This window comes from Amblyomma mixtum, chromosome 8 (genome assembly GCF_055824585.1).
Source record: "Amblyomma mixtum isolate Tamu chromosome 8, ASM5582458v1, whole genome shotgun sequence".
Classification (NCBI taxonomy): Eukaryota; Metazoa; Arthropoda; class Arachnida; order Ixodida; family Ixodidae; genus Amblyomma; species Amblyomma mixtum.
In genome coordinates, this window is record NC_143019.1 from 8,406,826 (window position 1) to 8,550,149 (window position 143,324).

Below are 143,324 nucleotides of genomic sequence, written 5' to 3' on the forward strand. Positions count from 1 at the left end.
ATGAGTTGCAACGCGCGGTCATCGACCGGGGCCCGTTCCGTGGTGTGCCTCCTCCAAACAGTCGCTCGGAATTCTGGGAGAAACTTTTTCCTGAGCGGGGGTGCTGTTGTTTCCTGGAACAGCAGTTTTTCCCAGAATTCCGAGCGACTGTTTGGAGGAGGCACACCACGGAACGAGCCCCGGTCGATGACCGCGCGTTGCAACTCATATTGAGCGCGATAGTACAGTGCAAATGACAAAGTGATGTTGAATGGCATAGACAGAACACGTTCAGCCAAAAATTAACAGACACTTTTATCTTCCCAGGACTGCTTTGTGGCTTGATAGAGCTAGGTCTTCCTGGGAACCTTATATGAACAGAAACGGAGGAGCAACTAATGGCTATGAACGATGCATCGCAACTCTCAACACATGAAAAAATCGCTGCATGGTTTGTCTTCGAAGCTTAACATCTCGCGACGGAACATCTTGTGCTTTGGGGCAATCCGTCCAGGCTTCGTTCCACTTGAGGTGACTCAGTGTCCGCACGCTCGAGGTGTGGCTTGCTTAAGTACCAGGATTAAGAGCACGATGCCATCATAGTGCGCCCATGAGAATGTCCGTGGCTGCCCTGATGTGATGCGTCAAAGAAGCTATGAGCGGCGCTGCGAGCGATGAGGCACCTACGAGTGCTTGCTTCAGGGCGGTGAACCTCGAGCCAACGTTCACATCGTCGAAGCTGATGCCGAACACGACGTGCTTGCTCATGTAGGTCGCCCACGTATGGTTCCTGCAAAAGGGAATTGAAAAAAAAAAAAAAAATACGGAGGGCACTTAGGTCTACTTACGTGCTTTGAAGGCGAAATCTTTAATTATTCAGTTTATACTTTTTCTTCCTTTCTAGTAACACACCTACTCATTGGCATACAGTCGTAAGGCAACGCATACATACCAGGTTCACCTTTATTCGTCACAAAACAGCATTTTGTAGCCGATGGGTTGTGTGCTCGCAGCGCAATTTGAAGGTCCTTGGTTCAATTTCCTGTACCTTAGCAAGAAATTTTTTCTTTACTTATTACGTCAATGGTGGTTTTGTGGGCCACTTTTACTGGACGCCGACAACGACGCCGGGTTTCGCTCCTATTGGCCCATATAAGGCTCTTGCCTTAAAAAGAAAGACCGAGGCAAAATATGCGCATTCAGTACCTGCATAACGCACAGATTGAATGACCAATATTGTGACCAGCTTTGTGGACTGAGTTTTGAACACACAAAGCGTATTTTCGGACAAGCTAGCCTTTTGTACCAAACGCAGTGCTGAGACTGGGTCTGCCGTCATGTACTCCTAGCGACCGCGGCGTAAAAAAATGGGCTAGTTAGTAAAAAATTCGACTAAAGCCTTTCGGTAAAGTACGTTTATCTCTCCATGACGGCGTCCCTCCATTTCTTCTTCTTCTTCTTCACCATAAGAAAATGGCACATACCCACCCTCCATTTTTTCTTTCCCCTCCATTTTTTCTTTCCCCTTCTTCTTCTTTCTTTTTCTTCTTCTTTCTCTTCTTTTCTCTTCTCTCACTTCAGGCTCGGTTCTTGGTTCAACTCGCCTTGGGTTGGCGCCGAACTGCTTGACCGTTAAGACAAGCCAAGCCAAGCCAAGCCAAGCCAAATGAAAGAAAAACAACTACTACTACTGCTACTACTACTACTACTACTACTACTACTACTACTACTACTACTACTACTACTACTACTGTTACCACTGATACTACAACGGGCTTCAGTTACAATACGACTCAGGATCGGCTCCCATTAACGGCTCTCGCCGCAAAACTACTGAGGAACATCATTTTTACCATCGACACACAAACTGTTTTTAAGTCACTACGGCACCTTACCTGTACATGCTGCCTGCAAGGATGCCCGGACTGTCGATGAAAGCCCTTTCCAGGAGCATGAGTTTGTTGTTGAAGTTTCTAGGTGAGAAACAAGTTTGGAATCATGAGATGTGTTCACATAGTAGTTGCTACGTGCGTAACTCCCTCCAAGGCATATGATGCACGTCGCATGACCTCAGGTACTCTAGAACGCAGCGTTTCGCTCAATTTCTTTCGTGCACTGCCGTTGAGGAAAAGAGAAGCAGAAAAAGTCGACTTGGAGAACAAGTACAGGTAGGTTTTGTCTGATGGAAACAATGTCTGGCGCTCGATCTTCCGTACACCACGCGATTAACTCTTGTTCAAGCCAAAACCTCGCAATTCATTAGCGAAAAAGGCTGTTCCTGTTGTTGCTGCTGCGGCATCGTGCCCTTGTTTCTTTGTCCACGGGGGAGTATATAAAAGGTAGCATTAAAGACACAGTGGCTTGCACAGCAATTAACCCCCAACAAGGAATGGCCCATGCTGAGCGCGGCTTTCAAGGAAAATTATTACAACAACAACCACAAAACGACAACAAGAAATCACGAGGCATGGCCTGACATTCACAGTCAAATCGCATGGCACCACCTGATGTTTAGCGATAATCGAGTGCTTCTCTGTCAACGACCACAGACAGAGTGGAATACATCTATACTGTCTAACAAGAGGTCAAATCAATCTCGTATATGCATTTTTAACCCCTATTTGATCCCCTAAAGAGTTTGTGTTTATTGAGTTACATTCCAGCCGTTTAGTAATCCATCTGGAGTTGCACATTTTGCGCTGTGAACAATTTAAATCATACCGTATATAATTATTCTTCTTCTATTGTATGAATTATTTTCATATTGCTCTGACGTCGTATAAAGCCCGATGAAGAGCTCTGCAGACGATAAAACACCTCAAGACAAGAAATAAAACATACGCTCGTCGTTTTTTGTAAATTTCAATACCTCTCCTCACCTGTGATTTTTTCTATGGTGCCTTTCCTGCTCCACAGCATCAGCAGCTTTCGAGAAGCCCTCCACAGCCGCAACTAGTGGGCCTAGAGAAAGTCGCGAAGTAAAGACATCGAGTAGTTTGGTTTATTAGGGTTTAACCTCCCAAAGCTACTCAGGCTATGAGGGCCGCCGTAGTGAAGGGCTCCGGAAATTTCGACCACGTGCACTGACGTCGCACAGCACACGGACTTTTAGAATTTCGCCTCCATCGAAATTCGGCCGCTGCGGCCGGTATCGAACCCACGTCTTACGGGTCTTCAGCCGAGCGCCGGAACCACTGAGCCACCGCGGCGGGTACATCGAGTAGCGTAAAATGAATGTCCTCGCACATACACGGATGATGCCCTGCAGCCGTGCTTTTGGGAAGCAACTTCTTTGTATAGCTACTTTGACAAATTTAAAAAGTATGACTGTCATGTCTATGTGTTAGGCTACATGCATTGTGTAACTCTTATGTTTTCATATATTATAATTTTAAGCATGGAAGAATGGCTGTCTCCTATGCATGTGCGCTATTGTTATCAAATGCCCTTGAGGCAATGTACCAAGGGTGAACATATGAATGGAAGAATAATTTCAGACATGTACCCGAACTCTAGTTTCCTCTGTGAAGCGTCCGTGCGTCGCTGCGGAACGCGCAACGTACAGGTGCAGACATTTTTTTTTTTTCAAATTACCTAGGCCACTGCGAGACCACACACAGCACCAAAGCCTCATGTTCGCAACTCATATACACAATGATGACCACAGTAAGCAGTTAGTGGCATCCAAGGATCCATCAATGGCAGCGGCAGCCTGTCTTAATAAAGCCCGACGATAGTTACTTTGAATTTCGACCTTAGATGACGGTGAAACGAAATTCTTTAGCCACATTTTTTCTAGAGCTGCGTTTTCTTATTCAAAATTTTATGCGCGATATCTGTGAAGGTATTGTTCCGAGCATCTGTTCCTTCCAGTAGCATTCCCGAATTGCTAGGGTATGTGAAAACAAAGGCGAACTCCGCGCCTCGAGTGTCTGGTTGCGGTTAGCGCACCCCATAGGCAGTATGCTTGGTTTTTACAACGAACCTTCTGTAGGAGGGCAAAACCCGCCGCGATGGCTCAGTCTCTTTGCCTTTCGGCTGCTGATCCCCAGGACGCGGGTTCAATTGCGGTCATGGCGGCCGCATTTCAATAAAAGCGAAATACAGGAACGCCCGTGCAAGAACGAACCCCAGGTCGAGTAAATTAATCCAGAGCCCTCCACTAGGGCGTCCCTCATAGTCTCAGTCGCTTCGGGATGTTAAAACCCGAAAATCCACAAAATGAGCAAATTCGCAAAGTAGGCTACAACCATTTTGTCGCAAGTCCCGAAAACTTCGGCGAAGTGCAGCGTGGCTTGCTTACTTCCGAAGAAAACTGCACCAAGTGCGACCTTCTATGTGGCACCTCTAATACAGACACTGCTTAGCCAGGAGCTACGTAAAGGAAGCTCAACACACGCTGTTCGCTATAGGGGAATGAAATAAGTGCAAACATAGCGCCACGCACCAACTAAATAGTGGTATACAAAACCATGAAACAGAGGCAGTCCAATCGAAGACGAATACTCCCTCAAAATACGACTGTCGCTCTCTTGCCACCGCCTGATATCACGGTGCTAAAAGTATTTGTCGCAACGATAAAGCTTCCTGCTCTCGCGACAGAAGCAGGTTTCTGACAGTTACGCAAGATCATTAACCAATGCTGGTAACACTGTCGGCACACACAAAAAAATAAGGCGTGAAACCAATTTTCTTCCAAAACTAACTAAAAAAATTTGGTGTGAGCTATTCAATTATCCGCCTCCAATATTTGCTCGTTGTCAAATAAAAACAAATATTCCGCACAATACGCCCGCGCTGAGCAGTAATCAAGTGTAGCTGTCTAATAACAGCTACCAACGTACCGACGTCGAGACCCTGGTCCTCGATGTGGGTGGCGTACAGCACCCGCAGTTCGGCGAGGCTCTCATTGAGCGCAGCTGCGTAAGGCCGCAGAGTGAGGGGCAGCTGTGCCGACACCGCCAGTCCGTGTGCTGCCAGGGCCAACAGCTGCGTCACGGCCCGAAGGAACTGCTCGCCAACAAGAGCGTGAATGAAAGAATTATAAGCTGAGCTTAATCAGCGTTGAGCTCGTGCAGGCGCTACATGAAAAAAAAAAAATGAAAACTAACAGCGATGCGATGTGCCTAGAATGGACATAGTATTACGAGGTATTACCAAAGAAGATGATCTGTCGTATTTACTCCAGTAATGAGCGTAATTTTTCCTAAAAAAGTCTCTGAAAAATGCGGGGTGCGTTTATTATGGCAAGAAAAATATTGAGCAAAATTTGAAGTGGTAAAACGGAAGAGGAAATAGGATGGTTTAATAAATACTTCATCCCGTATGACATAAACTTCTAAATAAAACAAAACGCACTTTAAAATTAGAGAAACGCAGTGCTGTCGAACGCTGGACACAGAAGTGAACTTTGTTTTCGAAGACAGCCATACCGCACCTTTTCTACTGTGACAGGATGTTGACCAGTGAAATGAGGCAGAGATAAGCAAGAGCAATGCTATTCAAAGATACATAAAAAATTCAGGGGACACTTTGTGATCTAAAGTGCGGTGAGGCGAAAGCCTTAAGCGGGTGTTGCTGCTTGTGTCACTGATGTGTTGTAAAGATGTTAAGCTTCGCCTGTAAGAGTGAAACGCGACAGCGTCTTTCAACGCTGCCAGGGAGTCCACAGAGCGCCATCGCCCGTTCGGCTCTACGCCTTGCTCGTCCGTAAATTGGTTTTTGAGGAAAGGAAATGTATCTGTCTCGCATATCTCGGTGGACAGCTGAACCTCGCCGTAACGGGAAGGGAGGAAGATGGGAATGAACGAAGACACCGTATTCACTAGACGCGCCTTTGTCCATTAAAAACCGTCGAGCTTGAAGTTCAGAATGGCGCAAAAGACACACACACACAGGAAAAATAGGGGATGACACAAAGAGCGCCTACTACCAACTGAGTTTATTGAGGAAACACCCTCTCTTATAAGGCAAGACATATCAACCACGAACCGGAAGCAGAAAAAACACATATTCATGGTTTGAATTCACATTTCGAAACACCATCGGCAGAAAAGAAAAAGCTACAAGAACGGACAAAAAACAGAATCTAGAACTACACGTGGCCGTCTAAGAAACCCAGCTCCTGGCGGCAGAGTTTAATCGATGAAGTGCTAATGCACGTGCATTAGCACTTCACGTGCTTTAGCAGAGTTTAATCAATGATGTCGGCGCTACTGCGCACGTTCACGCGTTGTTTACCAGTAAAGGTTACCTGCTGCCATGCTCGGCAATTGAGCCTTTGCTTAACTGTATTTCATTCAATCTCTTGTATTACAGTCCCAATTTCCATCTTGTGTTGAATACATACCAAGTTTCGTTCACCATAACTTTATAAGCGGAAACTTATAATCGGAATTTTTTTTCTGAAAGTTCGGCCTCTTCCCGCAGATCGTTCCTAGCACGTCACAAAGCTAACGAATAAGAGATCCCGAATATTGGCCCAGAATAAATAAGACCTGGAAATAAACTATTTGTTGTCATAGAACCCTGCGCTTGTCGCACCACGCCCTTGATGTCGTAAATTACGTCACGATCGACGTTGTAATTACAGCGCGAAAATGGCCATATTTCGCGCCTTGGCGAATCCACCCCGTAAACGTGGCCTTCATAGATCGTTTCATACCTCTGCATGATATAAAAATTTATAAATTCATGCCTACCGAGAATTCCTTGTCAACCATCTTGTAAGCCATTTCCGTCTCGTAGATGGTGTGGTAAAGGGGCAGGCAAGAGTCGAAACTCTGGAGCAGATAAAACACAGGAGCACATATAATGATTACATGTGTGTTATATATATATATATATATATATATATATATATATATATATATATATATATATATATATATATATATATATATATATATATATATATATATATATATATATATATATATATTAATTATATATGTGTGAGAAGAAAAAAAAACGTCTACAATTCGTTCGTGGAAACTGATTAACCTTAGTTTAAGAGCGTACGTTGTTGGGCTAGTCGGTCAATCATGGTGAATACAAGGTGGGGTACTGCGCACAAAAAAAAAAAGGACAAGAAGATAACACAACAAGAGCTTGTTGTGTTATCTTCTTGTCCTTGTCTTTTTGTGCGCAGTACATCCCCTTGTATTCACCACTGATTAACCAATTGCCAATTTCATTTTTTTTAGCCAGATAATGTAATTCTTTACTATTTACCCGATTTCGGCAGGCGTAACGGATGTCCACAGAAGCCACGCCGAGGTCGTGGAAGAAGGACGCATAATCACTGTCTGATGCTAGATCCAAGAACCTGCAATCAAAATTTGTTTTCCTCAGTTTCTGCCGAAACGGTAGAACCTCACTTGCGGTAATGTTATGTAATTTCTGTTTGCACGTGAACTACATACGTACTGCAAGGCGTATGATAAAATATTTGCGGCAGGGGCTTAACGGACAGTAATTTAGTCTTCCGAAAAGGCCACTGCCGGGCGATTATGTAATTACTGAACGAAAACTTAGATACGCGGCAATTTCAAAAGAACTGAATAGTCGCAGCTTAATGGCTTACAATAAGCGAGACGTCGTTGAAAGCCCGCTTTTTTTTGTAGGAACAGAATATTGGGGGGAACACATAAGCTCCGCCTTTAAGGATATGACGCGTACAGCGTTAATGGCTCCCTTCAGTGGTTTCTCTTCACACACAATCATTGTTCTTTATTCGCATTCACATATTTATCCCTATTATCACAACCAAGTTTCCGCATTCTCCGAACTCTTTCACATTGCAGTTCACACACTTAACTCGAATTATTACCTCCCTAATCAGCACACATACAGTTCACTCCATAAGCTATTACATCACAAAGCTTCAAATTAAGGTAAAACCACGCGCGGATCACCCTTCCTTGAATTTCAACCACGTCAACGTGCCTACATGGCCTAGGGTCGTGGATTTGATTTTTCCTTACGCAGAATCAATTACGTTGTAAAGTTAAGTTGTTCGAGATATGCGATTACCTTTAAATTCAGAATACAAGTGCTCTTTACAATTACTTTCATTCTGGACATACACGCATGGCATACCACGCCGCCGGGACAAAGCCCGATTCTCCGCTGAACGGAAGCCTTAACGCGTTCCCGTTAAAACAGTAACTGTATCACGTCTCTGAATAGCAGCGTTGCTTGCAGCTTCACCGTCTTAAAGGGTTACTTAGGACTACTGAATCCAATCTCGCTTTTAACGAAATAAATTTCACGGTTCTTTTTGGCTATAGTTGGCCTGCGTTCGGCAGCAAAGACGAATTGTTAATGGAAAAACTGCATTTAACTGGAGCCGCTGTACTGAAACTCGTGATGTCAAGAACAAAAATGGAGTCCGTGACCAGCGTTTGGAAGTGAATGGCGGTGTCGCAGACTCAGAAATCTTCCCGATACAATCGGTCTTTACGTATCCACAGTTTTGTTGGGAATACCTTTATCTCAGGTATCGACCTTTTCTAGCTTATAAAAGCTCCGTTTACAGTGAAAATAGCCTCTTTGTCAATAGAACGCGGTGAGTTATTGATACAAGATAACTTAAATTTGCCTTCGCTCTCTCTTTAAAACTGCACTAAAAGTATAAATAATTAAACGCAAATAGGGGATATTCGAAATTTCGCAGGTGCGCTTTCCCGCATAACAATGTTGCCCCTAACAAGATGGCTGACTTCGCTATAAAGGAACTACACGGGCTTCAGGACAGGCGCTAAAGGTGTGGATAGGATGTAAGAAACGTATTTTGGAAGAGTCAAACAAAAAACCAGTCTTTCTTGCTTTGTTTCAGCTGGAAACGCATGATCCGCCATCTTGTTGGGGGCAACATTGTTATGCGGGAAAGCGCACTTGCGGAATTTTGAATATCCCCTATTGACAGCGTGGCAAAATCGGGAGGGGAGCAAGGGTTGAGACGGAAGGTTATCGCTGTATTTATTCAAGCGCACTGATTGACATCCATTAATTGTACGAAAAAAAAGCGTAGCTACGCACCTGGGCTCGCTGTCGGGATTATTGAACGAGGGCGAGTTCAAAAGCCAGGTGTCGAACACAGAAGCCCTTCCATCGGCGATTTCACTCTTGTCAGGATTTGAAACCTATCAAGGTAGCGATATCATCAAGACAGAATGCATGACACGATTAAGAATGGTGCAATTTTACAACAGAGGAGAGTAATCGTTTCATTATCTACTTCACACTTCTGCACGATTCTGACGGACATTTCGGAAATTTCGTCCAGGCTAGAATAAGACCAAACTGCTCGCGGAATGTTATGAAACACACACTGTGGCATTTATACTTGGGGTCTTCCATTCCTTTTATTCCCTTGCGCCTTGTGCCTTGTCCCACCGCCCCCGCATCCCCCCCCCCCCCCAAAAAAAAAAGAACAAAGTGCAGTGTATCCTTTGCACTAAACAAAATATGCAGCAGTTATGGCTTTAATGGCGCCATGTGTGTTGTGCTTCGACGTAGTTACTCTGTACCCCATGAATGCACCTAATATCAGGACCACCTAGAGAACTTGACCCCTGAATTGCTGTGATCGCTTAAACATATACCCCCCCCCCCCCCCCCCCCCTGCCCCCGCCGTCTTCTCTTCCCTTGAGTATAAAATTGGTGGACAGACATTTGTGAGAAATCCGCCCACCAAGCTTAGCAAAATAAAAGAAATTAAAACACCGATACGGCCATTAAAAGCACACCTGCCGTGATAAGCAAACAAGCCGGAAAAACTCAATTATCTCCAGTAATTATAATACGCGCAGCAAGCTAGACAAGAGCGCCGACTCGAATACATGCGACACACGCCGACAAATGTCCCGCCGTCACCACGTTTCTTGAGCTTTCACCCTCCGGTCTACTTGGCTCGCCTTTGTGCAAGCTTTCCGCTTTCACAACTCTCTTTGATGAGACGAGTAAGCAGATGATTCGATCTGCGTGCCGTCTGCGGCCATGGCGGCGACAGCGCTCTACAAGCGCCTCTGATTAAGTCGAGACGCCATCCATCGGTTTCTGCATCCAGTTAAAGCATCGGCAGCATGCTCTTGAATCAGCAGTGTCGGCTCTCTTGTCTATTTTTCTCTGTGTAATGATGCCATCTACTAACCTTCTTTGACGACTCCCAGACCAAGTGAGCGAGCAAGGGGCTAGATGATACTTCCAGCGTTCCGTTTCCTTGCACAGCAATATCCACGTTGACGTAGGCAACAGCCTGGTGGGTCAGCTGCACACGGTGTTGCTGCACAGGATGCGCATCCTTTGAGCCTGATGAAGCAGGATACGCGGACGCATGCGAAATTACTACCCAAGCACCACAGCTAATCGGCCCACTACTGGAAATGTATTCGCAAATGCTGGGCCTACAAAGGACCAGAGTGAGACCATCCAGTTCCAATATTGGGCCGATAACCTGTGCTGCTAGGGTAGGAACGCTAGCGTCGCCTTCCTAGTCGATTATTCTCTTTGTTCCATAGCGCCGCAAGAACTCAGGGGACAAACACAAGCGCTAACTTCCACTAAGGCTTTATTTGGTGCACACAGAATTTATACATGAAGAAAAAACGATACGTGTCAGATTAGTCTGACCTGAGTTCTTGCTGCGCTATGGAAAATAACGCATACCCACTAGCCCGAACCATCACCTTGTTAAGGATTATTCTCGTGTAACCTTTGATACCGCAAGCGTTATTCTATTCGGCCTTTATAGAGAAAGGAAAATGTAGCTTACTGCAAGAAGATTGCAGCACAGACCTGCGCAGTTTACGCAAAATGGGATGTGAGAGTTTGAAATAAGTCTTGACACAATAGGAATTGCAAACAAATAAAAAGGAGCGATGGACCTCCACTATGGGCGCTGCAGTCACCTGAGAAGAGGAGCTGGAAAATATTACCGCGCTAAGCGGAAGCAGACCCTAAAATTGAAATGACCCAGCGGGAGGGTTTATTTCGATCAAAATATTATCGCTACATTTATTGACATGACTCGAAATGGCGACAATCTACCGCGGTGGAGGTTTTATATCAAGGCACATTTGTATTTTTGAACGATATTTGACGACGATTTCGCCTTAATAAGAGGACTACATCCCGACGGCATATGGCAGGGCTCGAAATGTACAGGCGCGGACATAAGTAAACGGAGCACGCTATTCCGTTCCAAGTGCAATCCCGCCTTCTCCATTGGAAATGGAGAAGTGTTGTTTGTCTATAAGAAAGCCCACCAACGTCCGCTACCAGCATGCGCGTACCACTGCTGGAAATCTCAATTAGGTGACGCGTGAAGAATACTCGAAGACAGTTGCGGGCTCCGTTTACTTTTGTCCGCACCTGTACCTTGCTGAGTGCTGCAGCGAATTTGCACTTTTACGGAGAAGCAAATGACCGCACGACCAACACAAACTTGATGTGCCTAATATTAGGTCACGTAAACTTATATTCCGAAATGTGGGAGGTTAAAGACGCTATTGTCCTTCTCCCTGAGAACTAACTGAATCCTGACTTGAAGCGTAGCGTTCACTCATTAATGGGGACTCAAATCTCCATACCGCGTGGGAGGGAACCAAAGCCGCTTGTGTAGGTGAAATTTGCGCTCGCATCAAGCAATTTTTTGCAGTGAAATGAGCTGATTCGAGCAAACAAGGAGACTGCGGACCTAGATGCCCTCCCGGAGACTTGTCTCCGGTAGCACAGCTGGCAAACTAATTTAATACTATTCCGGAAGTGCCAGCCGTCCAGCTTGCAAGCACTACAAAACGGCAAACAGCGAACAAATCTGGAAGAGTTTTAACGTGGTTAAACCTAGCAGACGTGCCTAGCAGAGTTTGTCGTTTCGCGCCGTGATAGGGATAAAGCGTGCACTGGTTGGTCGGATCCTGCGTGACAGTGTCAAGGATAGACGACTTTAGTTCCCTGTGTACCTGGTACCGCTTATCTGAGAGAACAGTATCAGGAGGAGGAAAACGAACCCTTACCTCAACCCACTCCTGCGAACCGATGAGACCAAACTCCTCGGAGCCCCAGCTGCAGAACACTAGCGTGCGACGCGGTCTCCAGCCTAGGCGGAGGGCAGAATTTGCAGAATAAATCGCGTTCTCACTTATGAAAACGACTTAGCGAGAATGCGTTGTGCAACAACCCAAAAATCAAGGATAGAGACAAGAAAAAGCAGGACAAGGTTTTGTCCTGTTCCTTCTTGTCTGTGAAGTCCATGGTTCTTGGTCGTCAGTTTTAATTGTAAAACAACTGTGGAGCATTGTAAGCTACTGTTAAGGAAATATTGAAGTAAAGACTGACATAGAAAACGAATGGGGAAGGGTTTTGACGATAGCAAAACGCAAATAGCAAAAAAAAAAAATGCGGGCCTGGGGAGGGGGGTGGGGGGAGATCTGCAAATGTATTGATTTTTACAGTAGAATCCTACGAGATGTGAAAATTTGCGCTCATTAAAACTTCCCGTTGAAAAATACGCTGTCCAGAATTTCTCGGTAAAGTCCACGTATGTTTTCGCGCTTGCATAATTAGTTGTACGTTGATCCACCAACTGGTCAGTCTGATAATTAAAATAACACACATCGCTTAATTTACTGAAGGAATCAATAAAAGGTTTTAAATATTCATGTCCAGGTTGACGTGGAAAAACTGAAAGCATCTCTGCCCACTTGAACCTCCAAACCGAATGCTCGACACTCAGATTAGTTGTAATGCTGATTGCTGAGACAGTTCTCTATGTAATTCTTTTGAGCCATTTTATTGATCACTGTAGGTCTTTTAGCTTATGCGAACGTGCACTGAGTTCCAGCACTGCATGTCATACAGTTCTGTGGCGCACAAAGAAGTGAAGGGATCGACAAACAAACAAACAAACAAACAAACAAACAAACAAACAAACAAACAAACAAACAAACAAACAAACAAACAAACAAACAAACAAACAAACAAACAAACAAACAAACAAGCAAACAAACAAACAAACAAACAAACAAACAAACAAACAAACAAACAAACAAAGAAACAAATAAACAAACAAGCAAACAATTTAGTCGGCGTGTAACCACCCCCGACATGGTACTTTGCTTTAAGCAGAGGTCTTATTGAGAGAAATCCGTTAATAGAAGGCGACAGAAAGTGGCGAAAAAAAAAAGTGCGCTCCAGCGATTATACTTGCCTTCCTTCGCCAGCTTCCCGTAGACTTCGGCCATGGCCATCAATGCCACCGTACCACTGACAGGGTCGAATGCTCCCGGAGTCCAGGCGTCGCGATGGTTTCCCACCAGAACCAGTTTCTCTAGATTAAAGTAGTAATAAAAGGAAAAGAAACGTTCGTAGCATTCTAACCTTGTGCATAGCGGCTTCCTTAATCGCCGTTATGGGCTGCCAAAAAGCAAAGACATATTAAACTTTTCACGAACGTAGCTGATCTGGTGTTGCGACTAGCTTTTTGAAGCTAATTACACTCTAGCGCGATTTAAAAGTTACCAGGTTGATTTTGGTTAAAGCGGGCTAATAAATTTTTCCTGTCTTGACGGTCATTTAGTGTGCAAAAACGTTAGACATCACTGCGTCAACCCGTCAACCGTCCTCGCCACTTTGGAGCCTGCACAATCCCCGTGTGCTTCTTTTGATACCTGGCATAAGGAAGAAGATAGACTTATCACCGACAGAACTACAACAAGTCACCCTTGAATATTTACATGAGCACCATGCAAACCGGGTGCACGTTTACACCGACGGCTCACCCTATCTCTTCTTCTGGCTCCGTCGTAATACCCGCAAGCACTACAGAAATTAGAGTTAGGACAGGTCACCGCACTTCTTCGACGGGTGCAGAACTCACCGCTCTTCGTGTCGCCATTGAATACATCAGTCAGCAGCGCCCTCAGCGGTGGTCTATTTTCACCGATTCGAAAGCTGCCCTCCAAGGCTTACAAGCTGCTCTTCGCCGTGGAGCCCATGAACAACTGGTCGCAGAAATTCGACAGCTACATCATTCTGCCATCAACAAAGGACATGACATTATCTACCAATGGCTACCGGGGCACAGCGGCATAGCAGGTAATCACCGCGCGGATGAGGTCGCGCGAACTGCTCACGACGACGGCGATTTTGTGTCGATCCCCATTTCAAGATCGGATGCAGCGAGCAGGCTTCGCGCACTTGCGCGGGACCTCACGCTTGCCGCGTGGAATTCGGGCCAATTTTGCAATTCCCGTTTACAATCCTTGGACCCTGATCTGAAGCTCCGGCTACCATCAGGCCTACCACGACGAGAAGAAACGTTGCTGTGTCGCCTCTGGCTTGGCGTAGCGTTCACCAACCACTACTCATTCTTAATCGGTATGGCTGATAGTCCGGCATGTTCCATCTGCGGGCATGACGAGACCATAACCCACATTCTTTGTGACTGCCCTGCCTACACCACCGAAAGGCAGTCTCTCAGCCGCGCGCTGGAGCGCCTAGATACACGTCCTTTAACTGAAATGAAGATTCTCGGCCACTGGCCGCGGCGGTCGTCGGCGGAGAAGGCCTGCAAGGCACTGCTCCGCTTCTTGAGAACTTCTGGCCTGCACGATAGGCTGTGACTTTAACGAACAGTGACGTTTTATAGTGACTTCAATTTTCCGTTACTCTCCTTTCTCTTTCTTTTTTTATCCCCTCACCCCCTTCCCCCTGTGTAGGGTAGCAAACCGATTATTATTTCGGTTAACCTCCCTGCCTTTCCTCTTCTATATCCTCCTCCTCCATTGGTGACACCTTCACACTCGTCGCCTCTTTCTTACTTCACTTTAGACTGTTTGCCTCTCTTCTTCTCTCTTTTGACTGTCTGCCTCTCTTTATGCTCCCAATTTTGGCGGCGCCTAGCGCTATTTTCACGTCCTCGCACTATATGCACGTTTGGTGTTATTTTGACATCTAAGTGACATTTTTGGCTCTAATAGACGATATGCGAAATGCGCAGCGCCATCTCTCGGCGCTCCGAGAACTAAGTCCTCCATGTTGGTACGGTACAGAAAACGAAACCGCTGCCCAGCGTTGGGTTAAAACGGCTGCGCTTCGTTTGAAAAGTAAAATGCCGATGCAGTGTTGCGCTACCCTCTCCACTGTGAAAAGACACTACGATGCGTGCCAGAACTACGTGCGTTCCAGCTTTTCGCTTTTCTGTTTTTTTACTCCGTCCCAACGTTTTAGTAATACAAAACGCCATGCGAGGTATCATGTGTCAGTACGCGGGTCAGTGCGCAGCTTTCGCTTTCTGCGCTGATTTTTGACAAATCTCCCGAGGTGATTTGCACTTAAATTAAGATAAGGACCACAGCCTTTGTTGTCTCTTATCAAAATTAGAAGCCGATTTCGTGCATTTATCAACTCTCCGGTCGGGCGTGAATATATATAGACGCATACATGAACAACGTAATAGAGAAGGTAATTTTTTTGAGCGGGCCAATAGCTCGTGCCGCGGCGAAATAAGTTCACTCGAAGAACCATATGCCGATTACTGCTTAGTTTGCTACGTGTTCAGTCAAGTTTTTCCCGTGTTCAATTAGTTTTAGAAGGGCGAGCAAACTATCTGGACCATACGCATATGTTATGCGCGTTAAGGAGTCTTTGTGAAGCAATACACGTACCCTACGTATAAAAACTAAGGTGCGAATGCTTTATTTATTGAGGATTCCTATACCTTCGATATCTGCGGCGACGAAAATCTAAAAAAAAAGAAGCGAATAATATAGCTACTTTATTATGAAGGAGGGGCGCATTTCTAAGCTAGAAAATACTACGTGCAACAGTGTTCTGAAAACGCTTCAGGCCATCAGATTTTATTATCGTTGTGGCAAGCTCCAACAGCTTGCTTCGCAACAAAGACATTTGTCCAAGTTTGGGAGTAAGCTAATTAAGTTTCGGAAGCAACCGAACATGCTAATTTTGCCCCTGCACACACAGCTTGACCAGCGTGTCGAGTCCGTGCATGCACCTACAGCTGTAGCATCTTTCTCTAATCAAGCCGCCGCGGTGGCTCAGTGCTTAGCTGAAAAAAAAAAGCTGCGTCTTTGCTTACAATATTTCGAATTATATGTGCATGCCTACTTTCCTCTTGTTAATGTCGACTGACTGCGTCTTAAGCAGGACGTGGTTTCAACGAATTGTGGCGAAAATCAACCGGCGCCGGGCTCTGAAACGGTGACGTTGAAAACCGCGGATGCGCATTGCACATTACCGTAAAAAAATCGAATTACGCAGCTGGTCGAGGGTCTTGTGTGATTATACTGCAATGCACGAAGCTCCTGGCGCCGGCGCGAACGAAAGTTCGCACTGTCACAGAAGTTTGTCAACACACGTGCGCACTCACCGCAAAATAACCGCTCGCTACCCTACCAGATGAATTCGCGTCCACCTGGGAATAAAATAGCCATGATAATGCGTGATGCTTGAACTGGTGCTTTAATGCGAGCATTAAAACGACGACAGCACACGGTCACGGTTCGACTTTCCAACCCACTTTCGAGTGCCGATTATTGCGATCATCAGCGCCAGACTTCAAGCGAAGCTGAGGACGCGGTAGGAGTAAGCTGGCGCTTACTGAAAGCACCTACATTTGGTCAAAGATCAGCTGTGAAAACAACGCAGCAGCTGAAATTTGCCTGTTGAAATTCCACTCGCAAGAAGAAAGTACGCATAGCAAACGATGCACCAGCTCGACGAGCTCGACCGAGCCAAGATGGAAACCGGAAGTTGTGGGCGCGGTGTTGCCAGACCGCCAAGCAATTTCGCATATCGTCTATTACCTAATTATTCCGCATCGAACAACTTTTCACGTGCATTATTCTCACATCATCCTGTATCACACACAATCATTATGTTTCGCTTAACTCTGACACGAACGGAGAAATCGCTGCTGACACGTTTTGCGGACGCTAAATCGTCGATACAGCCAAGTAATGCTTTCGCATTAATAAGAAAGCACAGAAAAGCTGGATCAGCTGGACTGTCAGGCTCAGAGTCGCATAGCCATGTTGTGCATTCACTATCAAGGCGGCATTCTCGCACTGCATTGTCCCGGTTGTTGCGCATTAATGTTGTCTTTGTTAGCGCTGTCGCTGTCAGAGTTGAACGGCCATCATTAGCGCTCACAGTAACGTGCATTGTCACACTGTGTTGCCTAGCAGTTCAACAGAGCATAGCTGGATTAGCTGCGGCCCTAGTTGTAACGGCGGCGCAAGATCGAAGGCGATGTAATCACGCTGACAACGCCGTCACTCAGTTCGGACACGAGCCGGGCTTCGTACAGTCAGCACAGTACGGTCAACATCTTTCGGCGCGCATCCGACGCTGCGTTAAGAAAGGCCCCCATGCGGCTGACACGGAAAGGGAAATGGTGACGCGTAAAGCGAGATCAGTGCAATATCTCGACTGCTTTTCTTAACATTTTAACCGAACAACTTTCTTTCTTTCTTTCTTTCTTTATTAAAGACATTCCGTTACAGAAATGCCTTAGGGGACGCGACAAAAGGCAATAGACATGCCTGACGGGGCCGCGCCCCCCTTGGCTGCGGCGGAAACAGCATAGCATAAGCACAATAAATACAAAGCAAAAGGAACAACAATACTGCATGATATGAAGGTGCATGAAAAAAACACAAAAAAAAATACAGGTACATAAAAACAATAAGTTGGGTCAGTGGTACGGTGTTATGAAAAACAGTGATGTATGTGCGCACGTCTTCAATCATCACAGTGAAGGTAAAGATCCGGAGTGAAGGCGAACGAAGTTATCAACACAGCATGGTCTTTAGTTTTCATTTAAGAAAAAATCTCTAAGTGTTCTCCTCAGTCGTTGCACCTTGGTGGCAGTAAACAGTATCTCAGCTAATTCAGGGTGCGCATTGAGGAAATCTGGAATCAAATAACTTAGTTTTTGATCACCGTATGTTGTACGCGAACGGGGCCTTGGTATTAAGTTTTGTCGTAGATAATAAGGACCAGGTTGCGCATGATATTTAGTTTGAAATGTTATATCTGTTTGGTGAAGACGCGAAATTTCCAGGGCCAGTTTGTGTTTATGGAGTTTGTGAATGGGCATTATTTTATTACCTTTAAAATGAGGTGCAGTGTCCTCCGAAAGATCCAAATTGCCTATTGCTCTCACTCCTCGCTTTTGCAAAGAGAAAAGACGATCCAAATTTGTCTTAGTCGTTGTAGCCCATACTAGGAAGCAGTAACAGAAGCGTGAATGTAAAAGCGCATAGTAGATTTGCTTTTTTACAGCAGACGGAACATGGTATCTTATCTTGTTCAAAATTCCCACGGCTCGCCCAAGGTCCCTACGCAGTGCGTCAACGTGAGGCGTCCATGAAAGGTTCTCTTGGAATATTACCCCCAAAAATCTAACTGTAGTCGATTGTTCGATAGTAATGTTATGAAATTTTAAGTGCAAGTTCGTGGGTGGATGGGTTCCCCTCGGTCTAAACAGTATGTATTTAGTTTTACTTGTGTTTAATTGGAGTCTGTTCGAATGAAGCCATAAGTTCAGTCCAGTTAACCATTCGTTGGCCTGATGAAACACGTCCACAACGTCAGCGCCCGAGAAAAACACATTCGTGTCATCTGCATATAAAATTAACTTAGTGTTATTTATTATGTTTACAATGTCGTTTATATATAGTAAAAATAATGTCGGACCAAGTAATGACCCTTGAGGTACGCCCTGTTTTAGAAGTCTGCTGTCGGATTTTGCGCCATTTATACATGTGAACTGGGATCTAGATGTTAAGTAGCTTTTTATTAAAGACCATGCGTTGCCACGAAAGCCATACAATGGCAACTTCTTTAAAAGCACGTCGTGTTGGACACAGTCGAAAGCCTTTCTAAAATCCAGAAATATTCCGAGGGTAAATATTTTCCTTTCAATGTTTTCGAGTATATGTTCTTTCACTTCAAGAAGGGCCATTTCGGATGACTTATTTTTTCTAAAGCCGAATTGTTCACTTGATATTATGTTATTTACACTCAGAAAGCTTACTAGTCTTTTATGTATAATATTTTCCGCTACCTTCGCAAAGATAGGGAGCACAGATATTGGTCTGTAATTGTTCATATCGTTAGGGGAACCGCCCTTGTGTATAACAGCCACACGAGCTAACTTCATTGCGTCTGGGAACACTGCGGTGGAAAGAATAAGGTTCAGAATATGTGTAAGGGGACTATTAACTATTTCTGCCACGGCTTTTAGTGGACCGGGTTTAATATCGTCAGCTCCAGAGGCGCAATGGTTCTTTAAACCCAAAATGACGTCGAGTATTTCATATTCATCAGTTGGGGACAAAAATACAGTATTTTCACAATGTACTTTGACGAATTCCTCGCATGGTATCGCATCGCAGTCATTTGCGGAAGCACCCACGTTAATAAAATGTTCGTTGAACAGGTTTGCAACCTGTTCGTCACTCATGGATTCGCTGTGATAAGAAACCCGCTTTGGGGAGTTTGATTTACACGTGATGTCTCTGACCGCTTGCCATACCAGACGGGGATTTCCTGCAATATTTGAAAACTTGTTCACATAGTATGATCTCTTTGCTTTTTTAATATCAGCATTCAATTTATTTCTCGCTTTCTTAAATACGCGGAGATCGCCTTCACTTCGTGTGTCTAAAAACTTTTGAAAAAGGATGTTGCGGTTTTTTATTCTGTTATACAGGTCGTGCGAGATCCAGGGCTTTCTTGCTCTCTTGTGTCTCTTAAGAGTTTTAAAAGCGAAGGATTCATTGTACGCAGAAATAAAAAACATCAAGAATGCCTTATAAGCGTTATTAGAATCCTTTTCCTTTGTAACGCTATCCCAGTCCTGTTGCATAATGAGTTCTTTAAACTTTAACATGTTTCTTTCCGAGTAATCTCTAATCAATATTTCTTTCTCCAGAAAAGAGCGTTTTTGCTTCGAAGGTATCAGACAGTAAATGGGTAAATGATCAGTAAGATCGCATATAATTGTACCTGATTTAACTTCATCGGGACAGAAGCTTGTAATGCACAGGTCAAGTATTGTTTCAGAATTTGAAGTGACACGAGTAGGATCACTAATCACATTTGAAAAACCATACGACTCAAAGAGCTCTTGGAAATGCAAAAAAGTAATATTATTTGGAGAAGCATTTATATTGAAATCCCCAACAAAGACACATTCGAGGTTGAGCTCGAGGCTGCGTTCAAATATTTCTTCTGCAAACTGCATGAAATGCTTTAAACACCCAGATGGCGGTCGGTACACAAGAGCAAGTAGTATGTTATAACAGTGAATAATGACGCACTCAAAATTTTCATTCACGATGTTATAGTTTGTTAGAATTTGATACGGTAGTTGGCAACGCACATACAGAGCAACACCTCCTCCGCGCTTTGATGAACGGCAGGCTGACACACAATCAAATCCCGGCAAAAGAAAACAGTCGTCAGATGTGAACCACGTCTCACTAAAGCAAATAAAGTCAAACTCGTGGTTTAAATCTGATAAAAACAAAGCAACCTCATCAAATTTATTTCGCAAACTTTGGGCGTTTAAATGAAATAAAGAAAACTTCTGCTTATCCTTGACTTGCTCAATATGGTCAGCAAAATTGGACATGAACGGCATCGCGTTTGCCTGAAAATACAATTGCCTGCTCTATCACCTCAGATTGGCGAGGTCATCCTTATCGCGGATGACAACTGCTCGTGCACCGGCTTGTTTCCGTACAAGCACCTTTCCATTCACGTGCCAAACAAACGCGTAGCCGGATTCCTTAGCCCATTCTTTGGCAGAGTTGCTTTGCCATGTTACTCGGCCATTCTCTAAATATAAGCCTGAAATAAAATCAGTACAAACACCAATTCTTACTGGAGATCTTTATTAGTAATAAAGGTTCAGATTGGTTCTACGCAGACAAAATCCTCAAAGAAGTATGGGCGCTCTTGGTAAAAGGAAACAACCATATCCCAGAAAAAAAGGTGCATCGGGCTTACCGGGTTCTTCGGTTCCTGTAATTTTGCCGACCACGTTATAAGTCACGGCCAGGCCGTTCTTGAGGTGGACTTCGAGCTTCATTTCCCTAGAAACCGTAATGGGAAAAGGGACACACAAGCCAATAGGTTTCAGCTTCCCCTAAAATTTACTTTTCTCACAAACCTCGCCAATGCAACGCTGCTCACAGCAAACATGCCTCAGCAGTGAACTACGCTTGCGTAAGCAATTTTCTCAGTGAAGGTGACACTGGTATAAAAATATTAAGAGTCCATATATACTTTATCTGGATGCATCAGAGCAGACCTGAGTGATAAAGTGGCTAAGGAAAGCACCAATACAGTATATACAAGCAATTACTAGATACTAGGGTAGGACACGTACATGTTCCAGTGCCGTTCAACCGAAGACGGAGAAAAAGGAAGGCTTTAGTTCTAACGGTGGCTGAAATGAATTCCCCTCTGCATGATACTTTGAATCGAAGACATTGTACAGCTTAAGGAAAAAACATGAAAACAAAACAGCGATTAGCGCAGAATAGCATCGATTTTGCACAACACGCGCAAAGTGATGCGCTTATTTCACAGCGCTTACAGGTGTTCAAGAGATAGACACACTCCCATTAACACTGTCCCGCCCGCCGCGGTGGCTCAGTGGCTTTGGCGTCACAAGCACTGAAAATTACTCGCAAGGCGTAAACTTCTTTGATTTAAGCCAAATGCACTTACTAAGGGGCCTTTATTTTTCGGACTGAAATCATTAACGTACTTGGCATCGCTGAAACCAGGCCCGAGGTGGTAGGCTGCGATATTCAAATCTCCGACCCAGTCCTCTGGCGCCGGCGGTCCTTTCAGATGTCTGGAAAGGAAGGGGGTACAGCAAAGCTCGCCGAAGCGTTAACTGCCAAGCAAACTCGTTTTTCGCGCTGCGTTCACAGCGCCGTACCTTTGTTGCGTTTTAAGAAAGTATGCATTTAACGCCTCCCTTCTGCTGAGGGACATTCGAAAGTCATTCGCGATACCTTGGCACCCTAAACTGAAAGCAAGCTGTAAATGTCATTAAATATAGGTGTATACTGCTCGAAGGGACTTATCTATTCGTGTGTACACAGGCAAGATCTTAGGAGGAGCTCTAGAGTGTGGTGCCCCAACTTTTCTGAGCTTTACAGCACAGCAACAAAAGGTAGATTTCTATGCACAAGGTTCACCCCGTCCCGCCTCTTTCTCTATCGCTATCGATCGGACCCTTCCTGTCCCAACTGGCCCTGTATCTATGCGGACCTGGCCCATTGCCTCTTCTATTGCCCGGCTTATCAGCAGTCGGGTTCCTACCCCCCACCATCTCTATCCATCACCACCTGGCTCGACTGGCTTGGCGCTGAAGGGGAAAAAGAACAGCGACTTCTGGTCGCCCAGGCGATCGACGTGCCCGGCCTATAAATTATGGCCGAATAAAGGTCCAATACTACTACTATGCACAAGGCAGATGACGTAATCGGTGCGGTTTGGCTGAGCTGCTGGGCGCCGGATGATGGCGCACCGCCAAGAGAGCACGAGAGGTTGGACGAAAGGAGGCCAATAACGGACCGAAGAACCGACTCGGATCAGAGACGACAATAAGTGGCAAGAACCATTGAATGCACGCCTACCTTGTCCTTGGTCATTAATAGGTTGCCAATGACCTATGCTTCGAGAAAGGCCCAGCGCCGTTTTCAACGCTGTTTTTCCGAGACGCGTCTAAACACTTACATTGCGTTGTAGTGCCAGCAGGCGTGGCTTTTTACCGTAGACCGAAGATTACTTTGTAGCACTAAAAAAAAAAAAGCAATAGGCGCCTTACCTTAGTATCTGAGCCGCCTCTTCGAAGGACGCCGTGAAGGCAGGTATGCCGGGAAGCCGGGACTCCCGGAAGGGTATTCTGAAAGCGTCCTCTTGACAGATTGCACAAGGTACAGGTCGGCTGACGTAGAATTGAATGCTATACTGCACATTTCAAGCATTCTACAATCTCTGAGACGCGTAACTGAGAAGCAGACTTCCCCTGGCGCCGAGACAATCTTCACTCAGATTGTCGACGACGTGCGGACAGATATATTGCTCCCAGTAACGCATAGTACACGTTTCAATCGGTACACGTCCTCGTCCGAATTAAACGTGGCACATATGCAACTTCAGCGATCACTGTATCAGGATATATAAACTCTTCGGCATTTCACACGACTAACGAGGCGTTTTTACCATTATAGGTTCAGAGCGAGCAACAGCCTAGAAATCACTTTTCTTTTCTGAACATTTTTTTTTTGTGTGTGCGTAAGCAAATAAGCGCGCCTGCCGCGAAAGACAGGTAGTCACAGGTCGTCATGCTGTCCCTGTCGCGAGGATTTTAGGTCCGGCACAAACCGAACAGGTTGTCGCTAAGTCTACTTATATAGGGCATTCAACTGCCACTTGGTTCAAAGACTGTTGATTGTAGTGATCACAGGAAGTGCAAATGAGACACTGGTATTATTGCGACCATATTTTAAGTATTTGTGCACACTGAGATAGTGTGAGTTATACTGCGGGATCGAACACAGCACTCGAAGTCAGTACTTTCGAAAGGGTCTGGTTGCAGTACACTGCAGTTACGTAGTTTCAACGATCAGGCTGCATTTGAGAAATCAGAGCTCTGAAATGCCTCTTGAAAAGCCTTTACCAGAAATTATCGCTTTGTTATCACTGAATTCATTAGATTAATTTGATTAGATTAATTGATTAGATTAATCAATTAATAGTTTAAAAAGTGAACTGACAATGTGCCAGAAGGTGCCGGTATGAAAGCTGTCGGACGATGGCTGTGGCGCAAATCCTTTCGTTAGTCTGAAAAGCTCACTCTATAATGAAAAGAAATCGCAGCAATGCTTTATTAATTACAATATTTTTGAAGTCTGGTTTGGCCCGTAAATTCCGTTCTAAATTCGGCAGCTGCCGCCGGGTGTTTAAATAAACTTCAATATTAAAACCTGCCGGTAAATGATAACCGATCGATTAAATAGTTGCAAAGCCCGATTTTCGGAGTAGTCAGTTTCTATGAATTTGCGTCATGCAGTTGTTCAGGCATATCATTAACGTAGTCTCGAACTAAAAAGTGAATGCGCTTCCTTACGCCTCAATCCTCACAAACAAAACCATAATTGTGCCGAGAGGTAGTTAGGCCTCAGACTCATGTATTATATTTGCACTATGGCGCGAAACAGTTAACCTTGCTGCCGTTCCCTAGCTTACAAAGTAACCTTTATCCTAATAAGCTAATGCCTTACAATGCTGAAAATATCTCAACAAAGAGGCGAACAAAACGCAAAGGTAATAATCAATATGTACAGCTATAAGCAAACGTTTTCAGGCCACATAATTTGCTTTTAGGGCCAGTAGTCGGTCAGATACGTCAAGCGAAAGTTACAGAGCCATGAAGGGGAAAGCTGGCCCTTGTTCTTCGTCTGCTCTTTTCGAGCTTCAAAGGTGTTTAAGCGCTAAACTAGAAGGACCAAACGTACACTTTGTGGTCTGAATACTTCTAATTAAGGATGCACTTCGAACCCACGAACCTATGCAGCGCATTTCTATTCACGAATTTCTGTTAACTTACTCATTCAGTGGTTTAGCAATGCGCACTAACCTGTGGCTGGGTAGACGGGTGTAAGTGGGTCCCCGTTGATGAGGGAGAGAGTCCCCGAGCTGACAGCCGACGCAGGAAGCGACATCGACTCTGGGAACGGCCGCTGAGGCTGAAGTGCGTAGTCAGCCGGGTCAGGGTACAGGATCACCGCTGAGGCACCCTGTGATTCCGCTTCTCTGACCTTAATAAGAAAATTGCGCAATGACAAAATGAAAAAAATGAGTAGCCGAAAATCAAAAACCAAACTAATCTCATGTATCTAAAATTTAAAACACATAACAAAAAAAAAGATGAAAGAGAAATGATTTGAATAATTGTCCGTCTCCGAAAATCCCGCCGTCATTTCGTTTCATGTAGAGTTTGCTTATTCAGCGTTTTCGCTCATTAGTAATCGATTAAGATTACTATCTTTCATGTGCTCATTTAAAAGGTAGTAATTTATAGAGTGCAAGTATGACGAAGCCACACTGCTACTTGCTCCAAACGAGTGCAAAACAATACGGCGCAAGTTTAAATACGGAAACATGTGCTGGTGTTATTTTTTAACCACCAAGATGACGTCACGTAGGGCTGAAGGTGTGTAGTTGCGATACTTCACCACTTTCTGAGGGCGTCATGCTACCGCGGCGAGTAGCGACTTCGCCCCACGGTCGTCGTTAACTTATGCCCTTGACTATGAGTTCATCTATAATTTTATCCTTTCCCCTTGCTGCGGGATAGCCAACGAACTGTCTTCTGGTCAAAGGACACTGTGTACTCTCTTTTTTAACTTCTTCTTCAGAGTAAAAGTCAGTCCCGTTTTTGCTTGCTCTGTCTCTGTTAATGTTTTCTCGGCATCAAAAAGCTCATTTATTGGTGAGAAAATAACAGTTAAAAATCAAATGTGTTCTGTCGCTCGATAAAAAACAGTGACATCGATGATGTAAAAAACTATCTGATCGCAGACAGGCGGCGGATGGCGGTGCAAACTATAGCCTCGAAGATCAACCAAAAAAATGGCCGAGGCTTAGCTAAGGTTATGCCTAGTCAGATGCGAAGCATATTGATGGCTAGGCTTGGTAAAGTTCCTCGCTTTGTTCTTCAGTTGTTGTAGAACGTTGTCGCCGAGCCGCATATTGAGCACGCCGCTTAGCCAGACGTTCATCCCTCTCTTCATCGATCGGTCTCTGTGGCACGCTGAAGCTTTCGCTTCTCGTTCAAATCAGCCCTGCTTCTAGGCGGCATCCCAACACCTGGCCGCCTCGTAAGTGCCCGGAGAGCGAGGCAAGCTCAGCTTTATACCGCTGCTGTAGCGTCACGTGGTCAGCTGCAGCGCCTCCGATGTGGAGCCTCCACCGCCGCGGCCGACCGCGCGAGCCGGCAGCCCATCTCTCCTCTGCTGTGACGTCATGTTGTCACGTGGTCAGCTGCAGCGCCTCTGATGTGGAGCCTCCACCGCCGCGGCCGACCGCGCGAGCTGGCAGCCCATCTCTCCTCTGCTGTGACGTCATGTTGTCACGTGGTCACGCTAAAGGTCAATGGTAGCTCCACCGCCGCGCTCGACGGGCTGTAGTGTAGCTCTAGTAATATGCTTCGCATCAAAAAAAAGAAACGAAAAATATTGACGTCACCACAGTTGATTAGCAAAGACGGCGTATAGCGGCAATACTCGTATCTTAATTTTTTGTCTTTCTGGCACATGAAACCTCTACCAGGCCGCACAACTAATGGGCTCAATATTTGGAAACAAATTGGCAAAGCCCGGTCCTACAAAGGAGGGGAGTGAATCCATCCATTTGCACTATTGGGCCAATTACTTGGGCTGCTTGGGCAGCTGTTCTACAATAAAAGTTGCCTTTTCTTTACAAGGACGCGGTAATCAACTGATAAAAAATCAGTTTCAGCTTCTACTCAGCGTCCCGTTAGCCTCTTCTCCTTCCCATTCTCTATCCTGCCTTCTGCATAAACAAAACAGCATGGCTCCGCTCAATGGATGACATCATTGCTGATGTTGCCTGCCCACATTTGCGGTCACACAAGCGTCTGCCGCTGCAACCATCACCTTATTTCCGCGAAACACGCGCCCGAAGCGTATGACGACGATCTTTCCGGTAACATTGATGCCGGAGTCACGCAAGTAACCGAAGTCCTCGGGACGACCGTAGTTGCCGTAGACGACCTCGGCCTGCAGAAAGGAAATGCGGGGAAAAAATAATTCAGGAAACTTTCGAAAACGAATACCTTCGTAAATCTTTTTCATTCGATAGTTACGTCATAAAACAGAGACAAAACAATGATAGTTGTCATTTACAGCAACATTAACAAAGTCCGTTCAGGCTTCAGAAAAAAGTGGCTGAAGATAAACCGCCTCCTATTTTATCACGAAGTGTAGCGTTCTCCATGGGACTGTAATCAATTTATCCTGTATCAAGTTATCCTGATAATATTAAGCACGAAAGGAAGCATTCAAGTGGGAAGAGAAAAGTAGTTTAAATGACCGCGAACTCTGTTCTCAACTTCGTTGCGCCGTGGGCTGTGAATTCAACCACGACATTACTTTGCACATCTATGAGCCAAATACACGAAATTGCAACTTAGTCTTCATGTCTGACGACGATGATGATATGCCACGGTAAGCCGAGCCCACACTTACAGCGTTGCAACCACAATGGCATTGACTTCGAAGAGGCCTTTCAGTGTTGCATTTGTCTTAATAGCAAGCAGTACTCATTTGTACTTTTAACTGCAATAATGAAAGAATAAATAGATAAGAAGCTGAGGAAATAATCTGCTAAAAAGGATGTTGCGGGGACGTGCATTCGCTACTACATTGCGAAATAATTCGACACTTCAAATGTGCTTAGTTTTGTTGTTAAAATTCGCCCTCGTATCTGCATCACACTTTCACCGCAGTTACTTCACAGCAGACTAGTAAAAAAATGATACTTTCTAATGTGAGATGAAGCTACATGTGCTTTGTGGACGAGATTTGTACAGAAATCTCATTTGCGCCAAGACTAATGGCTGAGAAAACATTGTTGACTAGGAAGAAGCTCGAGCTTTGTGTTCACCAGAGGCAGGTCAGCTGAGTTTTCACCAAAGAATCGAACTGGCTCTCGCATACTGTCTGCACACGGTCGAGTTTCGGCCCTATCACAACCCGCTGTGCATTTAGGTGCTAAAAATAAATAAACTGACTGCTAGGTAAGGGTGCTGCTCATGCTCACCACGACCGGAGTGCTTCCAGTGCCTGCCGAGTAGGCCAGATATGGCTCGATGGAGCCGGTCTTCTGTCTTGTCACTGAATACACCGATTTTCCTTGATCATCAATGATGGATATCTGCAACGAAGGAAGTACACCAAATTTCTCTGAATAAAAAGTATGCACTCGTGTGAGACAGTTTTCAGACAATTTAATAAAAGAACATAATTGAAAACGTCTAGAGATACGAAGATCACAAAAAGGAGAATATTCATATATTACCTAAGGAGCATCATACAATTCTTCGAAAAAAATGGTGGCAATTGGAAACGGAATTCGCAAGAATATGCTTCAAGCGAAAACCGCAACAGTTCTGCGCTTTACAGTAACGTCCCAATGTTTAATAAAAAACCAGTATACTTCGGGCCGAACACATAAGAGATTGCTTCAGTAAGGACGTTTCTAAAGGAGATCAGTCGCGAAGATCGTTGCAATATGTAATGCATTAAGAATGAATTATTGAACTAATTCCAGAAAAACAGAAAAAGAAAGCCTGATGACGTTGCAAGGGGAAATAGGGTGAGGGTACCAATACTACTAAAAATAACAGTAAATAAATAAATTTGGATATCTTAAGTGTTAAATATTTATTCAACTGAAGAAACAGGCGAAGAAAGCAGAGCGTTTTGACAAAGACAACAAAAAATTGCATTTTCTTTCGAGGGGAACACGTATGGTTCATGTTCACGCACAGGGTACCTGGCTGTGTCGGTCCGGGTCAGGGTGTGAAAAGTAAGCTTTGTAAGGAGTTAGGTGGACGTCTTCGAGGCCCTGGCTTTTCCAGAGTTTGGCCACGTACTCGGCCGACGTCTTGTCGCCTTCGGTGCCGCCCAATTTTGGCATTTCGACGAATGTCCTGCGCATGAAGTAGGTCACAGTTCAATGTTTCCAGAGGTGCGGGCGGTGTGACACTCACGGCCAAATTTATACGTGAAAAACAAGTGAACAGTTTCGAATAAAAATAACCAAGATTTCCGTACTCGATCAAAGGCCATCACTGCAAGAGACTGCAACAAACACACTACGAAGGCACAATAGAGCACGTTCACTTGGACTAAAGAATTCATCACAATGCAAAATATGCTGAAAAGACACCTATACGCTGTGTGTAGTACTACTGGACAAAATGCGACATCCATCAGAAAACTCGTAGTTAATTAACTAATACGTATCATTTTCTTTTTGCTCTGATATTTGCGCAGTTTCACAGTTCTAAGAAACTGTCGACTGATGTCCCATACAGCCTTGATGAAAAGTCTTCAGGTCATACCGAGTCGAAAAACGAAAACGGCAGAATTGTCCCCGAAATACGACAGAATGTTATTCGTTTTGTCGCAACGACAGACTTTTCTGCAGTAATGTAGTTTTTTTTTTCTGTGGTACTGTAGTATTTATCTGTAGAGCTTTTATGTAGTTCTATCGCTGCGACAAAGGACACCAAAACACTAAAGGAAACTCTATCGTTACTACAAAAATTTTAATGGTTACAAATTCCCGGCCAAAAATGCTACAAAAGAAAGGTTTAGACGACAGAAAAATTTTCCCTTGTGTTTGATTGAAGAGAGTCTGATTCTGATCCTTACAGGGAGCACTTACGATAACTTGGCGGTTAAAATCTTTTGACGCTGAGGAAGGTTCTCTTTTTCTACTCTCAGGACCTTCATCACTTCACAGGCGCCGTAAGTGCTGCACTAGAAGAATGAAAAGCACACGCTGTGGCCTGATAGTGCCCCGTTAAATGTACCTTTCTAAAATCGAGACTCAACGGCAGCAGTGCACAATACCACCCGACACAGCGGATGCACAGCAATAGCATTGTTTTCTGACGAAAACATTAAGTAACATACAAAACGGGAAAAACGTACAGAACGTAGAAGAACGGAAAGTACGTATGCATGAGCACGCGGTATTAGCAATTCGCTGCAAGCCAGAGGAAGACGTAAATACAGCCTTCATATCCAGTTTATGCGATGAAGTGAGTTTCCGGAGGCGCGTAATTTAACGAAAAAAGATCATTCCACACAGCTGCTAACGGTCATGATCTACATAACTGCCTTCCTCCCATAGAATCATGGATTGAGAGCACACTTATATATTAATATATATTTAAGCTGAACCCCAAAAATAACTGAGCGTACATGGGGCTGAATATCAGTCGGCGGATATCTTTTCAAACCCGCTCTCATTTTTTCTCCCCAGTATCGCGCAAGAGAAATAGGGAAAAATATACGCAAGGAACAAGTTGACACTAGCTGCATGATCTGACTTGCAGCGCAAGTCGCCTTTTCTATTTTAAAACCCAAAAAGATTCAATTCAACTGTAATTACTTTTATACTATTGCTATCCGTTATACTCTACTGACTCATGGCCTAAAGTTCTCGCGGCGACAGCAATGATCAGCAGTAAATGATTCCCGTTCTTTCTGGTTGACCTCAGAGTGCTTTCAATGGCGTATGATGAAGTTCTGACCAGACGATAACAATGCTGATAATGTAGCCACCTGAAATAATGCCTAATTCTGTTATTATTTCAATGTTCGAAGCATATCTCGAAAGGTGTCCGTCTCGAAGTTCCAGCATCTCATATAGCGGAGATGCAATGTATATTGCAAGTGACGATAATTCGGCTTACCGCAGCACAGTTTCGTAATCATAGGTAGCGAGAAGATCCATGACGTCACGTTCCACGCTTCTAACTTGGTCGGCTGTTTCGGTTTCCGGCATTCCAAGATGGTCAGACTTTGAACTACTACCACCTCGGATGGCGAAGTGTCCCAGAAGGACGCCGAAGATGACTCCCAGCACGGAAATGGCCAAGCCGGAGGCGCAGCAGTACTTCCGGCTCACCATGTTTCCAAACCGGAAGTCTTCGGTGTAGCCGGAACTCATCTGTAGAGACCTCATGTCGGCTCCGGCCTCAGCGCTGCTGCGCAAATAAGAGGGCAGAACAAAGCTTGTAAATGAAAACTGTGCAAGAGAGACGAGTGGTCGAAAGGCAAAATAACGGTTTACCGCATAGAACTTCTAAATTTTCTAAGCAGCGAGTTGTACACCCCTGCAAACAAACTGCACTTTTCTTACAACCATAAAAATAAAATGACTAAATAACGTAGACGGAAACACATGACTTTTATTACATCCGATGAGTTTTAATGTGCACAATACAATCTAGTGCGTAACACCTAACCATAAACAATCTTTCGAAGGCTACTCTTTCTGATACTCTGCAATTCACTGGTTCCCTGGTCTGGCCTTGTATGTGCAATGCTGTAGGAAAAGTTTTTTTTGTACTTTTCCGTCTTGGCCAGCACAGCTCAAAGCCGACGCAAATGCCTGTCGGGGCAGCGGGAGTAAATTTTTACTACTCTGTAGTGCCTTGCCTAGTAACAAGCGCGCCGCGGGCAGTTAAGGAACGGACAATTATTGGAAGTCTATCTTTTTCTCAGGGTTTCCCATTGCATAAAACAAATACAGGGCATATGAAGCTTCGGTTGGCAGAAGGCGGAGTGGAGAGAGAGAAATCCTCTTCTCCGCTTTCATTCTCCAGCGGGGGAGGAGGCTACGGGTGGCGAGTGGGACACCACGGCAGCCAATCAGAGTCGAGGGGTGGAGAGGGGACGCGGCTGTCTCACTGTGATTGCTGGACTGGATCGGCAGAGTGGAGCTTGATTACGGAGTGCCACACGGTCACAGCAGCAGCGGCTGCTGCGTCCTGCTCGATGGAGGAGAAATCCAAGAGGTCCGTGTGCTGTGCGATATCAGTGCACGTTAAAGAACCCCAGGAGGTCGAAATTTCCGGAGCCCTTCACTACGGCGTCTCTCATAGGCTGAGTTGCTTTGGGACGTTAAACCACACACACATATGATCTCAAGTGACGCTAACTTCAGTAAAACGTGGCTTGGTATTCACCTTTCGTGCCCCATTAGGCGAGCCTGTGCCGTACTGGACAACATTCAACCTCCTTTGTTGACTTCAGCTACAATATTATCAAGTGGCATTTTCTTCTGTTAAATATCTGTTGAACACGCTGTTAAATATCTGTCTTATAACGTTAGGCTATGATTTTCCTCTGCGAAGAGTTTATGAAGTTCTTTAACTTTGTGCCACAAATTTAGAACAACCGTACACGTAAGGCATCAAAATGAGCACACGTTCCTTTAGATTTAGGGGAATATACAAACTGTGTTCGGTAGATTACCACTGAACACCGCTAGGGAATCAAAATAGAAACGCCAGCGTCCATTGGGAACATGGATGGAAGGCGTTCCTTCCTCCATGATCGGAAATGTTGAAGTAGTAGGGTTGAAGCACGGGCATTGATCTGCTTTCTGCATTCGAAGGGTCACAATGCTAAGGAGATTCTTGCTGAGCTTGTGGCGGTGTACGGTGACAATGCTCCAGCTAATGACACTGTTCTGAAATATCGGAAGCGATTTAAAAGCGGTCGAACAATCCTGGACGACGAAGAACAAAGTGGCCTACGATCGCTGAAAGGTGAACCAAAAATTACTCTGAGGTTCTGATGCTCGCTGACTGGCGGATACCTTCAGAACAAATAATGCAGCAGGTTAACGTGAGTAGAGGCTTAATGCAACAACATCCTTCACGGCTATTTGCACGCGACAAAGGTTGCCGAGCGCTGGGTTTCACGGTTGCTGACAGCAGTGCAAAAAGATTTGCTGATGGAAGAAGCCGCAGAAAATGTTGAGGCTGTGCAATAGGGGCACTGATGACTTTTTGGGACCACCTCATCAATATGGATGAGTGTTGGTTACACCATTATCACCCATAATCGAAACCATTCAGCAAACAGTGGCAACATGTTAAGCCACCAGCGCTGAAAATGGCCACGGCTGTGACACCATGAGGAAATAGTCATGCTGAGCGTGTTCTGGGAATCCGGTGGTGTTCTTCTCACATATTATGACCACAAAGGCAGCCCATCACAAGGAAGGATTAGTGTGAATTTCTGACCAAGCCACGACACGCTATAAAGGCAAATAACAAAGAAAAGCTCACGAAATGTGTCCGTCTGCTCCATGGCAACGCATCGGTTCAATTAGCCTAGGTGATGGCCACCTACGTGGCCTGCTTAGGCTATTAAATTTTGCCCCATCCCCATATCCAGCTGACCTCGTACCCGCCGATTTTTTTCTCTTCGCATGAAGAGCCCCTGTGCGGGAAGCACTTTCGGGAAAACGAGGAAGTGAGTTCTTAAAGGTGCACTGAAGAGGAATATGAAATCGTCTTTTTACCGCAGGAACTCGATCTACACGTTCCGAGCATTCTTAGAAGCGTCCAATTATTGTCCTCTGTGGCCGATTCTCATAATTTAAGTACGATGAAACGTCCCGGTTCCCGCCTTTTTTTTGAACTCACCGCAGAAGGTAGGCGGAGTCGACCAACTCGTGGAGTGCCTATCAGGCAGTCGCGTGGCCGGTTCGCTTTCGCTTTTATTTTGTTTTTTAGCTTTCCGTGAGTAAATAAATCTAGTCAGAGGCTATATAGCTGCAAATTAGACCCACGGAAATAAAAATATGCGTGCACTCTTTGCTTTCGCCGATTGCTACGTATCACTCCGCCGATGACTCCGCCGAGAGCGGCAAGCCGCCACGGGACTGGCTGAAAGGTTGGTCGACTCCTCCCACCGCCTGCGGCAAGTTAAGAAAAAAGGCGGGAGATCGGACGTTTAATCCGATTTAAATTATGAAAATCGGCTGCACAGGACAATGATTCGAAGTTTCTTAGAATGCTCGGAACGTGTAGATCGAGTTCCCGCTGTAAAAAGACGAGTGCAGATTCCTCTTCAGTGCACCTTTAAGTGGAGCTGGCCGCCGCGGTGGCTCAGTTAATAAAGAAAAAAAAAGCCGCGGTGGCTCAGTGGCTATGGTGCTCGGCTGCTGTCCCGAAATACGCGGGTTCGATCCCGGCCGCGGCGGTTGAATTTCTTTGGAGGAGAATTTCGAGGCCCGTGTACTGTGCGATGTCAGTGCACGTTAAAGAACCCCAGGTGGGCGAAATTTCCGGAGCCCTCCACTACGGCGTCTCCATAGCCTTAGTCGCTTTGGGACGTTAAAAGCCATAAACCAACCAAACCATCTCCCTGGACTCTCAAAAGAAATGTTTTTTTGCACCGATAGTCTGGGCAGCAGCGGGTCCATCGATGATAAATGTGCGTGACCTCGGGGATTGGTATCAGTAGCGAAAGGCTAATCTTCTCACCCGTGACTAATTGCCTAATCTCTTTCCCATCTTGACAATAATACGTACTTTATGAACGCCCTAGCACTTTTCCATATCCTCAAAGTACTTGCCGTAGATTTTCTTGACTCGGTTGCATCCCCTTCCCGGACAGTTTCTGCCGAACGACACCACCCGTCAGAGACTCGCTGCTTAATTTCTTTTCCGTCTTGGCAATAATACGAACTTTATGAACGCCCCATAAGTAGCAGTTTTTGAAGTCCTCAAAGTACTTGCCGTGGATTCGCGTGGCTCGGTTGCATCCCCTTCCCGGACAGTTGCCGTTAAACGAAAGCAATGCAGTGAAGAGAGCGAAAACGCCACCGTCAGGTTTCGTACACTTTTAGGAACTGAATCCTGCAAAGTGAAGTGTGGCGCAAATGCAGCCTGTGTGGGCACTATGCTGTACGCTGGCATCGCACTTTTTTCTTTTTGTTTGTGGTAAGGGGGACACGCGCACCCATTTTACTGCTGTCGTGTGCGTTTTGTCCTTGGCGCAAAGAACGAGGTACGTGTTTTCGACACGGCGTATAGAAATAAAAGCGAGCGCCGGATAAGCATAAATGTTGCAACTTGGAAATATTTTATTTCTTCGAACGACGAGGACAGCGACAAAAATTCTCCGCCAACGCTGCCTCAGTGTGCGACGTAAGAGCGTTAGCTACGGGAGCTTCAAGTGTTTACATCGACGTGCTCAGCAAACGTGGAGAAGACAAAATCCAAACATCCGTGGATGTTTCCTTTCTGGAAACATCCCAAGACACAAGAAGCGCCATCTACCTCATGGATCTTGCACTACTATCGCGATTTACAGCCAGCTTCGCTAATATGTATAATATCAACGTGTGCATCACAGCACGACAAATCATTTTTGCACCATCCGCAACCCCCTGCGTCAAACGGTTCGGCCTTAATGGCCGCCGGAAGGTCCTCGGAATGCATCGTTTGGGGGAGGAAAGGTCATCGTTGCGAATCCCTCGCATATTTTAGGCTTCATCTCAATTAGCAGTTTTATCCTCAGGAACATGCTAAATCATTTGACACCACTGCGACCATACTGCGTCAAACGAGTGGCCCCCAAATCTTATGCAAATGGTGGTCCCGGGGCGGGGGTCCCACTTCGATGGCCGCTGTACTCGCACATATATAACGGATCGATATAGATATCAATTGAGGCGGTAATCCCTGTTGCTGTTATATTCTGTGGTCACGTGGTTACATTTTTGGTCAATTCGACCATTCCAGACAGACGCGTCCTTGACAAACGTATGTAGTAAGAGCTCACGCTCTTAAAAGAGCCTGGCCGCCCGCGAGGAACGTAATACTCTTGAATTGGCATGCCATGGAAAAGTTCCAGAGTTCACATGAACCGCTATTCAGAACAACAATTAGATGAGTCGGTCTTCTACACTTTAGCACCCAATAAAAATTGCATGGTGTAAGTTCACCTCCGGCAGAGGCCCCAACAGTAATGCCGAACACTATGGCTATGTCTAGCGTACCACTCCCGGCAAATACGTTGAACACATCTCCATTAGTCATCCTTAGGTAAAAACCGTGTGTGTTTCGTTCAATCCATGATTATGCTAAAATTGTAGTGTACCAGAATCCCGACGTTCACGGCGCTCGTTCGAAGCCATGCGCCTTTTAATATTGGAGTTAGTAGCGTTTTTGTTTTAGTTCATCCCCTGCTAGCTACCATCATCATTATCATGCAAACAATGTCCATCGCAGGGAAAAATTATTCTTTCATAGGTCTCCAATCAGGCGTTTCCTGCGCCAGCTGCGGCCACCCTATCTTCGACTACTTTCTAATCTCGTCCACACATTTAATTCCCTCTCGCCACCTGCTACGTCTGCCTACCCTCAGAATCCACTCCGTTGCGACAATAGATCTGCTCCCTGCATTACATGCCCTGCCTTTGGCCATTGCGTTTCCTTGACCTTAGCTAGAACATCTATTCGCATGTGATCCTTAACCCACTGTGATCTCTTCTTTTCTTTTAACTTTGAAACCCTCCCGCTACCGAACACTTTTGCCTCAGGTGACCGGAAGCGAACCTATTACGCCTCAAATAGCCAATACCACATCGAGAAGCGCTTTCCGCGAAGATAACTAAATTTGTTAGGTTCAGATACCTAAAAATATTTAGAAAACAAAAATGTCTTGTCCGCAGCATCGTCGGAACAACAGGCTGCAGGGAACGAAAGTCCGAAAGTTTCTTTATGGAAGTTTACAATGGCCTTGAGGGAAATTAGGCGTCAGGAAGTGTCCGCATGGTTTTCACTTTGCCAGGCCCCGCGTGGAGCGGCACGACACCAACAACTCTATGCCTAGCATTTGCGTTTATACAAGTCTGTGTGACCGGTACAACAATTTTAGCTCCGTGCAGAGCACGCAACGCAGCGCCAAGCTCAACGTAAAGAGTGTGCACCCCATCAAGAGTTGCTAGGCCTCATTGATGGCCATGACGTCTCCAACAATACAGGGCACTAGTGGCCAAGTTTTTCTGTTGTGGCTGCCGCGCAGTCAGGCGAGTGGAAGTGAGGTACGCTCACAGCGTTATTTGAGACACATGACGGATCGAAAACATGCAGATGCGGCTAGTGCAACTGGGAAGGCTCACATTATGATGTTTACAAACACCACATGAGCGCTGATGAAAATTCCATTCGCAAGTGTGTTTTTGTGGGGTTGAACGGCCATGTATGCAGGTTTTATCTCAGCGTTTTTTTTTTTTTCGGAATCTTCGGAGGGGCGTGTAAGGGATTCACAGGCTTAGAGTAACTGACGTAGGAGCTTGCGTCCTGGAATGAATCGGTGTGGGCGGCTGAGAAATAAAGCTGAGCTGATAAATAAAAGTTTCCATTTCTCTCTCATTGAGAGCGTTGGACGTTGGACAAGGCGCTGAACGGGATGGCGGCTTCGACATCGCCCAACCGACAGCCTATTCTCCTGAATTTTCCCTCATTTCTTTATTCCATTTTAGACATTTGAGGAAACACCTTCGGGGACGCCGATTTCTCGTCGACAGTGTACTTGAGAACGCCGCTGAGAACTATTTTCAAGGATGATAAAAACGTGTCTGCTCTTCAGGAATCACAGAACTTCGAAACCGGAGTGTAAACTGCGTTGACGTTCAGGATGAAAGCGGGAGCGGGGGAGGGGGCGTCTATGTTCAAAATTTAAAAAGATGCATTCTGGGCACTGAAGTTCTTGTTTTGTGTGTTAGGCGTAGAATTCACGGAACGCCCTTCATATATCAAAGCCGAAGCAATGAAAGCACACCCCCATCCCTTCCCCACTGTATACAGAAATGATATGGAAGGTCGCAATGTGCGTACTCGGAAAAAGAGAAAAAAGGCCTTCCATTTTTTGCTTGATCAGTGGTTTGCCACGATCTGAGCCAGCAGGTGTATTTTTATTCTCTTCAGGGACGTACTCGGTACCCTTGCCGCAAATCGCGCTTGATGCGCTGAACAAGCTGATGCTAAAGAGGCGACTTATACCTCAGTATCCACCGGAATGATGGCAAGGTCAGATCGACAAATGGAAATAATGAAAAAAATAAAGGGCTAGGTGAAGTTGAAAAAAAAAAAAAGGTATGGCGTCAAGCAACCAACTTTCGCGGAGCATTCTGCGTCTGAAGCTGTCTGTATTTCACTCCCCTTGGGTGCCAAATTCGGCTTCGAAGAGGGACCATACGAACCCACGGAACCAGGACATTTAGTACACGCTCCATTTGTCGGCCTGGCGCTCATTTTGGGGCACTGCCACCTGACACGGTAACGTGGTCATTTTTTTCATTATTTAAAACTAGGATTGAGAAAGGTTAGAAGAAGAAAAGAAAGGCAGAGATGTTCACTATGGGTGACCATCTGACTACTCTATAAATGGAGAGGGAAAGAATGATGGTGATTTTTCATAGGCAAGGTATTTTCGACTACTCAAGGGAGGGGGGGGGGGGGTCAAAGTCCCATTTCCTAAGTATTTCACCCCGAAGAAGTCGAGCACCAGGCCAGGGGAAAGCTTGTACCCGTTATAGCACCGGTGGGTGCCCGGCGACAATGGGGATCGAACCCTGCACCTCCTGCATGCAAGGCGGATGCTCAAACTACTAGGCCACCGCTGCGGTGAGAGGTAAAGGAGAGCGAAAGGAAGCATAGCCTTCTCCATGCATGGCATCCGACCGTAGTAACGGGTCCGTTGCTGTAAATAAAAACAAAGAACGTCCCCAGTTCGTACACAAGTTGGCGCTTAAATTTTCTTTTTATGTACCCAGATGTTGCTTTTGTGGCCTTTGTGCTTATAATAGTTGAGGCCATGCTCCGAAGACCTTGTCCGCAATGAGGGGAAGGTAGTCTAAGTAACACAGTACTGCTTCTAGAGACTCGTTGGATTCCACAACGGGGACAGTGGCGAAGTAGGTGTGCAATCCTTTTTATAGCACTTCCAGTGGTAACATGTTGAAGAGTAAGCCATTCTAAATGCGTAGTAAGGATACGCGTTACTAAATGCCACATGAGACACAAACGCATCGCTTTTCAGCGGCAGAAGCCGGCCGGCAACCGGAGTTGCATGAAGCGGGCAAGATTGAGCAGGTGGTGTTTCTTGTTTCCCCGAGCGCAAGTCATGTCGCGCTGGGGGCACGCACGCTCAGCTGCATTGCAATGTCACCACTTAACATTGGAAAGTAAACATGTTGTGCTCTCGCATGAGCCGATTGCGCAGCTGTGTAAACAAGGCCAGTGGTGAAAAAGCCACTGTGCACCTTATAGTCACTGGAAAATGCTCTCGTCACCTCTTCATTTCTCATATGTTCTCTGAAAAATAAATGTGCCTGAAATCTGTGACCGAGTGCAGTTACACCCGGTTATCAGTTGCATCAGTTAGCAATCAGTTAGCAATCAGTTAGCAAGCACGGGAAGGAATCTGGCCTTTAGTAGCATGGAAATGAAGTTTCCGAGCGTGCCCGCACGACCGGACATTGGGGTACTTACAAGCCGAGCATCTTTGCGAGGGCAAATCGTGCCGCCTATCTAAATTGGCTGCTGCCAAGTGTTAATCTCAGGCTGCCACTCGTAAATCGCTATGCCTTGCGTGTGAAATGACGCTCTTTTATGTTACCTTCGGTTAGAATGGCTGACTTTCTAGCGCACGGCAACAGCTCTTGCGAGGATGCAGCATTGCCCGTACTCTGCCACTGACACCGCAGTAAGACTCAGCGAGTACCTGTCGGGGCAGCACTGAACCGAATCGACTCACATCGCTTCAAAGAGGCCAATATTCTAGAAACATGGCGTGAACTTCAATAGACAGTGAAGGTCACTAAGACTAATACCGCTGTTAAAGCAGCCAAATGCCCTATTCAAGAAGTCACAGCAGCGGGTGGCAAGGACATAGATGCCAAGTCCGCCGGCAGAATAGTTATGGCTGCCGAATTCTGAATGCACATTCAGAACCGGCATTAGACTGCCTGATTTGGTTTGGTTTGGTTTATGGGGTTTAACGTCCCAAAGCGACTAAGGCTATGAGAGACGCCGTAGTGGAGGGCTCCGGAAATTTCGACCACCTGGGGTTCTTTAACGTGCACTGACATCGCACAGTATACGGGCCTCTAGAATTTCTCCTCCAAAGAAATTCCAGCCGCCGCGGCCGGGATCGAACCCGCGTCCTTTGGGTCAGCAGCCGAGCACCATAGCCACTGAGCCACCGCGGCGGCGTAGACTGCCTGATTTAAGGACCAGATAGCTTATCTGGTCGCAGTATAAATGACTTCCAGTTTCGTCCATTCCCCGTCTTTACATGTGCTAATTAATCATTTTTAAGCGCATGCCATTTGGCATTTCTGATTCTGCAATCTTTTTTATTTCTTTTGATTTATTATAACGCTAGTTGATACCAGCTACACCGAACCCTTTGAAAGATATTTTTTGGCTTTCATTTGGAGAAGCGCTCCTTCTCCATGTGCTCAAGTAAGTCATGTCAAACGCATCAACCGAAAGAAACAACGCTAGGACACTCAACCCCCCCCCCCCCCCCCACACACACACACACACACACACCCACCCGACAGAACAATTCGTTCTCTTGCAGGGTTGTCAAGCAGGACCGATTGAAAGACTTCCTCTACACTTACAGGAAGTGTACAGGTGGAACATAGAACACATGCTCGGTTGACGTCAACCAAGTGGTCAGGGTATGCACAGTTTAAAAGTTTGCAGTTTTTATTTACGGCCTGTCTTATCCTGCCCTGTCGCGCCGAAACTTTTCACACGGTGCACAACCAACTAGCCCATGCTTTTATACTCTTTCTATCCAGTAGGACACCCCACAAAACGTTACAATCAAGTGTCAGGTTGATTTTATCGTTGATTCAGTAAGGTTGGTCCAGTATGTGAGAAGCGTAGGTAGAAACGAAAAGGAGTCATCGTGACCATCCAGGCAACAGCCCGGATGGTTTTTTTTTTGTTACCTTCACAGCCACCGAAAATAGCTGCCAAGGGGCTTCAAAGAAGGCTTCTACGCTATGCCGATGTCGTCGTTCCTCGAAGCATTTTTAATCTAGAAAGCAACGTCTATAGCTATACATAGTGTCCGCAGTGGTAGGGAGCTCCTGATAATATCAAATCTTCGATTTTTCACCGCCGAACGAAACTGCCTTCGCTTTATATATGATCGCCACGAAAATGTGGTGACGAAGCCAGAATCTAATGTCCTAGTGACGTGCTCAGTATTCGAATACTAATGGCCCCTGAGCCAATGCAAGGGTCGACTAAGTAACTTTTATTTAATGCGAATCACAACAGCCTACAGTACAGTTCTATCCAATTTGAAATCGTTTGGAAACCAGCTGTATGGAAGCTAAGAGAAACGCGAATTGAAGTTGTATACATACAGGGTGTTTCACCTAGGATTTTACATATTTTTTAAAAATAGGCTTTTTGAGTTAGCAAAGAGATTTTTTCGGCATAGTATTGTCAGCGGTGTAGAACATAAGAATACAGCTAAGACGTGCTAACTAGCGGGATGGTTAATTATTATTGAATAGTCAACTTTTCAACTATCACCGTTAGCCTTCTTAATTATTCATAGCCGTGTAGCCCACCTAATTAATGTTCATATCAGTTTCTCGAAAGATCGAAAACGCGGTTACCCTTGGCGCTGTGGCCCAACCAATTTTGACTGCATCGTACCAAAATTCAAACGCTTTCTAGAAGCTTGCAGGCAAAGCAACCTCTCCAGTATCCGTAACTCGTCGAAGTAGCCGAAATTTGTTGGGCCACAGCGCCGAGGGTAACTACGTTTTCGAAATTATAAAAACTGCTATGAATATTAATTACGGTGGGCTACACGGCTTTTATAATTAAGGCGGCTAACAGTAATAGTTCAAAAGTTAACTATCCAATATTACTTAACCAGCCTGCTAGTTAGCTCGTCTTAGTTGTATTCTGATGTACTACAACGCTGACAAAGCTATGCCGAAAAAAGCGCTCATCAACTCAAAAAGGCAATTTTTAGAAATTCTTTAAAGTGTTAGGTGAAAGACCTCGTATATCGCCCACATGTTCAATAAACCTGATAATGGTGTCCAGAGGCGTATTAATAGTATTTGTTTTACCACTAACGGCGGCCCCTCAAGCATTGAACGAAGTCAGCGGACGAACGCAGCCGTCGTTGCACAAGTCATTTTCAAACTTCCCGCCCTATTTTGCCAGGAAATTTTTTACTGGCTAGAACAAGGAACGCTCAGCCTGCTCTCCAAATCAACAAGCCAGGGCATTTGCTGTTTCCACTCCTCACTTTTGCTTCTTTTTTTCCGCTTTATGTATTTTTCCTGCTCCGTTTCTATTCTGAGCGGCCCCTCGAGAGACGATAAGATCAAACAGGCCTCCGTGGCAACTTCTGCCGCCTGATGCAAGTATACGTGCGCGTAATGTTGCTCAAAACAGTGACATTAACTGCGCTGACGCTTCCTGAAGAACGTAAGCTTGCGATGGGACGTTGCAGGTGACTATCGCAAGTGGACTCATGATAATCGCTTTATCGTGAACTTTTGCCACTTTTTAAGCGAGGCTTGTTTACACTCCTTCTTATAACTTTCTTTCCCTTTTTCATTATGCCTAATAGCAAACATCTCGAATAATAAAAAAAAAAAACTGCGCGCGTGATAGAACGCTTAGAACAAAGTCACGTGTGGTGATGCCAAGCGCTTTTTATGTTTTTCCGCTAGATCCGGCAGAAACGAACATTACAAAAAGAGAAGGTGGACATAAAGACGATGGCTATAAATGTCTTGTTACCTTCCACGAGTCGTCCTCGAAAGTTTGACATTTTCAGGACCTTTCCGATGAGAAACGTGGACATCACACGAGTATAAGCTATAGGGTGAGCTTGCTATGTTGCATGTAACTAATCAGACACGGCCTGCAGGTTCTACAGTCGCTCATCGCGTCTACCGTGAATAGGCGTGGACTGGGTCACTGTACACAAATGCTGCAAGAAGCGCTGCAGAGTGTGCTAACTAAGTTTTCCTGACAACTGGAGTGCACAAAAAAAAAAATAAAAGGAAAGATGAGTGTTCTGCTTCAAACTGCAGGCACGATAGGAAATCCACTGGTTCTACATCACTTTTGTTCAAACCACGTTTCGAGGAGGAAAAATGTTTGCACGTTTCGGCCTTCTGTTTCCCTCAACAGCTGAATTTGACAACCGCGATGTAACGCATTTGCATGCAAGGTGCGACATCCGCATATGTATTCAGCGACCCCATTCATAGAATAAACACAACGGAAACGGGTCAATGAAACGCAAGACTAACCCATTTGTGTATAGGCCTGTTTATAGGCATTGCAATTTGTTTATCGCTTTGTTGTTGTTGTCATCAGAGGGATTCCCAGGTTCATTGACATCATGGAGGAAAACCAAATGTTTCTTACGCCTTGACTGACACCCTAGGTTACGTAAAACATAGATTCTCACTATGAAAAGCCTCAGGTGTGGAATATCAAGACGGGTTAGTCTCTGTTCTCTGAAGTGCTAATAACGACCATAGGTATACACAGTTCCAATAGTTAACCGCATGCTAACCCAACTCGTTACATCAGATTTCAGCGGCAGTGAGGTAGAAATTGCCGTATGAGGGGCTCTATTCACAGTTCCTGCGGCTCGACGCAAGTGATAATGCTGCTGAGAGGAATACTGCTGTGATCTCGATCTAATAATTCACATTGTCGGGAGCCACATTCCAGGCGCAAACGCGAGTCACAAGTAAACATCGGTCGACCGCCGCCAGGCCACTGGAGAACGAAAATGCGGCTTGGCTACTGTTGGATTCGGTACTGCCCAGTACGCGAATCCTGATTTGCGCAAATACGCGTAGGGCTGTCGCACATGTACGCGCACTCAGGAAACTCACCGCTGGCTTCCTCTGTAATGCAAGCGCCGTTCGGCCATCCGGCGGCGGAAACGCGAACGCGAGATTGATACGAGCCCGCGCACGTGCGCTCCAGAGCGCGAGGCGACGTCACGTGACCAGTCTTCGCCCTCGGAGGCATCGTACGGACGCCGATAAAAACAAGAGACTCAGTGGTCGGGGCGACTGCGAGCGAAGTTATTCCCCCTCCGCCCCGTACTGTTTGACCCCACTCCCGTCGCCACTGGGGCAGGCTGGGCGAAGAGACGCCGTAAAGCGGAACGAAGCTCTGTTTTTCCGTTTGGCCCCCGCCGCTACGCTGCGGTTCTCTCTGCTTAGTTGCATTTCCACGCCGGATCAGCGCCTGGCGAGATGGAGTGCAAATGTGCGTCTGCCAGCTGCGCGTTTTGAAGGAGTCTGGCTGGCAATGCGCGAAGCTTTTAGTTTAGCACATCTTTAGCCGTTGGGGAGAACGCGTGCGCAAGAACACTTGCCATCTGCGGCATCGAGAGGAAAACGTACGAACTGGCGGCGCCATCTAACGACATCAGAATGAAGCTTCGCTTTATATTTGCGAGGGCGGGATGTGGCGCGTCTGACAAAGGCGGTAAAGGCTTAATCAAAGCCGCAGGTCGCTTTATGAGGATTACATCGAATGGAAACGCACTTCAAGCGCTTTCAAAAGAGCGAGAAACGGGAAGAAAGCACACGGATAGCTTACGAACGGAGCTTTTGTCTTGTCTTTGTCGCTTGCAAGCGTATTTCCTACCAAAGGTTCAAATCAAAAGTTGAAATTGCGAGAGCAGAGGCATGGCGATGGAGCTTATACACAGAATAAAATTTTCTGGAACATATTTGTGCAGCGTATGTTTTTTCGTGAAGAATTAAATCATTAAAACGTTTTTCTCGTGTAATTGAATCAGAGCTTATACAGTGTGGATGTGCTGAGGTAAGGTGGTAATGGAAGACCCGACATCCTTTCTATATCAGTGCATGTCAAAGGATATCCGAAATCGGTCTCCAGGTGAATATAGTAGGAAACGGAGAGACCGCACAATGTACACGGGCTATGTGATCACATCAATAAAGCGATAATGCGATGCCTTGTGAAAAATTTCGAGATTATGAACTGAGACAGACCTTGTGTATTGGCGGGAACAGTTTTGCGACCTTCCTTTAAAGGTAATTCAGTAACAATGAAGACGTATTTCTCAGCTTTTTAAACATCTCATTTGACTGCCATGTTCCCGTAGGTACTCGTGCTCACTACTGGTTTGAAATTTATCTTTGGTGAAAACACACGGATGACCCGTGAAGACATTTTCATTTGACATTTTTCAAGCGCTAAGACAACAAGGACGAAGAAGGAACAGACAAGGACGAGCGCTACTTCCAACTGTTTATTTCGTAAAACCGCAAGTGCTTAAAACAGTTCTCGAACGCTTTTATGACACGGCAGTAAATTGCACGTGCGCGATTACACAGTATAGCTACCGAGACTAACAGAACTATGAAGATATAAGTGCACGATTACGTTGATACCCTGAGGAAGGCAAGTTCTTTTTTTGACAATGAAATGGACGGTGAGCTTACACAATTGCTACCCAGTGATGCTATGTTCTGTGCTTCTATAATCTCTCGGGTTAGTTGATCGCGACTACGTCCGATGATGTGGCACTGATTTAACAATGGAGTACAATTACGGCACTTACTGCAGTGAATGGCTAGGATGCTTCCGTAGGAATTTTTAACATTGTTGTTGTGCTGGCGTAGCCGGTCATTGAGACAACAGCCCGTTTGCCCAACATACTTTTTGCCACAAGATAGAGGGATGCAGTACACAACACAGTCTACACATTCCACGTACGCTGTTTGGTGTTTGATGCCACATAATTGTTTGACAGAAGAGTAGGGTTTCGTCAGCTTGCAAAGTTTGTTAAGCTTGTTAGAGGCCGTGAAAACAACTCTAACATCTGCTTTCTGCGCTACCTTTTTCAAGTTGTGGGAAACAGTGTGCACGTAAGGGAGCACAGCAACCTTTTTTCTCTCACTAGAATGATTTGCGATTTCGTCACGACCGTTCAGGTTCCTAAGGACGCGTTCTGCTACCGAAACCTGAAGTGGAACCGGGTAGCCAGCGGCGGATAACCGGTTCACTTGGTTGTGGAAACTACGGGGCATGCAGTGGTGGCAAGATTTTGTCAATGCGTTTCTGATACAAAGTGCAATCACTCCTCGCTTTACCAGCTTAGAGTGGGCGGAGCGGAAAGCTAAGAGGGGTTTATTGCCGCGAGGTTCGTAGCTCCAGCAAACGTGGTTGTCGGTGAGTGAAAAGTTAATATCTAGGAAGCGGATTTCCCCGTCAGATGGTAGTTCATGGGTTAGCTTTAGTGGGCTGAGATTATTCTGGAAGGCTACTAAAATCTGGCTAGCTTCGTGTTGAAGGAAGTTCTGGTCACAGTCAATAAAAACTAAAAAGTCATCCACAAATCTAAACACCTTAAAAACCTTTGAACCCTCCAAGTACCGCTGGAGGGCTCTGTCATGGTAGCTTAAAAACAGATCGCTGAGCACCGGTGCTATACAGGAGCCTATACATACACCTTCCTTTTGTAGGAAGGGTTGGTTGTTCCAGGAAATAAAAGTATTTTTCAGGTAAAACTGCAAAAGTTCAAGAAAGCCGCTACACGAAACCCCAGCATCATTTTGGAAGGGGACAACACCGAAGTGGTCGATGCTGTCTTGAACATATTCTAGTAAAGAAGCATGTGGCAGTGAGTAGTATAAGTCTTTAACATCGACTGAAAAGGCCTGAAGGCTCTTGTCGGGATGGGATGAAACAAAGTCTAATACTTCTTCTGAGTTCTTAACCACAAAGGGGTCGTCAATGCTTAGCAGATTTAGCTTTTCTTGAAGAAACGAGGCCACACACTTCTGCCACGTCCCATTCTCTGAAATAATCACCCTTAAGGGTACGTCAATCTTATGCGTTTTCGCACTGAAAAAAACATCGAGGTGGTTCCGCGGACAATTCTGAATGCCCCTGGTTAGTTTGTCTAGGCTGAGTCTGGTGCACAATTTTTTCGCTTCGGTTTTCCGCCTAGAGAGCGAGATCTCACCGTGGGAATTGAAGGTGGCGGAAATAGCCTCCAGCGCTTTGGCGTTGAAACTGTCGTGGGAGAAGACAGCAAAGCCGCCTTCCTTATCTGCCGGTATAACACTGTGTTGTGTGTATAAGACTGTGTTGTGTACTGCATCCCTCTATCTTGTGGCAAAAAGTATGTTGGGCAAACGGGCTGTTGTCTCAATGACCGGCTACGCCAGCACAACAACAATGTTAAAAATTCCTACGGAAGCAACCTAGCCATTCACTGCAGTAAGTGCCGTAATTGTACTCCATTGTTAAATCAGTGCCACATCATCGGACGTAGTCGCGATCAACTAACCCGAGAGATTATAGAAGCACAGAACATAGCATCACTGGGTAGCAATTGTGTAAGCTCACCGTCCATTTCATTGTCAAAAAAAGAACTTGCCTTCCTCAGGGTATCAACGTAATCGTGCACTTATATCTTCATAGTTCTGTTAGTCTCGGTAGCTATACTGTGTAATCGCGCACGTGCAATTTACTGCCGTGTCATAAAAGCGTTCGAGAACTGTTTTAAGCACTTGCGGTTTTACGAAATAAACAGTGGGAAGTAGCGCTCGTCCTTGTCTGTTCCTTCTTCGTCCTTGTTGTCTTAGCGCTTGAAAAATGTCAAATCTGCACCAACTAGCCCGATCCGCTACCCTTCTGACATTTTCATATATCTAGAAGTAAGGTGCTGTGGTGGTGCATTTTGGAGCACCAAAAGCACAAAACACCATTGTACAATTTCACGGGCATTTGGTCGAAGTTTCATTAAAGGGGCAGCGCTTGATGAGAGGGCTGCAAAAACTTACCCAAATGTTCAAGAAATCTGACTTCAAGATGAACGATGTTCAACTTATTTAGAAATGCCAAGAAATTCTGCTCCCATTGGCCAGACCAATAGAAGAAACGCGTAGAAGCTAACGTACGGATTTTTTAGTTATTACGAATCTAAAAAGCAAAACCAAGTTTACAAAGTATTTTATGAGATTCTGCCATTGAGCTAACTGAACGCAATCACATGCAAGCCAGTGAAAAGTACAACTTGTAACTGACCTTTCTTTAACGGACAATATCTGGTGATGGTAGAAAGTGAAATGTCGCACTATGCATTAAAATTGGTATCTTAGAACAAAATAATGCCCCACTTTTTGTTGCTCATCTCTTATCAGACACTAAAGGGGTTCAGGAAAACTTTCACAGAAAGTGATGGTGATAGTTATTGACAATAGTAAATAAACTTAACAAGTCTTAGGACTTTTCTAATTCCTAAACATTCCAAGACGAAAAAGAAAAGACCGCAACTAAAAGTGCGAATTTTTCCCGGTGTAAGAAGAAAGGAGCGAATAATAGTTCAGAAACGTTTCCACTCAAATTTTTTGCTGTCTTCTGTACAATGGACGTCCTGAAAAGTGCCTTTTTAGGAACGAATGCCTTTTTTAGCAATCTTTGCGATTTTTTCGCTGCCAGTTTCTACGAGCTAGAAGTGCTTTTTTGCGTTACTTGAAACAGGAACACTTACATGTAATTACTGTAAAAGGTATCTGAGTTAGACAAAAGTTTAGGCTGCTTTGTGTACTGATACAAACTTGCAACGTTGCGAAATAGCAAAAGTGGCATTTCTCGCCTTTTGTCATATGCAGTTTTTTTCAACCCTCCATTTCTTTTTCAATCCCAACTAGTCATACGACGACTCCTGTCGAATGTATTAAGTAAAAAGTAATATCCAAGCACGCTAGTAAGTCTTCCAGACACTTCAGAGGTCCTAACTTGATCCATTCCGTTTCTAGAGCAGATTGGCGGCACAAATAAGTTTTGCTATCGTACTGATAGGTATTTATAAACAGGAACTCGGCGGCAGCCTTCCGGCTTTTGGAACGGTGCGTATTTAAAGGAGTACTTGGTTGCATGCCTTCAATTCATCGATGCCGTCGAAATACTTAAATTTTTTATTTGGAGGGAGGGGACAGGGTATCCACATTTTTGCTGTCATCATCCCCTCCACTTTCTTTTTTTATTTTAGTTTCTTATTTTCGTTTCACCCTGCCATTTTTTCATTTTACGCCGCCCTTTCCTCTCTAGGGGAGAGAGTGCAGGATCACAACGAATGAAGCTAACATTTCCTGCCTTATTTCCAACTCTCAATTCATAGAGGAAAGACAGCTTGGTCATTGTTTGGTGAGATCTCTAGCAACATCTAATGCTCATTCATCGTAAACTAAGGGATCTTAAAGGAGATAAAAGAGAATAAGTGTGATAATTTTACCTTACTCAGAGTAGAAAATGCGGATGTTTGACTCGTGAATGCAGCTTATGCACTTTGAAAAGCCTGTAAGTGATTTACCGAGGACGCATGCACACTAATCAAATTCATACCCCTGCACGTCTGTGTAATCCTTGTTAAGATGGAAGGCACTTACCTATAAGAGCGTTTCTCGTTGTAGGCCCTTTCAATCATATTCATTGTTTGTACTAGCCTGTATGAGGCGGTGCTGGGGCAACAATGAACAGTAAAGATGGATCAATATCTCAGGCGGTAAATTGAAAAAATTTAGCCTCAGAGACCAGCTGAAATATTCGGGACAAGTAATGGCATGTGCGAAGGCACCTCTCGTTAATCGCTTTATCGAGAACTTTTGCCACTTTTTAAGCGAGGCTTGTTCTGACTCCTTTTTAGAACTTTTTCTCCCTTTCCCATTATGCCTAATTGCCAAACTCGAATAAAAAAATCTCATTTCGTGCACTTCTTTATAAACCGTTCAAAACTATGCTCGTGAGACAAACCTTCAAGAGACAGGTGTGTATGCTCCAGAAAAATGTCGCAAAAAGAAGATTGCTGAAATTGCAGATGTCATGTCCATAATTTTATTTTCTGGGAGTGCATTATCGTTTTGAACATTGCTGGCTGTTGTGTGTTGCTATTATGATATTGCTATCATGTTGCTAAACTTGCAACAACCATGTTTCAGAATTGTGTACTTGCTTGTGCTTCTTTGTACTAAGTATCCTTTGTTGGCATGTACGGTCTATTGTTTGCTACATACGCGTTTTCTTTTTGTCGCATAATTTATTTACCGTTTTTTTCCCTCAGTGCTGTGACTTTTTCTTATTTCCCCCCGAAGACCTTGGTGTGGAACTTTTCGTGTAAAACTATGTTAAATGACTGTTTGTGTCAAACTGTATGCGGGGCAAGAGCCATCGTCAGGCGTTCCGCCTTTTGCTCTTGCTCCTCTTTCTGTATCAGAAAGGAAACAAATAAATCAAATCAAATCATTACTTTTCGCGCCGCTGTCACTGATACTTTTTGCTCCAATCTTTAACAATGTACTCTCGCTGTAGTTCTTCGTTCTTTTCCCCTTCTTTTAAATACATCTGCTGCCTTGTTGGGTTGCTACTGATTTTGTACTTTGATTATCTTGTTGCGCACTGGTGAACATTTGTTGTACAATGCGCATTTTGTTCTGAGTTTTCTTTTTGGTCTTTTATGTTTTATAATGTTTTGAACCATCCTCTCCACTCTGTAATGTCTTGGGCACAGAGGGTAAATAGATAAATAAATGCCGTCAGTATACTCTTCCTGCTTCTAGAATGCGTAAAAAAAGACGCCCGCCAAAGATACGAGCTTAGATAGGAAGCTTTTCGCGGAAATCGAAAGCTGGACCAGACCATCTTCTTTAGCTCTGGAGACATAGAGCCACCGGAAAAATTGAGGTCTTTGGCAAGGCCAAGGAAACGAAGAAATGCATACACTTAAAGGCTGCAGAAAAACAACTGAAAAAGGGGAGCATGGGTTATCTTCTGGCAATTTGTCAGATGCCTGAGACTTTTATTACTTTTTTTCTCGAGGCCTTCAGAAATGCGGCCGGTTCTTTTCTTGGGATTTCTCCAAGAGAGCAGAAGGGAATATTTTTATTTATTACGTCAAGTCCGGTGTTACACGTACACCGGGCAAGTCGCCTATTATGCGCACATATTTGAAATGAGCACTCACTTCGGCTTGTCTGTTTGCACTGTGAAAGTGAAGCAGTTTGGAAATAAAGGTCTTAATTACTGCTCTATTTAAATGGTTTTCACGGCTTTCGGACGTAGCTGCCTTTCCTTCTCTGCCTGTGCAACAGATCTCGAGCCTATATGTCGGAACGGCGTTTGCAGTGACATCATGTAGGAACCTTGGTGTACAAAATTTGTAAGATGGTGAGATGGCATTCTTTGACGGTGCCTCGAGATATAATTGCCTGGTGATATACCTGGCAGGCTACTTCATGTGATGATGATAGAACTTGAAATAATACTTAAAGCCACGCGAGCGCCATTCACAAATCACAGGTATGTTCTATGCACCTCACAAGTGTCAAAAAGCCTGTCTTAGGAAAAGCGTTCCCCCAGCCGTGCTTCTGTCCTAAAACATAGAGCATGCTTAGGAAAGAACTGCGATGTAGTCTTATCGCATTCTTCAGTATCTAACCTGAGTGCTGCTAATGCCGGCAATAGAGGGGCCTTTTTTGGAACGGTTACAGATTACAGATTTTTATTTTCAAAACTATGAGAGATTGCTCAGTGCGGTCTATGCAGGTAGATTGAACAGTAAGGTGGACATTATGTATACCCGGCGTCCTGAGTTAACGCAGCACGGGAGCTTCGAAAAACGTAAATTTTGTGGCAGGCATTAGGCCTATTGCATATGTATCTTCTGCCTTTTCAAAATCTATCATGTTGAATTTTCTATTGCTTTCTGTTGTGTGTTAAGTAAATCTGTCAAGTAAATCTTGTGATTTCATTGGTTACTGCTGTATTTATTGCATTGATTCGAGGTATTGTCATGCCACTTTGGTTTTTCTTCCTTGCAATTTAGTCTGATGAGGATTTTTTTTCCTTCATGTAACATGAGTCTTGTGTCTATTTTTGTTCTCACCATCATACTAATTTGATGTTCGTTATTTTGAATGTGTTTTTTTTTTGCCTATGTGTATATCTGCGCGGTTCCGCTGCCTGTCGGGCTCTGCCACTCAAGCCCTATGAGGCTTTGGCAGGCCGGATTTCTGTACATTTTTTTAAATATTTGGCGCAATAAAGTATTATTATTATTATTATTATTATTATTATTATTATTATTATTATTATTATTATTATTATTATTAAAAATATGTTTTGGCAAATCTGTGTGTGAATGACACGTCATGCTGCCTCGAACTCTGGGGGCGCAGAGGCTCTGTCAGGCATTTTGCCTTTACCTCTGCCCCCTACACGGAGAGAATCCGTGAAACAATGAAAAAAAAAAATGAAAACCTGTAGCCTGTGCTTTAGGACGGGAGCTCTGCAGAGCACCTGGCGTTTGTGTTTCTCGGCAACACGCATACTTTTGACGCTGGGTGTACTATCAGCAAGAAATGAAACGCAAACAAGACAACTGAACCGCGGTCTGAAAAAAATGTACTCCGTGATTAGACGATTAAATAAAATAACTAACTTTTTATTTTTGATTTCACAGGAAAAATTATATTGCGAGATTCAAGGCTCTCGAAATCAAAGCCGAGCCCAGTTTTTAATTTTCTTAGTCGGAAATGTGGTTCGAAATATCGGGCGCGAAAAATACGCATTTTAACACAAGTTAGGTTGGCTTTCCCTCGTTGCACATTGTTAGAACAGTGTCACTGCACGCACTATTGTCGCCGGATCTACTGCTTTTGTTTAATAAAACACACAAACTTAGTCTCAATTGATAAGATTAGAAATGTGAGTGACCGAATTTCAGAAATGCGCAACGCGGAAAACCCAAATCAGCAACTTTCTACTTCGTATTTTTGACGTTCGATATTTAAAACCACTTTGAAAGAATGCACTATCTATACTCTCCGTCTATGTAGACAGCCTTCAATACCGGGATATAATTATGCCACCTAAAATAAAAACTGTAAAGTAGATTAGTTAAATTTAATTAATCGCCGATTTATGAGCTCCGTAACCAAATTAATGGCCGCCTTTCTGTAAAATCTACATGCACAGACCACACCTACGCATATCTCACCGTTTTGAAAATAAAAACTTGAAAACTTTAAAAAAATCGCCCAGTATATTCGAGATTCTGCCGAGAAGTACTTGACAAATGCATTATAAACCAAGATTTCGCCATGTAGTATCAGGAAGTATGTAACGTGCTTTACAATGAAGCGAATCCGATTAACTACAAGCGGTCACACCCACCTAAATCAAGCATTCGGAAATTACAGTTTGCGTGAAAACGGCGAGCGGGTTGACCTTGCGCATGACAAAGCATAAAGCGCTGCGAGCGGCCGGCAACAATGGTCGCAACTGCTGCCCATTACAATGATAGATTAGAATGAGAATGACTTCATGTGTCAGAAACTCTGCGCCTGCGTTACTTCGCCGTCAGCGCAGTCGTTACACACAGTTACTCAGTGAATGCAGAACTACGAATGCAGAACTTTAGGGTTTCATCACAAGCTACCGCGTGAGGGCTGTCCATGTCGATGACAAGCTGCTGTGTCAAGAGCACATGTCCCGGCTCAAAGCTTTAACTGCAGATTTTACTTGCGCAATTAATTCTTAATAACAGCACAGTGCAATGTCTTTTTATGTTGTGTTTTTCTTTATTTCGACAAGCATGACTAAAAGCACTCAGTTTATGTCGTTTCACACCAATGATGCGAAAACCACCCCTTTTCGACTGTTACATATACCGAGCTTTGTTTATCATCTGTTGCGCAAATCCTCTTCATATTCCAGCTTCGCACCGTACCCGGTCCCGTTTAACATCGCACCATGCGGTACTGTCGAGCCCAAGTTTAAGGAATTGGAATAAGTAGAAAAGCTTGGCCGGCGATCGCAATCACATTGCGTTGCAATGAAGAGCGATGAGCGAGAACATATTACTTAGTTGTGGCGATACGAACTGGGCAAGAAGTTGCTTTAACTGAAGTATGCGATAGAGAGAGAGGAGCCTTTAATGAAAAAACAGAGAATTTAGAATTTAGAATTTAGCTACTCTGCGTGTGGAAGGGAATATGGGAGATAAAGGCGGAAGGAGAACGGTGCGGCAAAGTTACAATAAATCAAAAAGGGGAGAAGATAAAACGCGGCCACTAAATGCGTACTAAGGTGCATAGGCGAATGATAATGTCACATATGATATGATGAAGTGCGAGTCCGACACATGAGCTAACAAAGTTCACTGCACGGAAAATGGTTGAGGATAACATTAAAGGCGGATTAGAGCTTGTCAAGATGTCCAACGCTGCATTTGCAAACGGCTTGCGATACAGTTTCGGTCAAATGAGCAGTCGGCTTTGTGACAACTGCAGATCGATTTAAACCGTGGGGCAAAACCGTGGAACATATCCTGCTTGATGACGAGCGTGCGTACTATGAACATTGCATAGAGAAGTTCTACATCCCCCTCAACACCAACCCCACGAGAGAGGACTGGGAGGCGGTCCTGTTCGGCTGTCAAGACCTAAAGACCCAAATGATCTTGGTTCAACGGACGCGGGTGGAGTTGCTTGCCCATGGGGCCCCTGAATAGGGGCTCCACCTAGTATTGTAAGTGGAAGGGGCCAATAGGACCTTACCCCAACCACTGTCTGTAAAAATTTAATAGAAGATAAATATTTTTCACCACCACCACTACCTGTGGCTCTAACAATGGACAGTGTTTTAGATACCTTAGCCTGCCCTAGACAACAAAGACATGCAATGAACTTTCTGTTCGCATATTTAAAGTGAAGTATGCAAATCATGAACACCTCAGTAAGAAGTATACATACCTGACAAGCAAGGCGTGTAACTCCTCCGCAAATGCTAGAAGAGCGATGCCAAGTGGAGACTGAGCAGAAACCCCAACACACGAATATGAAGTGGTGCTTGAAACACCCCACGCGCTGCGCTCCAGACCGGACCGTGGCTTGACGGAAAACGCACGGGCAGTTTAACAAGTCAGGGATAAACTCTGCAACCGACACGCACAGAGGAAAAAAAAACGGGATAGAAAGAATGCGAAGAAGCAAAACATTGGGCGTGGGAGCCACGTGGGAAGCGAAAAGAAACCGGCGGGTCCGCACCCGGGGTTCGAATGCTCGGCCCCCGCGCGGGACGGCGGCGGTGTTTTAGGCCGAGGGGTGCGGCGCCGGTCCCAGAATAGCAGTCCATCCGTTTCGAACTGCTTCCTCGGGACGGAGCGTGTTAAGAGAAAAGAAAGGATTTTTTCTCCGACATACCTGCGCACGGACGGGGCGCGAAGAGCAGGACCCTCGGCGCCAGGGTATCTTCTTTTGTTTGGCTCCAGCTAACTGAAACCGTTGCGGCGAAGACCTTGGCGCCGGCCAGCGAGCAGGAGGTTTACAAACCCGAGCTCTTTCAATGAGGGGCGGTGTGGGAAGCCTCACCAAGGTTTTTGAGAAGAGGGGTACATGCCGACGGAGCGAAGCCGAAAGCTGGCGCCCGTAAAGAGGGGCTGCGAACAGATGCGTGTTTGATTACACATCGCACTTGCAAGGTGTGGGGGCGTTTGTGTCCGCTTTCAGAATGATTGGAAAGAGGAAGTCCTGTGGCTGTCTGCTTTACTTTAAGGTACATAGAAAAGAAAAATAAATAATTCAATTTTAGTTCTCATACGGAAAAGTGAACGAAGCGTGATTAGAGAATTGTAAATGTATCATGCAGAGTACATAACACAGCGTCCATGTCTTACCTTGCGACACATGGGCACAACTGCACATATATAACAAAAATGAATAAAAACAGGACCCCCAAATCCATCCGTTATAAAGAAATTGCGTGTTTTAAACTCGGCGCTCACTCTGAAATAGCAATACCCTGACTAAACTCAATGAAAGATTGCATCTGTCAAAGCAGCCTTAAATGAAGCTATGACATAGTCGTTCAGTTTTTATAGTGAGACCCTTAGTAAGGAATCGGGTATATTTACTTTCCTCAGTGCGTTCCGAAACTTTTCATATATTATGTGTAAGATCATAATACACAATGATGCGTGTTGAGAAAGAATCTGAGAAAAAAATTAGGACACTTAAGCTCCGCCCTTAAAGTAAGATGCGACAGCCTTCAGGTTATTTGATACCTTGTTTCTTAATTATTACTCTTTAATTAAGCGCACTATTTAGCATAAACAAGTAGGCATACCACACCACACAAGTAGGCATACCACACCACGCAACGTAAGACACGTAAGATCTCCCTTTAACCATGCATGCAGAACAAGCGTGCCCTTTCAGTTGCGGGTTCGATTCCTAACTACCACAATTTTCGTCCCAACCTAATTAATTTACTTGACATCCTTATACGTCATAATAACATTTCAGGCATGCTACGACCTCATGGCCACAATTTAACTCGAGTTTTAATCGTTTCCATTGCACCCAGCCCCGTGCGACGTTACAACACTCTCGACCAATCATAAATTAGTTTTGAGAACGCGCACTCCTTTTCCTCCGGACGTCCGCTTTGAATTTACCTGAATAAATTTTTCGAAGAGTGAAGTGGATGTATTGTAACAAAGACGAACATTGACGGGGAAGTGAGCAAGGATAAATGTGAGACTTAGACTAAAGTTAAACGGAATACCGTCTGACCAGGACGAAACATTATTATAAGGCAAAGATTGGGTGACTGACCAAGTAAAACACAAAACTAAAATGATGTTCCGGGTGAACAAGGGTCCCGTACGGGACCCGAAACATCATGTTCATTTTGTTTTTGACTTGGTCAGTGACCGAATTTTTGCCTCGTAAAAATGTGAGATTAACGCATGCGTCAGGTGGAGGAGATAAATTTGTTAAAATGTAGTCAGGTAGCGTGGAAGTGAAGTCTCTTACGCATTACGATAAAATGCAAGCGCGCCGAGGGGAGATCTGCGGATATATTGATTGTGATAGTGGAATCTTACGATATGTGAAAAAAAAAGAGCGTTCGTGAACTAGCTTTCGTCCAAAAATACTCTTGTCCACCACTTCTGGTTATCATTTCGGCCTCATTTCTGCGATCATCGCCTAAATGAAGCCGAAATGCAAAAGACAGCACTGTGCAGTGTGATGCCAGCGCGCGTTAAAGAGCCCTACTTCTTTGAAGTTTACTGAGATATGCCCACTATGGCATTTGTCATAGTCCACGCGCAGCTTGGGGATGTTAAGGAACTGACACCAAATAATTAAACTAAGTCGCCCATTAATTACGTCATTTATGCCCCATTTTTAATGCGCAAGCGTTACTTTCCTCATGCGTGGCGTGGACAGAATATGTGGACACTTTCTGTCTGCAAAGTAACCCGGGTAAGTTCGGAGGAGCGCCGCGCTATCTGCAGCCAATGAGAGGAAGCTCGGGTAAGCTCGGAGAAGCGTCGTGCCAGCTGCGCGAGAGGTTGCTCGGGAAGAGCAACATAAGTCGCACAATCCCTATGCGTAGCTGTGATAGAAACAGCCACCTGCCATTGCAGTGGCGCATCTCTTAACCGTTGCGCCACTAGTGGTTGTAGTGGTATATGAAGACTCGCCGCCATTATGAACGTTAAGTAGAGAATGACCAATTGCGCAAATATGGGAAGGAAGAACAGATCAGTCGATGCCTGCCTTCTGGGAAGGTGAGAAAAACAATTTACTACGTCACAGGAGGCATTTCGCCGCCTGCTATCAAGTAGGCATCCGCATATGCTACATCTTCCTCATACACTAGTTTGTTTGTGCGGCCTTTCTTCCGGCTGTTGGAAACTCCATGCGCCGCATCGTGTGATAACAGCGGCTTCGGAGATCGCGTCACTTCCGGGATGTCGACGTTGGCGGCGAACGCATTCGTCTCCTGTGAATTGCCGGGAACGCGCCAGGCGTTGTTTACTGCGCCTTGAGAGCCAAATTAACCTCACCAGCATCAGAAGCTGTACGGTTACGTGAAGGACGAAGCGAGGAGCCAGCCATGAAGAAATTTCTGGGATACTTTGAGCTCAGGACCGGCAACATTTTCATCGGAATGGTGTCCGTGGTGAGAGCGCTTTGGTTATCCGTGTTTGTCGCGACATGTATATCGTCTCATACGTTGTGTGTCTCTCTGTATTCAGTGCTCCGATGTGAAAGCTTTTATTATATGGAAGTATCACCGAAGTTTATCGGTGTCTCAAATTACAGCATGAACGAATAATTCAAATGGAATGAGGTTCTTTAAGACTAATGTCATATAGGCGGGTCCTTAACGCTTCGTGGTGAATGTAGCGATAACCAGCAAGCATATTCTGCAGGACAACTTTTGATTTCATTAGCAATTTGTCGTGAACCTGCTTGTATGATTAAATAATAATATGAAGAAATTATTCTTTGATAGATTCAATTTTAAAGATAGGAAAGGCCAAGCTGCAGGTTGGAACGCTATCTTTCGATACTATATATAATAGGGTCTGTATACATTAAAATCAGCATTAATTACTACGGCTTCCTTTATGCTAAAGCACGTAGTTATACGGAAGTTAGATAAAAAAAGCTTGCATGTCTTCTATTCAGTGATCCTTCAGCGGTTAAAGTGTCGCTGCGGTGGTTGACTGAATTTTTACTTGTGCAAGTCGAGTTGTAGTGAAGTTGTTCGCGACAACAGAGAAGGAATCAAACTCCCTATTTCTCTCGTGCCCTCTTCACAGCCGCACGACTTGGAAAAGGTGTCAACTACAATAGTGCGATTATGCTTCGAGTAGCGAGGGGAATTGAGTTCTTTACTCCGGTTATTCCGTGCAACTCAATAGCTTCTGAAGGTTTCTTGTTTGTGAAAGTTTCATTGACTCCCAAGAATCACTGACTTTTATCACGCACGTACTCGCAGTTACTTTTGACGCGCTTGTGATTGTAGACATGGAGTAGGTAAAGTTCACTGCGTGACGTTTGCATTTTAAACTACAATTTTAACGCCGGTTAAACGCTTCAGCCTTATTCTTGAAGCAGGAAATGAACTATTTCTCGCTATTATCATGGAATGTAAGAAAGCTGTAAATAGATATGAGATTTCTTGAGCTGTTTTAAAAAGTATGTTGACATAGCTGATTTAATATAGTGGTAAGGTTATATGAACGCGCACCCAGTGAATAAACCGAATCGCTGGAGTATTCTGTACTCGATGCAACTCTGTGCAAGGTACGGAAGTAGTCCGCATGGAAAAATAAAGCGGATGAGCGTTACTACGCACCTGTTTTGTGACCGAGGGGTCGAACGCACGAGAACGCGGCAGCGTGTCGTCAGCATTAAGAGTGATTTTAATCAAGCTCAGGGCAAACGTGACACATAACAAGCCTGCCGGCAAAGTGGTCATTATTTGTCGTTCAGCACAAAACACGCACTAATTTTCGATCGCGGATGTAGGCAGCACAAACAAGAGCACTGGATTTGACAACATTGCGCCCCTTGCATGAAGTGGAGTATAATTCATTACGTTGGTTGCGAAACCGGGACTCTTATTTTAGTAATTACTTACGCGCTTCGACTTGAAATTTCGCATGCCGATGGGTCTTAATTAAGGGGCCGGCAAGCGGAACGAATCTGGAGCGAGTTCCGACTGAATGTGGGGTGTCTATTTCTGCACGCGGACATTTTTAGGACCCGAGGTACTTGTTTCGGGTTGCTTAAACAACGTTGCAGCTTTGAGCTTAGTTTGCATGTAACTCTTTTCGTCGCCATCTCCCGACTGTCTGAATCCTGCATATCCTGCTCTTCCAGGTAGCGAAACGTAGCGAAGTCGTGTCGTTGTAAATGCTGGCCACACTTGCATCCTTTCTTCTAATTGAACAAGGGTAGTCGCAGTTTGTAGGAGTGTGCGAATATTCGAAATTTTAGAATTGTGTATCAAATATCCTCCTATATGATACGCTGAACGAATGAAATAGTGCTCGCTCCAAATTATTCGAAACAGATCGAATACGACCATGAGTTTTCGAACAGCTTTCGAATGATAGGCTCGAAGTTCGAATAAATCACGCTGTAATGTTCGCCCACGGTTGTTACAAAAACGGCAGGGCGATGCGGTAAGGTTCAGGCAGCAAATTCGTTCCTTTATCCCAGATATCGGCGGGAGGAGATGTGATTCTGTTACGTTAGCCGTCGTCCTCATGAGCAAAAGGCAATTTTTCTACGAGTAGTACGTAACAATCACTGAATTAGTATACCGACTTGGTATTCCGTGCTCCTATAGGGGAGATCAGCGTTGCGTCTTTCCACAGCTACGCCTTTAGAATTATAGCGCACCCACCCCGCCCCCTTAGGGCTCCGTTCTATCTCGTTTTGTCGAAAGATCCGCTCAGGTAGCGAATAATTACACACTTCTTTGATTCGTATTCTTTTTGGTTCTACCGCTGTTCGATTCACATTTGATTCGGTTTTTAACTCAACATTCGTGTCGGATTCTTTACCGAAGCAGGACTATTCGTATTCTATTATGTTTCGAAAAAAGGACTATTCGCAGGACCGTACCAGTTGCACAATACTGCTCTGGATGCCATTAAAGAGAACTAATGCCTCTACAAACTTGAACTGCAATATCTCTTGGTATCCTCTTTTGAAATATATTTACGCTTTGTTTAGGGCCATTTCATGTTGCACTTTCTCTTTTTTTTATCACTAAACCTTGTCCCCAACGAAGAGGAGCATGTCAGCAGCTTTAATCTGCCCGATAAAATCCAATGTTTTTCGTTCAATAGCCTTGTATCTTTCTCAATGTCTGTTTTTGACGTTTAAATTGCGCAGTTTTATTCAATCGCATCTTTACAACCACCCCTTTTATCATAACCCTCAATGGACGCAATATTAGCAGTTATGTCCCTTGGTACTGCCTCGAATTGTGCTTTTGTTTCTCGGTTTCACAGCCTTTTCATGCGCCGCTTGAGCACTAAGGCATGCTGCGTTAATAGTTAATAGACGACAGTTTCAACTGTTACTCTCCTATTTACTTCGACAGTTGCAAAGTATTTTCATCATCCTGGCCGGTTCAGCATCGTACGCCGAGTCCTGTAAGTATATCTCCTCAGTCTATTCACATTAAGCAAACAAAGAAGCGCAACGCGTAAATTTGGTTGGTGTGAACAACACCAAGCTTCTAGAGGCCGCAAATTTCGTATGGAGGGACATGAACGAAATGAGATCTATGTTTGAAAAGAAATTTCCCCTAACACGTGTAGCGTCTATGAGTCAATATTTCACAACTGACTGTACAAGGCACCCAGGCCATTCCCGCACTGTGGGTATATGGCACTCCAAAAGAGTGCAACAACAGCAAAAACAACAACAGCAACAATGAAAAGAACGGCAACAAAAACAACAACGACAACAATGTGTCGCAGGATAAGAGTGAAGAAAGGCCGCGAAACCTATAGTTACTTAAACAAGACCAAGAATTTATAAGCACTGTAGAGCGTAAAAGTGAGTAACCACCCGTTAATGCGTGGCCGAATCAAGACTTGTAAAGTCAAAATTAAAAAATTTTACATTTTCATAACTAAGACTTGTAACGTCAAAAGTTCTGAGCTGTTCGTTAAACGAATTTTGTGTTACCACTAAACAGTAATAATCTCAGGCCTTCTAAACAACAGCCCCCCCCCCCCCCCCCCTTTGTTCAGAGTGAACAGACACCACGCCACAATCACACTCAATTGCCAAAGCTGTTGTAAACTATGCCAGGCAAGAACCTTTATCGACCATTGTGTATCGCGAGCTGGGTTGTGCATTTAAGATGATTTTTGTTTGGTTTCGAGCCCCCTATCATTATGTATAGAATCGCAACTCTTCATTGTTTTGCTATCGTGGAGGACTTATCCTCTTTATTTTTCTAGCCTTTTCAGATTTTCACCTGACATGGATCTGCATGGCAGCCTTGATGCTCATTGTATCGTTACTCTTCGTAAAAGGAGTTGGGGACGTGAGTCCTCTTGCGTTTCTTGTTTTTATTGGCATGAAGCTAACGTGCGTTTCTTCTTCACTTGGTATTTTTCAAGCTACCATACCCTTTTCACAGAACTCATTGAGTGGTCAGTGTGCTCTGTTGCAAACCAAAGCTGAAGCAGCCCGGACATACATACTTTAAGTTGGGCGTATGGTGAAATAAATAAAAACAAAACTGCTGATGGTTTATCTTTCGTTAAACCTGGTTTGTGAGCGAAAGCTTCATTTCCCTAAGCCAAATTATGAGTCTCGTCATTGCTTCAGCCAAAAGCAGCACTCTTAGCGTAGCCAGGGGTATGAAGCTTTCGCTTACAAACCAGGTTTAACTAAAGATAAAGCATCAGCAATTTTTTGTTTGACCTTGACTTGACCTTGACCTATGACCTTATGGACCACCTTGGTGTAGCACTATAGCAACACACCATGGCTCTACTGTGGTTTGACCTCTAAATTGCTTGAAGGTGAGAACCGCAAACACCGCGAAGAAAGTCCCAGGTCCCGTAGTGATGCTTTCGCTTCCATAAGTTCGTCCAGCTCATCATGGACATAAGTGTGGAAATAAGCTGAGGTCCTAAAGTGACACAAAGAGCAACCTTCTGTACCGTCAAGCTCGCACAGCAACTAAACATGTAGCGTAAACGATAGCGTCGAAATACTGACTTTCCGAATGCTCCTGGTGGAAGTCCTGTAACGTGCTACATGGATGTAGAGTCTGTGAAAAGTAGTGGGGCGGCTGGGTTTCTTTCGAATGCGCAGTCGAACACTTACGGCGCCCCTGAAGATCCAAAGGACTGCGGGTAAGAACCAGGGTTCTAATCAACTAGAAATTCGCAGCATGAGCATGCTCTAAGTGCCTCATATACGCCTCGAAGGCATACCATGCCTTGCCACTACTTTGACCAAGACTGTACACTCTTATGGAAACATCGACGGTGGTGGTCCATTCTTGCGATGCGTAGCAAAATCTTCCTTTTAAACCTTTCTTTTAAGCTTCGTCTATCGGTTGCATCGTGCAGTTAAGATTGCCTTAGAAAACCAAAGAGGAACGGTCACGACGAAAACAAAGCGTTAATAATGAAAAATGCAAGGCTGCAGACAGAAGATCTGCGGATAATACTGACTGTTATAGTGAAATCTTATAATATATGAAAAAATTGCGTTCATAAGCTTGAATAACCGCGTTCATTTCCCCGGCTAAGGTCTCATTTCGCATTCCGTGCTTCAGTTTTGTTGTTCGCGTTTCATTCCTTGCTAGAGTAACTGTCTTACTTCTTTTGCTGACTTTAGAAATTGCTTCCAAAGCCTTTGTCAAAAAGTATTTAACCACAGGATTTACTTCTCCGCACTTTACTGAGGTACTGACTGTATCCCTAAAGCTGCGGAGAACCTCAGGGCTGAGAGCGAGTTTTCTTCGCCCTCCAGGAATTTACCTGTTTTACTCTGCTGTAAGGGGCCTCCTACAGTGCTGGACATCGAACCGCGTGGACTAGACACTTTTCACGCAGGCTGTGAATTTTCTTTGCTCTTTCCGCCAAATTATATTAATTGTGTTAGTTATTACTGTTTGCTTGGTTATACAACATTTTGCTATTTAGATTAGTATTGCCCCTACATTTTGTCAGTAATGTTTTTTTTTGTATTCAGTGCGCATTTGCAGGCTCCACTGAGTGCGTTTTTGAAGCGGATCTGTGTTTTCCCGAAAATCCTCATGTACAGTGCCTACTACGGCGCCCTTAAGGTGGAAAATAAATTAATAAATAAATTACCCAAATGTGCACGTAATAGCCTTGAGGTAGAACTGAAAGCCACCCTGTAGTGAGAGCGACCTGAAATAAGTTTACGATTGGTCCAAGCCGAGATAGCTACAGCAACGAGTAAACCTGGTAACTATGTTGCTCAGTTAGCTGGTCAGCCGGGGTCGTGCGCAGTGTAGTGCGATGACTGCAGTACTGCGTGAGTTCACACAACAGTAAAAGGCCACAACGGTAACAGATTGGCTCGACTTGAGGTGAAATCGATGAGAACAACTAAATTCTGGTATCGGAAGTGTTAGCACCTTGTCAAGGGTTGTGGCAAAAACAGGCGATTAAACGAAAATATCAGAAAAAGGTTGTTGCACGGAAATATAAGAAAAAGGTCACGTGCCGGAGGCGTCTCGTTGTTGTGATTACTTGACTAAGTGAGAGATGTACACTTTCCCTTGATTCGGCCAGACAGCCGCAGCGCTGCCATCCATCGAGCCCTTCAGGATCTGCCCTGCTGCCTGTTTCGTAGCCGGCACCCTGTCTGTCTCTTTAGATTCATCGCGTGTTAACCTATCGTGCAAAAGCCTGAGTCACTTTGGGATGCCATACTCCGCAAACCAAACCAAACCAAACTAAAAACCTTTGCTTCACCTAAGCGTTGCTCTCGCCCGTTATCGGCCTCCTCCGCTGCCGCCGGCAGTCCGAAAAGCCGAAAGCAGAACCTGAGGACCTGCTATAACAAACGAAACTGCAGTTCGAACAGCTTTCCAATTTAACCTCTTTTTATGGTTTACAGAAAATTTCCCGGCTTATGATTCCATGGCTCCTGGCCATGGTTCCTTTCATACTGTGGTTGCTCGGATCCGGCGTCTGGGCTGCTATTAACCCCAAGGTAGGTACTATCAACAGGAAAAATTACCAGATGCACTATAAAGTCTCCTTACGTGCGGAAATGCGAAAGATGCGTGCGGGCCGCCACCTGCGCCACCTGCTGGGCCAGCGCCGTGTATGGCAACGGGAGAGTTTTTTATGTGGGTGCCGCATGATGGTGCACCGACTGCACGCCAAGCACGGAGAAAATTTACCAGAAACGGAGGAAATTCGGTTCTCGCTTGATTGCGACATCTATAATTAAGATGCTCATAATTACTCATGTAGGCCTCAGTACATATCTCGAAGACACGTTTTTAAGAACTACGCATTCTCTAGACGCGCGTTTATTCAGCTTCGACCGTCGAAGCCTCGTGGCGTCTGCTAAATTGATTCGCCGTTTGAGGAAAGGGGGTCTTTACTTTTGGCACTTGTACCTGAGGCAAGTGGCGTCAAGATTAATGTTTCTTCGGGATCAGTGCAACCCTTTCCTACGGACTTTTAACAAGTGAGGCTTTATTCAGCTTTGCCAATTTGTTATTTCTACTGTCGACGGGATGCGATACAGTGCAAGTCGGTTTTTCAAAGTAGTGGTCTTTGCTCGCCGGCTTATGAATGGTCGCTTCAGTTTAGAATACTTTTGTCACGTACACAAAAAAGCTCAGAAATTTGCCTTACTTTGTCTTCCTCGAGCAAATGTACCGATCTTTGTACAGGGGTGGTCAAGGAGGAAATATTTAAAAAGAGTAAGGAAAATGGTGGTGCCAGCAGGTGTGAAGACATTTTTCTTGAAATTGCACTCTGGCACGTTGCCGGTTAAAACATTGATGGCGGAGAAGGGATTGTTATTACCATGGGAAGCTGAGTGCATGTTCTTTCACAAACGAGAGTCAATAGAACGCGCCTTTATTGATTGCTGGGAGGCGCTGTTCTTTTCGGACGTGCTCCGACGGACAATAAAGAAAGACTTACCCTTGACGGCGTATGGGACAAGATTCCTGGACGCTGAGCCGGATCTTTATACATATCATGTAATTTTCCTTCTTGGCCTGCACACGAAGCAGGATGAGTGTACGACACTGCGATGAAGATGCGCGGTCTGTACGCGATTAATTCAAGAGAAATTAAAGCTGCGTGAAGTGTACAAGGAGCTATGTTTTGGAGATGAAGTTCCCGAGTTGATTGGAGAGTTGTTTTCCTTGAAGGAGCTTTGATTTTGTCACGTGAGTGAAACACATGACCGCTCTTGATGTTTGAGAGTGCAGCACAGAACATATGCTTGTGATCTGTTGTAATCTGTCAAAACATGCAATGAAGACAAAAAAAAGGCGTCGTGGCGGAATGGCAGCGTCCCTGTCTCGTACGCCGGCGGACAGGGTTCGGTGACAACCTAGACCCTACTTTTGTTTTCTTATTTTTATTTTATAATCAGTACCATTTGCGGTGGACACATTTTCCGGGCAGATTTTGCCGACGGATTTTGCGAACAGATCATGTTGAATTGGGCCATCGCATTAAAAGAACAAATATGAAGTAATGCTATCTAAATTACCAGGGACAGTTCTTACAGGTGCCAACGTGTCTGATAAATCCGTCGTTCTCAGCTTCTGGGTTTCGTTCAGAATTAACGAATAGGGATAAATATTTAAGAGAGAATTTGTGCGCGCTAATTGGTTCATGATCAAAGAAAGAAAAAAAACTGTGCAAAATGACGAGGGCGAGAGGCAAAGGAACGAAGATAACACCACTGGCGCATTGTTGTGTTCGTTCTTTTGCCTCTCGTCCTCGTCATTTTGCTCAGTTTCTTTCTTTCTTCGAGCACATATTAAACAGCGCTGATAAAACAAGCTGTTGGGTGAGTTGGCGACGATCTTCCATTGTTACAGCGCGAAAGACTTTCGCGCTGTAACTATAAAGGACCAGCACTGACGCCGTACTCTGTTTACCAGTGCAGCTTTCTGAAAAAAAGAAAAAAGAAAAACGAGATGGAAGTACGCAGGCAAGGGTTTTCCAGCCCAACTGGACTGACCTTTTGGCCCGAATAGAACATACTTTACAGGTTTCGCCTATGCAGGATGTTTGAAGCTAAAGTACTTCAGGATACGACGCATGCAAATGTTACAACATTGAAGCTCGCAGTTTTCCTTCTTCACGGGGACAAATGTAACAAAAATAGCGGAGGTTGTGTAGCATTTTTTGGCAAAATTTTGAATATTGGAAAATTGTAAAGTACTGTTATCGATGTATTGAATGTAATAGTCGATTCTTCAGACGTGGAGGAAAATCTTTCTTTCAAAGTTTTTCCAACGCTAGAATGGAGCTGTTAAAACTACCATAAAAAAAACCAATGGGGAACGCTTATGACGAAAGCAGAATGTTAAAAGCAAAAAAATGCAAGCATTTGAATGGCAGATTTGCCGATGAATTGATAGTTAAGTGCAATCTTGGAATATAGAAATAAATGGCGTTCATGAAATTTTTCCCATTCCAAAATGCTTATTTTTTTTTTATGCGAGAAGTCTGCCATGAGGCATAAGTTGAGAAAAGGGGGAGTGGAATGTAGGTTACGGAAAGTTAAAAGAAGGAGTGTAGACCAGTTTCGACGAGGTAGTCGCATAGGCTGCTGGTGAAGTGATTGTCCATAGTCCACTTCACATAGTCCCCGTCGCGGTTCCACCACAGGCCGACCTCCCTGAGGAGCCGTTTTCTGATAGGGGCCGTCGCTGGGCAAGTCCACTACAGGTGCCGCACATCACAAATGTCCGGTGCAGCGCCATAGTGAGGGCACCTGTAAATTGCTGGCAGATATTTATCACCCCACCGATAACGGACAGATGGGGTCAGGGCCGCCCCTGCCCGAATCCGGCGCACTGATACCTCCTCCTGCCGAGTAAGACTACGGGGGAGAGGGTGCGAACACGGAGGAATTAGAGCGCGTGTTCGCTGGCGCAGAGCTTGTGAATCGGAGACATGGGACAGGGACGGATCTGGAAGAGGGGATGGAAGGTGGCGGGTCGTCTGATGTGTCAATGTGAGTCATAGCATCTGCTTGAATGTTATGTTGATCGTGAGCATGACCGCGAATCCAGTGTATGCGTACAGGACATGGGTATTTTGCGCAGAGTAGGTGAATTGATTGTGTAATCTGGAATGTGCGTCGAACAGCCTTAAGCTGTTTAAGGGCGGCGAGGGAGTCTGTATAAATATGAACTGCATTGAATGTGGGAACGAGCGGAAGGGAAGCAATGGCATTGTAAATGGCTTGAAGTTCCAATGCCAGGGGGGGTGCATGTATCTGCGGTGTACGTCGCACGAGAGTTGAGATGCGGATGGGAGGGACTATACACAGCAGTAACTCCCCGCTCTGCGGTATGGGATGCATCGGTGTACAGTATGCACCCTTCAGGCAGATGCGCGGCTGATACCGATGGGGAAACAGTGGGGCGATTGTCTGTAAACTGATAATAAGACCACGGGGGGAGCGTCTTTAAACGATGAAGTTGTAGAGACTGTTTGCGAGCTCTGTTTGCCACCCGCTGGTCGATGAGTTCACTGAGAGTATTAAGTTGGGCGAACTCCTGAAGCACGGGTATGGGTGTCAAACGAGGCAAAAATGTTATGGCGCGCATAGCCTCACGATTGATAGCTTCAAGGGAGTCCCACTGTCTGCGGGTGAGACGTTGAAATTGTGCCCGATATATTATCCGTGGCTGAAGGATAGAGCGCACAAGCTGGCGTGCCGTATGAGCACGTGCGCCACCAAATCGCATAGCTATGCGACGAATCAGACCTATAGTAGCGTGAGCTGATTTACGTGTGGCTGTCAGCCAAAAGGGTGCCAGTCCCAGAGGTATGAAGGAGGAGGCCAAGAATACGAACAGTTTCTACCTGAGGAATCGGAAAACTATTTACTGCAAAGTTTAAAGGGGCAGCTTTCCGTAAGCCGGCTTTGTTTCCAATGCGAATGAAACATGACTTAGTAGGCGAGAGGGTTAGACCCAGAGGTGGGAGGCGAGATGTCAAGACATCTAGCGCATGTTGGAGGGCCGACTGATGGATAGACGCATCTGGGTGACAGCACCACAAGGTTATGTCATCGGCGTACACAAGCACACGGATAGAAGGGATGGTCTCCAGGGCTCTAACAAGAGGAATAAAAGCCACATTGAATAATGTGGGGGCGAGAACGGAGCCCTGGGGCACTCCTCTATTGGAAGTTTGGTTTAGGTTTGGTTTATGGGGTTTAACGCCCCAAAGCGACTAAGGCTATGAGAGACGCCGTAGTGGAGGGCTCCGGAAATTTCGGCCACCTGGGGTTCTTTAACGTGCACTGACATCGCACAGTACATTGGCCTCGAATTTCTGCGCCAAAGAAATTCAGCCGCCGCGGCCGGGATCGAACCCGCGTCTTTCGGGCCAGCAGCCGAGCACCATAGCCACTGAGCCACCGCGGCGGCTCTATTGGAAGTGAAGTTACCAAAGGGCTTTCCGTGGACCCGTACACTGAAGGTTCGATTTGTTAAAAAGGCGTGAATGGATAGGAGAAACCGGTGAGGGAGACCAAGAGTTTGAAGGGAGGCAAGAATGGCAGAGTGAAGGATGTTATCATATGCCTTTGTTATGTCTGTCGCGATCACCGTTCGAACGAGGTGACTCTGTGGAGAGTGGTGAAGCACGTCAGTAGCCAAAGTAGCAAGACCATCCTCCGTTCCAATTTGGGGACGGAAACCTATTTGGGAATCTGGGTAACAATCGTGTGATCCGCAATCGTTTAGTATGCGCAGCTCTGCGTTGAACATTTCTCTTTATTTAAGCACAGCCATTTCGACGTGTCAGAAATAACTTTTTTTTTTTAATTTTCAGATGATGGACCCGGTCAGCTCATCGCTGATGTTCGCCTTTGCGATTGTCGAGGTGTGTATATATTTGGCCAACATACGGTTTAGTTCTCCACGTTGCACTAAATTTCAGCAGTCTAAATAAGGGACACTAAAATCTAGGCATTACGCAAGACGGCCTGAGCAGACTGCTTTTCCAACGAAAGCTGTTATAGCTTTGTCTTGGCCATACACTAAAGCCTTGCATTCTACCGTCACCCGTAAGGCCATATTAAAAAGGCCCCGCCGCGGTGGCTCAGTGGTTACGGCGCTCGGCTGCTGACCCGAAAGACGCGGGTTCGATCCCGGCCGCGGCGCCTGAATTTCTTGAAGGCGAAGTTCTAGAGGCCCGTGTGCTGTGCGATGTCAGTGCACGTTAAAGAACCCCAGGAGGTCGAAATTTCCGGAGCCCTCCACTACGGCGTCTCTCATAGCCTCAGTCGCTTTGGGACGTTAAACCCCATAAAACCAAACCAAACCTTATTTAAAAAGGGAATTAATCTCAGTGGTTGGCAGGTGGCAAAGTAGAGGAAGAGAAATCCCCTCTCCACTTTTATGGAAGAAAGGAAGAGAGAGGGCTGTAGGTGGTGGGGGGTCTAGTGGCTTGAGATGTTATGGCAAGAGCGGAAGAATACGCACCCTGAAGGTGGGTGCCACGGGAAGAACCTAGAGGGCGGCTGCCGTGAAATGTAGAGGTTATGGCGAAGTCAGTGGAATGCGCAACCTGGTTCCACGGCAGAATTCAGTTTTGTATGGCTAAACCAAGGCTATAACATCTTTCGCTGATTCGCGCACTAAGTAGGCAAACCGAGCTCTACAAATGCTATTAAGCACAGCGTTGTGGCCACAGAGCGGAGCAAATTAAGCCTCGTATGCGCATGGAATCGAGTGCCCGCTGATGAGACTGAGTGTCTATTCTATTAATCGTTACATCTGGAGTTTGCTGAGAAAATCATTAGCAGCAAGCCATAACGGCACTTCCTGGTCCTTGAGAAAGGAAAAGCGAATTTGGCTGTTGAGTTAATAGTGACACAATTGCGCGGTAAGAGAGCTTTGGGTCTCAAAATCATAATATGGGGCCTCTCGGTTGGGTTATTGAATGCGTTAGGTAGAAGTAGGAGGAGTGGATAAGCCTTAGATTGCTGATGTCGGCAATTGGTCTGCCTGTGATGCTTAGTGAGAAGAAAAAACAAAAACAAACAAGACTACCACTGCCTCAGGAGGCTTTAGTCTCCTAGATTTTGGGCAGAATATATTATAACGGAAAAGGCGTTCTGTTTTGCTTTAGGCGCAAAGTCCAAAAATTACTTTTTGTTTTGATGACGAGTGACCTTGATAGTGAAATATCGCCCAATTTCCCAACACGTACTTGTAATTTGGTAAGAGTTGGGAAACTGCTGAGAGGAAACCTTGTGTTAAACACTTCCATTTTAAACAGCGTGCTGCGGAGCTGTCTATGGTGCTCTCTATATATATGTTCTGCATAGTCCTTGCATGACGAGATGACTAGTCCTTAGAAGACGGCCGAATGCTGAATTTGGCGTGAAGGTGTAGGTAGGAGTAACGTAATGAATATCATCTTTTCGATGATAATGTGCAATCATTTTGCTCTTTATAGTTAAATTATACGACATCACACATCAGCTATCATAGAAATATTTTGATTTAGTATGCGGGACGATAAGAATTGAATAAAATGGAATGAAAATAACTACAATGTAACCGAATTTGCAGGGAAGAGTAAAACGACGCCTTTAGCTAGTATTCGGAGAAAGAGAATTCAATCTTGTAACAGTGGAATAAGAAAAAAACAACATTATACGAGAATAATTTTGTTGCATTTTCTTCTCCTTTACAGTCATACTTTTTATCCTGCGGAGTCTTCTATCACCAACTGCTGGTTCGGGAGCACTGAAGAACAACAGTTATGGAAGACCACAGCAGGCTGCATCGTTTGAAGTCATGGAGGTTTTGCCTTCGAGTCAACTTTGAAAGCAGCAGCTTGCTTACTGCCCGAAGCACTTAACTCTTGTTAATTCCCTCTTGTACAGATATGGCTATTAATAATAAACAAATATATTATCCTTGACACCGTTCCATTATTCAGTTTGCCCAACCACCTTTCATTCACAGCAGTCAGCGTACCAAATTGCGTTTTTTTGGTAGGTAGCAGCAAAATACGGTCGCCCAGGGAGCAAAAGCTATCTATTTGCGTCAGACTAATTTATTTATTTATTTGAACATACTGCTAGCCTCACATCTGAGGCCGTCGCAGGACAGCTTCCAATAAGCTTCCAAAGCTTGTTCCTACAACGGTAACAATAGGGGGACTAATTTTGGGCTACATGAGAATTCTGTTCCGTGTCCTATCAAGGGGTCCTGTTATGCAGTGATTCATTCTCTTTTTCATTTAATTTGGTGCTTTGCCATTGGTCTCTCCCCCTGGTGGCTAGTCACGTATACGTGTACATCGGTCGTAGCGGAAACAAGTCTAGGATGCCACTTCTCGTCCACAAACGCGTCCCACACCCACGCCGCATTGGTGCATAACGAATAACGAAACACTACAGCAAGTTTCATACACCTGACGAGCTTTATCGCCACTAATTCAATCTCAGGAAAAAAACTTGGCCGTGATTTCTTGCCGAATTGGCAGGTTATGCGGTCCCTGTCAGGTAGAGGTTATCGGCAGCTGCTGGTGGGAATAGCCTTGTGAATTCTGCCGGCAACTGTTCTATAGTAGCGACACTAAAATGTTAAATAAGGCTCACAAATCAGGCACATACCTGAGACTTGGCTGATCTGCAACGCTATAGGGTGGATATAGCAGCGGTGCCCCGACCACAACGGCCGTGTCTGTGACTGGCCGCTGCTTACGTACCTCCGATGGCATCCGTGGCGATTGAAGTCACGCCCACATGAAATTAAGACGCAGTGACACTACACAGTACGGCTCAGGAAGAGCTTTAGCTACAATAAAAATGTGTGGGAAGAAGTACTCGCTTTAAAGAACACGCTATTCTTGGGTAGCAAAGGCAGGGAGCCAGCGCCAATCACGTCATTCCCTTGGAAGGACAACTAAGAGTTTTCCTAAAGATGCAATATGACACGATTTATTTGGTCGCAAATGAATTGTAAGGACAACAATAATGTGACAAAATATAAGCCGTTTTTAACAAGTTACTGAACACGAATAACGCTAAGAAATTACTAGGTAATGATCGCCGCGACGAAGTCGTATTGTAGTGTGGTTAAATATCTAGGCTCTATTGTTGAGGCAAATATAAAAATCTGTGCACGGTGAACACAGCTCAGTCGAGGTCTTCAAGGTACGATGAAGTATTTCTTGCAGGTGCAAGTGCGCGCGTTGCAGTAAAAGCCGCGGCCGCACTGGCGAACGTCCCGGTGGTCGCTGACGCGGTTTGAGCACTCATCGTTCAGCCCTGCAAGAAATAGCGATTGTATATAGTGATGGTACGTAGATAGCCCGGCAAAGCAAATACACGCTGCCTCAGGTGTCATGGCGATGCTGCCGCAGAAACTGCATTGGGGTTAAGCAGTGTGTTTGAGGAAATTTCCAAGGTGAAGTACATAGCCAACAATTCTGAACAAAGGCATTTTTGATGTGAGCAAGAAACCATTTCTGAACGCAGTTTTTTCATGCAATCTAAGATTGCACTATAACAGTCAATATATCGGCAGATCACCCGAAGGCAGTACTGAATTTTTTTTTTCTATTAAGGTTATTGATACCGTCTAAACCTTTCCCCACTGGTTTTTAATGCCAGTCTTTGCTGTTCGATGCGATCGATGAAAACACCATGAAAAATGAATTTGATAGATATCAGAAAAACGAACTTTTACCTTCAATATTCTCATAACATCATCTTTCAGTTTTCCAATTTTGCAAAATTTTTTTCAGGATATGTTGGAGATAATCCTATAGAAGAGTCGCCCTTTGCCATTCACCTCAGGATAGCCAAACAGCTAAAAAGGAACGCTATACAGCTTTCTCAGAAACTTCGTAGTGCAGCCCTGATCCGGAGCTCATCTCCGTGACTCCCCGCCTGTGCCCAAAAAAGACGGCTGGTAGGTTGGACGAATTGATCATCAACTGGAACAGTTCGTTAGTCCTATGTGTTTAGGGGAATACCTCAAGGTGGTGCAAGATTTTAAAAGAGAGTTATTCTTCATTACCCCGAAACCCAAGCACAGCCATACAAACCAGCCGTGTGGTTCATAACGACAACAGCAGAGGAGAGTTCCCAGGTGGTAAACTGCGGAGCCTCTCGTCGTATGTGTCTAGGCTTTCGAGCTATACCTTAAGGATACCGTGTCGCCGAAAAAGCAACGTCATCGGCGTTGGCCGGGAGCGAACAAAAGCAGCGTCGACGGCGTTGGCCGGAACAAAAAATCCCGGATTGGTCGACTGGCGTGGCATCTTGGCGCAACTTACTTAAAGCCTCCTGATAAATTATCAAGCGGCTTTAAACTGACTGATGTAGCGGCGCCGTCATGCGGCGGCCGCGAGGACTAACACGCGGCGCGGAGATCCGCTGCGCCAAAGCTGTAGTAGCACCATCGCCGGCGGCAATGCAGTGCAACACGAGAAAGAGCTGCTGCTCGCCGCCGACAAGTAGAGACCTTGACTGAACGTATCAGTTTTCCTTCCCGGTCGGCACATCAAGCTAAGGAGATCTGGACAAACACTTCTAGTTTACGCGGCGGCAACCAAGTGCCGCTTGGTGTTGAACACTTAAAAACACCGCGGGATACGGACCCCGCACACCGTTACCTTATCGGGGCCCCTGCTCATCAGGGGTTGGCAGGACACGAGGCAGCAGACGCAGCCGCCCGCGCGCTCTCTCACCGGGCTGTTTTCTCCTCCCCATCCGATCAGGAACCCGATGGTAATCCGCTCTATACTTTCAAAAATGTTACAACCTACTATCAAGATAGTCATCACCTTTACCCTCGCCTATGTAAAGGCCTCAAGAAGGCGGATGATGAGCGGCTCCTTTTCCGCCTTCTCACCAATACATTGCTGTGCCGGCAGCACTAAAACATTTTTAGCACCCCCCCCCCCCCCCCCCCGCCCCCCTTTAACGGCAGCTGCCCGCACTGTAGAGCAGTGTCTTCTGTCACCTATCACATGGTGCGGGCCTGCCCCTCCAACCCGGCTATTCCCCCCAACCCCAACCCAACCCGAGAGGACTGGGAGGCGACCCTGCTCGGCTGCCACGACTTACAGGCCCAACAAGCCTTAGTCGGATGCGCCCGGGCGGAGGCCACCGCCACTGGGGTCGTAAACTAGCGACCTCCACCTAGTGCTTTTAAGGATTGGCCCCTTACGGGCTCCTTCCTAATGCTTTCACCCCCACCACCACGGGAATTTCATATGTGTGGTTCATCCGGTTCATTTTAATTGTCGTCGGAAATAGTTGTACACGCAGGAATCAGTTTATAGTCGGATTTTGCAGCGAAGAGTCGACCGTGATAGCCACCATATTCGCTCAGAATCTCTCGCCACTAAGCATTTTATCACAATTAGAAGTTTCAAATACCCCAATTGAGTTACACCGTATTCGCAACTGGCGATCAAGAGATGGCGCTGGCTGCTGAAAGTGCAGGAAGCTGGGCATGCGCACACACGGCACTGGCAGAACTCGGGGTGATGGCTGGGCGGGTACTGCTAGTGCTTCGATTTCTCAGCCCCTAAGAGCATAAAATTTCTATAGCTCACTTAGAAGGAAAAGGAGCGTCACCGACCACTTGAGTTTCAGACAAGCTCTCTAGCGTTTACGCTGAAAACCTCAATTACGTTACGGAATCATTCGTAGCTGCGCCACGATGTCCTCCACTCTGCGGAGATAAAATTATTCTATTGCGTGTTTTACACTTTAATAAATTTCACGCAATACAGTGCTCAGTAATAGGCTTCAGTGGAAACGAACATACCAGTGTTTGAAGAGGTGCCTAGAGAAAATTTGTATTGTTGCGCTAAATGCACGTTTCCTTTCGAACAATAGGCAATCCACATCGGAAATCAGCAGTTCTTAGCAATACTGCGTCTGCTCAGAGTTTACAAAGGCCCGGAGCGCTTTTTCGCCATGTAGGTATTTTTGGGAAACTTTGTGCTTGATTAAAACTTCGGTTGGGCCTAGTTGGTACATGTTACTGTTAAGGTGAAGGTTTCCCAAACACGGGACGATCCACAAACGAAGATGCACAGAGACACACAGAGGCGCTAGGGGAGGGCACACAAAAATAAGGGCCCACTGAACTAGAAAGGAACTTCAATAAAACTTCGGTTGGGGCTAGGTGGTACATGTTACTTTTAAGGAGTAGGTTGCGCAAATACGGGACGATCCCTCAACGAAGAGACACGGAGACACACATAGGTCCTTGAAAAAAACGCCTTGTGCTTGAGAAAGGCGGAAACTGTGGCAGTCTTTATTTAAGAAAGCATCTAAGCGATGCTTCCTGAAGATTCGTTTCCACATTTTTGGAGCAGAAGATTTTGAAAAAGTGTCTACGCTTTGCGCCATCATAACAATAAAACAAATCCAACTAGAGATATGCTAAAAGTGTAAATTGAATATTGTTCATTGCGCTTATGTTTAAAGGGTTAACAGTATGAGGCGGTAGTAATCACAGAAAATATACCTATTTTGAACCCTCATAATTGCACATAGAGTTAATAATTTGTGTCTGTGTAATATCCAGCTTTATCACATTCTGTGAAGATGTAATTTGAAAACTTACTATGCGGTGGTTCGCATTAGAGAGGTCACAAACATCGTGATCATTTCGTCCTCTTTCATCCTTATCATCACCTCTCACTGGGAGCTAACCTGAACAAAATACTTTCCACAGCAGACGGGCAGAGCATGTGCGAATCAATGCACAAGTTTCTGTTTCGGCCTCTTACTCAGCCGTCGGTAGGATGTCCAAAATGGTTGAAAGCCCATAGGCATGTTTATTTGCTTTCAATACCGTATTTCTGGCTATAGTGCAAAATTTATACGGGACACTTTTTTCGTGGATATACAGAAGACGCGGTCGTACCGAGGTCAAGGACGCACGCATGGCAGCAGCGGCATCCATCGGCGTATGGACGAACCACTCCTCGGCAGGTGGTGTTGTCAGGCTCCGGTCCGCACGTGGTATGCTTGCAGGACTCGCCCGTGCACGTGTTCTGCCGCTCTGGGGGCGGGGTCTTGCCTAGAAAATAGCAGGTTTTCTTGACAAACACTTGCATCGCTCGTAAGTGCATCTATTGCATGCACGAGATAATCATAATCTAACAACATGAAAACCACATTTCAATTATTTTCAAGCATCTCTTAAAATGGCAAGTATTTCTCGGACGAGACCGTGCAGTTTTCTCTAGCCGAGTGCAACCTTAATAGAGTACAGCGCTATCCAAGACATTCTTCACCACGATCTCCTCTCCCTTTCATTAACGCTTTGATCCGTGCCTACTCCCTTTGTCGACCCAACTGGTAACTTCCATGACCCCATTCTGGCTTTCACTTAGTGTGGTTCTCCAATCAACAACAAAGTTTTCTCTTCGTTTCTGAACCGCAATATTTCTATTCCATGACTACAGCGCAACGAACGGGACAAGAAGAAGGACACAGGCAGAGGCACAACACAGCGACACAGGCAGAGACACAACACAGCGCTGTGTTGTGTCTCTGCCTGTGTCCTTCTTCTTCTTGTCCCGTTCGTTGCGCTGTAGTCATGGAATATCGGAACCAACTCGCTCAGCAACTTACCTTGTCAATATTTCTATGCGGTGTTCTACAGCTTTTAGTCGGAAAAATCGACGCCGGTTACGAAAGCAATGGTCTAATTATTACTGAAAATTCAAGAAAAGAGATTACAAGAACGGTAATTCAGGTGCCACGGAAAGGCACGTACACATACCCACCGCGTTGGCTCAATAGCTTGTTCATTCATCTGCTGATCCCAAAAAAGGTCGCCGGATGAAATTCAGGCTGCGGCGCCCGCATTTAGATGGAAGCGAAATGAAAAAACGGCTGTGTTCTGTGCGAGGTTAGTGCGTGTTAAATAACCCTAAGTGGAGGAATTTAATCTGGAGCTCTTCACTAAAGCGACCATCAAAGCCCATGTGTGGCTTCGGGACGTTAAGCCCCACAAGTTACTCTTTTTTTCGTCTTTGGAGTCCAAGAGGCTAACGAAATGAAGAGCGGGACAATTCGAATGCTAACACAAGAAAAAGAAAACCCGAACAACAAGAGATATCAACTAGGCTTGTTCATGCTTCATATGAGCCAACGTATCGAGTTTGAAATGATAAACCGTGTAGGTATATGTGTTCCTAATCTAAAATTGGCTTTAAACGATGCTTTAAACGATGGGCCTGCTTTTGACTGCTTTTGACTGCTTTAAACGATGGAATTGATCCGGTCGCGTTTCACTAGTGCCGACTAGTGATAGCACGTTACAGCCTTCATAATAATCAGTATTTCGCCGTCTGAATTTGCTGCTACCCAGAGTGCACGGGTCATGCTCTCAGAAGAAGAAAACAGCAGCGCCTCTCAGACGGAATAAATTCCTCACCAAGCTTTGTCGATACTGCCACCTTTTACAGCGTAAACAAAAGGCCGAAGACAGTGAACAAAGATGACAGAGAATTTGTCAGGTTACTTGATTTGCTTTCTAATCATATATTGGATGCCAAAAGAATTTCAGAGGTTAGGACGTAGGCTCTCGCCTTACTCAGATTTAGAGCTTAAGGGGCTTCATAGGTGGTTCACTATACTGCTGAACCTAAAGACTTCACCATCATAAAGACTTCACCATAGCTTAGAGACTTAACCGGTAACCGAGGTGGCTCAGAGGTTAAGGTGCTCGGCTGCTGACACGGAAGACGCGGCGTTCGATCGAGGTCACGGCTGTCGCGTATGGATGGAGGCGAATTGAACAGTGTGTACTGGGCGATGCTAAGCACGATAAATAATACCGGGTGGTCGAAATTAACCGGGACTCTCCAGTACGGCGTCCCGCACAGCCCGAGTCGCATTGGCACTTTATTTTCCAGAAAACGAAAGGAACGAAGACTTCACCGAGGCTGTAAAATCATGAGCAATAAGGTTGATGAAACGTTTCGCAAAAAATCTTGTCTTTTCGTCTATTTCCCCATTGAATTTGAGAATGACTTCTGAATGCGATACGAAAAGAGGAAAACTAGTTATATTCGGATACAACTTAAGAGTGCAGAGGCAAGATTTCTCTCAGAGGAAGCCCTCCAGTGAATGGCGTCGTGATTAATGTCATTTCACGAAGTCACCTGCCAGTCACCTACAATTTCACGCTAGGGGATTAGCTACGACTTGAAGGGAACTGGTCGACGCCATTGGCTGGAAAGCCTGTATGAAGAACATTCACCACGGCGTTCTTCAGTTGTTTAAAACTATAGAGAACAAAAAAAAATTGTGCTTGCCAAACATAGTAGTGGAGTGATCGATGAATTAATGCTCAAACTTTGTTCCCTCTTGTATCGTTCACGACAGTACATGCCAACCCCAGTCTAGGGTATGCGGGGGTGAGCGCAACCTGCCTTACTTTGAAGAATCTAGCATAAGCGCGACTATAAACACGTGTAAGAACTGCTGGTCACAGCTTACTTCATTTTACACGAGAACTTGAGTTCTCAAGTAGAATAAAAGTGAGACGTATTCTTCGTGTGAGACGTGTACTTGCCACTCAGGCAGCGCGGGCGAAAATTGAATGCTATGCGGCGCGAAGAATAAAATCAGTGGCCTAACACCACTTACTTTAATTTGTCTCGTATTCTTTATTGGTGTCTTGTCCTCAACTGGCCCTTTTCAACCAGATTAAACTTTAACCAATTTATCCAACAGGGCCCAGTCTATTAGTGCTAACCCTAATTCGGCGGCTACGAAACCTCTTTCTAGTCGCCACGGTGGCTCAGTGGTTACGGCACTCGGCTGCTTACCCGGAAAATGCGGGTTCGTTCTCGGCCACGGCGGTCGAATTTCGATGGAGGCGAAATGCTAGAGGACCGTGTACTGTGCGACGTCAGTGCACGTTAAAGAACCCCAGGTGGTCGAAATTTCCGGAGCCCTCCACTACGGCGTCCCTCATAGGCTGAGTCGCTTAGGGACGTTAAAACCCAATAAACCGCAAACAAAACCAAGCCTCTTTCTATATTCGGCGTCAGGATAAAATTATGCTGCATAAGAGCCCTAGGCCGCAGAGTCAACGGAAGCAGCAAGGAGGCTCCTCCGCTCACTTCCGGGGTCTACGACGGCGTTCTCGTTCCAGTCGGGCAGCTCTCCGCAGTCGGGCTCCTTGAAGGAGGACATCAGCAGGAGCGTCATGACACAAGCGCTGGTAACCACGCCGGCCAGGCTCACGGCAACCACAAACAACCGCGTCTCCTGAGCACAGCACCACCAGAGGAATTTAAGACACAACAATGCAGAAGAAAAAAGGATGTTAAGATGTTACGGCGAGAAGTCACCACGAACAGCTCCGTCTCTTGAATACGGCTCCGGTGAACCGATGGCTGAATTAATTATGGAGGCAGGAATGCCAATCAATAAACATTGAAACGCGTCGTTGATGGAAGATCTACGTTAATGTGCATCCCCAAGGAGCACAGGAAATCGGCCCAATAATAAGGCGAAAGCCTTTAATGGCTCATCGTTGTCGATAGTAGGTTGTCAGCAGAGGTGTCACGCTTTTCGGCTGGTCGAAATGGTTATGACGTCAGAGTGCGCAAATTCGAAGTAATGAGGTCACCCACGGATGCCTGACGCCTCCTTTTGGAGCAGACGACAACTAATAAAATAGTTGTCGTCCGCTCCGACAGGGGGCTTCAGGTTTCCGTGGGTGACCACAATACATACCTCATTACTGCGAGCAGAGCCATGGATACAACCGAACTCATCGAGGCAGAGTAAGAGTCGTGCTAAAGAAAGAAAGTCGGCAGTCAAAGTGTGTAGTTGTAATGTGTAGTCAAAGTGTGCCGTAAAATTAAGCACTAGTACAGCACAAGCAGTCTCGCAGTCAATGCTAAACAGTGCGTCAGGAAAGGCTTTCGCCCTTGCAGCACTTTAGAGAGCCAAAGTGCCCCCTGAATTTTTGCAAATGGATGGTTTCACTCTGGTCCCTTGTAAGGCCGCCCTTTGTCAATACGTTTCCAGCATTGGACCGATTGCCTGTGCCGCCTGGGTCCTTTGCCAAAAGTAAGCAGCCACGTGTTTTCGCTAAAACACTCAATGATTGTAAAGTATGAGTGATGCGCGGCGGAGTTGCGTACTTTTGTGTGCGCACTGCTTGTGCGCCTTCCACATAACTCACGCGAAGTAAACGGAGTGTAGGATATCATTAACACACGTTTATTACTTGACCCGGTATGCTCTCTTCCTGTCTCTTAACGTTCTCCCTATATCTATTATCTGTAACCCACTACCGTCGCTTTCACTTCTTAGCGTCACGGGGAGGTAATAATAGAGAAAGAGACTTTATGGCTGCTTATATAGAATTAATGATGGTTTGATAATGTATAACTGCATATGACGCACAGTTTGAATAACACGAATTACTGGACTGAAGTCATCATGCGAAAATCGTTACTGCGATAGAGATTAGGACAGACATATAGTTTTATACATAGTTATAGTATAACAACGCAGTTGTATCTACACAAGTTTTATGGGAGTATCCCACCGGCTCATAAGTGTGACTGCGTTCAAATTAACTTAAAGATGGCACATGTGTCTTCCTTTGCCTACTCTGTGTGTTTCCTAGGTGATAGTCGAACGCAATGCTCAAACGGTGCCAGAATTTGAGAAGCTATGGCGAGAATAAAACTTTCACAGCGAGGAGTCATTCATTTGGCACTTTGTGGAGCACTTTCCTGAGTTCGTTGCTAAAAGTATCTTTCTCTGAAGAAACAGGCCTGGGTGGTTGAAGGTAAGAAGTAAAGAAGACAAAGGATGCAGTGGCGTTTAGCAGTATACTATCATCAATTAGTGCTCTTACCTTTGCTGCTCCAACTTCCAGCTCGATTGGCTGGCTGAAATGTCGAGACAGAGAGCCCTGAGTTAGAAATTCACTCTTCTTATTGTCTTAGTGAGAACAAACATCAGTTTAGGACTTTACCCATATAACCATTACTGAGCTTTGACGTTAAAGTGCTCGCGTCCCGCTCCCCTTGAGCTAAGTCCCTATCATGGAGTAGTAGATTTTAAGGCGTTGGAATTGTTGCCGTGTAAGGAGATGCTAAGAGGCAGAAACTGCGTTCGACTTATGCGACAATGTTGTCTGCAAACTACTTATGCGTTAGTTTCCTAAAGCATCGTGAAGGAAAGTTTTAGGCTATATAAGTTTATCACTGAAAACATTTTTGTAATGAAAATCTAGTTGCTGCCTTTACATCAAATAAAGTGGCCTTTGTCTCTCTCACTATATATCGTGATTAACCAGGACATGCGCCCCATTTTTGCTGACGCAGCGTCTTTTGTGAGACAAGTTTTGCGAGTTTGCCATGCTCGCTAAACCGCTAGGATGTCTACAAGAGGGTGGTTATTTTGCCAACTCGTTCACACTGCACGCAAGACACCGATAAAAAACAGGCTGCCCTTCGATGCTTGCGGGAGGATGCGAAGCGCTGAGCACTGTAGCGGAAACATGAAGTCTGAAAATTTTTTTTGCGCCTGTCGGTTGACGAAGTGGTTGGTAAAATCAGAAGCGATTTGCACCAAAGACTGTTAGTGTTTGCTTGCCCAGGCTAATAGAAATCAGCGTGAAATGGTTACCCGAGGGTGTGGTGAGAACTTTATAGAAATGCTGTTCTGTCTGTGAATAAAAGCAACGTTGGTATTAACCACTAAAAATTTTCGAGCACACATGTCATTCTGAATGTAAAAGAACTGAACAGTATTTTTGATTTTTTGTTTTTAGTCAGCGAGGAGTGATCGAGACTTCTGCGGCGTGCTTTATAACTTAACGTCTGGTTTCATCTGAGCCATGCACTATCTTCACGGCCTAAATATTGACTGGATGTAAGGAAAAATTTCGGCTTCAGTAGCATATTTCTTTATATATGAAATTTAACGACAAAAACAGCGCATCCAGTCCGCGAAGGAGCTGCACGTAAAAGCGCACCATACTCGAAAATGAAGACACCATAGCGAGTGCGGAGAGTCGCGGCGTTGTGCAATTGTATAACGTGGCACGCCGGCCGCAAGCCCTGTTTTCCGAAAACAGCTTGTGATCATTAACTGTTCATTTCATTTCTTTTATTGAAGCCTTAAAGGTCCGTACGCTTTGCATAAGGCGCTGGAAAAGCTATTGGGCAAGAACATACTGACATCGGAAAAATTATGGCACATTAAAAACCATAACTAAGCGAAATAAAGAAAATATAACATATTTAAAGAGAAGACGCAGTAGAATGGAAACATTTCACTCGGAAAAGCTAAACAACCTAATGCGAACCACTGAATATGACTCGTTAGCTTATTGCTAAATATTGTTCGATCTGTACACGGAGCAACGTTTTCCGAAAGAGCATTTATTCGGGTTAGATTTTTGCTAATTTATTAGTTTCGTAATTTCGTGCAGACGAGAGCCGTCCTATGATTTGAATCCTAATTTCGAAGCCGATCGTTTGCTACTTCTGTCATTGACAGTGCGTTTGGGCGGATAGTTTAATAGCAGATAATGTAATAGTACGTCGTTATTACAAGTTCAGAAAGACGCACCTCATCGTGAAGTACGGAGGAAGTCTTGCGGTGCTCCACTTGTCAATGACGCTCACGCAACAAACTTTGCAGAGCCCAGGCAAAGAACTGCAGTGAAATACAGAAAAAGTCAATGTCAATGTCCACAACGGCCACTGATCGATAATTTCTCTTACAATTTGCGTGCAAGTAGAAATTACTACAGAGGCTATCTGTACGTTTTATTTGTTCGCTAGAGCTGGGGTGCAAGGTAGTCAGGGATTCGTGACTAGAGTCACGAATCCCTGACTACCTTGCACGAATCCCGAATGACTAGAGTACTCTGTAAAACGGACTCAGGAAGACGGAGTTGCGACACAAGCGCTCATATTGTTACATCACTTATGCGCCAGCTTGTGTCCACTAGTCCTTTTTTTGTGTTGCGCTGTAATACTGCCGAAATACTTTTATTTGTGTTACCAGAGGAGCAGTCAGGTAACTTATACGCCACCTTTTGCACCAGCTTGACACCAAAGCTGTATTTGCCGATAACATCAATAAACTTCAAACATTTTACTGATCATGAAACTACGGAAGGCTGATAGTAGGGTCGATATTACAGCATGATTAAAGGCAAGGATTTTGAGACTCAACCAACACACGATGCTTGCATATCAGGGTCGATCGAGTAACATACCCAGCAAGTCTGAAAAAAAAAAGCGATTTCGAGCGTAAAACCGTTTATGAACGCAATTTTTTCATATAATGTACGATTTCACTGTAAAAAGAGATATTTAATAAGTAACAAGCAATTAGTTAAGAACCGTTATTGCGTGTAGTAAATTTTCAGTGTTAAAAAATTGTGGTATGAAACATGCAACGTTGACGACGCAATTTTTTTGTTTATTTCGCAGTAGGTCCTCCATTACGGCAATGTCACGCTTAGCCTTCGTTTCAGAGCTATTTCAGTGACAGTAGACGAAGTATCAAATTGTGAGGAAGTTTGAGGCCACGATCATTAGGATCCAATTATTTCAACCAATACCGGCGGGACGGTTCTACCAACCAACTTACCAACCATTTACACATTTCAGACTTTTTTTATATTAGGCTAGTGCGGTATACAGCAATATACTTAATAAAGACATGAGCAAAATGAAAAAGTAACAACTTTCGTTCACTTTCAGCATTGCAGCAATATACTTTATAAAGACACGAGCAAAATGAGAAGAATTAACAGCTTTCGTTCAATTTCAGACCTGCAGTATAAAGATTCCAGTACATCATAGATGAACCACACAAGAAATTCTGTGTACTGAAAAGAAAGGCGTACGACCACCATTTGCAGAACCATGGCGCATTTCATATCTTCTAAATGCTTGTTAGAGAGTACTTTAAGTACAAAAGAACTTCCTTTTGGAGATCAAACATTCAGAGAACACGAGGCTATGAAGAAGAAATACCCCAGCCTGGATTATTCCTCCGTATTTGCGGGTGTATTAGTTTTCTTTTCAGCGAAGGAATCAGTTGAGCGGAGACATAATATAATTCTTGACTGTCCCCGCTCTACGCAGCTTTTGATGTGGGATCACACGAAATGTTTCTCACAGAGCCTTTATATGCGGATTTTGCATATCTTTATAGAAATTCAAACATTAGTCGGTAACTCGCATACAAACAAAGTTTCGTCATCGTCATTTTCGGATTTTGTTCCCGTGGACAGATCATAATTCGAGACATGCAGTGCAACGATAACACCCTGACATATATGTCGAACATATTCGGATGGTGTATATGATGAAAGCTGTCGGTGCCTTTAGAGCTATTGACTTTCTTCTCGACGCAGTCTTTCTCCTGACTACCGTCGGACGGCTCCGGTAGTGACGTCAGAATCAGAATTGCAATTCATTTCACACATCTCCTGAAATTTTTGCAAAATGGTGGCATGAAGGATTAGGTTTCCAACTCTAGAATGGACAGGAAGCTCTTGCAGAAGGGAAGAAGGACTAGGTAAGCACCTGCTACAAAAACGTCCGTCCAATATATTCATTTGCTAATGACAGCCCAAAAGCATGGACATTATTATGGCGACCAAACATTCACAAGCAAGTCCTGGTTGCACTGCAAGAATTCCTGTATCGAAACTTACTGAATAGCAGCGAAAAATGTTACTGCGAGCCCACAAGCACCTAAAAGAAAAAAATACGATGTCGCTTGGGGTAAACCACACTAAAACCACTGAGGTGAGAAAGCTGACAGCTAAACGAGAAAGGTGTCGAGCCACAACGGGCACAAAAAGGTGATGAAAGGATTAATCGAAAAAAAGGTTTACTACAGAATAAGAGTCTCAAACAAGAGAATAGTGACGTTACAAACAGCACACATAGATGCTGGAAACACAGCGCATATATTATTCCAAGCACTGGGGCATCCAGGAGCCGTGACAGAATCTAGTGATAGATGGCTTTGGAAAATATGAAGTCTTCGAAGAATAGGTTTGGTTTATGGGGTTTAACGTCCCAAAGCGACTAAGGCTATGAGAGACGCCGTAGTATAGTAAGAACAATACCATTGCGCTGGCACAGTTCTATTTGACGCTTTTACTGCTACAATAATTTTGGCAGGGCGTAGTGTGGATCGTAAAAAATTGGGCAATGTGATCAAACTTGCTTTGCGAACACTGCTGCGCATGTTTTCGCAAAGAGTCTTTTTAAAGGGTACGTTTCAGAACGAGAAAATTGGAAGTCGGCTCTTGGGTAGTCATTATACTATAGTGCTTAGTGTCTTCCAAACAGAGCAAAAAACGCGAGAGGCTATCGGTTCCCTTTACATTAAGATCTGCGTAGCAAATAATGCTTTTTGAACTAGAGCAGCTGGCTTTTATTCTAACGGTGCAGCTGTTACCTTCTTCATTAGCTAGCAGTTTTTCCATAACAAGGAAAAGGGTTCGATTGTTCTTGTATCTTGATCTCAAATCGACGACGCAGGCTCACTGCTAATGGCGTTTCTCTTCTTATGACAAAGCCGCATGCTCTGTTCATGGTCGTGGCAGATGTAATACTATACAGGCGAAGTGGAAAATGCTGGAGTGCAGAGATCTTTGCAAACGTAAAGAAACTCATACCGCTGAGGTAATCGCGGTGTCCTGTCGCATAGTGCATCATGACTGCTCCGTAGACTTTGGTACTAACGAACGTCTAAATCATTTCGCTATCAAGTAATTTGCTATCAGACCAGTACATCACTAGGCGCTTTATTTTTTCGCATGGGTCGAGTGCCAGGAGGCCACATCGGCTTGTTCGCGGTTTTGTGCCTAACTTGTCTGTGAGCTGTTGTTGCCTGTAGTTGATATCGCGCGTACCCATTATAGGTAATTGACCGGAGTTTGATGTAGCTAAACAAAAGGGTGAAACGCCGACTTACAGTAAGGTGAAAGAACGTCGTGAGGCAGCGCAGCACTATCTTCAAGACTTCTACATCTTCTTCTACAATATGCAGGCTGAGGAAGGAAGAAAATTGGAAGGAAGGAAGAAATATTAATGTCTTTTAGCCTTTAGTTACACTCTGGCAGCAGCGACTTAAAGTTAATTACTTTTTTGGCGATTCAGTATATATCAACTCCTCGCTGACAAGAGAGAAAGAGTGAGTTAACGCGAACGCTAGTGCGGCCTTTGTGAAGGTGCACCTACATGGCCTTTGTGCAGGTGCGCACTGCATGGGGTCCGGTGGGTTGACAGCGCTTCAAATACCTAGATCGGAAGAGGAACTCTGGTCCTAGAATCTCAGAAAGTTAATACATTTATCTTCCACTACATGGCTTAGAAGCAAACTATTTGGACCCTAAACTATTGGCAAAGACTGCATATCAAACCGGACATCAACCCGACTGCCAATTTGACTAACCCACGGGTATTGTAATTGGTTTATGAGGTCGTCATTAGCCGCTCGGTGTGTTCCTGCCCGAAAACAAATTTCTTGTTCGTTGACACAAACACAGTATAAAGCGAACTTACGTACTCATCTGCCGTCGGAGCACATGCAAAGAATTTTGCAAGTGTCTGTAAAAGAAATAACCTCTTCATTTTGGGTTGCAATGCGGACTGGCTGGTTTTTGCTGAGGACTGCCGGGATATTAGGCTGTAATTTTTTTTTGTGCAGATGAATGCATAGCGGCGCCTGAAACTGTAAAGAAGATGGACTAGTCGGATAGTGCAGGTTTATGTACTCCTTGCAGCTTTCTCTGCTAACTGCACATTTAGTAGGGAGCTTCCATGTTGGTTATCTGCGATGTGAGTACCAGTAACATTTAGGTATTTACATATACAAGGGGTATTTAGGAATGTTATTAATGGGAATATGATTCTGGATGTGATTGTCATTGGTTTCGGTAGCGACCCCTTCAGGGTCCATTTGTGCCACTTGGTCCCAAAGGGCGTATTATCCAGAAAATAATATTTTTGCTTATCGTGCTAATCGAAAACGCAACATTTCGCAGAAACCAGGTGGCGAAAGTTTAGGGTTTTCACTTACCACTCACGACGAAGCAGACTACGGCGTCAGCACGCTGTACCCCAAAGGAAGAGCGAAACACGGCTCTTGCTGTAGCGAATTTTTGCATAACACAGGACGTGCCCCAAACCGTTTATGGCGTTGGTTGCTAGTGGATGCGTACTCTCTCAAGGTTGTTAACAAGACGCCCTCTGCAAACCGGCGTAGGTAATCTGCGGCGTTGCTTTGAATTTCGTACTAAAGCACCGTTTTCAAAGCCTGTAGATGGTTTGAGCTATGTAAATGAGCTCACTACGAAGGAAGATTTATTAAGAAGGCTCATTATGATTTTTTTTTCATTCTCGGAGCTGCTTCAAACATGCGCAAAGAGCTTACAAGCATAAAGCCTAGAACAGGAAGAAAAAATGCAAAATGTGGTGTGTTGTAAGAAGAACAAAGAAGTCATATTTCTCCCTATGGTGCCTAAAATGTGCACACTGTGCTACTGAAGGGAGTGTTAGGTGCGGACGCAAGTTGTAGTGGAAAACACAAGTTTCAGGAGCGAAATTTTTGTCAAGATATCAGCACCACTAGGAGTGCCAGAACGCTCAGTTGGAAAGTAAAGTGCTTTGCATTGGATAATGCTTCATTGTTCTTTGGAACTATGGAGAGCTAGCAGAAGAAGCACATAATTTTGAAGGCTTTCTTAATCAAAGCAAACTTGAACTTATCAAAGCTTACTTCGGGCTCGGTTCTGGGTTGTTGCTGTGCTTCCGTTTCTCTTGCTTGGCGCTTTCTCCTTGGATAAGTAAAGATGAGTGTTACGAAGGGCTGAAGGAAAAGCTTAGCAAAATAGATATTTTATTATCTATTTAATTAATTTATCCATGAGGGTGCTACAGATCGCTATTCGGTCCTGAGCAACAAAAAAATTCTAGCGCTGTCTGTCACGCAATCGCTTCCCCCGTTTTTATAATCATAGTTATATAACAGCAACATAACGTGGCTATTCAGAATCGTCTTTTCTTGGGCTAGTTGGTTTTTCATGCTGTAGGTGTTTGCAGCGCACACGAAACACGGACGGACAGAAAAGGGAACGAAACACAGCGCTGTGTTTCGTTCCCTTTTCTGTCCGTCCGTGTTTCGTGTGCGCTGCAAACACCTACAGAGTGGCTATTTAGTCATATAACTGCTATGCGTTATGGCATTCATATGGAATGAAATGAAAAATATATGACAGAAAAAATAAAGTTCTCAATGTTCTCCTAATAGCCCTCCTCATCGCGATGCAAAATCAGCTTGTACTTTGAAATTTTGTAACTTTAGTCATCTCCCTGATGTATTGTAGTCCCTGATCAAGTTTAATTTCCTTGGTTTCAAAATGGCGAAAATGGTTTCATTCACCCCAAGATAAAACCTGCCGGACTGACGACATGCGAAAGTTTGGTGAGTTGAGAGAAATACGTGTGCGAGAAAAATTTCTAAATGTTTTGAATATATAGCTTATATTTTGAGAACTGTAGCGAAACCATCCTTCCTAGCAAAGTACTAACACGATGAAAAGAAACGCGAACAGAGCGCAGACTAAACGCTCCGCTGTTCGCATTTCTTATAGTAGAAGTAGTATAAAACTTTATTCCGCAAAAAGGGACGGGGTTTAGGGGTTGGGGCCTGGAGCAGCAGGTGGTATTCGTAGGTACAGGATCCCATTGATTCTTGCTGCCTCCTCGTCCCGCTCAACCAGCGCAAGCTGATCTTGCAGGTCTGAGTTGGACAGAAGCTCCTCCCACTGCTCGACTGACCGGTTTGTAATTTTGGGCTCTTATAAACACGTATTTACTTCGCTAGTTACAAGAACATGCTAGAGTTATACATGATGCATTTTAGGACGACTCTAATGTCTTTTGTTGCGTGAGCTACATTGGTCACAGTCATCGTTTCACGTGCTGTCTTGCTCGACCATAGTGCGCGTGCGCGAGGAGTAAGTGACGTCACTACGGACAGCTGGCGTGCCTCACCGGGCGCGCTGGAGTGTAAAACATTGTCAACGCCAACGCCAATGAACACAACGAACGCCGACGGCCTATGGCTTCAGCGCCGCGTTTCTGGCACAACGTTGTCAATGCCAACACATGCAGCGCACACCTGTCACTACCGCCACTTAGCTTAAAGCACGACTGAGGTGTCCACTGTTCCAATAGGGCAGTTATGCGCCTTCCCTCTGGTTCAGATGTCCACCGAGATGTGGACACCTCGCCGCTCGGCGCAGCGGGCCATTGCGCATGCGCGAGAAGATTGCGCCGCGTGTATAAATGTGGAGAAATACACAGCTACTGCACCGTGTTTCGTGGAGGAAAAAAAGAGTCGGGCTGCTGCTGAGCGGCGCAGAAGATTTAAAAACCTCAATTCTTTGGACCCCAAGGTTGTAGCATGGCAGTTAGCAGTTGAGCGTAGGAAAAAATGATACCAACCTGCCAATTTCACTGCCAATGACAATTTACACTGCACATTGTCTCGTATTTAATTTATTCATAGATAATCGTACCGGTTTTTGAAGGTTTAACAGGGGGGGAACCAAGCTAATAACAACAAGGTTAACCAAGATATACCAATATCTCACGCTACGTATATTCTGGCATAGCAGAGCCACGGCCGCTTAATGGAGGCGCTCTCCATTGAGCGTGGCAGAGCTGAGCCACTGCCATTTTTTTTACCATCCAGATAAAAGCACCCTCTAAAGAAATGCGAACAGCGGAGCCGTAGGCGCCGCACTGCTTGCATTTCTTTCCATCGTGATAGTACGTCCGCGAAATGGTGGGCGAGGAATAATAATCGCTTTACTCTTGGAGTATGCGCCTGTGTATAATAGTTTTTTATCTCACAGACAACAAAAAACATGTGCTTTTCGAGCAGCGTAGAACTCAGAGCAACTGAATTTCCTAACTACATCAGCTACGGTCTTATTTGACCAGACTGCAGAGAAAAATTTTACTATGCTTGTGAAGTTACCAAGCGCATTCTATAATGCGCACCGCGCATTAGAATGGAGTAAGAATCCAGGCGTGGGTTTTTGTTGAGTCGTGGAGAATTCTGACGTCCCTAGGCGAATTATGGATAACGCTTAACCTAACCTTATGAGTACAATGCAACAGCATTGTACTCTTATAGTAAAGCGATCCCTCATGCGCAAGTAATCCTTCTCTTAATACATTCATACATAGATCATGGGGAGTCTTCATGCCACTACTAGTGTTGTGTTGCAGAGGTCAAGTGATGCGGCACTGCCCCAGCCGGTGGCTCTTGTGTGAAGGTGAAAATTGCATTGAATATATTTGAATTAATCGCATTTCCACCTGCCATGGGGGGCTGGTTGCCCACAATCTATTGGGCTGATGAGCCATCGGCTTTTTCGTTTCATGGGCGGATGGACGCCGTGTTTTTCTCTTATGGATTCTACAATGCTATCGCAGTTCTGTTGAGTATGGCAGACAATGCAATCTGCCGTGTCCGATATAGTTTGTGTCCATTCACTACCATGTTTTGTTTGCAGCTCTAGGCCTCTCGTAAATGACTCACGTGTACTCCTTAGTGGGCCGTTCGGGAGCTCCAAACAGGTTTGCGGACGACTGTACGAGGTATGGTGTAGAACTGACTACCTGGAGTTCAACGCGACCTAGAGTTCTTCAAATACGACAGTGGCCGGTACAAAACCGGCGACTTGCATAGCAGTAGACCGCCATAGCTACTAAGCCATCATGGCGGGTCCAGTTGCACTTCTGGCTTGTATAGAGAATTCAGGGAGGTTTGTAGGCGTCCGTTCGTTGTAAGTTACAGGAAGGCGGCAGCAGAGGAAGAACTCATGCGTGGGCACAGTCACATGAGGACGAGTAATCAGATATCATAGCTTCTATGCGTCTGTTAGCCAACCCATGTGCCTCGATATTTCATTGGTAACGCTAGAGCGGTACTCACTGGAATTTGAAGACATACTTGTAGCAAAGAAGGGAGGGCTGGTCGTGAAAGAAATGTGCGACAGGAAAAATGGTTGTGTAGCTAAAAGGATAGAACGCCCGCGTGGGAGCAGTGCTCAGGTACACTGAATTTACAAGAGTCATAGCTATTTACTTCAGGTGTGAGGACTGTAGATCCTGCTTGAATGTATGGCTAGACTGGAAGCTGTGCGTGGTATCGCTACTGAGGCTTTTCGCTATTATTCGTTCAGCAACGCTCCGTCGCAAAGTTAGAGCCACGGCTGTACGCTAAAGGAAGAAAATTAAGATTGGTTTAAACTTTTAATGTGCAATGACAGCAGACAGTGGCCCAGAGTGAAGCCACAAGCACAGAATGAAAGACAGTCATGATGAGTTAAAGGCGGCATGCGAAGCTGTGAGAGGCAGAGAGGCTACACGTGGGAGGAGGTCCCAGGTCTGTTCAATCAAGTCAGCCGGAGAAGCGTTTCCAGAAGCTCTCGGGTTTCTCAGTGGACCAGTTAAGCTAAACTCAAACTGCTTTTAGGGTTACGGTTGCGACAGATTTCTTAGTGGAGGAAGAGCATTTATACATTACGTGTGTTGCACTGTTAGAACTGGTGACTACCCTTTGGAGCGAGACTGAATATGTGTGGAGGCAAAAGAAAAACAGAAATCGTTGCCGGCGGTGACTTCCAGTTTTCTGGCCACCTCATAGCCTTCTCCGCTCTGCACTGTCCCCGCAACAGCCTTTTCCGTCCGATGAACAAGCACACGCACACTGTCTCAGGTGAGTCATTTTTTCGGTGTCAGTGGTGGTCGAGGTTGCGCAGGCGCGGATGGTTGCGCCTGTGGTGGCGTCGCTTGTGGGACTGCCGCAGCCTACGGTAGCGTCCCGGAGGCCGGCTGTGGACGGCCGCCTCGTCTCCAGCGTGGGCTCCGGCCGTGGAATTCGCCGTTCCTTCCTGGTTCTTCTCGCCCACGAGTTTCTGGTGCGTGGCATCGTCCGCTCGACCGCTGGTGGTCTTGGCTTCGAAATACAACGAGCCCTCGTCCAGTCCGGCCGCGACAGGAGGACCGGGACGTCCGGGCGTTCCAGGCTTGCCCGGACGTCCTGGGGTTCCAGGAACTCCTGGCGGACCACCGTCCATGGAAGGATGTCCGGGCTCACCCTTCTCGCCGGGCTTACCGGGCTCGCCCATTGAGCCCATCTCACCGGGGCCTCCTGGATTGCCGGGCATACCGTCAGCTCCTGCATGTGAAAGTGTGTATAAAATCGCTAGTTATACCTGCTCATGGCTGGAGCAACAAATGACTGAATTTTGGCGTTTAGTACATTAGGGCGGCCAAAAGACGTTAAAGGTAATAATGTATACTCTGAAGCAATATGCCCGCGGCCTGTGAGCTAAAAAAAAACTGTGTTGGAGGAGGGTAATGAAACAAATACTGCGGTGCAGAAAAAAACACACTGATCTCAGACTTATTTTACTTATTTTTAGTCCAATCCTAATAAAACTGTATTACCTTGCTCAGTTTTTCGAACTCATTTGAAATGTGAAATACTTTTTCCATACATTAGTTCCTGAGATATTTAATTTTAACTAGCCCTTGATTGGTACCTCGGCGCGAAAAACGCGGCTCAATAAAAAAATAATTTTAATCAATATGTATGATGAGTTGAGAGTGCGATAATCAAAGCCATTTTTCCATTTTACCCTCATTAGTAACTTTACAGCACTTGGAATAGCAATATCCAATGTGTGAATATCATGCATTGGTAAAATTTGCAAAATTATTAACTTTTGGACTGCGACTGAATAATTCAGCATCAATTATTGCATACACTGTGCCTTCAGGTTCCCTTAGCAGACAATATGACTTCTCTATATGTCCTAGATGTTGAGACATTTACATACTAAACAACTAGGTGTCCAAAATTTTCATGCTGTTAAATCGTCTGCTCCCGCACAAATACAGCCCACATAACGATCTGAATTTAATATTATGGTAACAATATTGATTTCCCGAAGGTAAAAATGGTAGAGTTGGAAAATAATAGCCGAAGATTCCAGAAATATGATTTTGAGAAAATAAGTTTTTGAGTCATTTTTTGGGCTCAAAGACTAGTGCCCATCCTTGATAAAAAAAATGTAAAGGAAGAAGAGCGTTGGAAGCGTCGTGTGGACTTCACGAAGGGTCACCAAGTCTTTCAGGTGGCTAAAATATTTCAAGCATGTGCACTTGAGAGAGAATATGTAGCTGCAGACATCAGTTTTACTATCTTACTCTAAAAAAGTTCTGATTAGTGCCGTAGTTTTTCTCATATTAACCGCTCCAGAAGTTGAAACAAAGTGATCGATTATGTTGGCGCATTGCTGTGCTTGGGGGTGAGGGGCGAAATCCCACGGAGAAAGAGCTCAAGAGATCAGAATACTATTTCTCTAGTGACATGCATTTTGAACAGGAATATCAGACAGCACAGATTAAGTTCAGAAAAATGGCTGCGGCAACTATGACCGTAGACGACCATTTACTGCGCATTGTAGCCAGTGTCTCAAACCTATTATGAGAGCAAAGAGGGCATTGTTTAGAAGTTGCCAAACCATTTTATGATTCTTTCCAGGGAAACTGAGTAATACAACAATTTATTTTTATTGGAAAGGTTGAAATTAAGAATGATGGGTGCATGCAGGTGGGGGAGTGTGAGCTTACGCAGGGAAATACGGTAAGGAGCTTAGCCTGCGGAAGCAAAGTTCCCCTAAGGTTGATAATGTGCCAGTAAGCATAAAAATACCATATTCACGTATATATGAGGTGCTTAAAAGGAATCAAGAGAAGCGCAGCGGTCTTTGTGAAGAAATCTGCCTCATAAGAGCAAATAAACGAATAGTGCCGGGTCACATGAATGGGAGAGAACGAAGTTGCTTCTACGACGAAAACGACCACTATTGCCTACTCCTGTTATTAGCTTTTATGCGCCAAATAAAAATGTAGGGCTCATGTCAATAGCGTGTTCCAATCTTCAAGACGCTGCGCATTACGAACGCTACAGGCCGTACAAACGCCAAGAGTCTATTTTTTGTTCTCGCAATACATTTAAAATCTCCACAATATAAGCTACACCGTATTTGCGGGGATATTTCGCAAAACAAAGATATAGTGTCAGATGTCAGCGATGCAGAAGGCATGCTGTAATTTATATAATTACCAGGAATTCGGTAGCAGCGCTTCTGGCTCCCTTTGCAGCCACCATGAGCCGCATAGCTTCGATCACTAAAAAGTAGCGCATTGACATCACCTGTGATGTAAGAAAATAAGAGAATGACCGAGTGGTTGGAGAAAAGAACCTGATAGGCCATTAGGCTTAGCGGCACCAGCTGTGCGGTGTCCCGAATGCCTGGTAATGGATTGCAAGAGATATCACCAGAAAAGCGAGCTAAAATTCACTCCCGAAATGACACCTCTGCAGGTGAAATCGTGAGTTTGAATTTTCCATTCCGTCCTTAGTGCATATCGACCTGAGAACAATACAATCGTGTTCGCACATTCTGAAATTAATCTAATGCGAAAATTTTATTTTTGCTCATCATTCTACACTACGTAACCGTTTTTGACACTTGCGAAATACAGAAGCCTGTAACGAAGAATGTTTCAAGCTCCAAAAGCTGACCCCGAACACATTTATTACCTCGATATTGAAGGGCTAACACGTCTGAAAATGAAGCACATATCTTTAAGGTCAAAGTGAGTCTACAAAGCATTTGCGGAATTCCTTGTCCCCTGTAAGAGGCAGCGACGGCATGAAATAGAGCGCGCAAAAGAGTGCACTGCTTTCCGATAAGAATAGCGGTGTAATAAGCGCAATGCAGCTCAGGTGTACAATACCTGCCATAATATATACGGAGGACACTTCGACGATCGATTTCTCGCCATGCCTTAAGTAACGACACAGTTCGGAAGCACTTTATACATAAGTTAGCATATGCCGGTGGTGCACTCGCGCCTGAAGCCAAAAAACGATCAAAAACCATCAGAAAATTTCAAGTGCCGAAACTGCGCCTAAAAATTTTGACCACACTTGTACGGCGTATATTTCCGCTCTAACTCAGCGTTAACTCTAATCATCGGACTGCCCTGTGGACTAAAAGTGGCTAACGATGGTACAGTCAGGGACAAAAGTCTCCGGACCACGTGTTCCGCTAACAAAGCTGATAGCTCTGCTATTAGTCGGCGGCTAGAGACCACACTTGTGGAGGTAAAAGTTAAATTTTTGTTCTTTCATCTCCACAAGTGCGGTCTCCAGCCGCTCTCGTAGAGTAGAGCTATAAGCTTCGTTTGAGAAACACGTGGTCCGGAGACTTTTGTCCCCGACTGAACATTTGTGTGCTCCATTTTATCTCTGTCGCTGTCTTGGGGCGAAATATCTGGAGCACCATTTAATGCACAGAAAAATGGCAGCGTTGGATTTGTCATAGCCGCCACGATGGCCAGAACAGCAAATTTAACGCGCTAAAGGTGAGGTTCGTGTACAGCGGAGAACCCGTCGGCGCCGGCGGCGTGCGAGAAAATGCGGATTGGTCAAAAATGTACTAACGTGACATGTGCAGCGGTGTATCTAAAGCGATTAGAACCTCACTTAAATTGTGAATATAATGTCGCAACAGGACTCAAACGTCATTACGACATGTAAGAATGCAATGTAAATTAACTGCACTGAAAAGAAAGTTGGGGGAGGTAGGAATTGAACCCGCGCCCCTTAGATCCCCAGTGAGACACGTCACCCCTAGGCCACGGAGGCACGTTCGTTCTTACTGGTTAAAGGGGGACCTTGTGTGTCTCGTCCCGTAACGTTCGTGTCTGCAAAGTGACATGCAAAAGAGACCCCAGGCCACTAAGGGGAGCCATTAAGGTAACCGCGTTATACCGCTATGACATGGGTTCGATCCTGGTCGCGGCGGTCAAATTTCTATGGAGACGAAATACCAGAGGCTCGTGTTCTGTGCGAAGTAAGTGCACGCTAAAGAACCCCATGTGGTCGATATTGTCTGGAGCCCTTCACTACGGAGTATCTCAGCCTGAGTCACTTTTTTTTTTTTTTTTTTTTTTTTACAGTCTTTAGGATGAGCCACAGGCCAAAAGCTAAAGAAAATAGCTTGAAAATGCCTGTGGCTCATCTAAGAGCCATTACAAAATAATAAAATAAACACATGCATACAACGGTGGCAGATCGGAAACGAGCACACTGTAGAAAGAATTTATAATATTTACGATTGAACTGATGGGTACACAGAGATGTAGTTTGAAACTAGAAAGAAACAATTAAAACTGAACAAATGCATTTGAAAGTTATACACTGCTGGGTTGATTACAAAGGGGAAAAGGACACCGATACATACACAAACTACAATATATGAAAAGAAGTTATGGAATATTATTTACAAAGTACACTTTTAAATCATGTGGTCGGAGGTTATACATGCTCAGCTGGTTAGATTCGTAGCTGTTTAGAACATTAGGTATAAGGAAGTTAAGTGCTTGTTTACCATAGTTAGTTCTAGCTCGTGGAAGTGTCCATTTTGCAGTTGATCGGGTTTGAACATACTTTTCTATGGGCTTTAACAATGCGATATTAAGCAAAAAATTACATATTGATGGTGAAGAAAATTTGAGATAGTATAATAGGCGGTACTCAAGAAAAACATTGACACGAATTACTTCATAGTTAGTAAACAATTCAGCCGTATGGGAAGTAAAACTGGCACCTGCGATAATCCTGATAGCTTTCTTTTGGAGAATTAGAATTTTCTGTAGATTTGTTTTGGATGTGGTAGCCCAAACTATGTGGCAATAGTTAATGTGTGATTGGAATAGGGCATGATAAATCATTCGTTTTATACAGGGAGGAAATTCAGTGCGGTACCGAGCAAGAAAACCAACGGAAGGAGCTAATTTCTTGCGAAGATGTGTTGCGTGTGCGGTCCAGCTCATACAGGCGTCAAAAATTACACCGAGTGATTTGAAGGTGTCCACGATTTCTATTTTATGATTCCCAAGTTGAAGATCATCGTTTAAGTTAATTTTGACGTTTTTAGGCCTGAAGAAAACAGCTTTAGATTTATTGGTATTAATAGACAACCCATTTTGAACGGACCACGCATGCAAAGTTTTAAGAACAGCATTACCGCGATTTAATAACTGATCTGTTGAGGAGCCCGTTAAGAAAATACTGGTGTCATCTGCGTACAGAATGAATTTAACGTTACTGTCAATGTTTACGAGATCATTTATGTATACGTTAAAGAGAAAAGGACCTAAAAGGCTGCCCTGAGGCACTCCACAGTTTATAGCCTGAAGAGTGGATCCATGTCCGACGCTACACCCAATAAACCATAAACCTGAAGGCGGAGCTTAAGTGTCATGCCGTATATTTTCTGAACACCAGCTCACCATCTTTCCCAGGTGCCCCTGGCTTTCCAGGCGTTCCCCCGGATTTTTCAGAGGCACTGCGTCGTTCGTGCCCACTCGACGGCTCCTCTCCCGGAAGTCCTGGCTCGCCCGGAAGTCCCGGCTCACCCGGAAGGCCCGGTAGACCCGGGCGACCCTCTTTTCCAGCTTTCGTTTCGAGGTGACGTTTCTCCGGTTCTCCACCAGGCGATCCAGGGTCAGCCTGCTGCCCAGGCTGTCCGGGTTGTCCCGGTTGGCCCGGACCGCCTGCCGCACCAGGTGCGCCCGCCTCACCCGGCTTTCCACCACCTTCACCGAGGTGTAGACCTTGACCGGGAGCCTGAGTCACCAAAAAAGTCACAACGACGCCTGGCTGTCCCGGCTGTCCTGGTTGACCCGGTTGACCCGGCTGTCCCGGAGCTCCTGGCGCCCCTTCCGCACCAGGTGCGCCCGGCTGCCCTCCTGTCTTCTCGCCCAGAGCCCTACGCTCGGGGTTCTGGGATTCGGAGCCTCCAGGTTCACCCGGCAGTCCAGGTTGACCAGCCTGCCCCGGTGCTCCTGGGTTTTGAGAAAGCAAGACGGGGCGGAATTTTTTCGGAGTTAAATGCCCAAATGAAATAAGTGTTACTGGATGTTGATGGCGTGATGGTAGCATTGTTGGTCGGCGTTGCTTGTAGTCAGTGTTACGAAAATAAATATAGGCACAAAAACAACACACTCGAAAAAATAGGAGGAAAAAATCTTAGCGGAGAGTAGGCTCTTTAAAATAAATAAAGGGGAACAGCAATGCCTGGCGGTCTCTCAAGAGAATTTTATTGGACCCCATGGTTACACGATAAGGGACCACAGTCCCTGAAAAAATACAAGAGTACAGTTCGCGACTAGTGTCGCTCGATTACGGAAAAGCGATCACTCAAGACACGACGGCGACTGCTGTCGCCCTGCAAACAAAAGTCATTCACTGCACGTAATAATGTCCACAGTGTCCATAATGTCCGGATGCCGCACTAAGACCATCAGAACGGCACTTTCCATACCTATTGATGTTGTATGCTGCAGTTCTCTTTGACGCGCTTTGGAAAGGGCAACGAATCAAGTTACAGGGACCCAATTCTAAATGTTGAGACGGTGGCTAAAATGAGGCGAGAGGATGCGCACAATTGTAGCGCGGTCACCAACTTGCAGTGCGCAGTGCTGCTAATTGAGCAGCATTGTTGAAACGGGTAACCTCGCGGAAATTAGCTTTGCACATGTCCGCAGCTTGAGCGTGTGATGGTAAAGCTTCTTTCGAACGTTCTTCTTTCGAAGGGTTGCCTCGTGCCACGTAAGGGGAGGCAGTGTTTGCCCCCTCTGCATTGCCTGGCAATAAATGTTTCCACCACCACCACCCACCTTTTGACGGGGGTCGACCGATATATGCGAGACAGTTACTGCATAATTTCCTATCATCAAATACAATTTTATTTTCTTCATTAGGAACCTCTTACTCTTCCTTCTTTCACTCCGACTTCCTCCCTTCTTGTACGGTGCGGTTCAGGTGTCCACCGAGATGACAGAATTATTGCACCATTTCCTTTCCTCAAAAAGCGTTGCGTTCAAAGGGCAAAGCATCGCGCGGAACGGGTGGTGGGGTTCCGTGGACTCCCTAGCAGCGCTACAACACGCTGTTGCGTTCCACTCCCTAAGGCGAAGCTTAAGCGTCATTAATGAACAGTTAATTAGCACTTAGTCATTAATCAGTAATTAGTCATTATTTAGTAATCTGTCATTACTTAGTAATTAGTACTTAGTTATGTGTAACGTCACCCAGGGGTGATGTCACCAGTGCCACAGAGGCAGTCAAAGTGGTGCGGAAAATGCTTTCGCCTGTACGCACTTTCGACAATGTGCACCCTGAATTTTAAACCATGTTTATGGCTCACCTGGAAGTCCCGGTGCCCCCGGCTGACCCTGCTGTGGTCCCTGGCCCTTGCTTCCGCTTGAGGCTGACCTCTCCAGTCCCAGTTGGTCGTTATCGACAAGCCTTCCCGCCACAGCCGGCAACCCGGGAATGTTCGCCTCACCTGCATGGCCACCATACCGTTATTTTGACTGGAACTACGGATGTTCGGCCAGTCAACCTCCTTGACCTCAACCATGAAGCGGTGAAAGAAATTGTGGAAATGGCCGAAGAGCGCCAGTTATTTCCTGCGAATTCTTTATGCCGATTAGAAAGCTGTTGCTGTGTGGCCGCTTATAGAAGGCACGCTGAGCGTTGACGAAATGGTGCGCCGTGGGGACGCCGTAGCGGAAGGCTAAATATTGATTTAGACCTCCTGAAGTTGTTTAACAGGATCGGACATCGCAGTGTGCATAGACATATGCGCATCTCGCCGTCATAGAAATGCGACTGTCATGGGCAGGGCCGAACCCGCGACCTTTAGATCCGCAGCCGAATGTCGAAATTATTGAGCTGCCGCCGGGTTGAACGGAATCGGCCTAGCAATAGCCTGTGCCATCTGAACCATCATATGTTTTGGGGTATGCCAAAGACCATATCGATGGTATAGTTAGGACGGCTCCTTCAGATTTTCATTCGCGGCAAGATACAAATGCATGCATTTTTTTCGAACTGTTAACCTTGGTTTGGCACCAGAGACGTTTTTGCTGCTAAGAAATTAGGAGCTTGAAATGATATTTTCACCCGCCACGAGATTAAAACTCGCGACGATAATTACATCGAAACATTAGAAACTCCTACATTTCTGACCGGAAGTGGTTAGCTCTGTGGCTGGCCTCAGAGATCCGCATCAAAAACATATGACATCACTGCATTTGACATCACTTCATGGTGGAGGCAACACTATTTTAATTTTTTTGATCTTATCTAGTTATTAAGAGCTGCGTTTACAGTGAGAGCAGCCTCTTTGTCAACAGAACGTGATATTAAATCGATATAAGCCCGCTTGAGTTAGTCCTTCGTTACTCTTGATGATGTCCCATCTGCAATCAGTTGAACAACACGAGGATAGAAATGTCCGATTTCGTATGCCCTCCCAATGGAGCTAATAATAGGTCCAGTACAGGAACTGCGCTGGACTCCCTCTATCCCTAAATAAGAAATTACTCTCGAGGCCGTATGAATTCGGTGGTCGATTCGATCACATGGGTAAAGGATAATATGTTCGTATTGACCGGATAAATTGTTGAACAGGTCGCTGACCGGGATTGCAATTATCGGCCGCATATGAGCAACGGGGAATCGGCGACTTTTGTTGCACTCATTTCATAATGCCATAGATCCGTATTGTGCACACTACGGAAGAGCTAAAGAAGAAAGGCTGCAGTCTGAGAACAAGGAAAGCACAGGGCAAACAGTCTATTTCTTATGGAGAGGTTTGTAAGTTACAGAGGGAAATTATGCATGTAAATATTTTGGGAGCAAGATAATTTTGAATCTGAAGAAGTCAAAACCGCGGGTAATAGAAGATAATTTTGAATAGGAGCTCAGGAAACTCAATTAGAGTGGTGGCTGTCCGGTGTTCTATGTTCTAAGCTATTTATTTTTTTTACCCCAACCTTGGGAGTATTGAGTAGCGCTCCAACCAAGCTTACTGGTGGACGTGATTCATACTTTTTGCCGCAAGCGTCACAACTGTGGCCATCGAAAGTTACACCTTAAGTGATGACCTTACGGACCTCACACCTCCCTGATTTCTGTCTGCTCATCGAACTCAGCTGCAAAATGAAATTAGCAGAATGGCTGCCCGGAACTTGCGTACGTTGCACCTGACTTACTACTGCGATTGTACCACGTAAGTAAAGGGTTGGGCAAGCGCAAAACCTGCTCTCACAGAAAAACTTCTTGCTGGACTCCTGGAAGTGTTTATTCGCTTGCTCAGTGCCCGCTGGGTACCTATTACGGGCATTCAGTACATTTCATTCATTCATTCTTTCTAAGAATGATATGTCCTGTATTCAATGCTTGCGAGGCATGCAGAAATCGACTAGCAGAAGGCTAGTGAAGAAATTCTCAAAGTTGTCTGTTTTCTGTATGCTACTTTTAACAGTTGTTAAAAAAATCAAGCAAGAAAGAATTGCAATACGAAACGGCGCAAAGCTGCAGATGAAATACTTTCATTCTTTGCCAATGGGAACGGTAGTGCCGGCGACACTGTTTTTGCCGGCAACAGTGTTGACGTATTTAAAAGCGAGCATAAAGGTCCAAGGCTAGGTCGATCAATAAAGAACCTTGTTTTGTCGAAGGGCTTTGGGACTAAGTGGCTTAGTGCTTTCCAAGAGGCATCATCTTTCCACTGCATCTTAGATAACAGCGGTTTATTTTTCGAGGTTTTGTTTAATAACGGCTTTCCCAAAAGAAAAGCGCCAATGACTCATGGACAGAGGCTTAATCCTTTTGTTCCAAAGAAAGAAAATTCCTGAGAAAAGTTATGACTTTCGCGCGTTCGATTGCTACTGACTACCGGATTGCTGAAATAAGGAAAATAAGGATATTGTTTTAGAAATTTATATTTACTCCAAAACTGAAATGAGGCCATTACACTGATTTCATGCAGCCCGGGACCAACATTACTGCGCACACAAACTCAGGAGTACACGACGCATTAGTAGCAATAACAATTGATCAGTTGGCTTTTATTGAACGGGTAAAATTTAGGTTGTTCTGCCGCCAGGTTTGCTCATGCAATGTTATCTTTCAGGTGAGTTAGCGCATACATTGCATGGGACACCTTCGCTAAATAGGGTGGGCTACAAGCTTCACAAAGAGGATTTGATATCGTGCTGCTAACTTAAACGCACCTATTATAATGTATACTGTCGGTATAGCACGTGATGTACTGGCTATTACCGATATAAAGAACACAGCCCATGGATGGCTAAAACGAGAAGTACGCCTTGAAAGAAGCAGGTATACGAGTATAGTAAATTAAAATGGCAAAATGCAACTACAAACATTTACAATATCCAGACAACTTCAACCTTATCTGCAGTTTACATTCCGCAAATCAATGCGCTCCTGGGTCCTTGACTGATTAATTACCTGATTTTGCATCGTTCCTGTCGACGGGATCGACAAGTCGGAAGCGGCTGCGTCGGTGCTTCCTTCCGCCTAGGATGTAGCTGTTGGACATCTCTTCGACGAACACGCTGCCCGGTCTGCGGTCGATGTCTCTGAATCCCGTAGGCGTATCGGAGTCAATGATATCGCGAAGCTGGAAGTCCATTCTCTGCCTTTCCGGGTACCCGTAGTCGCGTCGACGGTATCGCCGGTACTGACCTGGAGACGAAAGAGATGTCGCCAGTTAGAACTTGGCCATGAATGTTATCCACTCATGCCTTCCAAGCCAGCCTTACTACTAGAGACAACGACGTTAACAGGCTAGCTGCACTGCTCTCGTTTTACGCCGAGAGCTATTTTACAAAGCCCCCCCCCCCCCCCCCCCCCCCCCCCCCCCGAGGCGAGCTTTCATGCAATCCCACGACACAGCTGGGGCGAGGCCAGAACCAGCGCTCGGTCTAAGATCAGATAAAACTATGTAGTGTATGGTGGCGGCGAAACTTGTAGTGACACCAAAATTTTGGAGCAGCCTGACGCAGTAGCCACCGCGAGGCCCAAGATAAGAAAAAGGAGAAAGTGGGACTAAGAGTTAACGCGACGCGAGAACCCGCGCATGGCTTAGGTTAGAGCTAATGGTTGTTAAGCCGTGTGTATGCGCCAGCTGTGGTTCTGCTAGAGCTGTGGCTAATAAAGAAGCTCTCGTAAGTCGGCGCATTGAACCGCGTGAAAGTCGTCGTTGCCGCAGAGAATCCCCTCCCGTGCTCGATAACAAGAATGAAAAGGAAGAAGTTTCGCAGTATTGCCTGTCTTTACTGTGCATGTTTAACACAACACAGCGTGTCTGTGTTTACTGCAGCAGTTCTGCTCTGTGTAAGCAATATATGTAAAGCGGCACTGAATAGCACGCAGTGCAGCGGCTCGCACTGAGACTTATGCGCTAAGAAGAAACGCATAACATTATTTGGTTTTTGTTTCTGGCAGTTGCGCATAAACTTGATTTTATTCTTCGTAATCTCCGACGAACGCACGAGAAAAGCGTGAAGAGTTAAACCGTCACCACTAACGAGTATTTCTGAGCCGGAGTCAGGCATGTGCAGCCCTCGTGCGGTTCCAAACCAGAAAATGAGAGGGCGCTTTTTGCAGCTCTTACAGTCTTGATGCTTCAGGAGGTAGGGGGGGGGGGGGCGTGAATGGCTCATTACATGGCTCAAAAGTGAACCGCTGTTCCTTAAAGCGCCATTGACACTAGCTTTTTCCATGTGTGATCTCTTCTTTTAAATGATGCGTTAGAGATTAGAATGCATGGATCACCCGGTGGTATTTTCTTACGAGGGCTAAAGAATTTATAATTGAAGTTCTTGTTGATGCTGTTTCGGTTTCACCAACCGAACAGTGGCTCTAACGTGTAAGCTGTGTTTAGGTTACGTGAGTTATGAAGAAAACTGCTGTATGATCATTGATACGCAGTTTTAATTTACTGCAACACTTAAACCAGTCTGCTTCAAAAGCTGGGATGACAACAAACGACGTGGAAGTGGTTATAAAGCTGTGAGTACAGTTATACGTATAAGAAACTTACAGTCACACTTCTGAACGGAAATGAAACGTTGAATGCATTTCGGATTCAAACATTTCAGAAGCAGCTCAAAACTCAGTACTCAAAGAAGATAAGTGAAACAAACGCTAAGAACTGAAATAAGAAACCTGGTCTATCCCTCTTCAAAACGATTGCTTTTAGGAAAGACACAGGTTGTTTTTCAACCCTGATAAGCTCTAACATATATGGGCGCATTAAAAAGCACGTTCGGACTGGAAGCCGGGAGGAACCGTTTCGATCAGGCAGCGTTTCACACTGGCCAGTATGTAAAATTTAAGAAGGGCGATGCATAGGAGGTACACTATAGGGTCCGGTTTGCCCAATAAACAGGCCGATGTCGTAACAATAGACTTTGCGAGCCCAACTGCCTGAAAGGTGCGCCTTCTGACTAGTTACATGGCCGTGAGCTCAAGTGTGCGCGACTTCTAAGTGGGGCTGTCACGCCTTTATGCAAAAGCAAACAGGTAACGAGAGAGTTGGCAGAAGTATTCTGCAACAGAAAGAGGGGTTAAGTGGGTCAACCAGGCGTGATTAGAGCTCCTAAATGGGATTGCTCTTCTTAATTGCGCGTGGGTTTTCTCGCGACGTGTTTGATTGTAGATGGCAGCACGTGTATGCCCATGTAAGAGTGCTTTTTCACAAATACATGCGAGTAATGTGGTTTCACTCCATCTAGCCGGTTCTTTTTTGAGCTGTGTGTAGCTTCTGAGCTACTTCACCAGAAACTCACCCACGTCGCTATTTTAGTGCAGCTTAAATTACGCGTGACACTGGTTTGTGAACGAACGGAACGACCAGCAGTATGGCCACCTCTGTGGAAGAACAAAATCAAAATACAACGAACTGCACTCGAATGCCACCAGGATTCTTCTCTACGTGCGAAAAACTGTTCGCTTTTTTCGAAACCTGAGCATAACATAAACGCTGGTTCTGAAGCTAGTTTGTTGTATTTAAGAAATACGCCAAAATGTTAGAGTACTGTTTCTGGAGAGCTGTGCAGGTGTAAAAAGGGTAAAACTCACCGCTAGCGAACGCCAGTGACGTCGCCAGTAGGAAAGCTGCTAGCGCCAGCCGTCCCATTGGTAGCGCTCCGGATCTGGAACCTGCCGTAGTGTGAACGAAAAAAAAAACATTCCATTAACCTGAAAGTGCTACCTCATAATGCTAACACAAATAGCGGGGCATGACGCGTTCGTTTTTAGTGTTCCATTATTAAAAAGCGAAGACTTTACAGCGACATAGAGACTTCGTTCGTGAACTGCATGCATCGAGAGGTTGGGTATTTTTCCATTTCTGGTATTGTGAGTGAGTTTAATGGCGCATAAGAAAGCAAGGCTATCATGCGCCAAACGCAAAGTTCGATGTGTTAATTTTGTGGAACTGAATGAAAACAGTTTATCGTCACTTGTTCGCTAGCTTTGATTTTGTAACGAACAAGAGAACACAGGACACATCAAAAACTTTTTCTCGTGGCAGTAAGGTAGGGCATAGTTTTATGCTAGCCCCTCTCGTGGAATTCTAGGAGTAGGCTAGAGCTCCATAACTGGGACTCCATTTCATGCCGGATCACGGAGTTTCGTTAAGGATGTCATGAGTTTGAGTCGCCCGACAAGAAGATTTTAAAATCCCTTCTACGCGGCGATCAATGCGTCTTTCGGTCGCGAGCAAGCGTCAAAACAGCCAGAAATTGTCGGATAAATTTTAGTGAGAAAAGTATTAGATGCAATTGTCCTTCTCAAAGCACCCGCAAGCACAAGTTTCCTGGGCACGCGCAGAGCCCGCCTGACGGGGCCACCTATTTCGCGGGGCCCAAAATTTATCAATGCTGCAATGAAGGGCATGTTCAAAATGCTCTGTCAGATGCTGGGAAATCGCTTATCTCTTGAAGTGTATGGCTACGTAACAAGGCAGTAACAAGAGCATGCGGTATTAGATTCGCATTTTGTTCGCATCGCAGACATTTAAATATACATTAGCACTTGCGAGCCGAGAAGGGAAAGCGGCAGGCTGTAATTTTCGACCAGGGTCGACACTATCAATTTATGTTTATAGATAGAGAGGGCATAGTGGTAGCACTAAATAACAGGAACGAAAGGAGAGAAGACAACACGAGCGTTAGTGTTGTCTGTTATTTAGATAGAGAGGGCATAGTAGTAGCACTAAATAACAGGAACGAAAGGAGCAAAAAAAAAAACACAAGCGTTAGTGTTGTCTGTTATTTAGCGCTACTACTCTGTCCTATGTTTGGTTTAGTTTATTGGGGTTTATTGGTTTATTGGGATATGAGGGACGCCGTAGTGAAGCGCTCCGAAAATTTCGAACACCTGGGGTTCTTTAACATGCACTGACATCCCACAGTACATAGGCCTAGAATTTCGCCTTCATCAAAATTCGGCCGCCGCGGCCGGGATCGAACCCGCGTCTTTCGGGTCAGCGGCCGAGCGCCGTAACCACTGAGCCACCGCGAGCCACTAGCATTCTCGCTCTTGACGTTTAACTGCAGCTAGAAGCCGAATGTGTAACAAGCTTCGGTTCTCTTCCTAGGCATCGCTGAAAGATTTAGCGGCTTGGGAATCGTGGTCCGAAGGCTGGAATTTTTATCAAAACTACCGAGCAACCTCCGCGACTCGGAGTTGTCTATGGTATATGGGGGTTTAACGTCCCAAAGCGACTTAAGGTATGAGGGACGCCTTAGTGAAGGGTTCCGGAAATTTCGACCACCTGGTGTTCTTTAACTTGCACTGACATCGCACAGTACAGGGGCGTCTAGAATTTCGCCTCCATCGAAATTCGACCGCCGCGGCTGGGGTGGAACCCGCGTCTTCTGGGTCAGCAGCCGAGCGCCACAACCACTGAGCCACCGCGGTGGGGCTGACTCGCAAGTGTGAATGCACCTTTAAATAGGCTGCAATATCAAGACTTTGTACTCTCCTTTCTGCTAGGTTGCCACATCTGAAGCTTTGTCAAACACTTTTCGCAAATGGTGAGGACCTGAACTATGCCTCATTGCAAGGTTGTTTGTGTTTCTAAGTCCTAATACCGAATCTGAACGAACAAACGTAGCGTTTAAACAGGACACAGAAAGATGAGGAGAGGACAGGAATACCGTGCTGTGCTTTCTAACTGCACACGGAAAAGCGCATGCGCTTGACAACGCAAAGTAATGTATCACACAGCAGGAATTGTCAGAGCTGTCCGATGATGTCTGTGCGCAAGCGGGCACGAGATTGTCTTCCGAAAAAACTTAGCATGGCTCGACGTACAGTAATGCGTGAACTGCATCGAAAATTACAACACCATGGGCTGTTTGTTGGAGTGAAAAGCCAAATATTTCCCGACAGTCTCCTTGGGTAGCGCGGGGATGAAATTTGGGGCCCACTCCGAGAGTCCGTATTTAATCTGCGGGCACCCCTGCACCCTCTGAACGCACTGTCCTGGCCGGCCAAATTAAAATTTGTTCATCCCAGGTGTTGGCGAAAAATAAGCCATTTATAGAATCTATATCGAATCCCCATGCGCAGAACCAAACAAGGCCATATTACAAAGCGATAAGAAAAAATAGAAGCCGTGTTGTTTAAGCGGCAACGCCAGCCTAAACACGTGCTGTGGCCGAGTGCACAGCGGAGCCTCGGAAAGCGTTAAACTATGAAGAGGGATATCCGATAACCAGCAATAGCCAGAGGACTCGGCTGTTTGCTGTGGCCCAGCCAGAAGACTACAGCTTCCTACTCTTTTCGACACACTCCGTGGTAGGGAGAAAGCCACATAAGGGCCAGAATCCATGATAAACGAGTAATTAATCCCGGTTCCTCTCTCCAGAGCCATCAGAGGGCCCACTGCGTCGCCCGCGACACTTGTGGACCCTCGCTCGCGCTGGGTGCGTGGTGTACGCAAGGGCGACTTACCTCAGGTCCCGCGTCGATGGGTGAGACTGTCGTCAAGGCCGAGACCCGAGATACCAAGCGAAGACGGCACCAGAAGCTCGCACAGCCCGAGACGCCAATGGAACCGTCCCGGCCACCTTCGTTGTCCACCGCTCCGGGTGCCACGAGCCGCCAGGGGTGCGTGCGGCGGTGGCACTTCTTCCTTCTGTGACACGTGAGTGAAAGAGGATGCCCAGTACGTCGTAGGAAAAAGAAGTAGGTTCTACTGAGCAGCCAATATTTAATTTTTCGTGAAACGTGTTACGTATTAACACGTCTTATATATTTCACACCCGCATTATATTCTACTATCGAGAAAAAGACGAAAAATCTCTGTGTGTATGTTCGAACCCGCTATTCCAGAAAAGTAACAAGGGTGGCTGGAAGTTCATGGTCTGTGCAGCGTCCGTGAGTTACGAATTCATGGACACTGCACAATTTTCGCGCTCACTGAAATGCAGCCCCTTTCTTCAACGAGTATATTTCGGCTCAATTGTTTATTTTCTTTATCATCCGAATTTGTGTCCCGGATGAAAACTCAGCAACAGTCTTGCTCAGTAAAGCAAGCTACAGCGTGAGAGGTGAAAAAAGTTACAGCTTCAGACAGTACTTTTTAGGCTCACCGAAGAAGTTCGCGATGTTGGTCTTTATTACTTGTTCCTGAAAACGGATCCTTTTTTTTAGACAACAGATGGCTTTACTTTAATATCCGGCAGGAATTTAGAATGTAGCCGGCATCAATGACGTTGTGAAGGCCGCTATAGACGTTTCGTAAAAATTTTAGTATTGCCGCGTGCGCAATTGCAGGCGTCATGCAGCAAAATGCTCAAGTCAGTTTGATGTGGCATTTGTTGGGCCATAGCGCCGAGGGTAACCAAGTTTTCGATATTCTAAAAACTGATAGGGGCATTACTTACGATGGCCTACACTCCTCTCAATTATTAAGTACTGTGGAGATGAACAGTAGACGCAAGTCGTTGTCGGGTCTACACAAATATATCTGGCAGGACCCGTTCAGCCAGGCGGGAACGGGACAGCGCGCCGCCGGCATTCAGTTGAGCAGCCACCAAATCCAGTCTGCGCATGCTTGGCAGGACCACGATGGCACGCTATAGTACCATAACAGTAATAGGTAAAAAGTTGACCATTTAGTATTAGGTAACCAGCCTGTTAGTCAGCAGAACTTAGCTGTATTCTGGTGTACTACCCTCTGACAATGCTGTGGCGAAAAAAAAACGGTCTTGTAATCAAAAAGCGTATTAAAAAAATTCTGGTAAGTCTTTTTGGACCACTTTACCACAGTCACCTAGTTGTAAAACCATAAATTAACATTTCGCTGCCTAGCTGGCTCACTGATTATGGCGCTCGGCTGTTGACCCGTAAGACGTGGGTTCGATCCCGGCTGCGACGGTCGAATTTCTATGGGGGCGAAATTCTAGAGGCCCGTGTACTGTGCGATGTCAGTGCACGTTAAAGAACCCCAGATGGTCGAAATTTCCAGAGCCCTTCACTACGGCGTTCCTCATAGCCCGTTTGGCACGTTAAATCCCTATAAACCAAACCAAACCAAACCAAACAAAATTCAAGTTCGGCGAGGTCCTGGAGCCAGTTCGTGGCGAAGAGACCTTAGAGGCGCCACCTGATGGCAGGGATGCCGCTATTATAGGTGTGAATGGAAGCTGAACCGGTTTCTGAAAACTGGAGGAGATAGAATTATTCGAATATATGAAGCCTGTAGTTAAAACATGCGAAGTAATTTTCGCTACACCTCCTAAAGTAGTGACGTAATTGTCGACAAAGGCTTGGCTTTGCCTAACAGCGATATCGAAGAGCGGATAAGCTTGATGAGGAGGTTACGGACTCCGACATTTGAAGTTTGTACGGCATTCACCCAGACTGTTCTGCGTCAACGTTTACCGCCAAACAATTGTTCACGGTATTGGCCTTCACTTCTTTTTTTTTCTTCGTTCAAAGTAAGCGGTTATGCAATGCAAATGAACGGACCTCGCCGATGAAGTCATCAGAAAGGTCGGTTTATTCCCCACCCGGTGCTGTGCGCTCTGGAGAAGCCTGAAAGCAATCGCTGTTTCATACAGCGAATACGTCATCATATCAAATGCTAGCATAAAAAAAAACTGCCAGAGCTTTACCGGCAAGTGTCATTCGTTCGACCCGTTGAAATCCATCGAATACTAAAATATATTCGGTGTCCTTTTAACTTTTTACTCGAGAACCGTGCTACTGAACAGCCCAGAAAAGTTCCCTAATGAGTTGAAAATGGTGCGACATCTACTAACCTTTACGTACCAGACTAAAAAGAGCGGCGCGTATAGACCTCGTGGTGAATTTCGCAACTGGTATGATTAAAGGGTTGAGTAACTGTATATTTTGAATGCGAAAGTAACGCAAGATCAATGTGTAGGGCGACAAAGGGTGGGAGGCAGGGACAAGAGGGAAATGCTTTGCTTGTATGGTACATGTCTCGAGCCCCACGAAAACCTTAACTATATAGACTCGGAGGGGGAACTGTGAGAGGAGAAATGCTGCGGAGAGAAAAGGAAATTCTCCAAGGCTAATTTGGGATGAAACCGATTGAAGAGATAAGAAACAACCACGCAAGTTACAGGGCATAGTTTGGCTCATCCCACGTGTGCTCCGGTGCTGGACAATGTCGCGATATGTACGATGCCGTGGGATGCATATGGAACCAGAATGCATTCGCACTCATGTCAAAATACTTGATGCTTAGCGTGTGTGCGATGTGGATTTTTCTGCGTAGGGAAACCTTGAACACCTCCAAGGTTCCTGGAATCAGATTAATGAGAAGGCAGTGGTGTCTTTAATAAAGTTGATTCCAACTACTTGACTCAAGTTTGCTGGCAGTCACCGTTATTACACTGACCAAAGATTGGCGAAGTGAAGCTGAAGGTTCACTACCTTGCGTAATTCCTCCGAAAGAATTCAACCCTAAAATACCTGTCACTTGACAGTCATTGCTTTTGCCGCCATTAGCAGGATGCGGCAGATGGTCTTTTGACAAACGCCCACAAGCAGCATAGAAAGTGGCAAATTTGGCGAGCCTCCCATGGATGAATAGCGTTGCTTTCCCTCGCTTTGCAAGAGGGGTCAAAAAGTTGAAAAGATCTTGTTCTTTAGTAATAGGTAGTGCCATAAATAACGGTTCCAACACATCGTAGGTTGACTTCGTAGGTTACTGTGGACACCAGGTCTACCAGGTGTCACCCGTCGTCCCATCGACTTGCATCGTCATTGTGGTCTGTATTGAAAGGAGTGCTTTGTACATATTTGTTGCTTTATTTTATACCACATGCATTGCTTACGGTTCCTTCAAGATGTCACGTCTTGATATTAGCTTCTTTTACTTTTGTGTTTCGTGAACTGAGCGTCAGAGCTCCGGCTGTAAATCGGGCGCTCCTGCTCACTCAAGCTGCAGTGAAGCAGTTTTTGCCCTGCTAAATATTTCAGATTAGTGTACGCGTCTGGTATAAATATATGAACTCTGCCAGAAGGCATCGCATGCACCTCATTTGATTCCGAATAAATTGTTCGATGTGCCACTTGTCGCATGTTTGTACTGGTGCGCTGGATATTTGGGTGCTTAGTCATCATAATGCTGAACATTGTAGGCCTGTGCAGATTCAGCGACATGGTCCTTTTGTTTCTAGATATCTTATGAATCCCCATTTAACAAAGCGTAATAGCAACTCGTTTTTAGCGGAAGTACTCTTGTTTGAATAAAACCAAGCCCATGGCAAAATAAAACGTTCAAAAAGGTTTTTGCATTGTTTTATTTTCTTCAAGGTAAGCTACTTCTCCAAAGTTCGACAATTTCTCAAACAAATGAGAAAAGTTTTCTTATATGCTTGTGAGTGTCGCGACTGTCAGGAGTGATCGCCATTCGCTTTACGTGACAATCAACGGCTGATGGGAATCGTCATCAGGCATGTTTTCTGCGACGTCGTTGATTCCTGAGGCAGGCGGCAAGCCCGCAGCAGGGAACTGACCAAAGAAGAACTGGACTCCGGAAAACGATACCTGTACGATAAAAGAATCACAAGAGAATCAGCATTACTAAGAATACAAATCACCTTTGAATAATTATATCCATAATTTTGCTCGATGGAATCAGTTCGCTCGATCATATTCGTTCACTTTTTCGGATCAAGTAGAAAACTGTGCCAACACTTTTTGCCATATCCACTTGATCACAGGGCTGAGCGAAAGAAGAAAAGGTGGTGATGAATAAAAAAAAAACACTCTCAGAGGGTAGCCAGTCGCCCCTGTTTCACTACAGCTTTTTATTTAAGGTTTTAACTGCCAGCTAAATTAAATATCGTTTGTTAGAAGAATTGGTAACCTGAACCTAGTTACATTTTATCGCGCTGTCTTTCAAAGCAGCCATCTTCGTTAGTCGTTAAAAGGTGCACCGCTCTTCTTCCCTATATAACATTCACTTATGAGGCGTGGTCTTTACGTATGTTGCATGAACTGCTGCACTCGCCGCCAAGAGAGGTAGTACGTTATTTTTTGTCGATATCCACAACTAGAGCCCTGGCTTGGTGTTTATAAGGTAGCTTCAGCTTTTGGCAACGATATAACGCATTTATAATACTAAATTTAATCCTTTACGATTAAAGATGTTCGATGCTCCATAGAATGGATACATTTTCGAGATCGAAGTTGAAACTATTGGTACAAATTTCCCTTCCTGAGGCAGCTCTGCAATGAAATTTTTTTTCTCGGTTGGAGGTGTCAGCTTCTGACTTCAAAAATACAAAGGTTACAGCCGAATAGGCTTGAAAATTGAGTGTTACTTTGGGGTCAGCGCCAGTGGCGGCAGATATTTACACCTCAAATGAGCAGTTCCGTATGACGCTCATCTTAAAGGGAATACTTTAGACAGAGCTGGTGCAAAAAAAAGCGCGTCAAAGTAAGATGAATGATTTAGGGCGAACTTCCAACCGGCAACGCGGAAATCTTCTCGGTTGTACCACCTCAGACTATTTTGTTCATGCTGCTTTCTAAGTTCCTCATGCAAAGCCAAATACACAGTGGCGATTGGTAGGAGAGTAGAGGATATTTACTAGACGAATGATTTCGTTCGTTAATCTGCTAAAAAGGACGGAGATATCAAATAGGACAGATTTAGAAACATATCAATATGAGCTGAATAAGAAGCAGGTGTGCGCCGAAATCTTAACCCATCGGAAAGGCAAGGCAATATGTGCACTGGTACACTCTAAACACGAATTAGCCCATGTGGGAGTAAAAAAAAAGAGCAGTGTGTCTTCTAGCACCCCCTTCTTTAGGGGAAAAGTATTCAGCCTAAGTTCTGGGATATACTTCGATTACTAAATATACGGAATGCTTACGCTTGGCAAAGGAGGCATATTCCCATCACAAAGCGTGGCAACTTGACGCAGTTAGCAATGGGAATACGCTTTTAAAAGCTGCACCGGACATCTTGAGGCTCGTAAAAAGAGGAGATTGAAACTTCGGTTAAAATCTCTCGCAACCGCTATAACGTCGCCTGCTTTAAAGAAGGAATCTGTTTATATTGGCAACCGTGAGCTTACTGTACTTTTAGTGTTGGAAATCTACCCCAGAGATTGGGCCGAATACTCTGCCCCTACAAGGGAATTCACCAGAGGACAGCTCACTTCCATTTTACTCCCGTATTGACGAAATCGTGTTTAGAGTGTAATCGTTACTGTTCACTTGCAAGGACGTTCTATTTGTATGTATGTATGTATGTATGTATGTATGTATGTATGTATGTATGTATGTATGTATGTATGTATGTATGTATGTATGTATGTATGTATGTATGTATGTATGTATGTATGTATGTATGTATGTATGTATGTATGTATGTATGTATGTATGTATGTATGTATGTATGTATGTATGTATGTATGTATGTATGTATGTATGTATGTATGTATGTATGTATGTATGTATGTATGTATGTATGTATGTATGTATGTATGTATGTATGTATGTATGTACGTATGTATGTATGTATGTACGTGTGTATGTATGTATGTACGTATGTACGTACGTATGTACGTATGCATGTATGTATGTATGTATGTATGTATGTATGTATGTATGTATGTATGTATGTATGTATGTATGTATGTATGTATGTATGTATGTGTGTATGTATGTATGTATGTATGTATGTATGTATGTATGTATGTATGTATGTATGTATGTATGTATGTATGTATGTATGTATGTATGTATGTATGTATGTATGTATGTATGTATGTGTGTGTGTGTGTGTATGCATGTATGTATGTATGTATGTATGTGTGTATGTATGTATGTATGTATGTATGTATGTATATTGATGCATGATGATAATCTATAATGATGTACAATGTTCCATGAATAATGATGCCGACACCAGGATCACTATCTTCTTTTCGCACCTTTCACGAAGATGTGCTCTTGTGGCTGAAGGAACGCTATATAAATTTACATTGCAGTCTTTGCTGTCTGTGCACAAATATTTGTTCGCATAACGCGTGCGGTTTAGTTCCAGAAACGTTCGCATACCTTTGCTGACCCATACGGACTTCCTAGGAACCTGGCGCCGACCCTTCGGGGCGGTGCATGCCATCCTGGCCCGCAGACAGTGACGGGCTCGAGGGCCTCCTCGTCCGTCAGGTTGTCAGAGCTTGCGTGCGCCAGCACTGGTGGCAGGAGACCGCCGGGGTGGACCAAACGCAGGGTAGGAGCCGAGTAGGCCTCTTCTTCGGAACTCCAAGATACATCATGCTGGCCCAAGCCTGCGTCTGCGAGTGTAATCTTTGGTACATCAGAATTATCAAATTAAACACAAAAGAGGTGGATAGGAAGTCAGATTTGTTTATTCTGCTTACGAAATCACTCAGTCTAAGACAGCCTGGGTTGCCAAAGAGTGGCTTGAGCAGGAAGTTAGCAAGCCTTAAGTTTTTATGAGCTGTGGAACAAGAAACTCATTTCAGGAAGAATATCACCACGTGCACTGATTCCGTACCCTGTCATTTCGACACGCAGGTTCTAAAGGTTATAACTGGGAGGAACGGACCTGACTGAAAATGCATAGAGAAACAAGTTTAAGAAAGTGTTTGGGGATATACATTTAATTGTGGATCGAGTGATCTGGCCTTTGTGTATGTGGAGCATTGGGAGACAAACTTAGCAATCCTTGACTGTTCTTCAGGACTCGCAAAGATCTGGATGCCTCATTTTGAAGTGTTCGTATAACCGGTGTCCTAACACCGCGATGCTCTGATATTGGCGTGAACTGCCGCTTAGAGGAGACATTTTGTGAGCCTTGAAAGTCCCAATTAAAATTTATATATGTGTACTGCTCCGTCTTTTTTCATCAGCCTCGTCTCACATTTGTTTCCTTTGTCCAGTCACTGCGATAAACACCTCCCGCCAAACACTTCACGGTTGGTTAAGAAAAGTGTTGTTTGAAAAAAGAACAGAAAATAAAATCACGGTGATGAAGGGTTTTAAACCATGCTTGAATTCAATAAAAAGGTGTGGCATGTAGGCGGTTTTATCTTTGTTGTATTGGCAAGGTTTGTGTGCATTCATTTTTCATGTGCGGCAACTTGACACTGTGGCAGAGACAACACCCCGACGTTGGGTGCCAAATACACATGTGTATAAACCTGTTGCCTTCTACCGAGTGAACGACTGCGGTAGTTGTATTCTTTTTATCTTCGAGGGTATTAATGCTCAGCTAAACTTAGCCTGCCTTTGAGACTGCTCACCGTACGCACACGCAGCCATTGGCGGACGAGATGCGTTCCTCTAAACTGCAAATTCATATTGGATGGGCTGTGCGCTAAAAAAAGACGTTGAAAGAAATAATGGGTACAGACGACAGGAAAGAAGCGCACAGCCTTTTTAGCGCTGCCCTTTTTTTAGCACAGACTTTTTATGGCGCGTCTTTTTGGCGCACAACACATCAAACATGAATATGTGCCAACTAGCCTTTCAGAAAGCCTTATCTAAACTGCAAGTGCCAATCGGGCAGCGCAATCTAATGGATAATTTTGCTCCTTCACTCATTTTCATTTTCTTTCTGAATGGAGCGGCTCTCCTTGAGCGCGTAGTATGACCATTCCGGGATGGCTTCTTATTGCAGTGGACAATGCTAGGAATAAGAATGCGGACGCAAAAAAAAGGCGATGCTTAAGTCACTTTAAGAGTGGAATGCAATAGAATTAAATTTCACATTGGTCGCAGCTTCTTCGACTTGTGTGTGTGTTTGCGTCAGTTTCTTTGCGGTTTTCGGTTCATCAACCGCCATATTCAGACTGCTAGCTGGAGTAGAAGATATCTGTTATGATTTGGCGGTGCCGGGGTTTGGAATTAATCGCATTTTTTTTTTCAGATTTTAGAGCGCAGCTCTTAGGCGCCCATTCCTGCGTTCCACGTGGTGGTCGGCGTGTGACAGGTGGCGTGTTGGCCGGTAGTATTAGAGTACCAGTGGACACGTTGTGATGACGTCATAAAGTCAGGTAACCCTAAGCGACCAATGGGCAAATTTCGTCTCGGAAATTGTTTGTGCTTTCGTGTGGCAACTTTAATGTTATCACCTTAGAACAACTGAGCAAAGATTCGTTTTTGCTTGACTGGATCTTCCACTTGGACGCAGTTATTTCAAACCGTATATTCTGCATTAGAACTTCGAGCGTATGTATTGAAGTTATGAACTTTATGAGAAAAAGGTGAAGGCAAGATAACTAACTGCCTCACTCGGGGTACGCACCTGAACCGAGTATTGAAGCAGGTTGAAAGCAGGTAGAAAGAAGGGCTGGTGCCTGCCATACAGTACAGATTTACTCAAATAGTCCTTACACAGCGGGAAGAGAAAAAAGAAAACTACAAAAAGAAATCTTTGGTAAGATTGTCGATAAGGAAAGAGGCTTGCTTTGTAAATACGTAAAATGCCAATAAGTAGGCTTCAATTAAACGAGCGCATCTATTGATGCCTACTAACCATTCCACATGTCGCCTTCTTTAGGCAGCGGATTCTCGGGCATCGGCCGTCTGGTGGTACGCCTCAGCCGCTTTGGTTGTCTCTTCTGCGATACATAATGCACAGAATTAAGGACACCGGGGAGAAATGAACACGACACTTATGTTGGTGCTGAAGACATTTCTAACGGCTTCACGAAAAAAATGAGCCTGACTAGATGTTTAAACCACACATGAATTCCTTAATATTTCCGCTCAGTCCGTCGTGATATCTGAGCGCTTAGTATTGCGCATCCTTGTTTTTTGTTGCAGTAAAAATTAAGCAGATTTCTTTGCCGGTCAGCAAACGCAAATGCTAAGGAGAATCCTATAACGCTGCGCTTCGATAGAGGTAGCTGAGGCTAATGACATCTTATCTGTGCGTGTTAAATACATAATTTTAGTTTGGAAGGAGGAGAGGGCTGATATTCTAGCGAAATTAGATGAATTTTTATCAGCATCAATGTCTCATCAGCCGAAAGTTCGCACTTTTTGTACGCACGGCACATTTCATTTGCGAAACAGTTTGAGACTGAAATTACGACTGTTACCTGCGGCGTCCCCTCTTAGTTAATAACGACAGTAAAATTATTAGAGATTTTATTGCAATGCGTCTTGATTAGAAGCTTCATCGCAAAAAGATTGTGTCGTCGGTCACATAATTCATGGGATCAGAAGTTACGTCACCAAACCAGAAGTGACAAGTGTACCTTTCGATGTTTCCGCATTGCGTCTGTGTCGCCAACTAGAGTGCCAGAAGGATGTTTGGTTGTGCACAGAAAGACGCGTAGGGCTCCGCAAACACAAACATGAAAGAATGACGCAAAACTGGATGTAAAGGCATCTATAGCTTCTAATGCTTTCGCCAGCACATAATGTAATTAGGCCTATGTTCAGGGTGGTGGTGGTGGTGGTGAAAAACTTTAATCAAAGAGAGCTTGAGGGTTAAAAAAAAATAACCCTGCTGCATGGTCGGTATCCTTAGTCCGGGACACCGCATGACGAGGCCCCGTCTCGCGCCCGCTTGACCAGAGCCCTTTGGGACTCCAGTGTGGAGCAGTTGAGGAGGGCAGTCTCCCATGCCTCTCGGGTGGGGGTGGGGGAGGGGGGAAGGTGAGGATTCTGAGTACATGCCCACACCATGTGAAAGATATCGCAGATCTCTCCACAGTGCGGGCAGCGCCCATCTGTGTTCGGATCGAAGTGTTTTGCTATTGCAGGACAGAGAAGGGTTCCTGTCTGCAGGCGCCGCAGAGTTCGCTCCTCCGCCTTACTCAGCCCCTTGGCAGGTGCCGGGTAGAGACGGTGGCTGTCGCAATAATAAATTAGGATTTCGCGGAACCGCAGAAGCGGTTTATGAGCTTCTGAGCCATGAGAGCTAGGATGAGGAGCCCGGTGTGTGAGCGCTCGGGCGGCCGCATCAGCGGCCTCATTGCCTCGTAGACCCTGGTGGCCAGGAGCCCAGATCACTTTTGTGCGAGTTGGATCGGCGAGAGCGCGTCTTAGAATTTGCGAGGCCAGAGGTGATATTTCGCCTGCAAGATAATGTTCACAGGCCCGGCGAGAGTCTGTGATAACCGTTTTCGATTTTGGATCGGCGGCAGCGAGAGCTATTGCGACTTCCTCCGCTCGTGTTGAATTTGGGGCCCGAAAAGATAGCCCATCGACATTCATTCCCCGGTGGACTACGGCAGCCGTGAAGAATCCCGCGGGCGACGGCCCTGTGATGTCCATGTAATAGACGCCCTCTTTATACCCATATTGCCTCTCAAGCGTGCGAACCCGCGCTTGTCGTCTGCCTTCATGTGAAGCCATGTCCATGTTACGCGGGAGCGGAGCGACCAAGAGCATGTGGCGCCACAGCACCGGGATGTTCTCCGTCCCCTCTGGTATGCATGTGTGTTGGATGTGTAAGCGGTTTAGCAGGCGGCGCCCAGGCACCGTCTGCGATAGCCGCGTATATTGGTTCACGAGGTGGGCCTCCCGCAACTCCTCCCCTAGACATACACAAAAAATATGCAGGAAAGGGCCATGCGTTTTGTCTAGATGGTGCCCCAGGAACCTCCGCTCCAGTCTACGGACTCGAAGAATGAAATTGCACGTGAATGACTGAAATGGTATTAGACTCTGACGTCCTGTACAGTCAGGCCGGAATGAAACGCGAACACGCATATGTCATACACTTCTGCTTTGCAGCGAGATATTCCTTTACAACCTATTTTCGATTATGCATTTCAGTAGGCCCTTTACCCAGACACATGAATCAGGCGAGTTGTACACTTCAGCTGCAAGTAGGCAGGTAAAATATTTTGTTTTCTTGACATGCTCTGTTCGCGTTTCATTCCGGCCTGACTGTACATCCAGATAATTGTCTGATGCGTTATCACTCGGGCCATGCGATGTTGAGTGGACAATGGATGGCGGTAGCAATTGGCGAGCCAAATTCACAAAACTGCGTGCATGGAAAAAGGCACATCTGTCTCTGGCTTCGGCCCGGCCATGGCAACTTTGGTCGCCGCTGTATTGTAGGTGGCGCACAGCTATATTTAACTACGAGTCAGTGTAGCGCGCTCAGAACGTAGCAAGAAGGCGCTCTAATTACTTGACAAATTTCGGATACCTTGATGAAGAATGGCTACGTGATCGAGACTGCACGCTTTAGAGCTGCTTCATTGGAAATCTTTCTTTGATGGTTTGGGAACTGTGGTCAGGGTCTCTTGCTCGACGTTCACGAGGAATGATAAGCTTTATACTGGTGCGACACAAACACACATGGGATATCTTTGCACATGCATGGCAGGACATGTACAATTGCTTCAGAAAAATGTCTGCCTCTCCCGTAAACGAGAGTACAGTAAGCATGAAATGTTTACGGGCCTAATGTCATCTCGGTAGACACCCGAACCGCACCGTACAGGAAGGGAGGAACGCCACCACCCGTTCAGCGCGATGCCTTGCCATTTGAACGCAAGGTTTTTTGAGGAAAGGAAATGGCGCAGTAATTCTCTGCCATCTCGGTGGACACCCGAACCGCACCGTAAAGGAAGGGAGGAACGCCACCACCCGTTCGGCGCGATGCCTTGCCCTTTGAACGCAGCGCTTCTCCCCCGGGCCCCTGTGCGCCTGCGCGGCTTTGCTTCGATGCGCGAAGCCCCTAAGAGATCACGTATGTCAACGAAGTGTAACGTGGCATTTATGTGCTTTTTGCACGCGTTATTAGAAATCGGAAATTATAATTCCGTGCATTATCAAACCCACAGCTCCACTGATATCTTGATAAACATTGAGAAGGCACTGGCAGCAGTTATTTTTTGTCTCGTTTGGAGACCAACCGGCGCTTGCATGCCGGTCGCGTAGGAGGGCTTACAGAGTCTCGTTAATTCTCGTTAAGTCTCGTACGGTGCCCGGATGTTCTCGTTTCAGAGCCCGGATGACTGGAATTCAGTGCCCGGATGAGTGGATTTCAGTGCCCGGATGACTGGAATTCAGTGCCCGGATGACTGGAATTCAGTGCCCGGATGACTGGAATTCAGTGCCCGGATGACTGGAATTCAGTGCCCGGATGAGTGGATTTCAATGCCCGGATGAGTGGATTTCAATGCCCGGATGAGTGGATCTCGGTCTCGGCGTGACGTCACCACACTGCCGACAACGGGGGCTAAAAGCATTTCATGCTTAAAAATTGGAAATCTATACTGCTGTGGTAGAACTGCGAATTTATTGATTTGAGAACAACCAAAAGACTAAGAGTTATTATCAGGAGTTTACAGCATTTTAACAAAAATAAAACCAAGTTATTGACTACGTTAAAAGCTCTAAAATAAAAAAACATCAGATGCGCTGCACATTGTCAGCGCTTGAGAATAGCAAAAAAATTGGTTGGTTGGTTTATGGGGTTTAACGTCACAAAGCGACTGAGGCTATGAGAGACGCCGTAGTGAAGGGCTCCGGAAATTTCGACCACCTGGGGTTCTTTAACGTGCACTGACATCGCACAGTACACGGGCCTCGAATTTCTCCTCCAAAGAAATTCAACCGCCGCGGCCGGGATCGAACCCGCGTCTTTCGGGCCAGCAGCCGAGCACCATAGCCACTGAGCCACCGCGGCGGCTGCAAAAAAAAAAGTTATCAGCGATTGATACAGCCGGGGATTGCTAACGGCAATTAAAATAAAGAAGCCGAGTGTTTTTTTCTCTCTTTAATTTCACCCCACTAAAATGCATCTGCCACATTCCATTTCCTGCCAAAAATATAATGTTCAGGACAGGAGCTTCAAAGTCGATTTGCCGCTGCGAGGGGTCTTATTAAAATATCACTAAAAATTTTTGAACAACCCCAAAACAGCCACTGAAATGCACAGAACGCCGAATAGAAGACAATAAATCGCGGTGCGATTACTTTCGCACCAGACTAATCTTTCTGAGGCAGGCAAAATAACTCTGATGTCAGACGGACGTGCTCGTTTATTAAATAAAATAATGTGTTAATGAGAGGTACTTTGCTTCTGAAGCGAAAAACAAGCGTCCTTGCCACGGGTGCAGCTTTGAGCAAGTTGGCGTAACTTACCCAGCTTCTCTTGACAGCAGAGACGTCGTCCACGAGAACAGCACCTGCAGAATGGTACGTGGTTGACGCAATGTGCTTACAACTGATGGACATTAAAACTGTGGTATAATACCCAGAGGAAGAGAACCCCTATTCTCAACTTGCTGTCAGGTTATAGGTGCACATTGATCTTTATCTTCTTAGCGCGAAAAAACAAAGAAACGAAGACTGGGTTGGAGCAGCACTAATCACCACAAAATGGTGAGCTTCATGGTTTTCGTGTTAAGGTAATCGCAGATGGCACATTTAGTTCGACGAACTGGATCTTAATTTGAAGGAATTCGATGCATACGCTCGCGGACCAAAAATGGACTTGTGCAGGTGGGCCGCACAGGACGCGTCTCAGAAACCGTAATTACATCCTATGCACAGAACTAGAGAGCGTTTCACCTAAGACTATACACAGCTTTTTAAAAGTAGGCATTTAAAGCTAGAAGCATGAAGTCAGGAGCATGACTAAAGAAGAAAGACTGACTAGTTGGTGCTTTTGATTCACTTACTGAAACATGGTTACTAGCGCTAAAAATAAGGGACAGCGAAAAGATACCAACGGGACAAACGCTTGTCCTGTCGATATCTTTTCGCAGCCCCTTGTCTTTCTTTTTTTTAGCGCTAGTGACCATGTTTCAGCCAGCATTCTCAGCGGGGGGTAGTACATCAGAATACAGGTAATACGCGCTAATTAGCAGGCTGGTTAACTGATATTGAATAGTTAACTTTTTACCATTCTGTTAAGCTCCTTAGTTATTCTGATGCGTGTAGCGTACAGTAAGTAATATCCATATCAGTTTTAGAATTTTGAAAACACGGTTAACCTTGGCGCTGGGCCCAACCAATTTTGGCTCAATCGCACCAAAATACACGCGCTTTGGAGAGGCTTTCAGGGAAACAACCCCTCCAGCGCACGTAACTCGTAGAGATAGCCAAAATTGGTTGGGCCACAGTGCCGAGGGCAACCGCGTTTTCGAAATTCTAGAAACTGAAATGGATATTACTTACGGTGGGCTACATGTAATTCAGTAATTAAGAAGCCTAACTCTAGCAGTTAAAAAGTTAACTATTAAAAATTAGTAACTCTCCTGCTGGTTAGCGTCTTCCGATGTACTACGCCGCTGACAATGCTATGTCCAGAAAAGCGCTCTTCTAACTCGAAAACTCGAAAAGCCTACCTTTAAAAATTGTGCTGAGAGCTGAGCAGGAGAGCAGGTGCTGATAAACTCATGCGGGAATTGCTTTCAGGCCTGCTGCACATACTGTGTGTGCACTCTTCTAACCCTCAGATCTTCTTAGAGCGCCTAAAAGTGTATGTTCTCCTTCAACCAGCCTTCATCACACGCCCAAGCCAGAAACAACTCTACATCGGCGGCGCGAACTGACTACTTTCACCACTTCTTCTTCTCCCAGAAGCACCAGGAAGCTTCGAATAAGAAAGTCGTGCCAAGCTTGGACTGCTGACTCTGGGCTTAGCCTTCAGCTAACAGTATTGTGGCTCTATTATTACCAGGAATTCGGGAACTGCGCTTCTAGTTCCTTTTGAGGCCACCACATGGCGCATCACCTTGTATAGGCAATTCCTGCTGAATAATACGACAAAGTTGGTCCCAAAACACAACAGAATTTTTCGTCGTCCTCTCGTTACGACAGATTTTTCTGTTGTAGTGCGACGTTGTCTGTTGTTCCCACAGAATTGACCCTGTCGTTTTCAGAGTATTCTGCTGAATACTACTGAAATTCCTGTCGTTACTACAAGAATTTCTGTTGTCAGGTCCCAGATTACTATAGGAAAATCTGTTGTGACGATAGAAATTTTTTGTTGTCCTTTTAAATATGTATATTGTCACGTAGTGGTGACTGCAGTCCGGCGAACAGGAAAACAACGAGGATGTCTTCGAAACGGAACTCTTTATTCGGGTTGACTTGCGCCCGCAAAGAACTGAATCACTCGGCGGCGGCGTAGCAACAAGCGTGCTTCGGCGGTCGTCGAACAGAATGCGCACCGCTGTCGGCCGTGCTCTTTTTAAAGCTGATATCGAACATTCGAGATAAAGCTTAGGAAGTTACTAGAACCTTCTGGCGAAAACTAGAATCGGCTCCGTCCGGATGCGATCAATCGAGATAAATCTAGGCGCGTCATGCGTCACAAACGAAGCGATAAAGCGGCGCGTCGGCAGCCTTGAAGCATGAACAAAGAAATACTACAAACGAACGCTACAAAGATTCGCGGCAATATCACTGCATGCTGAAATAATCCGTGACGTAACAAAGAGAATGCTGAGTGGCCGAACAAAATTTCAAGAGCCGCTAGACTTAGCGGCACTGGCTGGCGTTCTCCCGAATTCTTGGTAATGTTGCACTAAGCTTTCTCAGGAGAGGAAGAAAAAATAAGTGTCCTAATTGCACATATTTGCGTGAGTCTTCCAAAACAATTTTGACCACAAAAATGCGGAGCTTTCTGCGAGGCAAGTTCTTAGGATGCTGAAAATAGAGGTTCACTTACCGCAGACAACAAGTACAAGGAAAGCTTTTATAACCGTTAGAGACAAGGTGATCATCGTGAGAGGATTTTCTTAACTGAATAGTTTTACGATGAAAACACAAGCACCTCCGATGCACCTTCACGTCTAACGCGCTGTGTCAAGCTTCCTGGTCGTTCCAAAATTTGTGTCTTTATGCCACCTCCACTTCCCTATCGTAATGTGTGAACTAAGGCAATCGTGTGGAGCTTCACCGACGACTGACACTTCCAATTTTTTTTAGATAATTCGAACACGGAGCGGACTCACGTTGTGCTGATGAACTTGCAGGAAATATATAACTCATTCTAAACTGCTTAACTTGGCGCAGAGTCCCGAAGCGACAGGGCGTAGCCATAAATTTCACTCCACCGTGTCTGTCCTTCAAAACGTGCCGAAGTTTGTTGATGCGGACATTTCCGCAAGAGCACTAAAGCCAGAAATATATGATCCCAATAGACATCTCCGTCTTTAGAAGTGGGTAGTGTGTCGCACAAGTCCTCCGAGTGTCAGACGGTGCTTAAGCTGAGAGCTTTTAAGTTGCTTCTAAGGTGTCGGACACTTCCTCTAACTAGGAGTATTCAGAGTCTTGAAGTCGCCAAGGCACCTTGGTTTTTCAATAGAAGACGGGGAGATATGAGAGCGAAGCTCGAATACGGCCATGGTAATTGTGCACATAAGCAAGATTATGTAGACGCAAAAGTGTATCCTGCGTCATTTGTTGATGGTCTTGTCGCCTGCCTGGAAAAATTCTCAAGACATTGTAAGGAGGCAGCAATATACGTGTGCTGAAACGAGTTTAGAGCGTAGGGGCATATTGTAACGTGGCGGCCAGCCGAAGAATGATGCGTGGTGAACGATGGCTATGAGATGATTTAATGGCCGCTAGCCTAGCGCGAGCGCCCCGTCCCGCGCCACTGCCAGCGTCGTCTTCTTCGTAACAATATTGTGATTAGAGCGATGACGTATTTCGCAAATCTCATACATATACTATGAAATCATGCGTTCAGACATCCTCAGAAACCATCAAATGTTGTGAATAGAAAGTTCTGTATGCCAGGTTTGTCAAGACATGAAGCAGTCTACGAGAGCAGAAACGACGTGTAAATACCTTTCAGTTAGCTACAAAGTTAGTTCTACATGAAAAAAATGTACATTTGGCAGCCAGACTGTAAGTATCATTAAGAAATATTTTCACAAAATGTCTGATAAAATGAAGATGCTTTCATTGTTGTTTTCGTTGCACAAGGACGCGAGGAAAATCGCCCTTGCATGTTAGGTTCAGTATATTTGTTCACTAGGAAGAAAATTGAAACTCGTTTTTAAAGATTGGTTTCTGAGGAAAGAAAATGCTGCAGTAACTGTCTCACATATCGGTGGACACCCGAACCGCGCTGTAAAGGAAGGGGGGAAGGCGGGAGTGAAAGAAGAAAGAGAGAAAAAGGTGTCGTAGTGGAGGTCTGCGGAATAATTTCGACCACCTGGGTATCTTCAACGTGTACTGACATCGCACAGCACACGGGCGCCTATTACGTTTTGCCCCCCTGAAATGTGGCCTCCGCGGCCAGGTTCGAACCCGGGAATTCCGGCTCAGTAGCCGAGCGCTCTAACCACTGAGCCACCGCGGAGGGTCGGCACAAAAAGCTACAATACAAGATTTCCCCGATGTCTGCACAAAGCCATTGGCAGGTGGCCCCCGTGCCACGTCCACCTTCCCACCGAATTGTGGTCAACTTGCCAACAGGCTTCACGGCCCCCTACGCGAGACACTTTATGGCAAAAAACTCTATGGCCGCGAATGGGTTCCGAACTCATGGCGGCGCGAACAGATAATCTTTGCTGGCCGCTGGATCAGACCACTGTGTCATCGCTGCAGCCAACTATCCGATATATATAACTGCTAGTCTCTCGCGCTGTGCTTTGGACGTAGTTTTCATCAACTTCAATCCGTGCGCAATGAATCCAGAACACACCGCAATCACTGCCCGCTCAACCGAGCTTAGAACCAAAACCAAAACTATTAAAGTACAAACGCAACTTATTTGCATTTGGCTTAAACAGGTGGATTCTTCGTTTTTTTTTCATACCTTCCAGTTCTCAGTCACGCAACTGCGCTTGCATCTAGTCCTCACTGCATATTTCATGCCTTCATAAGATATTGCACATTACTTCTCGATCACATGTTGTATTGGCGTTATTTTACAACACTTTGCGTCTTCAGCAAACCACAGTACAGAATTTTGTGACTTTATAATGGAGAATATAAGACGGTGAAAGCGGAGAAATAACTGACGCTAAATAAAAGTATTTATTGCAAATGTCGCTGATGTTAATTTCAAGGGTATTTAAAATACGCTCGAAAATGCGAAGTGCGACCCTCAGGAATCCTGGCTTAAATAAGAGGCTGATGCACTGCAGTACATGACTAACCGCCTTGAAGAAGCGCCAGGGCGCATCTGGACTTTGCATATTACGCAGGTACTCAGCACCTGCATGAATGGGCGCAGCACTGAGGTGTTGAGCAGAGCTGATCGGCAACGAGGTGCTCAGCACGGCGAAAAAGTGACAGACCTGTAGCTGTCTCTGAAGTGTGCGGGCAACATGTTAGTGGGACTCGGCCGCCGTGTTCTCGTGGCTACCAGAATAAACTATTCGCCCCGTCCCCAAGATAACTGCATGTAAACATAGGGCAGGAAAAAAAGAGAGCGGAGAGACCATTGTTTTAGCGTACGCTCTAAAACAAAAAAACAAACAAACAAACATTCTTTGTGTGCAAATAAAGGTACAATCACAATGACGACATTTTGTATGTGTTGAAAGAACAGACAGACGCATAAACATGCAGCCGCAACGTTGTTTCTAATGCTTTCGCATTCCACTCCTCAGGTGACATAAACATGCGTCATAAATTTTAGTCCTGTTTTATTTTTGGTTTAGTACGCTTTACTGATTTTTCCGCCCATAAGTCCTTTTCTCTGCGCGGAGGAGCGTATTGTCTAGAATCTCTGCTCTTTCATCAGTTTTGGCTGAAAAGCGCAAGTGTTCGCGCGTTCATCGCATAGCAGGTGGAACATTTCAACAAAAGTGCATTCTTTGTTTTATTTCAACCCGAAGCTATTATTTGCCGTTCGCTTGGGCCCTCGGTGAGTACTGCGATTGAGGCAGCCAGCCTGGCTTTATCTGCTTCTCGGCGGGCCGCACGGTTGAGCACAGCGGCTGGATGTAGAGGAATTAGGCCATGCATTCGTGGTAGCTGTGCGCAATCATGTTACTTGGTACGCACAACGCATTTTTCGTGAAAAATATACGGCTCACCTCGAGAATGATGGAAATATTTATCATGTTGTGCTTTGACGTCTCTGCAGGCATGTTTCTGCCCAAAAAGCCTTCGTTGCCAGCGCAACGGTTCCTTTCTGTAACATCGCCGCGGCAACCTTCCTATAGAAGGCTGTCGGGATGATGTAGGTCAACTGGGTAGTGGGCTCCATTTTTGCGACGAGAACTTTACTTCAAATGGAAAACGGCGCACACGCAAGACCATTAAGCTTATTAGGTTTTCTAGCTTCGCGTTAGCAGCTGTCAGTTACGAAGTATCCTAGGGATCACTTTCCAAGTGGGGGTTGCTTCGAGAAAAAAAATACTGGCAAGTTGACATGGCGAACCACGGGTACAATGCGCTCCTCGTGTCTTTCGCCCCTAAGTATTAGCCAAAACAAGGTTGCGTGGCGGTGAATCGCTCTGAAGTGAACTCACTCGTAGGAAGCGCCATCTCGAAGACGTCTTCAGAGGAAAGCGTTAAGAGGTTCAAAACTAACAGTGACACGAGGGGCGATGAAGTCTGTGACTTGCAGTTTTCACGACCTCGTCGGGGCGCATCTAGAGACAGTAGATGACGAGGACTACTTTTGTGTCCTGGCTATGTAGAATTTCTGTTGTTATTAAATTGCACGTCTGACTCGAGCTGTTTTTTTTGGCAACCGTCTCCGAATAGTGTTTATTTAGCATGTAAACGGTAAAAATAAAACAAATGACAAATAGTTTGTCTGTGTTTGGAAACGTCGACCAAACAAGAACGATGGTATCATGGCGGCAAGAGCTTTGAGAGAGTTTAAAATCAATGCGCGGTGAGAAGTTTTGTTCAGCAGGGACATGACTAAACTGCAAGCACCGTCTTGTGTCTTGAAAATTTCAAGATAACCAAAAACCGCCGGCTGTCATTGTGCATAGAACGAAAATAAGCAATCTAAGAAAACACTTTCTTTTCGTTTAGTCGTGGCTTTTACTTTTGTTTACAAATCGAGTGTCCAGAAATGAATGCGCAGGCATAGTTTCAGTCGCGGGTTAAAAATGGAGAGAGCCCAGTCAGTATGTATTTTCTCTCCCACTGCTTTCTAAAAGCAACCGTTTTGAGTACCAGGGTCATTTGTTTTAATATCAGTGTTTTGTTAGGAGTGGGGCCAAACATTCATCGGAATCTGAGGACACTAAAATGCAGTGGTTATTTCTATCCTCAACTACTTCATCTCCAACATTTTGAGGTTACAGCAAGCATGTTCAAATGGCATGGGAGGATCATAACGAACCAGATTAAAATGTTACAAGCGGGGGTTTATAAGGACAGTACGGTTGACTGATACCAGCTAAGTCAATTTTCAGAGTTCAAGCACGAGCCGCCTGTACGTAACTCTCTTTGCCTTATGCGAAATCGACATCGCCTCTTCATGGGGTTCATACCTCTGCATACCATACGCAGCAGAAGTCCACAGGGCGAGTTTTACAGCTTCACGTGAAATGCATAGGGCTTCAAACAGGCAACGGCAGTTACTTCAATTTTCGCAGAACAAGGGCCCCTTTTGGTGAGACGAGCTATGCGACAATTGAGCTCTCTAATTTGAAGGGTCCCGCCTAGGGGCGCAGCAGTTTCTCAGACAAACTCCGTTTTCTGATTGATCGTCGTAACAAGACCAAACCCTCAGGCTCTAAGTGACGTGATGGTGGTGGGAGTCATAGCGCGCTTCAAAGCTACCTTGGGAGACACAGCGAGCTATAATTAGCGACTTAGGTCGAAAGTTCAACGCCGGCGTTGTGGAGCAGCTTGTGCATTCCTGTGCTTCACACTTTCACAAGTGATAGCCTTAGCGTCCCGAAACGAACGGCATAACTGAATGCACGAGACGTCTCTAAGTCAGTGCCTATTTCATCTGCGTGCTCGGCATAGCCACTTCCTAGGAATCGCAATATAATTTGAAAAAAGGAACAACTGCTGTATTCAAAAATGTCGGGATAAAAACTTTTAAGCTGACATATTATTGAGCGCACAAAGTATTTTGCGTAATTTAGAATCTAGCAATGATGAGTCATTGGAGCTGTGTGGTAAACTTATGTTAGTACAGAGAATCCTGTCTTTATTTAAGCCCTTTTAAATCTGGGTAAAGCATAACTTCAGAAATAGTCTTGGCGTTTGGCGAGAAATCCAGACCCAATGCATCGTGAAAAAAAGAGGTCAGGTTGTAAAACCTACATTTATGCGACAAAGATACTGCAGTCGAAAGGACTTCGGGTTAAATTCGGGTGTCTAGAGTTATTTCCACGCTAGGAAATAACACGCGAACGTTCTTGTATCTCTCATGAGCGGTGGTTTGAACCTCGTAGTCCAAAACGAATCCGCAACTTTGTGTTCAGCAGCAGAACAGAAATCCCATGTACGCCCCGGTACCTGTGACGCGACGAAAAACATAACTGCAGGAGGTAAATTCAATCGTTAAGTTGACATATGACTGCCAAGCAACTGCTTCTCATGTTCACCAATCGAAAATGATGGAGCGACTAATTCGCTGGGAAGCAGCGAAGTCGCCTCCAGAAAGATGCGAAGTCGTAATTTTAGAACATGGATGGACTCGCTACTCACGTGCACTTTTTTTTGTTGATCGACAACCTCTTTTTGAGCTACAAGGCAAGTATTCGAATTCAAAAAAACTTCCAATTTCCGATGCACGCTCGAATTGTGCCGTTAGGGAAGTGAGGAAGGAGGGAGGGAAATAAGGAAGACAGGAGAGCGCCATACCGGAGGGCTCTGGAAAATTTAATGAAGACCTTAGGATATTTAACGAGCACTAACTTTGCGCAGTATGCATGGGGGCTTCTGTTTTTGCTTTGTGATGTGATTGCGTATTAAATTCTATTATCTACACATTTTTTACCCTTTTTGGCGGTTATTTCTTCGCGGTTATATGCGATGGCTTCACTTAAAGCAAAGGCACCTCTTATAAGGCCACAAATAAACACCTACCTTGTTTCTTTGAATGAAATCACTATCCTGCGAATAACGCCATCGACACTGACGTAATCTTTTGCCGGTTCTGTGTTCACGAAAACACAGCGAACGTCACGGCAGAGCCCTCAGATGAAGGTCTTGTTTCCGAAAGACGTCGTGTGATTTTTTCGCAGGCATCATAATATTTGCGAAGTAAAACTTGGGAGCCCATACAGCCCGTTACATTGCAAAAGTCAAATAGCTGAACGGCTGGAATGCATTTTAACGCGGAACTGTTACTCATATGCTACGCAAGTCATGCTATACACTCATGCTATAAAAATAAAGCTACGTAATAAACGACTTTGTTTCGCTCCGGCCGTACTACTCATTAGTTTGACGGCGGTGCCGCAGTGTGGCGTTTTTTTGTTGTGAAGATTGCGAATATGGGACACTGTAGCTAGATCTAAGGCATGATGACAATCTGTGAACTTGAGATTAATCATTTGGAATCAATGAAAGTTGCTGTTAAATTCGCTTTCTTTGTTTCACTTACACTGTCAACATCTGAGAAGCTGCTATGAAAGCTGCAAGACAGGTGACATTGTTTGCCGTTCCAATTGTTGTTGTGTTTTATGTGAAGGAACGTAAACGATCGACGAGCTAAAATGTTTTTACTTTACTTGGTAATACTTAGTTTCTGAAACAAGTATTGCTGGGTAATTCAAAAAGTATTAAGAGAAAAACCGGTTCTTCTTATTCGCTTTTAAAACTGTCCTTTTCTTGATGTTTTTTTCAGAAACCAAAATCAGCTGCCTTATGAGCAAGATATTGACGCTTGCAGGTAATTGTCATGGAGGCCGTAAATGAACGCAGTGTCAAGGTCCTGTCAACAGTTCCTTGTAAAATATCAGCCTGTATGATGTGCATTATATGTAAAGGCACGAAGAAAATAAATAAAGGTGTGACTTCTGCGCGCAGTCGTACATAACGTAGATGACAAGTTATATTTTGGTAGGATGCAACTCTAAAACGACTGAAGCCATGCCACTGAAACAAAGAAATATCGTCTTGAGATTATCTTAGTGTGTGGGTGTCAAAAAAGCATTATCAGTGGACTGTTTTCTCATCACGGAGGACAGTGTGTTTCAATCGTGAATGTGGGCGGATATTAACTCCAGATGAAAGTTTTATACCATAGCAGGAAGTCTGAGACATGAAACAGTACGCCTTCGCAGTTTTTTCAGATGCTAAAGAAAAAAATGTCAGTGGCTTAGCTCAGCTAGGCCAGCATATACTCAGCGAAAGCAGTTTCGTCTAATGACATTTCGGTAGCGACGTCGCATTTCGGCTGGCGAAGCGAGCGGAGGCGAGCGTAACGACGAGGCAAGCGGTGTGACGTCATACCAAACGGTGGCGGCGACTCCGCGGCGAGGCGCGCGGTGTGACATCATGACAGATGGCGTCGCGAGCGCGCGGCGTCCGCCAGCTGCGGCGGTTGCTAGGCAACGGCTCAATGTCGGTCTCTGTGGCCCCTCGGAGCACTGCCACAGCGCGAAATCGCAAGTTCGTGGATAATGTAGCTTTCGCTACAAAACTGGCAAACTAATAAGGAGGCAAAGGAGCCGTTAGGTCGTTCATGCAAAATGAAGCGAGTAATCGCAGGCTTTTAGGCCAGTTTTAGGTAGAAAGGTGATATAGAACGTGGAGGCCACATTGAAGCCGTCCCATCTGCATACCTGGAGTAAGAACAAAATTTTTGAACACTACATGCCGCATAGTGCTTTCTTCCTCACGTGACACGATTTTTCCGTTTCCCATCGGTGATACATAATTTGGCAATAATTTTGTTTACATAGAAATAAAAATTTCTACTGTGATAAGTTTCTTACACGGAGAGCATTTAATTTCGATTACTTGCCATTAACGCAAAAAATGATATTAATTTAGAGGTTAAACTATTGTATTGCACTGTATATACATTATTTTCAAAGTAAGCGGAATTGTTTTGCGTTATTTACATAGCTACATGAAGATTATGCAGAAAGGCGCTACACTGATGGGCCGGAAAGAACTTAGGAACAATATGATAGTGAGAAATTTTAATTAGTCAGCTATGAATTGGAGTGCAATCGATTCGAGATTGTGCATAATATTTGTGACAGAAAGGGTATTTAATTTACTCGGCAGCTTTGTGCGCACTGCAGTCAGCGGCGAACGGCCAACACGCAAAACCGGTAAGATGGCTTTTCAACAAACTATAAAAAATAAAATCTTCATTGCTTTTTTTCTTTGCTTCTGATGGTCTTCAATGGTAACAGAATGGATTCTAGGCGACAGCAAACGTATCTGGGGCCGATCGAATGTCGGACTGATCGATTTGTTTAGGGAGTTTGCTGGGTTAGGCTGGGCCACTTAGCGCTAGGAAAGGATAAGGGGAGAGGCATTTGTCCTGCAGTGGACTCAGAGACTGATGATGCTGGGGCCGCCGTGATGGGAAGGAAAGGTGCTTTGATTGCCTCATAATCTTTACCTGAGTTCTTGTTTTCAGAATGTGGCGTGTACGAGTTGCCGTGTCTGAACACAGCATGAGCGCTAAGTGCACCTGTGGCTGATATTCAACCGAAAGCTTCGCGGTTATATTAGCTGTCGACACTGTATCTAATGCTTGCAAGCAGGCGAGTATAATTACACATTTGTGCTATATGCTTGTACGTGCCAAGAAAGTAAAGGCTTGGATCGACACTGGTGAACAATACAATTTCACTTGTTGTGAGCGCAAGAAAATCTAAGCACGGAATTTATTTTCTTGTTCTTCTCGATTTCAGAGCAATGAGGGACATCCTAGCAACGCGGCTGGGCGGTCGCTTCTCATTGTCCACCCCATCCGTACGACCACTCAGCCACCCAGAAGTTTTATTGATTTCATGCCGCTTGGTGCACCGTGGCCGCCACCAGCGCCCCGGCCAGGCGCCTCCAAGTAGAAAATAATGGTGTCATTTGCTTTCTCAAACAAATAAAATGCTGTTCAAAGCAGAGTGTACCTTAGATTTTTTTGCACAGTTGAGATTTTGAGCCAAAAATACACTTTTCAGAAAGAAACTGAAAGTCACCGCCAAATTTGGCATTCTCCTGTGGGAGGCACTTACCAACAACGGTTCACAGAAGCGAGCAGAGCTCCAGCACCTTACAGCTTTACGTTTTGCTGCACTTGAAAACCCATTTGCCTAAATGGTTATGGAATGGCGTCAACTTTCACGTGATTTGGAATATGTTTTTTTGGTCACTTAGAGTTAGAGCACAGAATTACAAAGGTCTTTCGCACGTTAGATCAGTTTTGGACACATTTTTAGGGGAATCCCCTAAGGTAGAGTAGATTTGTAATAAGGGAGTAATTACTGAGTGGCATCCACCCAAACGCAGCCATACGCCTACATTGAAAAATATCACGTCATACCTTTTAGGCGGAGCTGAAATGCTCCCACGAACTGAAGAATGAACACCGGTTACGCGCGTCTACTTAACGTTAAACGTTAAGTTAAACCCATTTTTGATTGGATAAAACCTTGGCTGGTCTTTTTAAGCCCCCATGGTTATTTCACCAAAGGGGAGGGGCTGGACCGCAACGAACTACAATGACACAGGCGGACGGCCCGGTTAATGATGATTGCTGTTTCTGATTATTGCGCTGTGTCGACTGTGTGAGCAGGACTTATATAAATGATTTGTGTAACGAAAAACTAAAGGGGACACTTAAGGATATGACGCGATAGCGTTAAAAGGTTAATGTATGCAGAATTATTCAGTCTCCACATTCATTGATCCCTGGGAGTCCTCGTACCACTCCTGGCGCAGTGGTGCAGCGGTCGAGCAATGCGCCCTCGGCAGGTGGCTGGTTGAAACACGGCCACTGGTGGGACTTGTGAAACACGTGCCTCTTAATTAAATCTTCGAAGTTAGCGGAGAATACCATTGTAATAGGTGATTCGCTGACGACATTGTGTTGCTGTCACTGAGGTGGCGAATTGCAAAACATGGTCTTTGACGGAGGCAAAGCAGAGCGGTGGGTCTAAAAATTAATATACAAAAACTCAAAGCAATGTTCAACAGTCTTAGGGAACTGCAGTTTATGGCAGGTAGCGAGGCGCTGTAAGTGGTAAGGGAATACGTCAACTTAGGGCAGGTAGTGACCGCTGATCCGGATCACGATAGTAAATAAGGAGAAGAATAGAAGTAGTGCGGAGTGCATTTGGCAGGTTCTCTCAGATCATGAATGGCAGTTTACTGATTTCCCGTGAGAGAAAAAAAAAAATGCAACTGCTGTATCTTACCGGAAACGCGGAGGCTAACGAAAAGGATTGAACGTCAGTTTAGGACAACGAAGCGAGCGATGGAATGAAAAAATGATTGGTGTAACGTTAAGGGACAGGAAAAGGGCAAAGTGGGTCAGGGAACAAACACAGGTTAAGGACATCCCATTCAAAATTATGAAGAAGAAATGGGCTTCCGCAGGGCATGCAATACGAAGGCAAGGTAACGATGGTCTTTATGGACAACAGAGTGGATTCCAAGAAAAGACAAGCGTAGAAGAGGGGCGCAGAAAGTTCGGTAATAGGATGAGATAAAGACGTTTGTGGGGGGGGGGGGGGGGGGGTAAGGTGGCCGCAGCTGCCTTTTCAGCCTTTTTTGGTGCCTTTTCATTAAATTTTGCTGTCTTCCCAGCTGGCAGAGGACAGGGTTAATTGGATTGCCAGGCGATGAGATGATGAGGTGTCCCTTCCGGAGCAGTCTCTGGTGACCAATCATTAATTGAACTACCACCTGCCACGGTGGAGTTTGGTGAGAGTTCGATGGATAGGTTGTAATGACGTCACAACATCACGTGACTTAAGGGGCAGATGCGCCGCCTGGTTTTTTGCTCACAATCTGCCGCCGCCACGTAGGGAACGAGGACGACAAAGCCGCCATAGCCACACCGCACTATACTAGTACTATAGAGTATCATAAGGTACCAATCATACCGTACAATACCGTACCATTACCAAATGTCCAGCATTTTGGTACAAAAATTTTAAATACTAAAAAATTGTATGGTACTGTTGGCGAAATAGTGAAGGTAATGGCCCATTCCTCTGATGTTCCGCAAAATATTCCTTTTAAAGTTTTTTCATTGCTCGCGTGAAGCATTTATGGCTGTCATAGAAAACCAATGAAGAACGCTTTAATAGCAAAAAAACGTCAATAGCAAAAAAATGTGAGCCTGTCGACGGGAGATCTGCGGATATATAGACTGTTATAGCGAGATGTCACACTATATAAAAATCGCGCTCATAAACTCTTTCTAGTTCAAAAATGCCTTTGTACAGGATTGTTGGGTGCGACCATACCATACCATACCATACCATACCATACCATACCATACCATACCATACCATACCATACCATACCATACCATACCATACCATACCATACCATACCATACCATACCATACCATACCATACCATACCATGTAGGCCAAGTGATGTAGACTACTGACATCCCTTTGTATCTTTAATGTAAAAAATATGTAGAATTTAGCGCTTTAAAACATTAAAGGTGATTAGAATCTGGAAGTCGCAGTGATATTTCAACCCCGACGTTTTACGAGGAAGTCTGTAATCGGTATATTCGAGGAAAAGCGTGTCACCGTGGTTGCTGCGTAAGTTGAAAAAATTTTCCTAAAAGACTTTCGGAGATAGCACTAAAGTGTTACGAGAAGAGTGCATACAGTTTTCGGCTGATGAGCACGAGTCCTGAGGTTCGGTCCGAAACCAAGCGGCTGTACTTCTACAGGCACGAAATGAAAAAAAAAAGACACCTGTGAGCTGGCATTCGGTACAAGTGATAAATACCAGGGTGCTGAATTTATTCCATGAATCTGTGATGTACAGCGTTCTTACGGCACATGAACGTATACTAGCGCTTAAAAAAAAAGAGAGCTTATTCAGCAGTATGATAAAATATGTCCGCCTTCCCGACATAGTTCTTGCATGAGATGATAACTAGGGGTTTTATGAAGCATTCTCCTGAAAACGACTGTACTTTAAATGTTTTTAGGTCCATGAAGCGCTTTTGAGCATTCAAGCGGGCTCTCAAAGCCAAGCGTGACCGAGAACACGTTATATGGCCTTACGTCGGCCTCATTATTAGACCTTAAGGTATCCAGAACGTGACGGCCTCCACAAAATTGTAATGAACATGGCAGTGTGATTGATGTCCCATATGCACAAAGGAGCAACGTTCAACAAACATGCAACCTAGGGTCAAACACCATCCCAGTGTCAGAAAAGTTTATTTTGCGACGGTATTTCGTTGTGTTCGTAGCGCAAGCAGAAGGAATAAAACTTCACTTATCAATAAGAATGGCCTCCGCAACGTTGTGAGGCAAACAGGCAAGCACAGAGGATACACAGAGGATTCATGGCGTTTAGATTTATCTCTCAGTTTTTTTTCTGGCACATAACTAATGTTGGAACTTGAAGACACAAATCAGACGTTCCCTGCAACGCGCATTCCTTATGTACCGTTCTAGGCTCTATTCCGACTACCACAGCGCAATCGAAGCATTACCGCAAATAAGTGCGAAATTTTTTCTTCCACTTGCTCCACCTCCCCGTATACGTCAATTATGCGCCCGAAATAAACCACGGTTTGTTCCATGTTGAGTTTTTGCTGTGGCATTTGCAATGGTGTCGTTTCCTTGTTTTCTCTGCGGGCGGCGCATGTGTTGCGACGTTTTCGTCAGGAAGATCAGAAGTGATCTTAGTATCTCTCTTTGGAGTGGAAGGGATATCAGACTTGCTATTTGGGGGCATATTTGACGACTGCCGTTGTGAGCCAGGCTCGAGAGAGGTTGATTCAGAAGACATTCCTACAACTGTTTGTGGATGTAACGTTAACTCAGTTTCATAAGTCATGGAAGACATTCCGGTCTGGAGCATTTCAGTCGTCATTCTTGCAGGCCCGAGAAAATGCGTTGTTTTCGATGGAGAGGGGAAATCTGTTCCTTCCCACGGGCAGACGCATACACTGCCGTAGCATTGGCCTGCGCAGTAAGGGACCTGTGGTCGGAGAGAAAAAGAGTGCACAATTATTGATCTTGTAAGAAAAACACATAGTTAGTGATCTTGATCCCTTCCCACTTCCCACAGACCACAGGTGCACGTAATACTAGCGAACAGAAACTTTTTTTGCTATTGAACCTTTTCAACCGAAACAGGCGATTTCAATGCCTCGGATATTTAAGAAAATTATATTTCAGGAATGCATGTAATATTGATCTAGAGAATTGAGACATATTGAAAAAATTACGTTGTCTAAATTCTGTTTAGCCCTACACAGTTACACAGTGTTAACATTGCACTATAAAATGAGTTGCGAGTTCGTATGAGTGCAAATATTCCAATTTGATTCAGTCTGTTTTCGACTTTATGCAGTGGTATTATAATGGAATGGGCTTCAAATGTTTGTCTGAAATGACATCATACATTTGCAACAGTATAAAAGCAGTCGTCATTCTGCTCACTGAACTCACGTTTGTGGCTAGGGCATGACCGTGCACATATAACTGGACCGTGATGAAGCATTTACATTCTAGGAGGGAGCATCCTCAAGGCTTAGTGGCGCAGATCAGTTGGTTAGGGCTTATTAAAAACAAAAATATTCTGAGTGAACTTTTTATCATTGCATGCTTGTTGTGGATGAGGCAGCAGCAAGTTAGAAGGAAATGCAACGGTCTATTTTATTTGAAGAAGTACCTGCTAACGAAAGTCAGTTGGGGCATTATAACTGCGAAAATCACCGCACACTTATTTTGCTCCAACCACCTATGAGTGCGGCAAACTTGCACATTGTGCGGATTAGGTAAGCGGATGACCACAGAAGGACAGCTGCATACACTACGTTCAACCATGAACTACAATAGATAACTTTCGTTTTTTGAACTGTCGTTCTCTCGTTAATGTTCCGTGGAAGCAGTATTTTTTGCAAATAATTTCGTTTTATACAACAGTGATTGCATTTCAAACATTGTTACCAGGCACTTGTCGCCAGTCTTCAAGTCTCTGCCGCACCTCAGTATCTGCAAAATGGCAGAAAGAAAGGCATGCGCGTTTTAATTTTAGTAACACCCACTTACCTGTGAGCACTTTGCAAGTTATGCTAATGCATGTAGACTGAGCACCTGAGTAAGGCTACGGTTAAGTTATCTAGCGTGAATATTAAATATCAAACGGTTTTAGACCGCAAATTGATGAGAAAGGTTGCCTGAATACTTATGCTCTGAGGAAACGCACGTTCACATTCATGCATTCAATAGTAGCAACAACGTGTTTACTGATTGCAGGCTCATCGTCTTTATTATCACCCTTGCCTAAGAAACTTAGCTGTTCTAAATGGTTGTAATTCAATGGTAGGCTTCCTGTGTGTGTCAGACATTCCAGAATGTTTTTGGAAATTCCGCTTCTGAAATATACTCTCGTTTTTTCTGATCTCAAGCGCTCATTTGAACTGCTTTAGTTAGTATATATTGAAATTAAGGAACATCAAGTTAAACACGAGACACGATACTAATGCTGAGAGATAACAACGCGTATTTTATAGCATTTCGTGTTTCCTTTTAAGGGGATTTTAATATCCTTTTCTCTAGTCATCCTATCATTTCAAGCATTTCTACTAAGCTGAATTCGAGGTTAGTTTCCTGCCTTTCCTTTTCTATACCGTAGCATCCTACTTCGAAGCTTTCCAAGAGACTCAGTATATACAGCTTTCAAGGAACCATGCGTTGCGTTTTTCTGTGGAGGGAAACTCATGCCTCCGTGTCTTGGGCTCGAAAAGCGTACGTAAGAGAGATTATACTTAGTGACACATAGATTACTCTGCCTCTGAACCTCGCGAAAATACAGGGAAAGAGTTTTTCTGGAAAAGTGACCACCTGATAATTCTGACCTATTAAAGTACGGAAAGAGGCCATGCTTGCCCTTGCAGTTCGTAGGTGAGAGTTGCTAAAAGCTCGACATTTTGTTACTTATAGCCCACAAATTTTAAATGAGCCTTGTACAGAAATTAAAATTCATGTGCTATGACCCAACCAATGTAGAGTACAATTCAGTTTCACCTTGACCATACTGACCTATACTGACCAGAGAAAAAAATTGAGAATTGACCTTTTGTAAATAAAAAGGTGGTCGAAAAGGGGCAAAAATCTGGAGCTCTACTGAGGCGGTTACAATGGACTCTTCTTTACTTGATCGCTTTCAACCTCCCGAGTCGTTGATTTAATTGATCACAGAATGCATGTGTGTCAGATTGTTTAAGTATGAAACAATAAGAAATTCGACGTCCAGGTATGTTTCGCAAGCAAGTATGGCATGGTCATGCACTTACTTTAAAGCCGGGGACCTTGAGACACAAGGTCGCTGAAATGAAACGGTGTTTTATTTAGTCAAAGAATGGACTTATTGCTTTCTCCGGAAATATTTCGGCTGTATAAAAATTTGGAACATTCAGCGTAAGAAATTGACATAGTTAGTCAAGACGCCAGTTCTGGGCAGCACTATCGGAAGAAGTGTTATTTTATACATCTCAACCCCAAAAAGGTAATTGTAGCCTTTTATCAAATGGACGCATATTTGAAGCACGTAGAAGCAAGTAGGTTGTGAAATAAAAGTAGCATACCTTGTTTGATTTAGAGTATAAAAAAAAGTACTTCGGTCTTATGTGGCTTAACGACCCAATGCGATTCAAGCTATTAGGGACTCCGTGGTGGAGGGCTCTGATAAGTTCGGCCATTTCAGGTTCTTTAACGTGCGCTGACATCACACAGTACACAGGCCTCGAGCATTTCACTTCTATCAAAATTACAATCGCCGCGCACGGGATCGATCCCGCGTCTTTCGGGTCAGCTGCCAGGCACCGTAAGCACTGAGCCAACGCGGCGGCTAAAGAATACGTAGTGACCCACAAGCAGTATGGTATGTGGTTTGCGCATCTGATCAGTGCGACTTTCTAGTCGTGCAGAAATCAACACAGCTTATTCATCGCACTTTCACATTGCAATGTGATAGCGAAATTGCGGCCACATGATATTGTGCTGATTCAAACAGACAAATGACAACTCTAATGAAAAAGCTTTAAAAAAAACATGCCAAGAGTGATTGGAACTAAGAGGTTCTGAACAGTGGTCCCCAAATACATGTATTCCAGCTGTCAAGATGTCAAACCAGTCAAACATCGCCAGAAGTTTAGTATTCGCATTTCATTTCAGCGAAGGTTTATTCGAAACACAGTATTAGATGGAAGCTCGACATTATATGTTAGATATTGTAGGACGAGTAATATTGCTCTGTTGCAAGCTGGAGATCGGCGTAGGTAGCTTTACGGTAAACAACAAAGGTGCATATACTTTCTGGGTGATTTAAGTATATATGATAGTTGACTGCGGGAGCTTCGACGACAACGATACAACGAAAGTTTTAGGGAAACAAGAAAAAGATTAGTGGTGTTCCACGTCTCATACGCGGATCAATTTTGGACGCATCGGAGAAAGCCATCAAATAAAGGCAAGTATACACATACGGTTCAGCGAAAATTTCAATTTTGCTCACCCATAATGGTTGCGGCTAAGGTCCCTGGCCTCATTACTGAATGTCAGCTGTAGCTTCATTCGCTGACAGCTACATTGGTCTTGCTGCCTATTAAACAAAATAACGAATCAACCCATTACGACTTGCATACTTTGCGCGGGTGGGCCTATGAATGCGTTATATATTATTATAGGACTTCATGAAGTACTTTTGATATTCATATTCATAAGTTGTTTATTTACATGAAACAGTGGAATTCAACTTCACTTTTCTCCTTATGTGAGCTCAATAGCTACGTCCTTGGGTAAAGCTAAGTGGTAAACATCGGTTGTAGCAAATTGCTTATGGTGGAGACTGATATTCTGTCGTTCGCTTTGCATCAGTACATCCTTATTTAGTGGAACTGTTGTATGGCCTTGTCCCACTGAACACGGCGAGCCAAAAATAGTATCGCTGGCCTCAACTATTTGGATAATTTCAGTTCATCCGCGGGCGCTTTTGTCCCCCCATTCATTTTTTTGCCACTGGCTCTCGACGCGAATTTTCGCAAGGATTTCAAACGGCTGTGCAATGTGTCTGCCCACCGCATAAACACGGATGCGCTGCGGTGCAACTTGCACAGCGAGCTCTGTCAAGGAATGCCCTTTGCAGGCATCTGGGAGGTCTCCATCGCCACCGCTTCTGTGCTGCTTCTTATCTACCCCGGCTCCTTATAAACTTAGTTGCTGGATTGTTGAGGCAACCATCACTCAGTGCGGCAGCTTCGGAGCCCGCGGCAATCTCCTTTTTCGCCTTTCTAAGATTACAAAGAATGCCACCACCGTTATATTAATTACTGCAGGCAGCACGCGCTCATGGAGACTGCCGATAGTGTGTTGTATCAAGAAAAAAAAAGTTGAAAATATTGTGACATAACCAAGACACACAGTTTTCGTAACACTGCACAGCCGGCAACAATAGAGGGGCATCAGAGTAAATGTACGCTTTAGGACGGTGGCTGTGAAAGCTGAGAGCTTCTATGCAACCCCGCAAATGATTGATCTGAATTCATTTACTTAAGTGATAGTAAAATATACTCCAAACAGCCATAGATAAATGCTTTCCATACTTGCCTTGGCTGATTTTAATGCGTATGATATGCTCAAGAAGGTATAAGCTGTTATTTTCACGGCCACTTTCACTTTGAGAAAGACGCATGTGCTTTGAACAAAAACAAACAAAAAGCCACTTAGAGTCGAGTGGGCGAAGTCTGGGCTTTGGGCCCCGGGACTGCACTTGTTTTTTAAAAAAAAAGATTAATTATTTTTTGATGCTAGAGGCTGGAGCCCGCTTTATAAAGTGCCACGAGCCATTAAAAAAATGATACTGTCGAGGTCCAGATTTGAGGCTTTTGATCGCCTTTTTCGTGTTAGCACAAGCGGCATAACGCAGTTTTGTTTAACGAATTTTTGAGTTTACAAAGTGAGCGTTTTTATGGCCATGTTCAAAAGACTGCGCAGCTTTTTATTGCCCAACCAAGAATAAGCAAGACGGAGATACAGCGAAATAGACGCCAGCGCATCTGGCCCTGTCTTTTATAAGTTTCTGGGTTTGTATGGAAACACCTGCCCCGAAATGTGTTATTCTGATAACAAGCGTGAGAGAAGATTTGCGTGATGTCGTTCAATACTTTGGCTCAACTGATGATGGGAGGCCTTCTTGTAATTACTGTTGTGATGTCTAGTGAGAACTTTGTAAGCTATGCTCAACTGGTATAATTTTTCGATAATACTCAATGCCGGTTACTTTGGTTTAAAAAAATTATTAATACTGATAAGGCGGCCAAAGTGCTTGCTTAGCATAAGGTAGCGAAAGTTAATGGAAGTACAATGAAAGGATTCGCTCCTAAAGGGCACTTGCAGTTGTATAAGGAAAAAAAAATTGCAAAGTTATTTTCAAATGCTTCAAAGCGGTTTGTC

The 143,324-nt window shown here is 44.9% G+C and overlaps 6 protein-coding genes and 1 pseudogene across 7 annotated transcripts; 1 reads left to right on the plus strand and 6 right to left on the minus strand.

The window, feature by feature from the left end:
• Positions 1–273: 273 nt before the first annotated feature.
• LOC149331265 (N-acetylated-alpha-linked acidic dipeptidase 2-like) lies at positions 274–43,698 on the minus strand. Of its 2 annotated transcripts, none has more exons than XM_089556429.1 (19): positions 43,576–43,698; positions 30,548–30,841; positions 28,615–28,771; positions 27,880–27,993; positions 26,715–26,837; positions 24,674–24,854; positions 22,859–22,949; positions 21,788–21,877; positions 21,022–21,107; positions 13,193–13,312; positions 12,000–12,082; positions 10,136–10,267; positions 9,022–9,125; positions 7,213–7,306; positions 6,681–6,761; positions 4,824–4,989; positions 2,859–2,940; positions 1,875–1,952; positions 274–769 (listed from the first exon to the last, which is right to left on the minus strand). In XM_089556429.1, the coding sequence occupies exons 1-19, from the start codon at positions 43,611–43,613 to the stop codon at positions 577–579; spliced, it is 2,307 nt and encodes a 768-aa protein (XP_089412555.1). In that variant the 5' UTR covers positions 43,614–43,698; the 3' UTR covers positions 274–576. The 2 variants fall into 2 exon arrangements, with proteins under 2 accessions (XP_089412555.1, XP_089412556.1); XM_089556430.1 differs by having other exon boundaries at positions 30,548–30,838; positions 43,576–43,632.
• A 1,225-nt stretch (positions 43,699–44,923) lies between these two features.
• Positions 44,924–49,160, minus strand: LOC149331266 (uncharacterized). Its single transcript, XM_089555927.1, has 2 exons — positions 49,123–49,160; positions 44,924–46,639 (listed from the first exon to the last, which is right to left on the minus strand). The coding sequence occupies exons 1-2, from the start codon at positions 49,158–49,160 to the stop codon at positions 45,103–45,105; spliced, it is 1,575 nt and encodes a 524-aa protein (XP_089412053.1). The 3' UTR covers positions 44,924–45,102.
• Positions 49,161–57,505: 8,345 nt separating this feature from the next.
• Positions 57,506–71,210, plus strand: LOC149331267 (uncharacterized). The gene is made up of 6 exons (XM_089555443.1): positions 57,506–57,703; positions 60,650–60,701; positions 61,521–61,606; positions 64,171–64,266; positions 69,108–69,158; positions 70,980–71,210. Exons 1-6 carry the CDS (start codon positions 57,638–57,640, stop codon positions 71,034–71,036), a joined length of 408 nt encoding a protein of 135 aa, XP_089411569.1. The 5' UTR covers positions 57,506–57,637; the 3' UTR covers positions 71,037–71,210.
• Positions 71,211–72,445: 1,235 nt separating this feature from the next.
• LOC149331268 (uncharacterized) lies at positions 72,446–84,199 on the minus strand. The gene is made up of 6 exons (XM_089555928.1): positions 84,105–84,199; positions 82,888–82,974; positions 81,164–81,197; positions 79,407–79,554; positions 76,190–76,327; positions 72,446–72,564 (listed from the first exon to the last, which is right to left on the minus strand). The coding sequence occupies exons 1-6, from the start codon at positions 84,197–84,199 to the stop codon at positions 72,446–72,448; spliced, it is 621 nt and encodes a 206-aa protein (XP_089412054.1).
• A 7,911-nt stretch (positions 84,200–92,110) lies between these two features.
• On the minus strand, positions 92,111–105,481 carry LOC149331269 (uncharacterized; annotated as a pseudogene).
• A 6,767-nt stretch (positions 105,482–112,248) lies between these two features.
• LOC149331270 (uncharacterized) lies at positions 112,249–124,529 on the minus strand. Its single transcript, XM_089555481.1, has 5 exons — positions 124,475–124,529; positions 121,939–121,982; positions 117,356–117,440; positions 114,910–115,148; positions 112,249–112,380 (listed from the first exon to the last, which is right to left on the minus strand). The coding sequence occupies exons 1-5, from the start codon at positions 124,527–124,529 to the stop codon at positions 112,249–112,251; spliced, it is 555 nt and encodes a 184-aa protein (XP_089411607.1).
• A 12,880-nt stretch (positions 124,530–137,409) lies between these two features.
• Positions 137,410–141,421, minus strand: LOC149331271 (uncharacterized). Its single transcript, XM_089555931.1, has 4 exons — positions 141,388–141,421; positions 140,168–140,199; positions 138,819–138,863; positions 137,410–137,844 (listed from the first exon to the last, which is right to left on the minus strand). Exons 1-4 carry the CDS (start codon positions 141,419–141,421, stop codon positions 137,410–137,412), a joined length of 546 nt encoding a protein of 181 aa, XP_089412057.1.
• Positions 141,422–143,324: the final 1,903 nt, after the last annotated feature.

What these genes read in the sequence shown, in the direction of transcription:
- LOC149331268 (XM_089555928.1), bottom strand. Translation starts at nt 84,199, where the DNA reads ATGGTTCTGCAAATGGTGGTCGTACGCCTTTCTTTTCAGTACACAGAA. An exon ending in CCTCCGTACTTCACGATGAG is followed by an intron (nt 81,198 to 82,887) that starts GTGCGTCTTTCT and finishes TCGACATTTCAG; the next exon opens with CCAGCCAATCGAGCTGGAAG. An exon ending in TGCGTGCGTCCTTGACCTCG is followed by an intron (nt 72,565 to 76,189) that starts GTACGACCGCGT and finishes TATTTCTTGCAG; the next exon opens with GGCTGAACGATGAGTGCTCA.
- LOC149331267 (XM_089555443.1), top strand. Translation starts at nt 57,638, where the DNA reads ATGAAGAAATTTCTGGGATACTTTGAGCTCAGGACCGGCAACATTTTC. An exon ending in GGGCTGCTATTAACCCCAAG is followed by an intron (nt 64,267 to 69,107) that starts GTAGGTACTATC and finishes TTTAATTTTCAG; the next exon opens with ATGATGGACCCGGTCAGCTC. An exon ending in TCGCCTTTGCGATTGTCGAG is followed by an intron (nt 69,159 to 70,979) that starts GTGTGTATATAT and finishes TCTCCTTTACAG; the next exon opens with TCATACTTTTTATCCTGCGG.
- LOC149331265 (XM_089556429.1), bottom strand. Translation starts at nt 43,613, where the DNA reads ATGGCCGAACGGCGCTTGCATTACAGAGGAAGCCAGCG. An exon ending in ACCCGTCTACCCAGCCACAG is followed by an intron (nt 22,950 to 24,673) that starts GTTAGTGCGCAT and finishes CAATCTGTCAAG; the next exon opens with AGGACGCTTTCAGAATACCC. An exon ending in GAGGCGGCTCAGATACTAAG is followed by an intron (nt 21,878 to 22,858) that starts GTAAGGCGCCTA and finishes CTTCCTTTCCAG; the next exon opens with ACATCTGAAAGGACCGCCGG.
- LOC149331266 (XM_089555927.1), bottom strand. Translation starts at nt 49,160, where the DNA reads ATGATTGAAAGGGCCTACAACGAGAAACGCTCTTATAG. An exon ending in AACGAGAAACGCTCTTATAG is followed by an intron (nt 46,640 to 49,122) that starts GTAAGTGCCTTC and finishes ATTGTGCACCAG; the next exon opens with ACTCAGCCTAGACAAACTAA.
- LOC149331271 (XM_089555931.1), bottom strand. Translation starts at nt 141,421, where the DNA reads ATGAGGCCAGGGACCTTAGCCGCAACCATTATGG. An exon ending in TCAAGGTCCCCGGCTTTAAA is followed by an intron (nt 138,864 to 140,167) that starts GTAAGTGCATGA and finishes GCCATTTTGCAG; the next exon opens with ATACTGAGGTGCGGCAGAGA. An exon ending in AGACTGGCGACAAGTGCCTG is followed by an intron (nt 137,845 to 138,818) that starts GTAACAATGTTT and finishes CTCCGACCACAG; the next exon opens with GTCCCTTACTGCGCAGGCCA.
- LOC149331270 (XM_089555481.1), bottom strand. Translation starts at nt 124,529, where the DNA reads ATGATCACCTTGTCTCTAACGGTTATAAAAGCTTTCCTTGTACTTGTT. An exon ending in AGAAGGCGACATGTGGAATG is followed by an intron (nt 115,149 to 117,355) that starts GTTAGTAGGCAT and finishes TTACACTCGCAG; the next exon opens with ACGCAGGCTTGGGCCAGCAT. An exon ending in GTCCGTATGGGTCAGCAAAG is followed by an intron (nt 112,381 to 114,909) that starts GTATGCGAACGT and finishes TTTATCGTACAG; the next exon opens with GTATCGTTTTCCGGAGTCCA.